This window comes from Pseudophryne corroboree, chromosome 4 (genome assembly GCF_028390025.1).
Source record: "Pseudophryne corroboree isolate aPseCor3 chromosome 4, aPseCor3.hap2, whole genome shotgun sequence".
Classification (NCBI taxonomy): Eukaryota; Metazoa; Chordata; class Amphibia; order Anura; family Myobatrachidae; genus Pseudophryne; species Pseudophryne corroboree.
In genome coordinates, this window is record NC_086447.1 from 866,393,206 (window position 1) to 866,537,384 (window position 144,179).

The window sequence follows — 144,179 nt, forward strand, 5'->3', positions numbered from 1 at the left end:
TAGGCAGTATTAAACATATTTAAACAATATAAATAAGATATGTAGTCAGGAAAAGGTTAAACATACCATAATAAATAAATACACAAACACAACAAAACCAGTGGTAGACAGAAGTGCACATTCTTCGCACACATTCTCCCACCTCATGGAAAGGCTTCTGTCTCTTCTTCTTGGCAGCTACCTTCATATTATATAGCATTGCTATTGTTGTTATAATTTGAGTCACTTGCCAATAGGAGGGGGTTTCCAGGCAACCAGAAACCCCCCCTGCGTTTGCCTATGACTTTAAAAGTCCTTGAGTGTTGTCCCTTTTCTTTGTATATGTATAATGATGCAGTTCTCCCCAGCCCACCTAGTGGCCACCTGCATCTCCCCTCCGGGAGGTGGGGGTGTGGTGTGGTGTGGTGGTGGGAGGTTTTCAGGTTAGGGGGCGCTAGGATGAAGCTTTGCCTAGGGTTCAGACAGACCTTGCACCGGCCCATAACACAGCACTGCTGCACCCTGGGTAGCCCCTGCCACACCCCACACATGTAGATTCATGCTGTCATGGAAGAGGAAGCTGAGTGCTGTGCTCACCCTTAGGACATGCCAGGTGGCTATCCTGGCTATAGTGTGCTTATCTAATCAATCTTTAAGCCAAACTTAACTGTTCTACAGCATTCAGCATACCTGCATGCTTTAACCAGTGCTATCCTGAACTCTTGCTCAAGTATTGTGACACACATACAGAGTGCCGGGATGCAGATGGCCCGCCTTGCTCTATAGCTGACTTGACAGGCTCAGCACCATCCCCAGCTCTAACACACAGTGGGGTATATTTACTAAGGTCCCGATTTTGACCAAGATGCCGTTTTTTCATCAAAGTGTCATCTCGGTAATTTACTAAGCAATAATCACGGCAGTGATGAGGGCATTCGTAATTTTTTGGAAGTCCAACAAAAAAAATACGAATGAATACACCATCGGTCAAAACGCGGCTGTTTAAGTATGAATCTCGGTAATTTACTAAGAAGTGCAAAGCAAAAGTGGGTTTCTTCAGCCAATCAGGGAGCGCCACGTTGTAGCACCCTCCTGATCGGCTGTGTGCTCCTGTACTGTCTGACAGGCGGCACACGGCAGTGTTACAATGTAGCGCCTATGCGCTCCATTGTAACCAATGGTGGGAACTTTGTGGTCAGCGGTGAGGTCACTTTCGGTCAACCGCTGACTACAAAGTTCCCACCATTGGTTACAATGGAGCGCATAGGCGCTACATTGTAACACTGCCGTGTGCCGCCTGTCAGACAGTACAGGAGCACACAGCCGATCAGGAGGGTGCTACAACGTGGCGCTCCCTGATTGGCTGAAGAAACCCACTTAGACATCAGTCAGAGTGGGTTTCTGGCATTCGGGGAAAGGGGGCCCATGTGCAAACATGGGTCCCCTTTCAGTGCGTGGCTCGGCTTTCCGTTTTTTTATTTTATTCAAGTACGTGGATTACAAATGGATGCTACAAGGAGCCTGGGACCCTGGATCTGGTGAGTAGAATTTATTCAACAGGTACCCCATGGATTCTACTGGAGAAGAGGACCGACCCTCGTGTGAACATAAGGTAAGTATGTATGTATGTTTGTGTGGATGTATGTAATAAATCTTTACTTTCAAGGTGTGTGTGTCTTGTCTTTTTTTGGGTATTTTTTTAGTAGTAGTACTACACGTACCAGCGGGCCCGTTTTTCCGTCGCATGCTGGTACTTGTGGTTCTCCAAGTACCAGCATGCGGGGGAGGCTTGCTGGGCCTTGTAGTACTGCTACTAAAAACAATATATTTTCATTTTCACAAAAGGCTATCAGCCCCCCATCCGCAGCCAATTGGATGGGGGGGACAGCCTCGGGCTTCACCCCTGGCCCTTGGGTGGCTGGGGGGGGGGGGACCCCTTGATTGAAGGGGTCCCCACTCCCCCAGGGTACCCCGGCCAGGGGTGACTAGTTGGTTTTTGATGCCACGGCCGCAGGGCACTATATAAAAGTGACCCCCGGCTGTGGCATTATCTGTCCAGCTAGTGGAGCCCGGTGCTGGTTTTAGAAATACGGGGGACCCCTACTCTTTTTGTCCCCCGTATTTTTGGAACCAGGACCAGGCGCAGAGCCCGATGCTGGTTGCTTAAATATGGGGGAACCCCTGTCAATTTTTTCCCCATATTTCTGCAACCAGGGTCGGCTCAAAGAGCCCGAGGCTGGTTATGCTTAGGAGGGGGAACCCCACGCATTTTTTTTTTCCGTTTTACAGTGTTTATTTAAAAAAAAAAAAAAAAATGAACCCCAGCACGGATCACACAGATCCGGCCGAGATTCATTGTGATAAAGTCGGCAGTGTTTTGCTAATCACTGCCGTAAAAAACGGGAAAAAAACACGAATGACATCGACATCGGAACAAATGAAAAATCCGAATACGGCAGCTTAGTAAATTAGGCGTAATAAATTCAAAAAGTTGCAGTTTTACACTTTCGATGTCATTCGTGATTGAACTTTGACCTTTTTCCGAAAATTACGAATGTTAGTAAATATACCCCAGTGTCGGGATGCCGAACTAGACTCCTCCTCCACCCCCACACCCCAGATTACCGGCATTGAATTACAGGGGGCGGGGCTATGATGACACAGTTCAGCGCAAATCGCGTCATCGGCCACTATGAAGGATGGCTGCGGTGGATGAGGCCTGATCTGGGAGACTTGTCTACCTTTCTGGGGGGCCGGGAGCGCCACCGGATTTCTGGGAGCTTCCCGGACGATCCGGGAGGGTAGGCAAGTATGTGGCAACCATCGATGGGTGAGGTGCCAATGGCCATCCCTACTTCACGTATGATTGCAGTCACCTTTGTTAAATACATCCTTCTCATCAATCACAGGTGAATCATAAATAAACTGGGAATTCCAGATGTTCCGGAGCAGTGTATTTTGCACCTGGTAGGAGTCAAGTTGGCAGGTCTGGTTATCTGGCTATCTTGCATACTTCTACGGGCTGGATGGTGGACAAGACAGTGATTTTTTTGTTTTGTTTTTAAAGAAAACCAGTCAGTAGGAGCTATGAGTGTGGCATTGGCAGTGTGCTGGTAGAACAGCAGAGGGCGCTCACAAGACACCAGCGGATACCCCAGTAACTAATTGCTTGGAATCTGATTTTATTTAGGATACCCCACCTGAAACTGAAACTTATCCCTTGTATGGTATTGTCTGTACAGATGATGTTATTGCTAGTTTAAGCAAATAATAATAAAGTGCTTAGTCACAGCAAATGTCAGCAGAATTATCAGCAGGATACTTGCAGCTAACAAGCTACAGTATGTTGTATATAGGAGCCAAGCAACATGGAGGTCACAGGTGAAAGGTCATGTGTCATTTACACTTAGGTCTCATTTGTATTAAATAACAAAAACTTTTATTCAAATGCTACATTGAAAATTCTACAGACTAATTAGGCGTTTGCGATGCTTAACAGGGAAATTGCAATTAGTACAAAGCTCTTTTTTATTGGTATTGACAATTCTGTCAGGCAAAGTAATACGTTTCAGGAGGTAATTTGTTTTCCCTGACATCACGCTCCTTCACTACTAAGCGCAATATGCTCAGTCACTCAATTCACTTACAATGCGAATTAAGTGAACAATGATGGAAAAATCAATGTGCCCTGTTAATTGACTGACTAATCTGTTTAACATAAAATCAAACCTCAATCAGTGGATTACATTGATCTCTTATTTTAACCAGGTTGTTGAGAGATTGACACTTCTGATTTGGGAATATTGTGTATAGACTATTTTTCCAGCTTTCAAATTAACCATAAATAATATATACATAGGCTTGCCATACTATTTCTTTAAACCGGGACATGCATGAATTACACAGGTTCTGTGGCTGGCTGACTTTAAGCCTGCATTTCATCTGGTTTTAATCAGCCACAGAACCTGTGTAATTCATCAGTGTCCCAATTTAAAGGGATGGTATGGTAAGCCTGCCATTTGTGTTTCTCTAGGTCTAGGCTTACCACACCATCCCCTTTAAAGCGGGATGTTCATGGATTATACAGGTTCTGTGGCTGATTAAAACCAGGTAAAATGCAGGCGTGAAGTCACAGCCACAGAACCTGTGTAATTTATGAGCGTCCCAGTGTAAAGGAATGGTATGGTAAGCCTAGGTTTTTCGCAATTCCATTGTCCGCTCTCCGCTTCCTGTGTTCCTAAATTTACTTTCATGTTACTCAGAGTGTATCATCACTTTAGTACATTGGTCAGGCAATCATGCTGTTCTAAAACATCTCACTCTGAACACACATGGGGGAGGTGTATCAAACCAGCTAAAGAGAACGGGTGGAACAATTGCCCATAGCAGAGGTTCTCAAACTCTGTCCTCAAGACCCCAATGGTCCAGGTTTTAGGTCTATCCATGTCTCAGCACAGATGGTTAAATCAAATTGACTGAGGTGCTTATTAAGAAACTGTGGGCAAACATGGATTTACGAAAAACTTGGACCGTTGGGGTGCCTTGAGGATTGCGTTTGAGAACCTCTGGCCTATAGCAACCAAACCGCTTATCATTTTATAGGATGTACCTTATAAATGACAGCTTGGTTGCTATGTGCAACGTCTCAACGTGTCCTAGGTATGGCCATCAGAAGCCCTATATCGAATGGGTGCCAGACTACTGATGCCAAATCTAGCGATGCGACAGCTAATGGTCATACTATTGGAGGATTTTGATGTGATGGCTTTCAATGGTTTTACTGTGCACATGTGCAGAATTATTCAGAGCTCTGCGCACTGCTGTGTGTCTGCAGTTGCATAGAAACTGTCACTCATCGGATGGGCATCGAGAAGCAGCATGTGATGGCTGACAACCATCGAATACACTCAGTTTGATGGAAAAAGTAAATCTATCGACACAAGAATATTGATGCTAACCATCGGCTTCTGAAGTCCATCCTTGGCTCATGCTGTTGTCCTGTGGTCAGAAAACTGCAGCTTTTTTTAAACACACATCTGAAAGTGCCCTTAGGATGTGTACATTGGGGGTAATTCAGAATTGATCGTAGATGTGGTAAATTTAGCACATCTACGATCATTTACTCAGACATGCAGGGGTATGACCAGCACAGTGCTATTCCGCCCCACATGTCAGGCCCACCCCACCCCCCGCCCAGGTACAAAAGCATTGCACGGCGGCAATGCTTTTGTACCTGATGAGTAGCTCCCTTCCAGCGTAGCTCCTGCACTAAGGCAGGGAGTTACCCACCGCATCTTGGTTCGCCGCGGCCCGCACCCCCCAACGGTCCAGACATACCTCCACTGTCCGGACCGTACCCCGCCAACGGCATAATAACGCCGGTGGCATGCCCCCTCCCGCCCCACGACCGCCAATGCCTGTCAATCAGGCAGAGGCGATCGCAACCAGTGAGATGCTCCCGGGGTGTAATTCAGACTGCCCCAGTCTGAATTACCCCCATTGAATGTTGGGTGTAAAGTGACCCCAAGAATATGCTCCACAGTGGCCGGCAAGCAGCTCAGTGTAGCTCAGCCACACCAAACCATTATATTGTGGGAAAGTTGCCTCTTCAGGGGTGTCAATCTTCTTCATTACGCTGACATCCACAGCCCAGGGTCTATTTGCAGGGTAGGATCAGACACACATGGTGAGGAACACCCCTGAAGATGCACTCTCTCTACACGCTTTTATCTCTATATGGCAACAGCTAATCTCATTTCTGTGCTCTTCTGCTACGCGTCAGTGTTCCTATTTTGAACTTCATTGGTAACACATTAAGTCCCACCTGATTGGTCTAAAGTGCCCGTACCAGCTTCTACTCCCCAACAATGCTCTACTAGAACCAAGGGCGTCTTAAGCGAGGTGGGGGCCCGTGTGCACATTCCAGGTGGGCCCCCTCCTCTCCATGATGCTGTAGGCTCTGGCAACATCCCGGAGTCTGCTGTGCATGCGCAGGTCTCCCGAAACATGGTGCCCGCCATGTTTCAGAGACAAAATTCTTACTGCACATGCGCGGCGGCCATATTTGCAGTGTTTTTTTGCCGCGATGGCTGCCGCTACAGCGCCCGGTAATGGACTTCGGAGATGTGAGTATGAGAATATGGGTGCAATGTGTGCAGTGTGGGCTCCCGCTGGACCCAGGGGCCTGTGTCCACTGAACACATTGCACCCATGATAGAAACGCCAATGACTAGAACTTGTTATTATATTCCCGGCAGCAGCGTCCTTGAAAATTATTTTATCAATGTCCTAAGCTTCCACAGGTAACTTATTTGCTGTCTAGATTCAGCAGACAGAGAAAGTTTACGTAGATTAATTTTTTATTTTGTTTTCAGAAGTCATTGGAGGGAATTTAATTGTTTTGCGTGACTGATCTCCCATCTAAAGTGATGGGAGATAGTGGGTGCAATTCACCTTTTTTTGCGCATAAAGCGGCTAAACCCAACTAAACCAATGGGCACTACACAAAAGGTCCTGTTTGAGTGCTCAAACATATCACTTTTACACATTGAAGCTCACTAACCCCAGGGGCTGCGAGATGAAATGCTGGCGCCAGCAGCAGATTAAACCCCAACGGAGCTACAATTGAATAGCTCAGTTGGGCGCAATCTGCTGGCTGCCAGCAGAAATAACAGTTGAATTCATCCCATTGTCTCCAAATGTATACTGCAACAGGACAACGACCCCAATACATACAGCCAATGTCATTAAGAACTATCTTCAGCATAAAGAAGAACAAGGAGTCCTGGAAGTGATGATTTGGCCCCCACAGAGTCCTGATCTCATCATCGTCTAGTCTGTCTGGGATTACATGAAGAGACAGAAGGATTAGAGCAAGCCTACATCCACAGAAGATCTGTGGTTCGTTCTCCAAGATGTTTGGAACAACCTCCCTGCCGAGTTCCTTCAAAAACTGTGTGCAAGTGTACATAGAATAATTGATGCTGTTTTAAAGGCAAATGGTGGTCACACCATATTAATTTGATTTATATTTCTCTTCTGTGCATTCACTTTGCATTGTGTTAATTGATAACAATAAACGGGTTTAGTATGAAATACCTACAATCAAAATCCTGACAGTCAAAATACCGTCAACAATTGACCGACGGTCAAAATCCTGACAAGGTCAAAATCCCGACATTTAAAATACCAACAAGGTCAAAATACTGACAGTTAAAATGTCGACAGGTCAAAAAGTCGATGGAAGTGTTTCATTGTTTGTTTTTTGGTGTGTATGTTCATACACACGCAGGGGGGGGTTCCGAGTACCTGGAAACCATCCCTGCCCGCCGATCCATCTGCGCAGCTGTGCAATGTCTTTTTTTTTTTTTTATATACGCTCCTCGAGCTATCTATAACACTGCAGCAGCCTCCGTCCTTTTACTTGAACTGAGAGGTGTTTTGTTCATACGTTTGTAAATCCAGTAATCAGGACACAGAGACATGTGAGTTCACTGCTGTGCTGTTTATTCCCTCACCAACTCCAGGCACACTGCACACTGGACCACCCACTTCCCAGCATCCCCCTGCTCCCAGGGACCATCACTGAAGATTCAGGTTTACACAGATTAGTAAGGGAGTGTCTACAAATATTAAGCATTCTAATACACTAACATCCTCTTTTCTTTAAAGATAAGCCCTGTACGCTTCAATGCAACAATTAACAACGTCATATTAAGAACATCGTCTAACACGTTTCAATGAGTCTCTCAGGTCTGCGTATTTCCCTTTTGGGTCTTTCATACACAGTCTGTGTTTCATCGACCATGTTGGACCTTTCTAGAATTGTGGTTTGTTCACCATTATCAGGATCATCATACATGTCAGATGAAGGGTATTCTTCAGTCATGTTGTCTTCATTATGGTTAGGTTGAGATCTTAAATCCACCCGATTTCTTCTTACTTCCGTTCCACGCTCTGTACGTACAGTATAAGATCTTGGTGCTACTTGTGCTTGCACAATACCTTTCCGCACCCAAATACCTTTCTCGTGATCTCTGAGACGGACTTGGTCACCCGATTTTAGATCAGATAAGCTTTTTGCTCGCCTGTCATGGAACAGTTTCTGTTTCGCCTGTTGACGTTCCTTACTCAGTCTGACCAACGCTGAGTTATGTGTATTAAGCAGTTCATCATGTATCGGGAGATTTGCTCTAATCCTCCTTCCCATCAGCATTTGTGCAGGAGAAAGTCCATTCTGTAAAGGTGTACTGCGGTAGATTAAAAGGCTTTTGTAGAAATCTTCTTTACCTTCTTGAGCTTTTTTCATGAGACTCTTTACAGTTTTTACTGAACTTTCCACCAACCCATTTGAGCGTGGATAGTGGGGACTTGACGTAGTATGGACAAATTCCCACTCATCAGCAAATTGTCTAAATTCAGCACTGGAAAACTGAGGACCATTGTCAGTGAACACTTCCATAGGAACACCATGCCTTGCAAAGATTGATTTCATGTAATTGATTACGGCTTTACTAGTAATTGTATGTAGTGTCTTCACCTCAGGGTAGTTAGAGTAATAATCAGTCACGACAATGGGATCAGTACTAAATGCCGCCGGCCGGAATCCCGGTGGTCGAAATACCGACGCCGGAATCCCGACCACACAATCCCGACAGGGGTGGTGAGCGGAACGCAGGCCCTTGCGGGCTCGCTTCGCTCGCCACGCTGCGGGCACGGTGCCTCGCTACGCTCGGCACACTATTATATTCTCCCTCTATGGGTGTCGTGGACACCCACGGAGGGAGAATATGTTGGGATTGTGGCGGTCGGGATTCCGGCATCGGTATTTCGACCGCCGGGATTCCGGCCGGCGGCATCTTGACCGCATCCCACGACAATGTACGTTTTCCCATTACAATCAAACAAATCTGCGCCAACTTTCTGGTACGGTCTCTCTGGCACTGCGTGAGGACTCAGTGGCTCGACTTGTTGTTTTGGTCTATACGTAAGACATAATTCACATGTAGCTGTAGTCTGTGATATGTCTTGGTTCATTCTTGGCCAATACATAACTTCACGCGCTCTCCGCTTACATTTTTCTTCTCCTAAGTGGCCTTCATGTATCTTGCACAGCATAGTTTTCTTAGTTGTGCAGGTATGACAAACCTATTGTCCTTGTAAATAATACCATCGACAACTGTAAGGTCACTGCGGTACATCCAATAATCATGGATAGACAGCGGGCACGCATGTTTTTCTGCTGGCCAACCTTTCAGAATGATATCTTTCAACACTTTCATTGTGTCATCTGTCTCAGTTTCTTTCCTAATCTGTTCTTGTCTTGCAAGAGACACTGGTAGAGAAGCTACGATCAAATTAACATAGGCTTCTATCTCTTCATACATCAGACTTTTGGAGCCTTCACTTTTGTCCACAGCACGAGAAAGTGTATCAGCAATGTACATGTATTTGCCAGGACAGTACAGCAAGTGTACATCATATTTCTGTAGTCTGATAAGCATTCGTTGAATTCTCATGGGACAGTCATGTAATGATTTAGTCATGATAGCTATCAATGGCTTGTGGTCAGTTTCCACTGTAAATGTTTGACCATACACAAACTGATGAAATCGCTCACATGCATATGTGATCGCTAGAAGTTCTTTTTCTATCTGAGCATACCTTGTTTCAGCACTTGTCAGTGCTCTTGATGCATAGATTACTGGTTGCCATGTATCCTCATGTTCTTGTAACAGCACTGAGCCTAGGCCAAATTGCGAAGCATCTGCTGAAATTCTTATTCTTTTCGCAGGATCAAAGAATTTTAGCACTGGTTGCTCTTTAATGATCTGTTTCAAGTTTTGCCAACTTTCTTCTTGTTCATGTGACCACATCCACTCGTTATCTTTGTCCAACAACCATCAAAAGAGAGGCTGTTCGTTCAGAGAGTTGAGAAATAAACTTTCCTAAGTAAGTAATCATTCCTAGGAATCTTCTGACGTCTTTGTTGTTAGGACGTTCCATGTTCACTATGGCTGATATTTTCCTTGGGTCTGGTTTTACACCTTGATCCGAGACCACGTTGCCCATAAAGGTAAGTGTATTCACGCCAAATTCACATTTGTCCTTGTTTAGCTTTAGATTAACTTTCTTGACAAGTTCCATTACTTGTCTCAATCTAGAATCATGTTCTTCCTTTGTAGATCCCCAGACAATAATGTCATCCATATCATCCATCATTGTTTCAACACCTGGAATATATTCAAAAATCATGTGTATCTTTTTGTGATATACTTCTGGAGCAGACAATATTCCATATGGTAGTCGAAGAAATCTGTATCGACCTTCTGGTGTATTAAATATACAAAGCTTTGACCTGGCCTCATCTAGCTTCATTTGACAGAATCCTGAAGATGCGTCCAATTTACTGAACCATTTTGCTCCCGCAAATTGCAACATGATTTCATCTCTGGTTGGTAGTTTGAAATGTTCTCGTTTAATAGCTTTGTTTAAATCTCTGGGGTCTAGACATATTCTGAGTTGTCCATTTTTCTTTTCAACAATTACTAAGGAGCTTACCCATTCAGTAGGCTCATCAACTTTCTGTGTTTGCTGCTCTGTGGGGCTGGTCCTGCTCTGTGGGGCTGGTCTCTTCCAAGTGCTGCTGGGATTTCTAAGTGAGAGTTGGAAACAGTAAAAAGGTGAACTCTGATTAATATCTGTCTATCCATATAGGATTAGCAATTTTTTGAGAGAAAGTAATCTGATTCTGATTGATTGTTTTTAACTATACTGTTTCTTTTTGTTTTAATATATCTGTACTGGGGTTTTTTTTTTTTTGGAGGGAAAAAAATAAAAAAACAAATAAAGTGTGAGGTGATAGCCAGAGGGGTTAACTCAGGTGTGAGTAATCAGGAGGGTGAGGGGCTGATTGAAGCAGCTGGGTGAGCCTATATAAGCAGTGACTCGACTCTTGGAGCCTGCTCTGTGGGGCTGGTCTCTTCCAAGTGCTGCTGGGATTTCTAAGTGAGAGTTGGAAACAGTAAAAAGGTGAACTCTGATTAATATCTGTCTATCCATATAGGATTAGCAATTTTTTGAGAGAAAGTAATCTGATTCTGATTGATTGTTTTTAACTATACTGTTTCTTTTTGTTTTAATATATCTGTACTGGGTTTTTTTTGTTTTGTTTTTTTTTTGGAGGGAAAAAAATAAAATAAAAAATAAAGTGTGAGGTGATAGCCAGAGGGGTTAACTCAGGTGTGAGTAATCAGAAGTAATCAGGAGGGTGAGGGGCTGATTGAAGCAGCTGGGTGAGCCTATATAAGCAGTGACTCGACTCTTGGAGCCTGCTCTGTGGGGCTGGTCTCTTCCAAGTGCTGCTGGGATTTCTAAGTGAGAGTTGGAAACAGTAAAAAGGTGAGTTAGAATACAGAAAAAGTTGAGTTTTATAATACAGAATCAGGAACACACATTTACAGTACCATTAAACTTCTGGTGAGGCTGCAAGGGGCTGACCTTGTGATTGAGTGAGAGGGTCTCTTACTTGGAGTAGCAGAGGGGCTGTGATTGTGCGGGTGTGAGGGGCGTTTTTTTTTTTGTTTTTTTTTTCCTTAGCAGGAGCTGGAAGCCGAGTGAAAAGGAGGAGCAGTGAGCTGGAACAACTGCAACTGCTAAGTGGAGTATAGGTGCCGCAGGAGAGAGTACTACGGCTGCATAAAAGTGAAGGACCAATAACCGCACAAAGATAGATAAGTATAAGCCAGCTTAATTATTGTATAAGTGATATTGCTTGTCTTCTATTTTTTATTTTTGCTGCTTTTTCTTTGAGTGTAACAGGGAGTTAGACCTTGCAAACAATATGGGAGGGGCTGTGATTGAGGACCTCACTCAGTGCATGTCGTGCAAGATGTATGCACACCTGGAGCTACCGGCCCAGTGTGAATACATCTGCACGAGGTGTGTGCGAACGGTTGCCCTGGAAGCCCAGGTAACTGATCTAGAGCAAACCGTTACGCGACTGAGGGAGATTCACAATCTCGAGCGTAGTTTAGACAGAACGGTGGAGGAGTTGCGGGAGGGGTCACTGGTAGAAGAGGATGATGATCAGGTAGCCAGTTGGGTCACAGTTAGAAGGAAGAAAAAGAGGGGGAGGCACGACATCTCCGAACTATCAAACCCGAACAAATTTGCCCGATTGGACGAGGAATCGGAGGATGATAGTGAAGAAATGACGGTGCCGGAGGAGACTGCTCCCTCTAGCATCCAGAGGTGCGGTCCCTCTGGCGCGGTTGGGATAAAAGATAGAGAGGTACCTAGTCAAATGGTGGTGGTAGGGGATTCTATCATCAGGAAGGCAGATAGGGCAATCTGCTACCGGGACCGTGATCGCCGTACAGTCTGTTGTCTCCCGGGTGCTCGGGTACGGCACATCGCGGACCGGGTAGATAGATTGTTGGGAGGGGCTGGCAAAGACCCGGCGGTCTTGGTGCACGTTGGCACCAATGACAAAGTTAGCGGAAGGTGGGATGTCCTTAAGAAAGACTATAGGGACTTAGGAAAGAAACTGAAGGCAAGGACATCTAAGGTAATATTCTCTGAATTATTACCCGTGCCACGCGCTAGTCCAGGGAGGCAGAGGGAGATTAGGGAGGTAAATGTGTGGCTTAGGGATTGGTGCAGGAAAGAGGGGTTTGTGTTCCTGGAACACTGGGCGGACTTCTCAGTCAGGCGCCATCTCTTTTGTCGTGACGGATTGCACCTGACTGAGGAGGGGGCAGCGGTGCTGGGGGGAAGGATGGTTAGAAGGTTGGAGGAGATTTTAAACTAGGAGCCTGGGGGGAGGGTTTAGCTAGAAATAACGGGTCATGCAGTGAGAATAGTGGGGATGGCGGTAGTAAACGAAATGGGGGAGTAAGAGCAGGCAGAAAGGTTACTAACATGGGTACTAAAAGGGATTTTACCAAAGCACTAACCAATGACGATTACAGGTCATCCTTGCCACATAAGGTGAAAGATGTCCCTAACGCAAGGGAAAATACTTATCTTAGTTGTATGTATTTTAACTATCCAGAGATAAACTGGAAAAACGATTCATGTGATACTGCTAGGGGCAGTATGTTTTTAAACACAATAAATGATAACTACCTAGTCCAACTAATTGAGGAACCAACTAGGTACAATGCAATCTTAGACCTGGTATTAACAAACAATCAGGATTTGGTATCGGGTATTATAGTAGGGGAACCCATAGGAAACAGCAACCACAATATGGTCACATTCAATATCAGTTTCTACAAACAGCCCTATACTGGCTCAACTAGGACTTTAAACTTTAGCAAAGCAAATTTTGAAAAGATGAGGGTATTTTTCAGGGATATTGAATGGGAAGGTTTGTTTTTAGGAAAAAATACTACGGAGAAATGGGAGGTACTAAAATTCCTGCTAGCTAAAAAATACACTCAAATATATTCCTATGAGTAGCAAAAAAGGGATTAAAAATCATAAACCGATGTGGCTTAACAAAAAGATTAAGGAATTTATGGGCAAGAAAAGGCGCGCATTTAAAAAATACAAATCTGACGGGGAAGCAGAGTCATTTCAGCACTATAAGGAATGTAACAAAAATTGCAAAAAGGAAATAAGAGCGGCTAAAGTAGAAACTGAAAAACTAGTAGCAAAGGAAAGCAAAGCGAATCCCAAAAAATTCTTTAAATACATTAATAGCAAGAGATTAAAAAAGGAGAGTATAGGCCCTTTGAAAGACAAGTTGGGAGTCTTAAGCAAAAATGATAATGACATAGCGGACACACTAAATGAGTTTTTTTCAACAGTATTCACTAGAGAGGACCCAATTCAAGGACTGACACACAATCTCAATAATGACAATATCACACTGATAGGTACTTATTTAAGCAAGGAAGTAGTCTGTGACCGATTAAAACATTTAAAGATTAATAAATCACCAGGGCCCGATGGCATTCATCCAAGGGTTCTAATGGAGCTTCACTCTGAATTGGCAAAACCGCTATCTTTGATCTTTGAGGATTCAGTTATATCAGGTATGGTTCCCAAAGACTGGCGTATAGCGGAAGTAGTACCTATATTCAAAAAGGGAAGTAAAGCTGAACCAGGTAATTATAGACCAGTTAGTCTTACATCTATAGTGGGGAAAGTATTGGAAGGTATTCTAAGAGATAGTATTCAGAAGTTCCTTGAAACCAATAAGGTCATTAAAAGGAATCAACATGGGTTTATGAAGGACAGATCCTGTCAAACCAACTTACTTGGCTTTTATGAAACAGTAAGCGCAAACCTAGATCAGGGTAAAGAGGTGGATGTAATCTTTTTAGACTTTGCCAAAGCGTTCGATACTGTACCACACATGAGACTTATATACAAGCTACAAGAATCAGGGCTAGGAAGCACAATATGCACTTGGGTCAAAAACTGGTTAGATAATAGGAAGCAGCGCGTTCTGGTTAATGGATCTTTTTCAACTTGGACTGAAGTGCTAAGTGGTGTGCCGCAAGGCTCAGTATTAGGACCGCTATTGTTCAATATTTTCATTAACGACCTAACAGAAGGTCTAGAGAGCATGGTGTCAATTTTTGCAGGTGATACCAAATTGTGTAAGGCTATAAATACAGAGGAGGATGCCGAGTCTCTTCAGAACGACTTAGTTAAATTAGAAGCATGGGCAGCCAAATGGAGAATGCGCTTCAACACAGACAAGTGTAAGGTAATGCACTGTGGTAACAAGAACAAAAATTACACCTACCTACTAAATGGGGTAAAATTAGGGGATTCTGTACTGGAAAAGGACTTAGGTGTCCTCATAGATAGCAAGCTAAGCAGTAGTACCCAAAGTAGGACTGCAGCAAAGAAGGCTAATAAGATATTAGCATGCATAAAACGGGGTATTGATGCTAGGGACGAGAGTATTATACTCCCGTTATATAAATCACTAGTGAGGCCACACCTCGAATACTGTGTACAGTTCTGGGCACCGTACTACAAAAAGGATATCCTGGAGCTTGAAAAGGTACAGAGGAGGGCGACCAAACTAATTAAGGGCATGGAGACGATGGAATACAAGGAAAGGCTTGAAAGACTAGGCATGTTTACATTGGAAAAGCGGAGACTAAGAGGGGATATGATCAACATCTACAAATATATAAGGGGACAATACACAGAGCTTGCGCGGGACCTGTTTTTGGTTAGATCAACACAGAGGACACGTGGACACTCGCTCAGGTTAGAGGAGAGGAGATTCCGCACAATACGGCGTAAAGGCTTTTTCACGGTAAGGACAATACGTGTTTGGAATTCCCTGCCCGAGGGAGTTGTAATGGCGGAATCTGTCAACACCTTTAAAAATGGGTTAGATAAATTCCTATTGGATAAGGATATCCAGGGGTATGGTGCATAGTCATGCATTATAGTTACTATTAATAGGGATAAAATGCAATGGCTGACAGCAGCATCAGTCAGAAATTTTAGTCAAATCATCATGCATAGGACACCACAAATAGGTTGAACTCGATGGACAATTGTCTTTTTTCAACCTCAGATACTATGTTACTATGTTACCCAAGGCTTCCATGCGATTTAACTCTTGTTTCAGTTTTTCTCTCAGCGTAAACGGCACTTTTCTACAGGGGTGTATCACTGAAGAAACTTGCGTGTCTATATTTATTGTATGCTCTCCAGGCAAACAACCTAGACCTTCAAACAAGTCTCTGTATTCTAGAATAAAATGGAAAAAATAGGAAAGTGTATCAAGTGGCGCAATGCAGCTATAGTACTTGATGGTTTAAAATAAATGTCACCACATTTAAGAACCAAAATAAATACAACAAATGTAAACCTTCCTAGTACACACAGCGCAACAAAAAAGAGACAAAATTACGTTCCTGATTGAATTAAAACAGCAACACCACCAGTGACAAACACATCAAGGTATCTTTTAAAGGGTGCAGATTATCTTCATATATTGCGTACCAGGACTCACACGTGCAAATCAAGCGCCGTTCCTATCAAGGTATCTTTATGCGGTTGATCAGGTAATCTCACTCCAAATCGTAGTTTTCCATAAAAACAAAAATTTATTGGACTTCACAAGCTCCACAGAGGAGTGTGCAAAAATACAAACACATATAAAAAAAGAGGAAGAATCCAATAAAAATTACACAATATCCACAAAAGCTTGAAGCATAAAAAACAAAATCCACATGGATTCAATTAAAAATGGCTACTCACACTCCTTGTAGTATAATCTGATTTAAAAGATACCTTGATGTGTTTGTCACTGGTGGTGTTGCTGATATATGGGATAATTTGGAAGAAAAAAATATTAACCGAGACAACAAAGTAAAGATACCTTGATAGGAATTGCTTCACATCATCAAGAGTGAGTCTTGGTACGCTGTGTGCAATAAAATTACACACCTTAAAGAAACCTTTATGTGTTTCATATCCCTTCTTTTCCTGTGAGTTTTTGGGTACGCTCTATGTATTGACGAATTTCCCCCCTTCCTATCGGTCTTTACTACGCACTCCAAGGGTGTATGGATACGGCAATTGACTACATAAAGATACCTTGATATGCATGTATCCACCTATCACTGAGTGAGTGGGGTACGCTGGATCTGGATATCTGCTTTTGTTTTTTCAAAGACGTTTCTGATTCATCATTGTTGTGAAATACTACACATTGGTTGTTCTCTTGCTATTTTTTCTGTTTCATATCGGGACTATACGAGCTGGATTTCATTCACCTGGAAGGCTGGACAGAGACATCGGATTCCACATATTCAATCAGGAAAGTAATTTTGTCTCTTTTTTGTTGCGCTATGTGTACTAGGAAGGTTTACATTTGTTAAGTCTCTGTATTCTGTAAACATCTATTTGCAGTCATCTTCTACTTGTGATGTCGTCATAAAAACTTTCTTTAGCAAGCTTAGTTTCTCACAGGAACTTAATCCTAGAATCGGTTGCACATTTTTATCCACAATCAGTAGAGATGTTTTAAACTGTTGTCCCTTATATTTCAGTGTCACTAAGCATGTACCTTTCACAGGAATTTCCTCCCCAGTGTACCCTGTAACTTTCACTTTGGCTGGGTGAATTTTAGGTTTTACTCTAAAAGTCTTATAGTCTTGAAATTATATTAAATTCACCTGCGCACCAGTATTAAGCTTAAAGGGAATGACAATCTCGTTCACAGTTAAAGGACAATCCATTCTTTCTTATCTGCACTGCAAAGATCAATGCAATCCACAAAGAATTCATCTGTTTGTTTAACAGCATGCACTTTGGTTGTTTTACTTTTAATTTTACAGCATTTGGCAAAGTGATTAAGTCTACCACATTTCATGCAGGTTTTACCATAAGCAGGGCACATTTTAGGATTGTGAGCATTTCCACATCTACTACACATTTCCTTATTAGAATAGATTGCTTAGATTTTAAGCATGATCGCTCCGTGTGTACCCCCCACAGCGACGCGCAGCCCCGCGCATCGCTATCGCTGGTGCTAGATTGCCCTGCATGCAGGCCAATTTGGGAGATCGCTCATTTCACCCGCTGGGTGAAATGAGCGGCCTCCCCGTCTCCCCCCGCGCGCTCAGGACACATCGCGCTGTGTTGAGCGGTGGGAGAGATGTGTGCTGAGCGGTTCGCTCAGGGCACATCTCTCCCACATCGGCCAGTGAGTACTGGCCTTTAGATTTGGGTGGGGTGTGTTTAAACTGAAATCTTAACTGCAGTGTAAAAATAAAACAGCCAGTATTTACCCTGCACAGAAACAATATAACACACCCAAATCTAACTCTCTCTGCACATGTTATATCTGCCCCCCCCCCCCCCCCCTGCAGTGCACATGGTTTTGCCCATCTGTTAACAAATTTGCTGCTGCAATCAGGTCTGAATTAGGCCCTATGTTTTTACCTTTATTTGTATGGTATATTAATTGATTGATTTGTATATCATTTTTTCTCCGTCTTTTTAGTATATTAAATGCCTATATGTTATTATGTTTATTGCAGCTATCTCACCTGCTTTTAAATATTTTGTCATATTAGAATTCTTTTGATATAAAATTTTACAACATAGGCTCTCATTCCGAGTTGATCGCTCGCTAGCTGCTTTTAGCAGCAGTGCAAACACTAGGCCGCCGCCCTCTGGGAGTGTATCTTAGCATAGCAGAAGTGCGAACGAAAGGTTAGCAGAACTGCTCGTAAAAATTTTCATGCAGTTTCTGAGCAGCTCCAAACCTACTCCTACCTTGCGATCACTTCAGTCAGTTTAGTTCCTGCTTTGACGTCACAAACACGCCCTGCGTTCGGCCAGCCACTCCCCCGTTTCCTTAGGCACGCCTTCATTTTTACCTGACACGCCTGCGTTTTTTTGCACACTCCCACAAAACGGCAAGTTACCACCCAGAAACACCCACTTCCTGTCAATCACACACCGATCAACAGAGCGACAGAAAAGCGTCGCTCGACCTTGTGTAAAACTGCTCAGTTTTGTGTGAAAATACTTCGCGCGTGCGTACTGCGGCCCGTACGCTTGCACAGAAATGCCGATTTTTAGCCTGATCGCTGTGCTGCGAACAACGGCAGCTAGCGAACAACTCGGAATGACCCCCCTTGTCGGAAAGGAAATTGTATTACTTTGTATGTCAGCTTATAGGAGTTATTATTTCTCCAGGACATAACATTGTTTCTCTTACTTCTTTATTATATGTATGACATGCTGTAATTACGCCTTTGTATATGAAATAAGAGTCTTTATTCCATAATAGGATTGTGTTGTGAAATAAAAAGAAATATGGTCTTGATCACAATACTGGCGCTGGAATCCTCACTGCTGGCACCCAGAATGTAAGTATGCCGGAGAGGGTTAGGCTGCATGGAGGGAGGGTTAGGTGCTAAGAAGGGGGGTTAGGCACTAAGTGGGGAGGGTTAGGCTGCGTGAGGAGGAAGGGTTTTGGTTAGGCCGCGGGGAGGGAAGGTTAAGCACCACCGCGGAGGGTTAGGCTGCGTGGAGGGAGGGTTAGGTGCAAAGAAGAGGGGTTAGGCACTAAGTGGTAAGGGTTAGGCTGCATGAGGAGAAGGGTTAGGGTTAGGCTGCAGGAATGGAGGGTTAGGCACCACTGCGGAGGGTTAGGCGCTAAGAAGAGGGGTTAGGCACTAAGTGGGGAGGGTTAGGCTGCATGAGGAGAAGGGTTAGGCTGCAGGAATGGAGGGTTGGGCACCACTGCGGAGGGTTAGGCGCTAAGAAGAGGGGTTAGGCACTAAGTGGGGAGGGATAGGCTGCGTGAGGAGAAGGGTTAGGTTAGGCTGCAGGGATGGAGGGTTAGGCTGCAGGGGAAGGGTGGGTTAGGGTCATGCTATGGGAAAGGAGGATTAGGGGGGTAGAGGGGAAGGGTTAGACTACTTACCAAATAGGTGTGACGATTCTGGGCATCGAGTATTCTGACCGACGGCATCCTAAGCGTCGGGATCCCGATACCATCCCCCCGGAAACACGTAAGAGTCGCAAATATTGTTTGATAAATTAGCCCCTAAATCTCTCCTGGGCGCCAGGATAAGACCAACCTTGGCAGTGTCAGCCAGCAATTATTTCTGTTACAATATTACTGCTCATAGTCTACACTCAGCTTCCATGTTTTTATTATAAGAAGCCACATATTGCAGTGGCCACCATCATGATGGAATGCAGTCAGGAAGTCGACGGCTCACTCGGCCTGATTCTGAGTCATGCAATTTGCAACTGCGCAAAAAAGTCAGAAAATCCCCAGCATGTACTCACAAAGGTGCTGTTGCGATCGCTTCAGACAGTAAAAGAAATGTGTCAGTAAAGTACATAATGGCCATTCCTGGGCGGTGGCTAGAACACGCAGAAATGGTCCATTCAGTGGGCATGTTATAGGAATTTAGTGGGTGTGTCAATGGAAGTGGCTGCTTGCATAGGAGGCCATAGTCAGTCAGAGAAACTGCGCCTGCCGTAGTTTCATCAGTGCGACCAATGGTGACGAATAATGACACACCAATCGGTATTAGAGCAGCTCAGTCCTTGCACATTCGGCCACACAGATGAACACAGGGGAAGGAGGTTGTAGGCCATTTGCAGAAAGTCGCTGACCACCAATAGCATGCGCTTTTGGATGCGACTCAGAAGCAGTCAACAGTGAGTACGTCGACTTTGCATTGCCAGCGCTGGGATCCCAACACGGTAAACTTCTTATAGCATTTTACCCATGCGGCTGTTATAAATATTTAAAGCTAAAATACTCACACGGCTAAAGTGCTCACTGGTGACATAATGGGGGGTATTCAATTATTTGAAAAGTCAGTTGGGTGTCTGTTTTTTCCTATCTAATAGACAGGAAAAAACAGACACCCAACCGACTTTTCAAACAATTGAATTCCCCCCAATGACCTCTCGCACCCAACCAGGGGTGTATCTAGGGATCCGAGTGCTCCTGGCAAAGTAAGGGCTGGTGCCCCCCAACATATTTTAAATAAGGAGGGTGTATCGAAAAAGGCCTTGTGGGGAAGGGGCATGGCCACACAATAGTACTTCCAATTCAAATTATGCCATACAGTATCAAATCACACTGCACAGTAGTGTCTCTTATTCACATTATGCCACACAGTAGTACACCTATAGCAGTGGTTCCCAAACTGTGTGCCGTGGCTCCCTGGGGTGCCTCGGGACACTTGCAGGGGTGTCCTGGGTTGGTGGTCCAGGACCAATTTAAATTATTTATGGTCAATATAATAGGCAAAACCGTGGCTGCCAGTCATAAAATATGTGGCCAAACAGAAGCAAATCTCGTCCCTCACCACACAACAGACCCTAAGGATAACATATAAACACAATCTACTTAATGTAATATTTCTTTCTATATTTCTGAATAAAATTTTTGGCCTTTGGGTGCCGGAAAAAAATTCTGATATTCTAGGGCGCCGTGAGTCAAAAAAGTTTGGAAACCACTGACCTATAGGAAACACTGTCTATAGAAGGCATATGGGGAATGCGAATAGAAAATGGAAATGTGGACCAGTGCTAATAAATATATTTCTATTTTTATAAAGGGAATGCGGTCAAACCGCATTCAGGGATGCGACCGCAATATGCTGGTTTTCAGCACCCGTCCTACGCATGTGTACTGCCGTATGCGTATGGTTCACATTCTGATCTGATTGACAGGCAGAGGCATCCTCGTGGTGGGCAGCGGGTGGTGACGGACTGTTGTAGGGGCGGCATGGGGAAAACGGGGTTGGTTCGTCTGCATTTTCAATGCAGCTGAGTGACATCAGTAGTGTAGTTTATGTTGAGTCTGATTACAAGTGAGGTGCGGTGCCCTGCTGCCTGACACTGGCACCGCCAATATCACACATTCACCAAGTCTGACAGTACTACTGGATTCTACCCCCTGACCATGGATGGAACCGCCAGACGGCGCCCCTACTTGCTTGGCACCCCTGGCAAGTCCCATCCTGACCAATGGGTAGATACGCCCCTGCACCCAACCCATCTTGACATTAGTCCATGTGATTGACTGTGCACAAGTGTACGAGAATAGTCACATGTCACAAGGAAACTACGCTATAAATGACAATGTGAATCTTGGCTTTATATAGAGAACAGTTTATGGTTATAAATGAGCTGTAACTTGTGCAGGAATCTTGTACATTCTCCCATGAAAAAGATCACCGAGACTGGAGACATCTAATCTGCAGCAATGTTTAGCACACCCAGGCGAGCTCACTTTAGGATGGAAGTCATAACGTCATGTCACCAATGCCTGTATTCCAACACAATGAACAGCAGCGGGAGATCACTGTAACCTGAAGACGGTGTTTAAAATGCAGAGCTTTGCTCTCTTTTGTCCTGGACCTAAAGGACACATACTTTCGCTGATCTGTGCAGATCAAGTCTAAGTAAAAGCGTTAAAGAAAATGAGTTATTTCTAATTTGTCATTTAAACTTCAGCCCAGGACTGAAATGCCATCGTCCCCCCTCAGCCTGGGGATTAGGAGGACTTTTACAGAGTTCTGGTTAGTGGTAAACTGATCACTCGCTGGTTTTATTTCCAATAATTTAATATCGTGAGAAAGGACTTGCTGCTCATGTTGACGGTTACTGACAATGGGACTAATTTATCTAGCAGGGAGTCTGGATTTACAAGCGTTTTGATTAGGAATAAGCTAAAAGCCAGTGACCTGGGAAGAACACTGCACTGACTGCAAATATGAGCCAAAACAAACAAGCACTGAACGAGCGGCTACTTGGTGAGACTGAACTGCTCAGGAGGGGAGACTGCGCAGGTAACGCCGTCATGCAGGGACAGACAGGGGCGCAGAGAGGGTACTCTTTATCCGCGCCTGGCTTTTTGGAGAGGCCTGGCGGGGGCTCAGGTCAGTTGCACATCGGGCAGGGACAGAGGGGAGACTGCTGAGGCCTTAGGGGGTAATTCTGAGTTGATCGCAGCAGAAAATTTGTTAGCAGTTGGGCAAAACCATGTGCACTGCCGGTGGGGCAGATGTAACATGTGCAGAGAGAGTTAGATTTGGGTGGGTTATTTTGTTTCTGTGTAGGGTAAATACTGGCTGCGTTATTTTTACACTGCAATTTAGATTGCAGATTGAACACACCCCACCCAAATGTAAATCTCTCTGCACATGTTACATTTGCCCCCTCTGCACTGCACATGGGGGGTCATTCCGAGTTGATCGCTCGCTAGCAGTTTGTAGCAGCTGTGCAAACGCTAAGCCACCGCTCTCTGGGAGTGTATCTTAGCTTAGCAGAAGTGCGAACGAAAGGATCGCAGAGCGGCTACAAAATAATTTTGTGCAGTTTCAGAGTAGCTTCAGACCTACTCAGCGCTTGCGATCACTTCAGACTATTCAGTTCCTGTTTTGACGTCACAAACACACCCTGCGTTCGCCCAGCCACGCCTGCGTTTTTTCTGGCACACCTGCGTTTTTCCGTTCACTCCCTGAATACGGTCAATTGACACCCAGAAACGCCCACTTCATGTCAATCACTCTGCAGCTGCCTGTGCGACTGAAAAGCTTCGCTAGACCTTGTGTTAAAATACATCGGCCGTTGTGAAAGTACTTTGTGCGTGCGCACTGCGCCGCATACGCATGCGCAGAAGTGCCGTATTTTTCCTTAATCGCAGCGCAGTCAACAATTTCAGCTAGCGATCAACTCGGAATGACCCCCATGGTTTTGCCCAACTGCTAACAAATTTGCTGCTGAGATCAACTCTGAATTAGGCCCTAAGTGTATAGGTCTGCAAACTCGGTCCTCATTACCCCACACAGTGCATGTTTTGCAGGTCTCCTCACAGAATCGCAAGTGAAATAATTAACTCCACCTGCGGACCTTTGAAAATGTGTCAGTGAGTAATTAATACACCTGTGCACCTGCTGGGTTACCTGCAAAACATGCACTGTGTGGGGGTAATGATGACCGAGTTTGCAGACCTATGCCTTAGTGGCAGCAACCTCTGCTTCAGCTTAAGCATGGAGCCTGACTGGTTAATGTGCCTTAAGGAACGAGTTTGGGAAACACTGTTTTAACCCTTACACAAGGTGATCAATTCATTCCACCCGACTTCCTGTAGCGCTGGCCAATTTGTCTCGAAATTTATGAGGCCAACTAGTAAGATCAGGTGATTTGGTTGAAATTGGCATAACTAACCACAATAAAATTGGGTACCTTTTGTATAGTTTTGAGCAACTGGCATCACCAGACGAGATCGAACTGCTGCATGAGGCTCTTATAGCGGCGCAGAGGCCTGCCACACACAAAAGAGGTCATTTTTGTTCTGTGAGAGAAATTGAAATGGTAAAAAATTTTTTAATATATTGCGCACAACTGAACTTATTTAATAAGAAAATAATACATACGGGGGGTAATTCTGAGTTGATTGCAGCAGGATTTTTGTTAGCAGTTGGGCAAAACCATGTGCACTGCAGGGGAGGCAGATATAACATGTGCAGAGAGAGTTAGATTTGGGTGGGTTATTTTGTTTCTGTGCAGCGTAAATACTGGCTGCTTTATTTTGACACTGCAATTTAGATTGCAGATTGAACACACCCCACCCAAATCTAACTCTCTCTGCACATGTTATATCTGCCTCCCCTGCAGTGCACATGGTTTTGCCCAACTGCTAAAAAATTTCCTGCTGCGATCAACTTGGAATTACCCCCAGTATCAGGGCCATAACGTGTGGTGTGCAACCAACAGTGTCGGGCTGAGGCATAAAGAGCCCACTGGGGGAATGCAGTGGTAGGGGCTCAGGTTTAGGGGTATGGCCAACCTCTAGAGGGGGTGTGGCTAGCTACCACAGAGGCTTGTTTAACCATTAGAGAGTGTACAGTCTGGGCTCTCTTTATAAATATATATAGTTAATACTGCTAGTGCATAATAATAATAATAATGTACCTGAGCAATGCACTGTAGAGAATACACCATAGTCCTGTGCAGTGTAAGGTAACATATGTATGATGTATCATTCAAGTGCAGTCTGGAAACTGATCCCTAGAGGAGGTGTTGGCCCTCAGGCAGCGGGGCCCACCTGGGGTTTCCCCTGTACCCCGGTGGGCCAGTCAGACCCTGGCGACGATGCTGCCTTCCACGGTCAGCAGCAAGGGGGTGGCGGTGGTCACTACCCTTTTCCAGCTTGCAGAGTGCCTTGGAGGAACACGCTACCTAGAAAGGTGCAAACCTTTTTCTAGGCCAAGTCTTATTTCCACCAAAGCTTTGTAGATGAAGATCCCTTTCATGCATAAACCTGGTAAGGATGCTAGTCTGTATACAAGTTGTTTTCCTATTAATAAACAGTGGTAAGGAGATTTATGGTAAGAACTTACCTTTGTTAAAGCTCTTTCTACGAGGTACACTGGGTTCCACAGGGATAACATCGGGGTGTAGAGTTGGATCTTGATCCGAGACACCAACAGGCTAAAAGCTTTGACTGTTCGCTATATACCCACCTCCAGGCACAGGATCTCAGTTTTGTTAACCAGTCCAATGCAGTAGCAGGTAAGAGAGACGACAACATGAGGCAGGCCGTCCCACTCGGAGAACATCAACTTCTGCAGAGGGCGGGAATGAGGTTGAGCATACTCCACCATGTCGAAAGCCGACACCATGAGGCCTAGTACTTGCATCGCCAAGTGTATCGACACACGTGGGCAAGAGAGGAAGCATCTTATCTTGTCCTGAAGTTTCAGGACCTTCTCCGGAGACAAAAACAACCGCTGATTGTGGGTGTCCAATAGTGCTCCCAGGTGCACCATACTCTGAGCAGGGACCAGGAAAGATTTCTTCCAGTTGATGAGCAACCCGTGAGCTTGCAGGAATTGGACCGTCAGTTCCAGATGACAGAGGAGAACCTCTGGAGAGTTCGCCAGGATCAACAAGTCGTCCAGATACGGCAGGATCCTGATACCCTGACGGCGTAGTGCCGTCATGACCGCCATGACCTTGGTGAAAATTCTTGGAGCCGTGGTCAGACCAAAAGGTAAGGCCTGAAATTGAAAATGGAGGTTGCCAATAGCAAACCGCAGGTATTGCTGATGCGACACTGTAATAGGTATATGCAGGTAAGCATCCTGTATGTCCAGGGATACCATATAGTCCTTGGGCTCCAAAGCCAGAACAATAGAGCGAAGAGTTTCCATACGGAATTTATAAACTTTCACAAACTTGTTCAAAGACTTGAGGTTGAGAATGAGCCAGGAAGAACAATTTGGCTTCGGAACTAGGAACAGCGTTGAATAGTACCACCTGCCTCTCTGAGCCGGAGGCACCGGCACTATCACTCCCGTGTCCAGGAGGGATTGCACCACCAGATGGAGAGTTTTTGCTTTCACCGGATCCGTAGGGACGTTTGTCAAGCAAAACTGGTAAGGGGGACATTTCTTGAAAGAGATGGCGTATCTGTGAGCGACGACTTCCCTTACCCAGGCATCCGAAGTGGTCTGTGACCATACCTTTGCAAACCGTAGAAGTCGGCCTCCCACCCTGGGATCCCCCAGAGGGAGGCCCGGCTCTTCATGCGGCAGGCTTGTCTGTTTTGGAAGCAGGCCGACGGGTAGCCCAGGCACGTTTAGGTTTGGGCTTAGTGGGTTTGGAAGTGCGAGCCTGTTTCGAGTACGCCTGACCCTTTGCTTTACCTGGAGGTCGATAGGGAGGAAAGGAAGTACTCTTAGCCTTCGGGGCCGAAGGTGTAGTACTAGGTAGACATGCAGTCTTAGCCGATGCTAAGTCAGCAACAATCTTATTGAAGTCTTCCCCAAAAAGTATGTTTCCCTTAAAAAGGATCACCTCCAAGGTCTTTTCAGAGTTCAGATCTATAGACCAGGACCGCAACCAGAGGATCCGGCGAGCCAGAATAGACGTAGTAGACGCTTTGGCCGCCAGGATACCTCCATCAGATGCCGCCTCCTGAATATAATGAGGCGCTGTAAATGTATGAAAGACACTGTCTAGCATTATCAGTAAAATTAGACGGTACTTCTGCTTCTACTTCCTGAACCCAGGCCTCAATAGCTTTAGCAGCCCAAGAGGCCGCAATAGTAGGCCTGCACAGCTCCAGCAAGAGTGTAAATAGACTTCAAGCAACCCTCCACACGCTTATCCGTTGGTTCCTTCAGAGAGGTGACGTTAGTGACAGGCAGAGCAGAGGACACCACCAGACGCGCGACTTGTGAGTGCACCGGCGGCGGTGTTTCCCAATTTTTACATAACTCTGTAGTGAGGGGATAACGAGCTAGCATTTTTTAGACAGGGAGAATTTCTTTCCTGGAGACTCCTAGGATTCCTGACGTATGTCAACTAAGTGGTCAGAGTGGGGCAAAACTAATTTATTAACCTTCTGATGCTTGAACTTATCTTGTTTCCTAGAGGTAGCTGGAGGTTCTTCGTCATCATCAATTTGAAGAGTCAGCCTGATAGCCTCCAACGGGTCAGGAACATCCACTTGTGTCATGGATTCCCCATCAGAAGCCTCTGCATCAGTGTCTGAGGGGTCAGCATATTCGCCATCTTCATCAGATGAAGTATCTGAAACCTGTGTGGATTGTGAGGAAGTAATAGCCCGCTTAGATGACCCCATGGTCTTAGGCGGGCGAGGGTTAGGATTTTGCTTAGCCTAAGAATTATTTAATTGCTGTAACTGAGAGGACAGAGTATCTGCCCATGGCGGATTAACTGCAGGGACAATATGTGGCTGTAATGGCACAGGAGGTCCCATAGGGGTGGGGGGCAAGTCTAGTTACCAGCATAGTCAGTAAATAAGAAAATGTAGCCCACGGCGGGTCATGAGTCGCCACCGTTGCTGTAGACTGACTGAGGGGTATAAAACCCCCAGTACCTGAACTGCCCGCTGCAATATTCTCCTCAGAGGCATACATGGCAGTAGCACTGCATGGTGCAGGATCAGCCATAGAATTATCACCCTGTTTAGCTGACATTATATGAAAGCGTAACTGTATGGCAAAATAGTACAATATAAGCAAAGTACCTGGCAGAAATCCCCCTGTATAGTGTGACTGCAAGCAGAGCACACACGGAGGATTTAAGAGGTATATGGGCCCTCATTCCGAATTGTTCGCTCGGTAAAAATCTTCGCATCGCAGCGATTTTCCGCTTAATGCGCATGCGCAATGTCCGCACTGCGACTGCGCCAAGTAAATTTGCTATGCACATAGTAATTTTACTCACGGCTTTTTCATCGTTCTTGCGATCGTAATGTGATTGACAGGAACTGGGTGTTACTGGGCGGAAACAGGCCGTTTTATGGGCGTGTGGGAAAAAACGCTACCGTTTCCGGAAAAAACGCAGGAGTGGCCGGAGAAACGGAGGAGTGTCTGGGCGAATGCTGGGAGTGTTTGTGACGTCAAACCAGGAACGACAAGCACTGAACTGATCGCAGATGCCGAGTAAGTCTGAAGCTACTCAGAAACTGCTACGAGGTGTGTAATCGCAATATTGCGAATACTTCGTTCGCAATTTTAAGATGCTAAGATTCACTCCCAGTAGGCGGCGGCTTAGCGTGAGCAACTCTGCTAAAATCGCCTTGCGAGCGAACAACTCGGAATGACCTCCATGGTGACTGTGATACACAGAGAAAAATACCACAAGAGTATATCCTGTGAAACACTATGGGCCTAATTCAGATCTGTTCACTCGCTAGCTATTTTTTGCAGCGCTGCGAACAGATAGACGCCGCCTGGTATCCAGACTCCAGTTCAACACCAAAAATGTCGACATGGACAAAATGTTGACATGGATAAGGTCAACATGGAAAAAGATCGACATGGGTTTTCACATTTATTTTTATTTTTTTCATTTTTTGAACTTTTTCCTACTTCACGATCCACGTGGACTACGATTGGAACGATAACCTGTGCCGAGCGCAGCGGTCACAGAGCGAGGCACTGTACCCGAAGCATGGCGAGCGAAACGTGCCATGCGAGGGGACGCGGTGCACTAATTCGGGAATCGGTCACTCTACGTAGAAAACGACACCAAAAAAACATAATAAACTCATGTCAACCTTTTTCCATGTCGACCTTTTGTCCATGTCGACCTAAGGTGTCGACCTGGAGTCCCAGACCTACGCCGCCTATAGGGGAGTGTATTTTAGCTTTGCAAGTGTGCAAACGCGTGTGCAGCCACCCTGTACTAAAATAAGAATTTACTCACCGGTAATTCTATTTCTCATAGTCCGTAGTGGATGCTGGGGACTCCGTAAGGACCATGGGGATTAGCGGCTCCGCAGGAGACTGGGCACAACTATAAAGAAAGCTTTTAGACTACTGGTGTGCACTGGCTCCTCCCACTAAGACCCTCCTCCAGACCTCAGTTAGGATACTGTGCCCGGAAGAGCTGACACAATTAGGAAGGATTTTGAATCCCGGGTAAGACTCATACCAGCCACACCAATCACACCGTATAACTCGTGATACAATACCCAGTTATCAGCATGATAACAACTGAGCCTCTCAACAGATAACTCAACAATAACCCTTTAGTTAAGCAATAACTATATACAAGTATTGCAGACAATCCGCACTTGGGATGGGCGCCCAGCATCCACTACGGACTATGAGAAATAGAATTACCGGTGAGTAAATTCTTATTTTCTCTAACGTCCTAAGTGGATGCTGGGGACTCCGTAAGGACCATGGGGATTATACCAAAGCTCCCAAACGGGCGGGAGAGTGCGGATGACTCTGCAGCACCGAAGAGAACTCAAGGTCCTCCTCAGCCAGGGTATCAAATTTGTAGAATTTTGCAAACGTGTTTGCCCCTGACCAAGTAGCAGCTCGGCAAAGTTGAAGAGCCGAGACCCCTCGGGCAGCCGCCCAAGAAGAGCCCACTTTCCTCGTGGAATGGGCTTTCACTGATTTAGGATGCGGCAGTCCAGCCGCAGAATGTGCAAGCTGAATCGTACTACAGATCCAGCGAGCGATAGTCTGCTTAGAAGCAGGTGCACCCAACTTGTTGGGCGCATACAGGATAAAGAGCGAGTCAGTCTTCCTGACTCCAGCTGTCCTGGAAACATAAATTTTTAGGGCCCTGACTACATCCAACAACTTGGAAGCCTCCAAGTCATTTGTAGCCGCAGGCACCACGATAGGTTGGTTCAGATGAAAAGCTGATACCACTTTGGGGAGAAACTGGGGACGAGTCCTCAATTCTGCCCTATCCATATGGAAAATCAGATAAGGGCTTTTACATGACAAAGCCGCCAATTCTGAAACACGCCTGGCCGAAGCCAAGGCCAACAACATGACCACTTTCCACGTGAGATATTTCAAATCCACGGTTTTCAGTGGCTCAAACCAATGTGACTTTAGGAAATCCAACACCACGTTGAGATCCCAAGGTGCCACTGGAGGCACAAAAGGGGGCTGAATATGCAGCACTCCCTTAACAAAAGTCTGAACTTCAGGTAGTGAAGCCAATTCTCTCTGGAAGAAAATCGATAGAGCCGAAATCTGGACCTTAATGGAACCCAATTTAAGGCCCATAGTCACCCCTGACTGTAGGAAGTGCAGGATCCGGCCCAGCTGAAATTCTTCCGTTGGGGCCTTCCTGGCCTCACACCACGCAACATATTTTCGCCATATGCGGTGATAATGGTTTGCGGTTACTTCTTTCCTAGCTTTTATCAGCGTAGGAATGACTTCCTCCGGAATGCCCTTTTCCTTCAGGTTCCGGCGTTCAACCGCCATGCCGTCAAACGCAGCCGCGGTAAGTCTTGGAACAGACAGGGCCCCTGCTGCAGCAGGTCCTGTCTGAGCGGTAGAGGCCATGGGTCCTCTGACATCATTTCTTGAAGTTCCGGATACCACGCTTTTCTTGGCCAATCCGGAACAATGAGTATAGTTCTTACTCCTCTTCTCCTTATTATCCTCAGTACCTTTGGTATGAGAGGAAGAGGAGGGAACACATAAACCGATCGGTACACCCACGGTGTTACCAGGGCGTCCACAGCTATCGCCTGCGGGTCTCTCGACCTGGCGCAATATTTTTATAGCTTTTTGTTTAGGCGGGACGCCATCATGTCCACCTGTGGTTTTTCCCACTGGTTTACAATCATTTGAAAGACTTCTGGATGAAGTCCCCACTCTCCCGGGTGGAGGTCGTGCCTGCTGAGGAAGTCTGCTTCCCAGTTGTCCACTCCCGGAATGAACACTGCTGACAGTGCTAACACGTGATTTTCCGCCCATCGGAGAATCCTTGTGGCTTCTGCCATCGCCGTCCTGCTTCTCGTGCCGCCCTGTCGATTTACATGGGCGACCGCCGTGATGTTGTCTGACTGGATCAGTACCGGCTGGTTTTGAAGCAGGTGTTTTGCCTGACTTAGGGCATTGTAAATGGCCCTTAGTTCCAGAATATTTATGTGCAGGGAAGTCTCCTGACTTGACCATAGTCCTTGGAAGTTTCTTCTCTGTGTGACTGCTCCCCAGCCTCGAAGGCTGGCATCCGTGGTCACCAGGACCCAGTCCTGTATGCCGAATCTGCGGCCCTCTTGAAGATGAGCACTCTGCAGCCACCACAGCAGAGACACCCTTGTCCTCGGAGACAGGGTTATCAGACGATGCATCTGAAGATGCGATCCGGACCACTTGTCCAACAGGTCCCACTGAAAGGTTCTTGCATGAAACCTGCCGAATGGAATCGCTTCGTAGGAAGCTACCATTTTTCCCAGGATCCGCGTGCAATGATGCACCGACACCTGTTTTGGTTTTAAGAGGCCTCTGACTAGAGATGACAGCTCCTTGGCCTTTTCCTCCGGGAGAAACACTTTTCTCTGTTCTGTATCCAGAACCATCCCTAGGAACAGCAGGCGTGTCGTAGGGACCAGCTGTGACTTTGGAATGTTTAGAATCCAGCCGTGCTGTTGTAGCACTTCCCGAGATAGTGCTACCCCTACCAACAACTGCTCTCTGGACCTCGCCTTTATCAGGAGATCGTCCAAGTACGGGATAATTAAAACTCCCTTCCTTCGAAGGAGTGTCATCATTTCCGCCATTACCTTGGTAAAGACCCTCGGAGCCGTGGAGAGACCGAACGGCAACGTCTGAAATTGGTAATGACAATCTTGTACCACAAACCTGAGGTACTCCTGGTGAGGATGGTAAATGGGGACATGTAGGTAAGCATCCTTGATGTCCAGCGAAACCATGTAATCTCCCTCGTCCAGGCTTGCAATAACCGCCCTGAGCGATTCCATCTTGAACTTGAATTTTTTTATATATGTGTTCAAGGATTTCAAATTTAAAATGGGTCTCACCGAACCGTCCGGTTTCGGTACCACAAACATTGTGGAATAGTAACCCCTTCCATGTTGAAGTAGGGGCACCTTTACTATCACTTGTTGTGAATACAGCTTTTGAATTGCCTGTAACACTGCCTCCCTGCCTGAGGGAGTGGTTGGCAAGGCAGATTTGAGGAAACGGCGGGGGGGGGGAGATGTCTCGAATTCCAGTTTGTACCCCTGAGATACTACTTGAAGGATCCAGGGATCCACCCGTGAGCGAGCCCACTGATTGCTGAAATTTTTGAGACGGGCCCCCACCGTACCTGGCTCCGCCTGTGGAGCCCCAGCGTCATGCTGTGGACTTAGAGGAAGCGGGGGAGGACTTTTGCTCCTGGGAACTGGCTGTATGCTGCAGCTTTTTCCCTCTACCTCTGCCTCTGGGCAGAAAGGACGCGCCTTTAACCCGCTTGCCCCTATTGGGCCGAAAGGACTGTACCTGATAATACGGTGCTTTCTTTGGTTGTGAGGGAACATGGGGTAAAAATGTAGACTTCCCAGCTGTTGCTGTGGAAACGAGGTCGGAGAGACCATCTCCGAACAATTCCTCACCCTTATAAGGCAGAACTTCCATGTGTCGTTTGGAATCTGCATCACCTGTCCACTGCCGAGTCCATAACCCTCTCCTGGCAGAAATGGACATTGCACTAATTTTGGATGCCAGCCGGCAAATATCCCTCTGTGCATCCCTCATGTATAAAAGTGCGTCTTTTATATGCTCTACGTTTAGCAAAATAGTGTCCCTGTCTAGGATATCTATATTTTCTGACAGGGAATCTGACCACGCAGCAGCAGCGCTGCACATCCAGGCTGAAGCTATAGCCGGTCTCAGTATCACACCTGTGTGTGTATATATAGATTTCAGGATAGCCTCCTGCTTTCTATCAGCAGATTCCTTCAGGGCGGCCGTATCCGGAGACGGTAGTGCCACCTTCTTTGACAAGCGTGTGAGCGCTTTATCCACCCTAGGGGATGTTTCCCAGCGTGACCTATCCTCTGGCGGGAAAGGGTACGCCATTAGTAACCTCTTAGAAATTACCATCTTTTTATCAGGGGAAGCCCACGCTTCTTCACACACTTCATTTAACTCTTCAGACGGAGGAAAAGCTACTAGTAGTTTTTTCTCTCCAAACATAATACCCTTTTTTGTGGTACCGGGGGTAACATCAGAAATGTGCAACACATTTTTCATTGCCTCAATCATGTAACGTGTGGCCCTACTGGAAGTTACATTAGTCTCTTCGTCGTCGACACTGGAGTCAGTATCTGTGTCGACATCTGTGTCAACCATCTGAGGTAGCGGGCGTTTTAGAGCCCCTGATGGTTTTTGAGACGCCTGGGCAGGCACAGGCTGAGAAGCCGGCTGTCCCACATTAGGTATGTTGTCAAACCTTTTATGTAAGGAGTCGACACTATCACGTAATTCCTTCCACAGCACCATCCACTCAGGTGTCGACCCCGCAGGGGGTGACATCACATTTACAGGCATCTGCTCCGCCTCCACATAAGCCTCCTCATCAAACATGTCGACACAGCCGTACCGACACACCGCAAACGCACAGGGAATGCTCTGACAGAGGACAGGACCCCACAAAGCCTTTTGGGGAGACAGAGAGAGAGTATGCCAACACACACCAGAGCGCTATATAACACTGGGATCCCACTATCAATGAGTGTTTTCCCTATAGCTGCTTTTTTATATATATTACATATATATAATATCTATACTGCGCCTAAATTTAGTGCCCCCCCCTCTCTTTTTTACCCTTCTGTAGTATTCTTAGACTGCAGGGGAGAGCCAGGGAGCTTCCTTCCAGCGGAACTGTGAGGGGAAAATGGCGCCAGTGTGCTGAGGGAGAAGCCCCGCCCCCTTTTCAGCGGACTTTCTCCCGCTTTTTCTGTAATACTGGCAGGGTAATTTTACATCTATATAGCCTCTGGGACTATATATGATGTATATTTTGCCAGCCAACGTGTTATTTATTGCCCTCAGGGCGCCCCCCCCCCCAGCGCCCTGCACCCATCAGTGACCGAAGTGTGAGGTGTACATGAGGAGCAATGGCGCACAGCTGCAGTGCTGTGCGCTACCTTGGTGAAGACCGAAGTCTTCTGCCGCCGATTTTCCGGACCTTCTTCGTGCTTCTGGCTCTGTAAGGGGGACGGCGGCGCGGCTCCGGGAACGAACACCAAGGTCGGGTCCTGCGGTCGATCCCTCTGGAGCTAATGGTGTCCAGTAGCCTAAGAAGCCCAAACTACCACCTGTTAGGTAGGTTCGCTTCTTCTCCCCTTAGTCCCTCGCTGCAGTGAGTCTGTTGCCAGCAGATCTCACTGAAAATAAAAAACCTAAATATACTTTCTTTATAGGTGCTCAGGAGAGCCCCTAGTGTGCATCCAGCTCAGCCGGGCACAAGAATCTAACTGAGGTCTGGAGGAGGGTCTTAGTGGGAGGAGCCAGTGCACACCAGTAGTCTAAAAGCTTTCTTTATAGTTGTGCCCAGTCTCCTGCGGAGCCGCTAATCCCCATGGTCCTTACGGAGTCCCCAGCATCCACTTAGGACGTCAGAGAAAACAGCTTGTGCAGTTTCTGAGTAGCTCTAACCTTACTCAGCCGCTGCAATCACTTCAGCCTATTCGAGCCCGGAATTGACGTCAGACACATGCCTGCGTTTTTCCAACCACTCCTAGAAAACGGTCACCCACAAACGCCCTGTCAATCTCCTTGTGAACGGCTGTGCAAATGGTTTCTTCGCTAGAACCAGTACACAACAATGATCCGCTTTGTAACCGTACGGCGCGCCTGCGTATTGCGATGCATATGCATGCGCAGTAGTTACCTGATCAAACGCTAGCGAGCGAACAGATCTGAATTAGGCCCTATATTATATGAGAACCCTGATTCACTTAGCCCCCTCCAGGGTACAGAGTATAGGGATAGCAGTAGATGTGAGATACACGGAATAGGAAATCACACAGCAGCTATTGGCACACACACACAGTCACATGTACAATGCAGAAATTATCACAAACAACAATAAACTGGACTAGCAATACTAAGTAACTGCACTACAAAGAAATGCTATATATGTATAGCAGGCATGTCAAACTCATGGCCCTCCAGCTGTTGTGAAACTACTAGTCCCAGCAAGCTTTGCCAGCATACCTTCTACTGATCAGCTGGTAAAGTCAACTGGGACTTGTAGTTTCACAACAGCTGGGTGACCATGAGTTTGACATGCCTGATGTATATAGATATAACAATGCACAGTAAAGACTGGATGTATATCCTTAACTAAAGGTGGGTACACACTGGCCGATATATCGGCCGTTCTCTTTAACGGCCGATATATCGCAGGTCCGTTGGCCAGTGTGTATGGGCGATATGTCTGTGAACTCCGTCGTTCACAGACATATTGCGTCGGCCCCGCAGCACAGCCGACGGCCAATATATCTACCGATATATTGGCGCGTCGCTGTGTGTGTACGGGCAGTCGGCCGACCACCCGTACACATGCTGCGGCAGCTGGAGGTGATTGACAGCTGAACTGGGCAGGCGTGTGTACATGCCCGCCCAGTTCATGACGTCAGTCCCCGACGGATCGGGCAGTGTGTATGCTCAACACACTGCCCGATCCGTCCATAGATATATCTGCCGATCAATTGATCTGCAGATATATCTATCAGTGTACCCACCTTAACACTATCTAAAAGACATGTAGAATACTTAAGTGATGCAGGCGGCTTTATAGAGGAGACATTGCCCAGCAGTCCCAAAGTCAGCTCAGCATGTGTGTAATGGCGCCCAAACGCTGACAGGGAGTGAGGGAGAGAGAGATAAAGCTCAAGGGCGGGAACATTAGCAGTAAATGGCGTCTGGGGCTACAGGTCAGATGTTAGGATCTCCTGCTCTGTGCTGCCACGTCGCCATGGCAACCGGGAGGCAAGTGTTAGCGAAGTAACCTGAGCGCAGCTGATACTCCGGTCCGGGTTTTTACTGTGTAGTGGTTACAGGCTCTGTGCACGGCAGGGAATCCGGCGCTGGTTTTGTGCTCACAGTCTGTGAGGTCTGAGTGGGGCGTGGACAGCACCTGCTATATAAACCATCCTCTCAGGTTAGGCAAATGCTGCTGAATCTTTGTTTGTTAGTCAGTTCCAGAGAGTTAGTGTCACGATCCGGGTATCTGGACGCCATTACTTACCCTTCAGATGCCTCCTAAGGCTGGCTCAGCATTCCAGGACCGGATCCCGCTGTTTCTGAGTTTCCACATGCAGAATGTCAGAGTGGTGATTTCATCAGCCGCGGCCTCCGCTGTGCCCGCGTGGTTAAATGTGCGCTTGTCAGTCTGGCGTCTCCTGTGGCCGGCGTCGCCATTACTGTTTCAATTCTCACATGGATTACAAACCAAACTTCCCTCCAAGTGTCTGCATGGGCGCAGCCATCTTGGTTTTTGTCATCTGATCATTTCCACCAATCTGCTGTCTGTATTGTTGATTTGCATAATTGCCTAGCCAACCCCTTCCTTGCTGCAGGTATAAGTAAGCTGTGCCTGAACAAGGAAGGCGTCAGTGCTTTGGTTGTCTAACCTAGTTCCAGTTTGTCTCTCTCCTGTGGTTGTCTTCCAGGTTCCAGCTCCTGTCTCCAGACTTCTGCTATAGAGACCCGCACCAGCATTCCATCTGCGGTGTAGCCTGACTCTCCGATCCATTCTGGACTCACCTGTTTCCAGCTACAGCAATCACCTGCTTCCAGCCCAGCTTCCAGCAGTGTACAGCTTCCCTTAAAGGGCCGGTGTCCTTTCTGCAGTTTACCACTCTCCACCGGTATTATTATTTCATCGCTCTCAAGTCAATCACCTGCTTCCAGCCCAGCTTCCAGCAGTGTACAGCTTCCCTTAAAGGGCCGGTGTCCTTTCTGCAGTTTACCACTCTCCACCGGTATTATTATTTCATCGCTCTCAAGTTCGTTTATTATTTAACTGGTTCCAGCCAGTATCCACTCCGTACCAACAACAGTCTGGTTCCAGCCAGTATCCACAGCAGCCGTTTTATCTTCAGCAGCCCAGCCTTTCCTGGAACACCAGCTGGTACGATCCTGGGTTCTCTCCATTGCTACAGTCAGGCCTGGTAAGGACTTTCCAACTAGAAGATTATTAGAACTGTCTCACACTACCAGTGCCTGTGGCCCTTGCCACCCTGTAGAACCCAGGAACTGTATTATTGCCCTGCTGACTTTTATGTTTTCTTATTTTCTGCTGTGTTACGGAGTTTGTCATAATAAACATCATTGACTTTTATCCTGGTTGTCGTGGTCACGCCTTCGGGCAGTTATTCTACATGTTACTTACATGTCTAGGGGTCTGATACAACCTCCCAGGTTCCGTTACATCTCAGCCCCTACAACTGAGGTTGCCTCCCGTCAACTCAGGCCCTCAGTTGTGACAGTAAGCACTGACCTAATGAATCCAGCCGGAGACCAGGATCAAGCGGCCAGGCCGATGCAAGAACTGGCAGCCCGACTTGAACATCAGGAGGCTGCACAGGGCCACATCATCCGCTGTCTCCAGGATCTCTCCACACGGCTGGATGGGATTCAAACGACCCTCCGTGGACCTGGCACGTCCGGTGCGTCCACTACAGTGACACCAGCTGTAACCCCACCCACCTTACCCATTTCCAGTCCACATCTTCATCTTCCAACGCCAGCAAAATTTGATGGATCTCCAAGGTTCTGCAGGGGATTTCTCAATCAATGTGAAATCCACTTTGAGCTTCTACCTGGCAATTTCTTCAGTGACCGTACCAAAATTGCCTATATCATCTCCCTTCTCAGTGGCTCAGCCCTTGACTGGGCATCACCTTTATGGGAGAAGTCTGATCCCCTGCTATCCTCCTATACTGACTTTGTAGCTACATTCAGGCGCATCTTCGACGAGCCAGGCCGGATAACATCTGCTTCATCTGAGATTCTTCGTTTACGCCAGGGAACACGTACTGTGGGACAGTATCTTATACAGTTTAAAATCCTGGCATCCGAACTGGCATGGAACGACGAGGCCCTGTATGCTGCATTCTGGCATGGCTTATCAGAACGCATCAAGGATGAGTTAGCTACCAGAGACTTGCCCTCTAAGTTGGATGAGCTAATTTCTCTTTGCACGAAGGTTGATCTACGTTTTAGAGAGAGAGCAACCGAGCGAGGAAGATCATCTACTCCTAAATCTTCTGCTCCTCCTTCTCGTCAACCATCTCCATCCAAGGATGAGCCTATGCAAATTAGTCGTTCCCGTCTATCTCCTGCTGAGCGCCGAAAACGTCTCTCTGAGTCTCTCTGTCTCTACTGTGCAGCTCCGTCGCACACTATCAATGCCTGTCCCAAACGTCCGGGACTCCAGATCCTAGCTCGCCAAGGAGAGGGCCGGCTAGGAGTGATGATCTCCTCTCCATCTCCTCATGACTGTAACCTCCCAGTGTCGCTCCAAATTGCTCAACGTTACAGGAACGTCATTGCCCTCCTTGATTCCGGAGCAGCTGGGAATTTCATAACCGAAGCTTATGTTAAACGGTGGTCCCTACCCACTGAGAGACTGTCCTCGTCCATCTCTTTGACTGCCGTGGATGGCAGCAAGATTTTTGACGCAGTCATTTCCTTAAGGACTCTTCCAGTTCGTCTGAGAGTGGGAGTTCTTCATTCTGAGTATATTTCTTTTTTAGTGATTCCAAGAGCCACACATCCAGTGGTTTTAGGCCTTCCATGGCTCCGTCTCCACAACCCATCAATTGACTGGACGACTACGCAAATACTGGCATGGGGTCCCTCCTGTGCTGAGACTTGTTTAGCCAAAGTTCTTCCTGTTTGTTCTTCCTTCCCCAGGTCAACTGATGTTCCGCCTCCTCCATATCAAGACTTCACGGATGTGTTCAGTAAAGCCTCTGCTGATATCCTTCCTCCTCATAGAGAATGGGACTGCCCAATCGACCTCATTCCAGGGAAGGTTCCACCGCGAGGCCGAACTTATCCGTTGTCTCTGCCCGAGACACACTCCATGGAAGAGTACATCAAAGAGAACCTGGCGAAGGGTTTCATCCGACCATCTTCTTCTCCAGCCGGCGCAGGCTTCTTCTTCGTTAAGAAGAAAGACGGTGGTCTGCGTCCGTGCATCGACTACAGGGGTCTGAACGACATTACCGTCAAGAACCGATACCCTTTACCCCTGATTACTGAGCTCTTTGATAGAGTTAGTGGTGCAACCATTTTCACAAAGCTGGACTTGAGGGGTGCCTACAATCTCATCCGAATCCGTGAGGGTGACGAGTGGAAGACCGCCTTTAACACCCGTGACGGACATTATGAGTACCTCGTCATGCCCTTCGGATTGAGCAACGCTCCAGCAGTCTTCCAGCACTTCGTGAATGAGATCTTCAGGGACATCTTGTACCGCCATGTCGTGGTTTATCTAGACGACATCCTCATCTTTGCTAATAATCTCGAAGATCATCGTTTCTGGGTAAAAGAGGTTCTTTCCCGTCTCCGTGTCAATCACCTCTATTGTAAATTGGAGAAGTGTGTGTTTGAAGTTAAAACCATTCCGTTTCTAGGTTACATTGTGTCCGGTTCCGGACTAGAGATGGATCCTGAGAAACTCCAAGCAATCCAGAATTGGCCTATACCCTTAAGCCTCAAAGGGGTCCAGAGGTTCTTAGGGTTCGCCAATTATTATAGAAAATTTATACGAGACTTTTCCACCATTGTGGCGCCTATCACTGCATTAACCAAGAAAGGTGCTAATCCGTCCAAGTGGTCCGAGGAAGCTACACAGGCCTTTCACCTTCTGAAGCAACGGTTCATCTCTGCACCAGTTCTGAAACAGCCTGACACCGACTCTCCTTTTATCTTAGAGGTAGATGCCTCCTCCGTTGGAGTAGGAGCAGTGTTATCCCAGAGGGCCAAAGATGGACATCTACATCCTTGCAGTTTCTTCTCCCGGAAGTTCTCCCCAGCTGAGCGCAACTATGCCATTGGCGATCAGGAGTTGCTAGCCATCAAGCTCGCTCTGGAGGAGTGGAGATACCTGTTGGAGGGAGCTTCCCACTCAATCACCATACTTACCGACCACAAAAATCTTTTATATCTCAAAGGCGCACAATGTCTCAACCCTCGTCAGGCCAGATGGGCACTTTTCTTTTCCAGATTTGACTTTAAACTCCAGTTCTGTCCGGGTTCTCAGAATCGTAAGGCCGATGCCCTTTCCCGCTCATGGGAGCAAGAAAATGAGTCCGAGTCTGCAGACAAGCATCCTATTATTAATCCGTTGGCATTCTCCACGGTAGGGATGGACTCTACGCCTCCACCAGGGAAAAGTTTTGTTAAGCCAGTTCTAAGGAAGAAGCTCATGCATTGGGCCCATGCTTCCCGTTTTGCTGGACATACAGGCATTCAGAAAACCCTTGAATTTATTTCTAGGTCCTACTGGTGGCCAACTCTGAAGAAGGACGTTATGGAATTTATTGCCTCCTGCCCAAAGTGTGCCCAACACAAAGTCTCCCGCCAGTCGCCTGCGGGGCAACTGGTTCCATTATCTGTTCCCCGTCGACCATGGACCCATTTGTCGATGGACTTTGTTTCCGATCTACCTATCTGCAACAAGTTTAATACCATCTGGGTGGTAGTTGACCGGTTCACCAAGATGGCACATTTCATCCCTCTCACCGGTCTTCCGTCAGCTTCCAAGTTGGCTCAAGTGTTTATACAAGAGATCTTCCGACTTCACGGTCTTCCTGAAGAGATCATCTCGGATCGTGGAGTACAATTTGTAGCCAAATTTTGGCGAAGTTTGTGTCAAGCCCTCCAAGTCAAGTTAAAGTTTTCCACGGCTTACCATCCTCAGACCAATGGTCAAACCGAGAGGGTGAATCAGGACTTGGAGGCCTTCCTCCGTATATATGTGTCTTCCTCTCAAGATGACTGGGTTCAACTCCTTCCTTGGGCCGAGTTCAGCCACAACAATCAATACCATTCCTCATCTTCTTCTACACCATTCTTCATTAATTATGGATTCCACCCTAAAGTCCCAGAATTCCAACCGCTTCCCGCAACTTCTGTTCCAGCAGTGGATGTCACCTTGCGTCAGTTTTCAAATAACTGGAAGAACGTCCGCGCAGCCCTGCTTAAAGCCTCATTCAGGTATAAAAAGTTTGCCGATAGGAAGCGTAGAGCGGTTCCTGCTCTCAAGGTGGGTGATCGTGTGTGGTTGTCCACGAAGAATTTGAGGTTGAGAGTTCCCAGCATGAAATTTGCACCTCGCTACATCGGACCCTTCAAGATTGAACAAGTCATCAATCCTGTTGCCTACAGGTTACAGTTACCATCCTTCTTGAAAATACCCAGGACATTTCATGTTTCTTTGTTGAAACCGCTGATCCTGAATCGGTTTCATTCCGCACTTCCTCCAGCTCCCAAAGTTCAGACTCAACGGGGAGTCGAGTACGAGGTGGCCAAGATTTTGGACTCACGTTTCCGTTACGGTCAGTTACAATACCTCATTGACTGGAAGGGCTATGGTCCTGAAGAACGCTCTTGGACCAATGCCTCAGACGTCCATGCTCCTGCCTTGGTCCGAAATTTCCACGCAAAGTTTCCTTTAAAGCCTAAGAAGTGTCCTGGGGCCACTCCTAAAGGGGGGGGTGCTGTCACGATCCGGGTATCTGGACGCCATTACTTACCCTTCAGATGCCTCCTAAGGCTGGCTCAGCATTCCAGGACCGGATCCCGCTGTTTCTGAGTTTCCACATGCAGAATGTCAGAGTGGTGATTTCATCAGCCGCGGCCTCCGCTGTGCCCGCGTGGTTAAATGTGCGCTTGTCAGTCTGGCGTCTCCTGTGGCCGGCGTCGCCATTACTGTTTCAATTCTCACATGGATTACAAACCAAACTTCCCTCCAAGTGTCTGCATGGGCGCAGCCATCTTGGTTTTTGTCATCTGATCATTTCCACCAATCTGCTGTCTGTATTGTTGATTTGCATAATTGCCTAGCCAACCCCTTCCTTGCTGCAGGTATAAGTAAGCTGTGCCTGAACAAGGAAGGCGTCAGTGCTTTGGTTGTCTAACCTAGTTCCAGTTTGTCTCTCTCCTGTGGTTGTCTTCCAGGTTCCAGCTCCTGTCTCCAGACTTCTGCTATAGAGACCCGCACCAGCATTCCATCTGCGGTGTAGCCTGACTCTCCGATCCATTCTGGACTCACCTGTTTCCAGCTACAGCAATCACCTGCTTCCAGCCCAGCTTCCAGCAGTGTACAGCTTCCCTTAAAGGGCCGGTGTCCTTTCTGCAGTTTACCACTCTCCACCGGTATTATTATTTCATCGCTCTCAAGTCAATCACCTGCTTCCAGCCCAGCTTCCAGCAGTGTACAGCTTCCCTTAAAGGGCCGGTGTCCTTTCTGCAGTTTACCACTCTCCACCGGTATTATTATTTCATCGCTCTCAAGTTCGTTTATTATTTAACTGGTTCCAGCCAGTATCCACTCCGTACCAACAACAGTCTGGTTCCAGCCAGTATCCACAGCAGCCGTTTTATCTTCAGCAGCCCAGCCTTTCCTGGAACACCAGCTGGTACGATCCTGGGTTCTCTCCATTGCTACAGTCAGGCCTGGTAAGGACTTTCCAACTAGAAGATTATTAGAACTGTCTCACACTACCAGTGCCTGTGGCCCTTGCCACCCTGTAGAACCCAGGAACTGTATTATTGCCCTGCTGACTTTTATGTTTTCTTATTTTCTGCTGTGTTACGGAGTTTGTCATAATAAACATCATTGACTTTTATCCTGGTTGTCGTGGTCACGCCTTCGGGCAGTTATTCTACATGTTACTTACATGTCTAGGGGTCTGATACAACCTCCCAGGTTCCGTTACATCTCAGCCCCTACAACTGAGGTTGCCTCCCGTCAACTCAGGCCCTCAGTTGTGACAGTTAGCTAGTACTGTGTGACTTTGTATTTACTTGTTGCTTACTGCGATGAGGCCTTGGGATTCGGTACTTCATTCTGCCAATCCGGACCTAGCAGTAAGACTGGAGTCAGTTGTTTGACCTGCTGGGGTTCTTTTGCTATTCTGTGAACCCAGCAGGTTTGCGGCTGTACTCTCAGACCTGCTTGCTTAAATCCTCCCTCACTGTGCAGGGCGTCCAGGTGTCAGTTTAGTGGCAGTAAGCTGAACCCGTGCCCTGCAAGTGGGGGTTAGGATTGTGGATACTCTTCTTGTGTCTATATTTCTATCTCTGACCAAGGAGTTTATTCCCACACCCGTTGGTAACCCTTTGGGATTTTTTCTGTTGCTCTTAGCAACATCATTTCAGGTGCTCCACATGTTAAATCACTACACATCGCTTCATTGTCCGTTCTATTCCATCTGAGCATTCCTGACACTAGGGAGACGCCCAATTCCTGAGCCTTTGGGCTTCTCCGTTCACTTTGTGTTTATTAGTTATTCCATCACCTCCTGTGTATGTTATGTTATACTGTCTGTGAGTTCGTTTGCTTCGCTTCCCTCTCTGTTCACACACCGGTATACTCCTGTTGGCACTGGTGTGCGTAACATCAGAGCCTTATCCCCTTGCTGGACTTCCCCACTGAGTACTGCGGGCCTTACCAAAACGGATTATGAGGTAATCCGACCTGTGCCCTTGCCCTGGTGGTCTAGGGGGTCCCTCTACGGCCACAGTGTCCACGCCAGCGCATGGGCAGTCTTCAAGCATGAGGGAATGTGGCCACCCATCACACACACATTTTTCGTAGCGAAGGGGGCAAACCAAGCACACCGATTTGCCCGGAGGCAGGGGTTCCACTGTTGCTAGAGTGAAAACTCTGTGTGTCAGGCAGCTCTGCTCCTCTAGGCTCCGGCACCGCAGTTGTAATTGCTTAGTAATACGCTGTAGTGGCCCATACTGCCTTGCTTTCACTACTGCCGTTGGCGGAGACGGAAGTCGATAATATGCATAAGCTAATTTCAGCCTTTTCCTTTGCAGTAAAGTACACCAGAAATTGCAAGTCCAAACACATCCATTTTCGACGCCCCATCGCGTTCATAATTGATCATCAGGGTTACACACAACTCTGAATCAGGCCCTCGTGACACTGGGTGTAGTAATACCAAAAAGCAAAGGTTGTATTTGACTTGTATTTTAAAGCTACACTCAATTAATAATTAGCTACAGCAAGACAGCCTATATAATCTGCTTTTCAGGTCATATGCACAAATGATGACCAAGTGAAAGCATTTATGCAAATACAAAGATAATGTAGGCAGTCATGAATTGTGATCTTGGTCACTCATTGTATTGTTGTATGACATTTCGCTTTTTTCATCCATTCGCCATGCACTTCAGACATTGGGGATGATTCAGAACTGATCGCTGGGCTGGTAATGTTGCTGTCCTGCGATCAGATAGTCGCCGCCTCCATGGGGAGTGTATGTTCGCTGTGCAAGTGTGCGATCCTATGTGTACGCCGAGCTGCAAAAGTCCACCGTGTGCAGTCTCTGCGCAGCCCAGGACTTACTCCTACAGTGCGATGACAAGGGGCTGATCGGGGCCGGAGCTGACGTCAGACACCCTGCCTGAAAACGCTAGGGCACGCCTGTGTTTTTCCGGACACTACCAATAAACGGTCAGTTACCACCCACAAACGGCTTCCTCCTGTCAATCACCTTGCGAAAGCCTGTGCGATCGAATTTTTCGCACCATCCCGTCGCTGACCAGCAATGCCCTTTGTTGTTATCTGACGCGCCTGCGCTTTGCGGTCCACATCCATGCGCGGTTAGTACTTGATCGCCCACTGTGCAAAAACACACAGCAGCGATCAGGTCTGAATCCCCCCCATTGAGCACACCAAAACAAAAACAAAAAATACTGTAATATACATGTGCATAAGGTTGATGTGTCTAGGAGGGTAATTCCGAGTTGATCGCAGCATCAAATTTGTTAGCAGTTGGGTAAAACCATGTGCACTGCAGGGGAGCAGATATAACATTTGCAGAGAGAGTTAGAGTTGGGTGGGTTATTTTGTTTCTGTGCAGGGTAAATACTGGCTGCTTTATTTTTACACTGCAATTTAGATTTCAGTTTGAACACACCCCACCAGAGGCGTATCTAGTGTAGGGCGAGTGGGGCACGTGCCCTGGGCGCCTTGGCAGGCCCAGGAGAGGGGGGCGCCGCCGGCGACCAGGGCATCATGCCCCACTCGCCCCCGTCACACCGAAAGCCGAAATGTGAGGAGAGGAGAGCGCACCGTCTCTCCCTCCCCTCACTGCCGCTGAAAGCCCTAGCAGCGCTGCCAGCAGCGCTGCTGTGTCTGGCCTCCGGCGGCGTTAGCCAATCAGAGCTTGCGGACCGGCTCCTGATTGGCTGCCGGTCCGCGAGCTCTGATTGGCTAGCGAACCGGCGCCACACAGCCGCCGGAGACCTATCCTGGAGCGGTGAGGGGAAGGAGAGGCGCTCTCCTCCCCTCACATAGAACAAGCGGCGCCGCCGCGCCGGTGACTCGGTAAGTGACCGGGGGGGAGGAGGAAGGGGGGGAGAGAGCACAGTGGGGCATGTAACTGGCACAGTGGGGCATGTAACTGGCACAGTGAGGCATGTAACTGGCACAGTGGGGCATGTAACTGGCACAGTAGGGCATGTATCAGGCACAGTGTGGGGCATGTATCTGGCACAGTGAGGTATGTAACTGGCACAGTGGGGCATTGTATCTGGCACTGTGGGGCAATGTAACTGGCACTGTGGGGCATTGTATCTGGCACTGTGGGGCATTGTATCTGGCACTGTGGGGCAATGTAACTGGCACTGTGGGGCATGTATCCGGCACTGTGGGGCATTGTATCTGGCACTGGGGGGCAATGTAACTGGCACTGTGGGGCATTGTATCTGGCACTGTGGGGCAATGTAACTGGCACTGTGGGGCATTGTATCTGGCACTGTGGGGCATTGTATCTGGCACTGTGGGGCAATGTAACTGGCACTGTGGGCCATTTTCAGTGGCCACACCCCTTCTGGAGCGTGGCCACACCCCTTCTGGTGTGTGGTCACGCCCATTTTTTCGCCACGCGCGCCCTCGGCGCGCGCACATGCTTCTTTTGCTATGTTTTTTTTTTCTTGGGGGGGGTGGGGGTGGGGGGCATTTTACATCTTGCCCTGGGCTCCAAAAAATAAGATTTCACTTACCGGTAAATCTATTTCTCGTAGTCCGTAGAGGATGCTGGGACTCCGTAAGGACCATGGGAAATAGACGGGCTCCGCAGTAGATAGGGCACTTTAAGAAAGCTTTGGATTCTGGGTGTGCACTGGCTCCTCCCTCTATGCCCCTCCTCCAGACCTCAGTTAGGGAAACTGCCCAGAGGAGATGGACAGTACGAGGAAGGATTTTTGTAAATCTAAGGGCGAGATTCATACCAGCCACACCAATCACACCGTATAACTTAAGATAAACTTACCCAGTTAACAGTATGAACAACAACATAGCCACGGTATCACCGAAAACTATAACATAACCCTTATGTAAGCAATAACTATATACAAGTCATGCAGAAGAAGTCCGCACTTGGGACGGGCGCCCAGCATCCTCTACGGACTACGAGAAATAGATTTACCAGTAAGTAAAATCTTATTTTCTCTAACGTCCTTGAGGATGGTGGGACTCCGTAAGGACCATGGGGATTATACCAAAGCTCCCAAACGGGCGGGAGAGTGCGGATGACTCTGCAGCACCGATTGAGCAAACAGGAGGTCCTCCTCAGCCAGGGTATCAAACTTATAGAACTTTGCAAATGTGTTTGTCCCCGACCAAGTAGCTGCTCGGCACAACTGTAATGCCGAGACCCCTCGGGCAGCCGCCCAAGAAGAGCCCACTTTCCTAGTGGAGTGGGCCTTAACCGATTTCGGTAACGGCAATCCTGCCGTAGAATGCGCCTGCTGAATCGTGTTACAGATCCAGCAAGCAATAGTCTGCTTTGAAGCAGGGGCGCCAACCTTGTTGGCCGCATACAGAACAAACAAAGCTTCAGTCTTCCTGATCCGAGCCGTTCTGGTCACATAACTCTTCAAAGCCCTGACCACATCCAGGGACTCGGAATCCTCCAAGTCCCTTGTAGCCACAGGCACGACAATAGGTTGGTTCACATGAAAAGATGAGACCACTTTTTGCAGAAAGTGAGGACGAGTCCTCAACTCTGCCCTATCCACGTGAAAAACCAAGTATGGGCTTTTATGCGATAAAGCCGCCAATTCTGAAACACGTCTCGCCGAAGCTAACGCCAACAACATGACCACTTTCCACGTGAGGTATTTCAACTCCACAGTTTTAAGTGGTTCAAACCAAGGTGACTTGAGGAAACGTAACACCACGTTAAGATCCCAAGGCGCCACCGGAGGCACAAAGGGAGGCTGAATATGCAGCACCCCCTTCACAAAAGTCTGTACCTCAGGAAGAGAGGCTAATTCTCTTTGAAAGAAAATGGATAAGGTCGAAATCTGGACCTTTATGGACCCTAATTTTAGGCCCAAGGTCACTCCTGTGTGAAGGAAGTGAAGTAGACGGCCCAAATGGAACTCCTCCGTAGGAGCAGCTCTGGCCTCACACCAAGAAACATATTTCCGCCATATACGGTGATAATGTTTTAACGTCACGTCTTTTCTAGCCTTGATCAGGGTAGGAATGACTTCCTCCGGAATTCCTTTTTCCGCTAGGATCCGGCGTTCAACCGCCATGCCGTCAAACGCAGCCGCCGTAAGTCTTGGAACAGACAGGGCCCCTGCTGCAGCAGGTCCTGCCTTAGAGGAAGAGGACACGGATCTTCTGTGAGCAACTCTTGCAGTTCCGGATACCAAGTCCTCCATGGCCAATCTGGAACAATGAGGATTGTTCTGACCCTGCTTATTCTTACAATTCTCAACACCTTGGGTATGAGAGGAAGAGGAGGAAACACATAGACCGATCTGAACACCCAAGGTGTCACCAGAGCGTCTACCGCTACCGCCTGAGGAACCCTTGACCTAGCGCAATACCGCTTTAGCTTTTCTCTATCGTCCTAGTGGATGCTGGGGTTCCTGAAAGGACCATGGGGAATAGCGGCTCCGCAGGAGACAGGGCACAAAAAGTAAAGCTTTTTCAGATCAGGTGGTGTGCACTGGCTCCTCCCCCTATGACCCTCCTCCAGACTCCAGTTAGATTTTTGTGCCCGGCCGAGAAGGGTGCAATCTAGGTGGCTCTCCTAAAGAGCTGCTTAGAAAAAGTTTAGCTAGGTTTTTTATTTTACAGTGATTCCTGCTGGCAACAGGATCACTGCAGCGAGGGACTGAGGGGAGAAGGAGTCAACTCACCTGCGTGCAGGATGGATTGGCTTCTTGGCTACTGGACATCAAGCTCCAGAGGGACGATCACAGGTACAGCCTGGATGGTCACCGGAGCCGCGCCGCCGGCCCCCTTGCAGATGCTGAAGTCAGAAGAGGTCCAGAATCGGCGGCTGAAGACTCCTGCAGTCTTCTAAAGGTAGCGCACAGCACTGCAGCTGTGCGCCATTTTCCTCTCAGCACACTTCACACGGCAGTCACTGAGGGTGCAGGGCGCTGGGAGGGGGGCGCCCTGGGAGGCAAATGAATACCTATAAAGGCTAAAAATACCTCACATATAGCCCCTAGAGGCTATATGGAGATATTTAACCCCTGCCTGATTTTTCTAAATAGCGGGAGACGAGCCCGCCAGAAAAGGGGCGGGGCCTATCTCCTCAGCACACGGCGCCATTTCCTCTCACAGCTCCGCTGGTCAGGACGGCTCCCAAGTCTCTCCCCTGCACTGCACTACAGAAACAGGGTAAAACAGAGAGGGGGGGGGCAAATTTATGGCGATATTTTGATATAACAAAGCAGCTATAAGGGAGCACTTATTATAAGGCTATCCCTGATATATATATAGCGCTTTTGGTGTGTGCTGGCAAACTCTCCCTCTGTCTCCCCAAAGGGCTAGTGGGTCCTGTCTTCGTTAGGAGCATTCCCTGTGTGTCTGCTGTGTGTCGGTACGTGTGTGTCGACATGTATGAGGACGATATTGGTGTGGAGGCGGAGCAATTGCCAAATATGAGGATGTCACCCCCTAGGGAGTCGACACCAGAATGGATGCCTTTATTTATGGAACTACGGGATAGTGTCAACACGCTAAAGCAGTCGTTTGACGACATGAGGCGGCCGGACAATCAATTAGTGCCTGTCCAGGCGACTCAAACACCGTCAGGGGCTGTGAAACGCCCTTTGCCTCAGTCGGTCGATACAGACCCAGACGCAGGCACTGACTCCAGTGGTGACGGTGACGATTCAACCGTATTTTCCAGTAGGGCCACACGTTATATGATTTTGGCAATGAAGGAGGCGTTACATTTAGCTGATACTACAGGTACCACTAAACAGGGTATTATGTGGGGTATGAAAAAACTACCTATAGTTTTTCCTGAATCAGAAGAATTAAATGACGTGTGTAATGAAGCGTGGGTTGCCCCTGATAAAAAGCTGATAATTTCAAAGAAATTATTGGCATTATACCCTTTCCCGCCAGAGGTTAGGGAGCGCTGGGAAACACCTCCTAGGGTGGACAAGGCGCTAACACGCTTATCTAAACAAGTGGCGTTACCCTCTCCTGAGACGGCCGCACTTAAAGATCCATCAGATAGGAGGATGGAAAATATCCAAAAAAGTATATACACACATGCAGGTGTTATACTACGACCAGCTGTAGCGACTGCCTGGATGGGCAGTGCTGGGGTAGTTTGGTCAGAGTCCCTGATTGAAAATATTGATACCCTGGACAGGGACAATATTTTACTGTCGTTAGAACAAATAAAGGATGCATTTCTTTATATGCGTGATGCACAGAGGGATATCTGCACACTGGCATCACGGGTAAGTGCTATGTCCATTTCGGCCAGAAGAGCTTTATGGACGCGACAGTGGACAGGCGATGCGGATTCAAAACGGCATATGGAAGTTTTGCCGTATAAAGGGGAGGAGTTATTTGGAGTCGGTCTATCAGATTTGGTGGCCACGGCTACAGCCGGGAAATCCACCTTTCTACCTCAAGTCACTCCCCAACAGAAAAAGGCACAGACTTTTCAACCGCAGCCCTTTCGTTCCTTTAAAAATAAGAGAGCAAAGGGCTATTCATATCTGCCACGAGGCAGAGGTCGAGGGAAGAGACAGCAACACGCAGCTCCTTCCCAGGAACAGAAGCCCTCCCCGGCTTCTACAAAAGCCTCAGCATGACGCTGGGGCTTCTCAAGCGGACTCGGGGACGGTGGGCGGTCGTCTCAAAAATTACAGCGCGCAGTGGGCTCACTCGCAGGTAGATCCCTGGATCCTGCAGATAATATCTCAAGGGTACAGGTTGGAATTAGAGACAGATCCACCTCGCCGTTTCCTGAAGTCTGCTTTACCAACGTCCCCCTCCGAAAGGGAGACGGTTTTGGAAGCCATTCACAAGCTGTACTCTCAGCAGGTGATAGTCAAGGTACCTCTTCTACAACAAGGGAAGGGGTATTATTCCACTCTTTTTGTGGTACCGAAGCCGGATGGCTCGGTAAGGCCTATTCTAAATCTGAAGTCCTTGAACCTGTACATAAAGAAGTTCAAGTTCAAGATGGAGTCACTCAGAGCAGTGATAGCGAACCTGGAAGAGGGGGACTTTATGGTATCCTTGGACATCAAGGATGCGTATCTCCACGTTCCAATTTACCCCTCACACCAGGGGTACCTCAGGTTCGTTGTACAAAACTGTCACTATCAGTTTCAGACGCTGCCGTTCGGATTGTCCACGGCACCTCGGATCTTTACAAAGGTAATGGCCGAGATGATGATTCTTCTTCGAAGAAAAGGCATATTAATTATCCCATACTTGGACGATCTCCTAATAAGGGCGAGGTCCAGAGAACAGCTAGAGATGGGATTAGCACTGTCTCAAGAAGTGCTAAAACAGCACGGGTGGATTCTGAATATTCCAAAATCCCAGTTAATGCCGACAACTCGTCTGCTGTTTCTAGGGATGATTCTGGACACGGTTCAGAAAAAGGTTTTTCTCCCGGAGGAAAAAGCCAAGGAGCTATCCGAGCTTGTCAGGAACCTCCTAAAACCAGGAAAGGTGTCTGTACATCAATGCACAAGAGTCCTGGGAAAAATGGTGGCTTCTTACGAAGCAATTCCATTCGGCAGATTCCACGCAAGAATTTTCCAAAGGGATCTGTTGGACAAATGGTCAGGGTCGCATCTTCAGATGCACCTACGGATAACCCTGTCTCCAAGGACAAGGGTGTCTCTTCTGTGGTGGTTGCAGAGTCCTCATCTATTGGAGGGCCGCAGATTCGGCATACAGGATTGGATCCTGGTGACCACGGACGCCAGCCTGAGAGGCTGGGGAGCAGTCACACAAGGAAGAAACTTCCAGGGAGTATGGACGAGCCTGGAAACGTCTCTTCACATAAACATTCTGGAACTAAGAGCAATATACAATGCTCTAAGCCAGGCAGAACCTCTGCTTCAGGGAAAACCGGTGTTGATCCAGTCGGACAACATCACGGCAGTCGCCCATGTGAACAGACAGGGCGGCACAAGAAGCAGGAGTGCAATGGCAGAAGCTGCAAGGATTCTTCGCTGGGCAGAGAATCATGTGATAGCACTGTCAGCAGTGTTCATCCCGGGAGTGGACAACTGGGAAGCAGACTTCCTCAGCAGACACGATCTTCACCCGGGAGAGTGGGGACTTCATCCAGAAGTCTTCCACATGCTGGTAACCCATTGGGAAAGACCAATGGTGGACATGATGGCGTCTCGCCTCAACAAAAAACTGGACAGGTATTGCGCCAGGTCAAGAGATCCGCAGGCAATAGCTGTGGACGCGCTGGTAACGCCTTGGGTGTACCAGTCGGTGTATGTGTTTCCTCCTCTGCCTCTCATACCAAAAGTATTGAGAATTATACGGCAAAGAGGCGTAAGAACGATACTAGTGGTTCCGGATTGGCCAAGAAGGACTTGGTACCCGGAACTTCAAGAGATGATCACGGAAGATCCGTGGCCTCTACCTCTAAGGAGGGACTTGCTTCAGCAGGGTCCCTGTCTGTTTCAAGACTTACCGCGGCTGCGTTTGACGGCATGGCGGTTGAACGCCGGATCCTAAAGGAAAAAGGCATGCCGGAAGAAGTCATTCCTACTTTGATTAAAGCAAGGAAGGATGTAACCGTGCAACATTATCACCGAATTTGGCGAAAATATGTTGCGTGGTGCGAAGATCGGAGTGCTCCGACGGAGGAATTTCAACTGGGTCGATTCCTACATTTCCTGCAATCAGGATTGTCTATGGGTCTCAAATTGGGATCTATTAAGGTTCAAATTTCGGCCCTGTCGATTTTCTTTCAAAAAGAATTGGCTTCAGTCCCTGAAGTCCAGACCTTTGTTAAGGGAGTGCTGCATATACAGCCTCCTGTGGTGCCTCCAGTGGCACCGTGGGATCTCAATGTGGTTTTGGACTTTCTAAAATCTCATTGGTTTGAACCACTAAATAAGGTGGATTTGAAATATCTCACTTGGAAAGTGACCATGCTTCTAGCCCTGGCTTCTGCCAGGAGAGTATCAGAATTGGCAGCTTTATCTTACAAAAGCCCATATCTGATTTTCCATTCGGACAGGGCAGAACTGCGGACTCGTCCGCATTTTCTCCCTAAGGTGGTGTCAGCATTTCATCTGAACCAGCCTATTGTAGTGCCTGCGGCTACAAGTGACTTGGAGGACTCCAAGTTACTGGACGTTGTCAGAGCATTAAAAATATATATTGCAAGGACAGCTGGAGTCAGAAAATCTGACTCGTTGTTTATATTGTATGCACCCAACAAGATGGGTGCTCCTGCGTCTAAGCAGACGATTGCTCGTTGGATCTGTAGCACAATCCAACTTGCACATTCTGTGGCAGGCCTGCCACAGCCTAAATCTGTAAAGGCCCACTCCACAAGGAAGGTGGGCTCATCTTGGGCGGCTGCCCGAGGGGTCTCGGCATTACAACTTTGCCGAGCAGCTACGTGGTCAGGGGAGAACACGTTTGTAAAATTTTACAAATTTGATACTCTGGCTAAGGAGGACCTGGAGTTCTCTCATTCGGTGCTGCAGAGTCATCCGCACTCTCCCGCCCGTTTGGGAGCTTTGGTATAATCCCCATGGTCCTTTCAGGAACCCCAGCATCCACTAGGACGATAGAGAAAATAAGATTTTACTTACCGATAAATCTATTTCTCGGAGTCCGTAGTGGATGCTGGGCGCCCATCCCAAGTGCGGATTATCTGCATAAATTGTACATAGTTATTGTTAACTGATTCGGGTTATTGTTGAAGGAAGCCATCTTTCAGAGGCTCCGCTGTTATCATACTGTTAACTGGGTTTAGATCACAGGTTGTACGGTGTGATTGGTGTGGCTGGTATGAGTCTTACCCGGGATTCAAAATCCTCCCTTATTGTGTACGCTCGTCCGGGCACAGTACCTAACTGGAGTCTGGAGGAGGGTCATAGGGGGAGGAGCCAGTGCACACCACCTGATCTGAAAAAGCTTTACTTTTTGTGCCCTGTCTCCTGCGGAGCCGCTATTCCCCATGGTCCTTTCAGGAACCCCAGCATCCACTACGGACTCCGAGAAATAGATTTATCGGTAAGTAAAATCTTATTTTTGTTGAAACGGGACGCCATCATGTCTATTTGAGGCAGGCCCCACCGATCCGCGATCTGTGCAAAGACTTCTTGATGAAGTCCCCACTCCCCGGGATGCAGGTCGTGCTTGCTGAGGAAGTCCGCCTCCCAGTTGTCCACCCACGGGATGAACACCGCTGACAGCGCGCATACATGGCCTTCCACCCAGCGTAGAATCCTGGTCGCTTCTGCCATGGCCACTCTGCTCCTTGTTCCGCCTTGGCGGTTTATATGAGCCACTGCCGTGACATTGTCTGACTGAATCAGAACCGGTCTTCTCCGAAGTAAGTTCTCCGCTTGACGCAGGGCGTTGTATATGGCCCTCAACTCCAGGACGTTGATGTGGAGACGAGTCTCCAGGCTTGACCAGAGACCTTGGAAATTTCTTCCTAGTGCCACTGCTCCCCAGCCTCGGAGGCTTGCGTCCGTGGTCACGAGGACCCAGTCCTGAATGCCGAACCTGCGACCCTCTAGAAGGTGAGCACTGTTCAGCCACCACAGGAGAGATACCCTGGTCCTGGGAGACAGGGTGATCCTTTGATGCATTTGTAAATGGGACCCTGACCACTTGTCCAAGAGGTCCCATTGAAAAGTCCTCGCATGGAATCTGCCGAAAGGGATGGCCTCGTATGAAGCCACCATCTTCCCCAGGACCCGCGTGCACTGATGCACTGAAACCTTCTTTGGTTTCAATAGGTTCCTGACCATGGTCATGAGTTCCTGAACCTTTTCGATCGGAAGAAAAACCTTTTTCTGGTCTGTGTCTAGGATCAGGCCCAGAAAGGTCAGACGCGTTGTAGGAACTAGCTGGGACTTCGGTATATTGAGAATCCAGCCGTGTAGCTGCAACGTCTTCATGGACAGAGACACGCTGTCCAGCAACTTCTCCCGAAATCTCGCCTTTATTAGGAGATCGTCCAAGTATGGGATAATTGTGACCCCCTGCCTGCGCAGGAGCACCATCATTTCCGCCATTACCTTGGTGAAAACCCTCGGGGCCGTGGAAAGCCCAAACGGCAATGTCTGAAATTGGTAGTGACAGTCCTGCACTGCAAATCTCAGGAACGCCTGATGGGGGGGAATATTGGAACATGAAGGTATGCATCCTATACGTCCAGGGACACCATCCAACCCCCCCCCCCCCCCTCCTCCAGGCTGGCGATGACCGCCCGGAGTGATTCCATTTTGAACTTGAACCTTTTCAAGTACAAGTTCAGAGATTTCAGGTTTAAAATGGGCCTGACCGAACCGTCCGATTTCGGGACCACAGACAGGGTTGAATAATATCCCTCTCCCTGCTGGAGATGAGGAACTGTGACAATCACCTGTTGAAAATACAATTTTTGGATTGCTGTCAACACTGACTCCCTCTCTGATGGGGAAGTCGGCAGAGCCGATTTGAAAAACCGGCGAGGAGGCAAGTCTTCGAATTCTAGCCTGTAGCAACAATCTCTACTGCCCAGGGATCCACCTGCGATTGAACCCAGACATGGCTGAAAAACCGAAGACGAGCCCCCACCAGATCCGCCTCCCCCCGGGAAGCCCCAGCGTCATGCGGTGGACTTTGCAGACGCAGGGGAGGACTTCTGCTCTTGGGAACAAGCTGTGTGCAGCTTCTTTCCCCTGCCTTTTCCTCTGGTAACAAAGGACGATCCCCGCACCTTCTTGTTTTTATTGGAACGAAAGGACTGCATTTGATAATGAGGTGCCTTCTTAGTATGCTGCGGGGGGACATAAGGTAAGAAATTCGACTTACCCGCCGTAGCCGTAGAGACAAGGTCCGAGAGGCCGTCTCCAAACAACTCCTCCCCCTTGTACGGCAAGGACTCCATGTGCCGCTTAGAATCGGCATCTCCCGTCCACTGCCGGGTCCACAGGAGTCGCCTAGCAGAAATAGACATAGCATTTATTCTGGAGCTTAATAAACAAATGTCTCTCTGAGCATCTCTCATATACAAGGCAGCATCTCTGATATGCTCTATGGTCATTTGAATGGCATCCCTATCTAAGGTGTCAATCTCCGCAGATAAGGAATCTGCCCATGCCACAACCGCACTACAAACCCAGGCCGACGCCATAGCCGGTCTAGCAATAGTACCGGAGTGAGTGTAAATGTGCTTTAAGGTAATTTCCTGCCTGCGATCAGCTGGTTCCTTGAGGTAAGCCGTATCCTGAGAAGGCAGTGCCACCTTTTTGGACAAGCGTGTCAGCGCCTTGTCCACTTTTGGTGAAGATTCCCAGCGTATCCTATCAGTTTGTGGAAAAGGATACGCCATGGCCCTCATTCCGAGTTGTTCGCTCGCAAGCGGATTTTAGCAGATTTGCTCATGCTAAGCCGCCGCCTACTGAGAGTGAATCTTAGCATCTTAAAATTGCGAACGATGTATTCGCAATATTGCGATTACACACCTCGTAGCAGTTTCTGAGTAGCTTCAGACTTACTCGGCATCTGCGATCAGTTCAGTGCTTGTCGTTCCTGGTTTGACGTCACAAACACACCCAGCGTTCGCCCAGACACTCCTCCGTTTCTCCGGCCACTCCTGCGTTTTTTCCGGAAACTGTAGCGTTTTTTCCCACACGCCCATAAAACGGCCTGTTTCCGCCCAGTAACACCCATTTCCTGTCAATCACATTACGATCGCCAGAACGATGAAAAAGCCGTGAGTAAAATTCCTAACTGCATAGCAAATTTACTTGGCGCAGTCGCAGTGCGAACATTGCGCATGCGCATTAAGCGGAAAATCGCTGCGATGCGAAGATTTTTACCGAGCGAACAACTCGGAATGAGGGCCCATAAGAATCCTTTTGGGAACTTGTGGTCTCCTATCTGGAGAGTCCCAAGCCTTTTCGCACAATTCACTTAATTCAAATGATGATGGAAAAGTGACTTCAGGCTTTTTCCCTTTATACATGTGTACCCTCGTGTCAGGGACAGGGGGTTCCTCAGTAATATGCAAAACCTCTTTAATGGCCATAATCATGTACCGAATACCTTTTGCCACCTTCGGCTGTAATTTTGCATCTTCATAGTCGACACTAGAGTCAGAATCTGTGTCGGTATCTGGGTCATCGATCTGGGATATGGTGCGATTCTGAGACCCCGACGGGCCTGGCGCCACAGGGACAAGCATGGACTGGGTACCTGACTGATCCCTAGCTTCTGCCTTGTCTAACCTTTTATGCAATAGATTGACATTTGCATCCAAGACATTCAGCATATCCACCCATTCCGGTGTCGGCGTTGCCGATGGCGACCTGACATTCAAACACTCCCCCTCCACAGTAAGCTAGCCTTCCTCGTCAAACATGTCAACACACGCGTACCGACACACTTCACACACACACAGGGAACACCTTTTCTGAAGACAGTATCCCTGTCAAGGCCCTTTGGAGAGACAGAGAGAGTATGCCAGCACACACCCCAGCGCAATAACCCTGGAGACCAACACAAAATGTTTTTCCCCAGCAGCGCTGTGTAATATGTAAACCGCCAATTATGTGCGCCCCCCCTCTCTTTTAAGCACCCTTTCACCGTGTGTAAGCAGGAGAGGGTCCGGGGAGCTTCCTCTCAGCAGTGCTGTGGAGAGAAAATGGCGCTGGTGAGTGCTGAGGGAGAAGCCCCGCCCCCTCGGCGGCGGGCTTCTGTCCCGCTCAAACTTGGTAAAATATGGCGGGGGCTCTTTTATATACATGTACAGAGCCCACCTGTACATGTATATAGTCTTTTTGACATGCAGAGGTTTATATTGCTGCCAAGGGCGCCCCCCCTGCGCCCTGCACCCTTACAGTGACCGGAGTGTGTGAGGTGTATGGGAGCAATGACGCACAGCTGCAGTGCTGTGCGCTACCTCAGTGAAGCTGAAGACTTCTGCCGCCTGAGACGTCTTCTGACTTCTGTACTTCTGGCTCTGTGAGGAGAACGGCGGCGCGGCTCCGGGGGTGGACGCCCAGTAAGAACCTGCGTTCACCCCCTCTGGAGCTAATGGTGTCCAGTAGCCGAGGAAGCAGAGCCTATCTTTGACAAGAAGGTCTGCTCCTCTCTCCTCAGTCCCTCGATGCAGGGAGCCTGTTGCCAGCAGTGCTCCCTGTGAAAAAGTAGTAAAAAGTAGAAAGTAAAATCAAAACAAAAATGCTTTCAGGCAGAGAACTTTGGAGAGCTCTCTGCAGTGCACCATTCTTGCTCTGGGCACAGTGTAAAACTGAGGTCTGGAGGAGGGGCATAGAGGGAGGAGCCAGTGCAAACCCAGAATCCAAAGCTTTCTTAAAGTGCCCTATCTCCTGCAGAGCCTGTCTATTCCCCATGGTCCTTACGGAGTTCCAGCATCCTCAAGGACGTTAGAGAAACCCTAGTTACGCCTCTGCACCCCACCCAAATCTAACTCTCTCTGCAAATGTTATATCTGCCACACCTGCAGTGCACATGGTTTTGCCCAACTGCTAACAAATTTGATGCTGCGATCAACTCAGAATTACCCCCTATGTTAGGGAAGCAAAGAACACAGGTTTATTTTTTTGTTTCCGTAAATAGTAGAGATGAGCGGGTTCGGTTTTACTCAGTTTTACTCGGATTTACTCGGTTCTCAAAACGGCATCTTATTGGCTCACGGATGTCTCTTGTTTTGGATAGCCAATAAGATGCCGTTTTGAGAACCGAGTAAAACCCGAACCCACTCATCTCTATTAAACAGCAAGTTAAGTACGTTTCTGCATTCTTTTGATATTTATTTTCTAGGCTGACCTACCTAAAATTTGCTGCTTTTCAAAATTTCTCTCTCTCTGGAGGTTACAAAATATGGCTGTCAGTTACTGATCAGGCTGATAAACGCATAGTTTATGGCTGTGACGGTTAACAATGTTTGGCTGGTCGGACATGAGAAATCTTCCAGCATGCCCGACTGATCCGATCATCTGTCGGACGCACCTGGCAGTGTATGCGCTGCGGCAACCAACCACCCAACATTTCCCCTCATGCCTTCACAGCGTAGGAAAGGGGCAATGTCTCCTCCTAGGGGAGGAACACATATCACGTGGCCACGCACTGTGACATATCATACCGTGTATGGCGACGATATCTGATGGTTTCAGGCTGTCAGATAAAATGTCAGTCTGACAGGCATTTTATCTGACCATGTATGCCCAGCGGGATGTAGTTAAGTTCCCGACAGTCGGGATCCCGGTGGTCAAAATACCGTCGCCGGATCCCGGCAGCAGTCAAACTGCCGGCAGTTGAAATCCCGACCGCTGACCGGTATTCCCACTAGGGTGGTGGTCCACGCCACCACCCGTGGGGGAATTGCTCGCCACCAAGCCCGAATCGTGGCGAATGCAGACGCTGCGCTCGATGTCAGGAACTTGACTGTCGGGATTCCGACTGTCAGGGAATCATACTGATTCCTGCCCAGCATTAGCTGAGAAGTGCTGTGTTGCAATCTAATGCTTTACAACCTGTAATGAGATGAAAACACGCAGACATAAACTTAATAGTTTGATAGAAATTCGGGGTACAAGCGTGATTCGTGGCTGTCCGGCTAATATAAAAACAGTTGCGAGGTGTAACATTTTTTATTTATAATTTAAATATTTATTATTATTTAAGTAGCCTCCTGCTTTTCACCAACCCTGCCTCCATTGGGGTCTATACATGAAGCAGTGAAAAGAGTGGAGAAGTGAGCCAGTGGAGAAGTTGCCCATGGCAACCAATCAGTGTTGAGGTAACATTTATAAGTGGCATTTTTATAAAATGATACGTAGCAGCTGATTGGTTGCCATGGGCAACTTATCCACTGGCTCAGTTCTCCATACTTTTCACTGCTTCATACTGTGTGCTATGGGAAGCAACCCTTTATCTATGCGTATAACTCCACATTAATGTATCTATATAGCTATATTCATATCTATATAACTACATCTGCATAAATACACACATAATGAATGATATGACATGATATGATAGGATAAGATATCATATGATATTCTCTGTGGCGAATCTTCTCCGGGCATCCTGCGTCATCACCCGAATGAAATAGTTACACGACTCTCTTCTCTTTCCCGGGAGTAAGATGGAGCCGTGATGGACGCCGGCGGCCACTGCGCATGCGCACAACATCTATGCCAGGCCAGAGGAGGTGAGCACCGATGAATCGTCGTCTCCTCCAGTGCAGGTCTCTGTGCCGCGCTGAGCGAGGGTAACACTGAGCGGAGAGCGTACCAGGCGGGTGAGCGCTATAAGCTGCACTGATAGGAGCGCTGCTGCTGGGACGGGGAGGAGGTAGGTCGCTATTAGCGGGGCAGGCTCACTCTCATCCCTGGGGAGGGTAAGATGGGGGGCCTGACATAGATACTGTATATAACGGTTAATATTATATACATGGCATACTATACAGCATACATGTTGGGGTCTCCTCATATCAGGGCATGAGCAGCATATGGTGATCACTAGCCCCTGCCTCTATGCATTATGGTCCCCTAGCGGTCAGTGTAACTATATACACCCATTATATAGGCTTATGCCCATAGCATACAGCAGTGTCCCAGTTATCTATATACATATACTATGGGTACATCCCGGCTCTAGGACCATGGGCTCAGCAAGACTGATCTGTAAGGTTAATATAATATATACAAAGGAAACAATAGTGTCAGCTTGTTTATAAACTTGCTAGCGATGATTCTCACTCTATACAACTTCATCATGTGGCTGCAGGTACATTATGTATGTACACAGTGTTACCATCTACTGCTGGCATGCCTGCACCCTTTCCTGTATGCTATGGTTGGCACTGCCAGTGGTTAGTCTGCCATAGATAAGTCAGGTGCTCAGTGCCACCAAGGCTAATCTACAATGAAGTAAGTTGTGGTTCCTGGTCCTCCCATGTGCCTTCAGTTGATGCTAGATTCAAGTGGCCTAAGGGACCTTTTACGTCAGGGGGAGGAGCCATATCACAAGGGGGAGGAGCTCGGCCACCGGGATAGTTCCTCTACTGTCCACGCCACCAACTATTACCTTTAGTAGTCAGGTGGCGAGCGAAGCGGAGCGAGCCACCGAGCCAGAAGCGTGGCGAGTGAAGTGAGCCCGCGAGGGTACTTTTCGTGTACCCTGTTTAGCCGTAGCTTCTCCCCCTGGTGACGTGTCTCCTCCCCTAGTGACGTCAGAAGGTCCCTTCTCCCACTCCGATTTAGAACCAACCATGTACCTCCATAGAGTTGGTGGTATTATTAACCTTTATTTCTCTGACGTCCTAGTGGATGCTGGGACTCCGTAAGGACCATGGGGAATAGCGGCTCCGCAGGAGACAGGGCACAAAATAAAAGCTTAAGGATCAGGTGGTGTGCACTGGCTCCTCCCCCTATGACCCTCCTCCAAGCCCCAGTTAGATTTTTGTGCCCGGCCGAGAAGGGTGCAATCTAGGTGGCTCTCCTGAGCTGCTTAGAATAAAAGTTTAGTTAGGTTTTTTTATTTTCAGTGAGTCCTGCTGGCAACAGGCTCACTGCATCGTGGGACTAAGGGGAGAAGAAACGGACTCACCTGAGTGCAGAGTGGATCGGGTTTCTTAGGCTACTGGACACTAGCTCCAGAGGGACGATCACAGGTTCAGCCTGGATGGGTCACCGGAGCCGCGCCGCCGTCCCCCTTACAGAGCCAGAAGAGACGAAGAGGTCCGGTGAAATCGGCGGCAGAAGACATCCTGTCTTCAGACTAAGGTAGCGCACCGCACCGCAGCTGTGCGCCATTGCTCTCAGCACACTTCACACTCCGGTCACTGAGGGTGCAGGGCGCTGGGGGGGGAGCGCCCTGAGACGCAATATAACAGAATACCTTAGGTGGCAAAACAGAATACATCACATATAGCTCCTGGGCTATATGGATGTATTTTAATCCCCTGCCATTTTACACAAAAAAGCGGGAGATAAGGACGTCGTGAAGGGGCGGAGCCTATCTCCTCAGCACACAAGCGCCATTTTCCCTCACAGCTCCGCTGGAAGGACGGCTCCCTGACTCTCCCCTGCAGTCCTGCTTCAGAATCAGGGTAAAAAAGAGAAGGGGGGGCACGTTTGGCAGCAAATAAATATATTAACAGCAGCTATAAGGGAGTAACACTTATATAAGGTTATCCCTGTATATATATATAGCGCTGGGTGTGTGCTGGCAGACTCTCCCTCTGTCTCTCCAAAGGGCTAAGTGGGGTCCTGTCCTCTATCAGAGCATTCCCGGTGTGTGTGCTGTGTGTCGGTACGCGTGTGTCGACATGTATGAGGAGGAAAATGATGTGGAGGCGGAGCAGTTGCCTGTGTTGGTGATGTCACCCCCTAGGGAGTCGACACCTGACTGGATGATTGTATTTAAACAATTAAGTGATAATGTCAGCAATTTGCAAAAAACTGTTGACGACATGAGACAGCCGGCAAATCAATTAGTGTCTGTCCAGGCGTCTCAAACACCGTCAGGGGCGCTAAAACGCCCGTTACCTCAGTGGGTCGACACAGACCCTGACACAGATACTGAGTCTAGTGTCGACGGTGACGAGACAAACGTAATGTCCAGTAGGGCCACACGTTACATGATCACGGCAATGAAAGAGGCATTGAACCTTTCTGACACTACAAGTACCACAAAGAAGGGTATTATGTGGGGTGAGAAAAAACTACCAATATTTTTTCCTGAGTCAGAGGAAATAAATGAGGTGTGTGAAAAAGCGTGGGTTTCCCCCGATAAAAAACAGCTAATTTCTAAAAAATTATTAGCATTATATCCTTTCCCGCCAGAGGTTAGGGCGCGTTGGGAAACACCCCCTAGGGTAGATAAGGCGCTCACACGTTTATCAAAACAAGTAGCGTTACCGTCTCCTGATACGGCTACCCTCAAAGAACCAGCTGATAGAAGGCTGGAAAATATCCTAAAAAGTATATACACACATACTGGTGTTATACTGCGACCAGCAATCGCCTCAGCCTGGATGTGCAGTGCTGGAGTCGCATGGTCGGATTCCCTGACCGAGAATATTGATACCCTGGATAGGGACAATATTTTGTTAACTATAGAACATTTAAAGGATGCATTACTATATATGCGTGATGCACAGAGGGATATTTGCACCCTGGCATCAAGAGTAAGTGCTATGTCCATCTCTGCCAGAAGAGCGTTATGGACGCGACAGTGGTCAGGGGATGCGGATTCCAAACGGCACATGGAAGTATTGCCGTATAAAGGGGAGGAGTTATTTGGGGCTGGTCTATCGGACCTGGTGGCCACGGCAACGGCTGGAAAATCCACCTTTTTACCCCAGGTCACTCCACATCAGCAGAAAAAGACACCGTCTTTTCAAACTCAGTCCTTTCGTTCCCATAAGTACAAGCGAGCAAAAGGCCACTCCTTTCTGCCCCGCGGCAGAGGAAGTGGAAAAAGACTGCACCATGCAGCCGCTTCCCAGGAGCAGAAGCCCTCCCCTGCTTCTGCCAAGTCTTCAGCATGACGCTGGGGCTTTACAAGCAGACTCAGATATGGTGGGGGCCCGTCTCAAGAATTTCAACGCGCAGTGGGCTCACTCGCAAGTGGATCCCTGGATTCTACAGGTAGTATCGCAGGGGTACAAACTGGAATTCGAGGCGTTTCCCCCTCATCGGTTCCTGAAGTCTGCTTTACCAAAGTCTCCCTCCGACAGGGAGGCAGTTTTGGAAGCCATTCACAAGCTGTATTCCCAGCAGGTGATAATCAAGGTACCCCTCCTGCAACAGGGAAAGGGGTATTATTCCACGCTGTTTGTGGTACCGAAGCCGGACGGCTCGGTGAGACCAATTTTAAATCTGAAATCCTTGAACACTTACATAAAAAGGTTCAAATTCAAGATGGAGTCACTCAGAGCAGTGATAGCGAACCTGGAAGAAGGGGACTATATGGTGTCTCTGGACATCAAAGATGCTTATCTCCACGTCCCAATATACCCTTCTCACCAAGGGTACCTCAGGTTTGTAGTACAAAACTGTCATTATCAGTTTCAGACGCTGCCGTTTGGATTGTCCACGGCACCTCGGGTCTTTACCAAGGTAATGGCCGAAATGATGATTCTTCTACGAAGAAAAGGCATTTTAATTATCCCTTACTTGGACGATCTCCTGATAAGGGCAAGATCCAGGGAACAGTTAGAAGTCGGAGTAGCACTATCTCAGGTAGTGTTACGTCAGCACGGGTGGATTCTAAATATTCCAAAATCGCAGCTGATTCCAACGACACGTCTACTGTTCCTAGGAATGATTCTGGACACAGTCCAGAAGAAGGTGTTTCTCCCGGAGGAGAAGGCCAGGGAGTTATCCGAGCTAGTCAGGAACCTCCTAAAACCAGGACAGGTCTCAGTGCATCAGTGCACGAGGGTCCTGGGAAAAATGGTGGCTTCTTACGAAGCGATTCCATTCGGAAGATTCCATGCAAGAACGTTTCAGTGGGATCTACTGGACAAATGGTCCGGATCGCATCTGCAGATGCATCAGCGGATAACCCTGTCGCCAAGGACAAGGGTGTCTCTCCTGTGGTGGCTGCAGAGTGCTCATCTACTAGAGGGCCGCAGATTTGGCATTCAGGATTGGATCCTGGTAACCACGGATGCCAGCCTGAGAGGCTGCGGAGCAGTCACACAGGGAAGGAATTTCCAGGGCTTGTGGTCAAGCATGGAAACATCTCTTCATATAAACATTCTGGAACTAAGGGCCATTTACAATGCCCTAAGTCAAGCAAAACCTCTGCTTCAGGGTCAGGCGGTGTTGATCCAATCGGACAACATCACGTCAGTCGCCCACGTAAACAGACAGGGCGGCACGAGAAGCAGGAGGGCAATGGCAGAAGCTGCAAGGATTCTTCGCTGGGCGGAAAATCATGTGATAGCACTGTCAGCAGTGTTCATTCCGGGAGTGGACAACTGGGAAGCAGACTTCCTCAGCAGACACGACCTTCACCCGGGAGAGTGGGGACTTCACCCAGAAGTCTTCCACCTGATTGTAAACCGTTGGGAAAAACCAAAGGTGGACATGATGGCGTCACGTCTAAACAAAAAACTGGACAGATATTGCGCCAGGTCAAGGGACCCTCAGGCAATAGCAGTGGACGCTCTGGTAACGCCGTGGGTGTACCAGTCAGTGTATGTGTTCCCTCCTCTGCCTCTCATACCAAAAGTACTGAGAATCATAAGAAGGAGAGGAGTAAGAACTATACTCGTGGTTCCGGATTGGCCAAGAAGGACTTGGTACCCGGAACTTCAAGAGATGCTCACGGACGAACCGTGGCCTCTACCTCTAAGAAAGGACCTGCTACTGCAGGGGCCTTGTCTGTTCCAAGACTTACCGCGGCTGCGTTTGACGGCATGGCGGTTGAACGCCGGATCCTGAGGGAAAAAGGCATTCCAGAAGAAGTCATCCCTACTCTGGTCAAAGCCAGGAAGGACGTAACCGCAAAACATTATCACCGCATTTGGCGTAAATATGTTGCGTGGTGTGAGGCCAAGAAGGCCCCTACAGAGGAATTTCAACTGGGTCGTTTCCTTCATTTCCTGCAAACAGGACTGTCTATGGGCCTAAAATTGGGGTCCATTAAGGTTCAAATTTCGGCCCTGTCGATTTTCTTCCAGAAAGAACTGGCTTCAGTACCTGAAGTTCAGACTTTTGTAAAAGGGGTGCTGCACATACAGCCTCCTTTTGTGCCTCCAGTGGCACCTTGGGATCTCAATGTTGTGTTGAGTTTTCTAAAGTCACATTGGTTTGAACCACTTTCCACTGTGGACTTAAAATATCTCACATGGAAGGTGTCGATGCTGTTAGCCTTGGCTTCAGCCAGGCGTGTGTCAGAATTGGCGGCTTTATCATATAAAAGCCCTTACTTAATTTTTCATTCTGACAGGGCGGAATTGAGGACTCGTCCTCAATTTCTACCTAAGGTGGTTTCTGCATTTCACATGAACCAACCTATTGTGGTACCTGCGGCTACCAGGGACTTAGAGGACTCTAAGTTGCTTGACGTTGTCAGGGCCTTGAAAATATATGTTTCCAGGACGGCTGGAGTCAGAAAATCTGACTCGCTGTTTATCCTGTATGCACCCAACAAGCTGGGTGCTCCTGCTTCAAAGCAGACGATTGCTCGTTGGATTTGTAGTACAATTCAGCTTGCACATTCTGTGGCAGGATTGCCACAACCAAAATCAGTAAAAGCCCATTCCACAAGGAAAGTGGGCTCATCTTGGGCGGCTGCCCGAGGGGTCTCGGCTTTACAACTTTGCCGAGCAGCTACTTGGTCAGGGGCAAACACGTTTGCTAAATTCTACAAATTTGATACCCTGGCTGAGGAGGACCTGGAGTTCTCTCATTCGGTGCTGCAGAGTCATCCGCACTCTCCCGCCCGTTTGGGAGCTTTGGTATAATCCCCATGGTCCTTACGGAGTCCCAGCATCCACTAGGACGTCAGAGAAAATAAGATTTTACTTACCGATAAATCTATTTCTCGTAGTCCGTAGTGGATGCTGGGCGCCCATCCCTAGTGCGGATTGTCTGCAATACTTGTATATAGTTATTGTTACAAAAATTCGGGTTATTATTGTTGTGAGCCATCTTTTCAGAGGCTCCTTTGCGTTTATCATACTGTTAACTGGGTTCAGATCACGAGTTGTACGGTGTGATTGGTGTGGCTGGTATGAGTCTTACCCGGGATTCAATATCCTTCCTTATTATGTACGCTCGTCCGGGCACAGTATCCTAACTGAGGCTTGGAGGAGGGTCATAGGGGGAGGAGCCAGTGCACACCACCTGATCCTTAAGCTTTTATTTTGTGCCCTGTCTTCTGCGGAGCCGCTATTCCCCATGGTCCTTACGGAGTCCCAGCATCCACTACGGACTACGAGAAATAGATTTATCGGTAAGTAAAATCTTATTTTATACCAATATGCAGCACCCATCCCAAAGAAGTAGAGCTGGGATTCAGTCCATTACAACCATGTGGGACTTATCCTGGCACTGCCACTTTTGTTGCCACATAGGCCAAGTTTTGTGCCCAGTTCAGTAATATATGTTTTACAGCAAAATTCTATTGTTGTAAGTCAGCGGATCCCATACTTTTTTGAGTCCCTGCGCCCTAGAGTATCACACCTAGGCCAAAAGTTTCTTAGACCGCTATCACGCCGCTATGCCGGGTCGCCCTTGGGTCCTTTCTGGGTGCGACACGACACTGGAACCCTTCAGACTGGTTTCACGAACCTGGTAATATGCAGGGTCTGGTTGCCATCGCGGGCGCAGCCGGCTCTGACGACATCGGGAGCAAGGCGGCGCTGGGAGTTGAGATCATCTCGGTGCCGCCTATACTGTGAACGGGTCCTGGGTCGCATCGACCCGGCACCGCGTTCATACTGCGCCTGACGGTGTAATAACCCGGGAATAACACTTCTTTATCCATGCCCGCAAGGGGCTCTTTTGCGCTCGCCCCACTGACGACATTCTGACGGTCGGGATTCCAACAGCCGGGATATTGTAGTAGATTCTTCACCTCTTCTTCTTCATTCTTCACCTCTTCTTCTTCATTCTTCACCTCTTGCTTGTAGGATTTTAACCTTACCTTTCGAAGTAGATGCAAAATTCTGTAGCCAATCAGATTAGCATCATGCCCACAGGAGCACAGAGTATATCAGGAGTAGGTTGTTCTTATTATGTCAGTGAGATCAGGGGTCTGTGAGATGAGGTGTAGGGTCTCTCAGCGGCATAGTAGCGATGTAATGTCTGTGTGAGGCGAGGCCGCACACCTACAGTACATCTGTGTGACTTGGATTGCAATCCTTTGTTATGACTTGTATAGTTTGCCTTTGTGTTATTAGAATCACACACTTGTGTGTATTGTATTATTTGATGCTTTTCACTTTTGTTGTACATTATTTTGTGATTTGGGCTAGTTACTTGTAATACAAGTTGAGTATCCCTTATCCAAAATGCTTGGGACCAAAAGTATTTTGGATATTGGATTTTTCCGTATTTTGGAATAATTGCATACCATAACGAGATATCATGGTGATGGGACCCAAGTCTAAGCACAGAATGCATTTATGTTTCATATACACCTTACATACAGCCTGAAGGTCATTTTAGCCAATATTTTTAATAACTTTGTGTATTAAACAAAGTGTGTGTACATTGAGCCATCATAAAACAAAGGTTTCACTATCTCACGCTCACTCAGAAAATCCCGTATTTTGGAATATTCCGTATTTCGGAATATTTGGATATGGAATACTCATCCTGTACATGTTGTTGCTTTATACCACACAAAGCAAGGGACCAAAGAGAGATCTCACAAGATTAATTTGGGAAATAATTTGAGGGATTTGTAAAAATTTACTGCCAAATTAAACTTTCACTTACGAATCGGTTACGCTCCGCACTCTGGCAAGTAATTAAATAAAGCACACGGTAAACTTTACTCTGGAGCGTGAGACCTTCTGCCAAAGTAAATTTACCAAAGTGTTTTGCCCCAGGATTTGGCAGCTGGCCAAAATGAAAGTGTGACCTTGAACCGAATTCTTCCATCGTTCACGTAACGGATCTGGTGACTATCTTATTAAACAGAGAGCTGTGTTTTTGTGTGGCAGGATTACACATGGAGCTGATAAATCAACATTTCTGAAATGTTTGGAGTTTAATAAGAGAACTCTCGAGTTACTCTAAAAAAGGCAATGGGTGATTTTATACTTGGGGATTAGTGATTTGTATATTGGATAACTGGGTCTTTGTGATGTTGTTTCATTTGTACTAATTATGGAAACCTATTTGCAATTTTAGGATTCAGCCAGATCCATTTAAAGTTTGAGTCCTGTTAAAAGGTCACTTATCTCTTTTTGGGGCAGATGTATTAACCTGGAGAAGGCATAAGGAAGTGATAAACCAGTGATATGTGCAAGGTGATAAAGGCACCAGCCAATCAGCTCCAATATGTAAATTAACAGTTAGGATCTGATTGGCTGGTGCCTTTATCACCTTGCACATATCACTGGTTTATCACTTCCTTATGCCTTCTCCAGGTTAATACATCTGCCCCAGTGTGCATTATGCATGTTTGTAAGTAAAACAAATGACCAAACAACTGGGCAAAACCGTGCTGCACTGCATGTGGGGCAGATGTAACAGGTGCAGAGAGAGTTAGATATGGGTGGGGTGTAGTATGAGTGGCCGGGATCCCGGGGGCCAGCATACCGGCGCCGGCATGCGCTCGCCATGCTATTTATTCTCCCTCCAGGGGTGTCGTGGACCCCCAAGATGGAGAATATGTGTCGGGATCCCGGCGCTGGTATGCTGGATCCCGGCCGGCGGCATACTGAAGACCACCCATATGGGTGGGGTGTGTACAAACTGACATCTAAATCGCAGTGTAAATATAAAGCAGACAATATCTACCCTGCACAGAAACAGTATAACCCACCCAAATCTAAAGCTCTCTGCACATGTTACATCTGCCACACCTGCAGCACAGCATGGTCTGCCCAGTTGCTTGATAATTTTACTTTACTTACAAACATGAATTGGTCCCATTATACCTAACAAAGACCCACACTTCCCTTACCCAGTAATATATCATCACCAGCGGGGGTACATAATTGTAACAAATATTGCATAATACACTATTATTGCAGATCACAAAAACATTACACCACCCAATCCACCCCAAAAACTTTCCAATAACAGTGGGTTCAAACACCCGTCTACATACTTTATATACAGGTTGAGTATCCCTTATCCAAAATGCTTGGGACCATAGGTATTTTGGATATCGGATTTTTCCGTATTTTGGAATAATTGCATACCATAATGAGATATCATGGTGATGGGACCTAAATCTAAGCACAGAATGCATTTATGTTTCATATACACCTTATACACACAGCCTGAAGGCCATTTTATACAATATTTTTAATAACTTTGTGTATTGAACAAAGTTTGTGTACACTGAGCCATCAAAAAACAAAGGTTTCACTATTTCACTCTCACTCAAAAAAGTCCGTATTTCGGAATATTCCGTATTTCGGAATATTTGGATATGGGATACTCAACCTGTATTAGTATGTCAGTGTATTGCATTATTATTACTGTGTAATAATATTTATCTATTTTTTTTTTAATACAATTACCACTCTTGTGCATAAGGACCTATACATCTGGTATTAGGTTTAGTATTTATCCCAATTCTACAGGTTTTTTACTAAGATTTGGGTTCATTCAAATCTTTACATCTTAACCCTCCGTCGGGGACACCTCTGGAACTCCCGGGATCGGGCGCAGTGCGCCTGACAGGTGCCTGCTAGAAAACCGTCATTAGCACCTAATTAACTCAATTCTAAAGCGCTTAAGTGATCAGTGACCTTCATTAGGACGTACAAAGAGAGAAATCGTACGCTTTACAGGACATTGCAGCAGAAAATCTGAAGCAAACAAGAGAAAACAGGAACATGAGTATAAGTTTGGGCGCAGTGTGCGGGAGAGGCCGCCCTGGACATACCTATGTATTTCCTCAAAATATCCACAGCCTTTGCCATTTTTATTCATAAAATTAGCAAAATAAACAATAGATGAGAATAAAAGGAAATACGAACCTTCAAAAGTCGGAGTAGTTCGGGCGCAGTGTACCTGAGAGGCCAGGAGGGTCACTACTGCACTCCACGCAGGCGGCGGGAAAACTGACTTGGGGGGTTTCGAACAGCATCTAGAAATAGGAAGGTGCTAGGAGGGACAGGCCCCTGCGCCCACTTGGGGCGGAGAGGGGTGTGAGAACAGCTTTGTGGCGCCTGTCAGGCCAGCTGCGCCCGACTGAGGGTTAATGGGCTGTACCCCAATTCTGATGACTTTGTACAGTGTTCCCACTTCATAATCTCCGCTTAAAACCATGGTGAAAACTGTTGGTATAGCGGGGGTGGCATATACTGCAATACATACAGTTTAAAGGCGTTCTTGTACAGAAAGTGCAGCGTGGTGACCTAACCGGACGCTCTGTAATTATTGTCTGCAGGATACAAACCGCCAAGTTCTAGCTTGTACCAGATACAGTACGGTCTTTTATGTCCCGATTGCTTAATTGTAATTGTCAAAGGTTTGGCTTCGCTCCAGCTTTAGAACGATATAGCCATTGCCTGATTTCTGCGAATGGTCATTAAAGGAATTCAGAGGCCATTCATTGGGCTGATTGGCTGCTGATAATTAAGTATACAACTCTACTTGCAAGTTGCTGCAGTGGATACTGAGCTGCCGGAGTGACTCTGCTGCTTTGGTAGTTCACCGCACTGTTGCGGGGAAGTAGTTGGGCTTTGGGAACCAACATCATCTGAGAATAGTGCAGGATCCCGCAGGCAAACTCCGGCTTAGTGTACCCCAGTGGCCTCCACAGTCACCAGGTCTCAGTCCAGTAGACCACCGTTTGGATGTGATAGAATAGGGGATTTCCAGACGAAGCAACTGTCATTTCAGTAAGGATCAGAATTGCTGTCTCTGTCTATGCCACAAAGAATTCAGGCTGTTCTGGGGACAAGGTGGGGTACTAGTCAGGTGACCTACTAAAGCGGTGACTGATCTACGTATATAATAAAAATGGCCGCTGATAGAAATTGGGTAATCGCGTGTGTGGCTTGGCTGCCATGGTACCTAGCACCTGCATCCTGGCCTTCCTCATTCACCACTATGAAAGTAACTGCTGCTCTGTCCTTTACATTCAACATCGCCAGGCACCCAGACGTCATCCCAGTGGGACAGCAGCTGAAGAGCTAGGTCAGGCAGTTTTCTAAGTGCTTTGGGGGTGATGCTAAGTGAGCCATATTCGCCAAAAATAAAAATAAAACACAACATGTGAGACACATTTTGGCTGCGATTGACATGCGATCCTCCCTTTGTGGGTATCAAACACTCCAGCTTTTCCTCAGTGGCAGACCCTCAGGACTGAAATGCTCCTGCGTTATGCACCGGATACCTTATGTGTAATAAATGTGCACGGCACGCTAACGTGTTTGTGTGAAGGCGCTCTTACAGTACCTTTTGCCTACGACTGAACACGCCAGTCACACTCCCATCCACCCATTCCATTGTAAGATGGTGGTAAGTTGGCCAGAAGGCAGCACCACCGTCTCATTTAGCCTTTATAAATCCTGTCCATGTCCTGCAGTGTTCTGTACTGTAAGTCACTTTTTATGTTTTGTACATACTGTTTATGAACATAAAGGATGATAATAACAAGGCAAATTACTTCTCATATGGGGGGGTTGTTCAGATGTGGTTGGCGTTGCTTTGTATGTTGCAAAGTACTGATAATATCCGTACTTGCGCAGGACCCGTTCTGCGCAAACGCTTCTTGCAATGTAGGAAGCAGGACGGCAGCATACTGTCGGTGAGTGACAGTCTGCTGCCGTTTGGGGGGCACGGAGAGGGTGACGATTTCCTCTGTTTCCCAAAACGAAGACATGCCCCCGTCGTTTAGTGGGAGGGGAGGGGCCAGGGATGTCCGTGGTTGCACTTTTGCTGCATCACCATACAGAGCTATCACTTCTGCTTCCAAGGAACCAACAGTGATGGCGACTCCAACCACATCTGAATTAGCCCCATAGAGCGAATGTGTGCAATGTGCACACTGACAATGGGCATAGGGGGTCATTCCGAGTTGATCATAGCTGTGCTAAAGCTACGATCTTCTTCCCTGACATGCGGGGGGACGCCCAGCACAGGGCTAGTCCGCCCCGCATGTCAGTCCGGCCCCTCCTCGCAGAAGTGCAAAGGCATCGCACAGCGGCGATGCCTTTGCCCTTCAAGAGTAGCTCCCGACCAGCGCAGCTTTAGCGTACTGGCCGGGAGCTACTCGTCGCTCCCTGGCCCGCAGCGGCTGCGTGTGACGTCCCCCGTTCGGTCCGGACCAAACCCACGAAATGGTGGCCAAACACCGCCATTCCGCCCCCCTCCCGCCCATCGATCGCCTCTGCCTGTCAACCAGGCAGAGGTGATCGCATCCCTGCTACGGCCTTCGGCCATCTGGCATGCACAGGCGCACTACGGCGCATGCGCAGCAGGGACCCGTTTGCTCTGCTGCGTTAAAACGCAGCGAGCGAACGGGTCAGAATAACCCCCATAGCACTGTATTGTTGGGAGTATCTTTAATATATCTGTAAGTTTTGCTTTAAATGAGACCATCCAAGAACAGAGATGGGTGCTGTTGCCAGACACTGCTGTGAATGCCATCATTTTGTGTACACGCCCTGTGCTGTAATAATCTGCGTGCTGCTGTTGTAGTAAAACTCTTACTTGTCTTGTTCTGCGCTGTGCCAGGGTATGAATGTATTTTGTCTGTCTGCAGGCACATTGGAAGGTACTGGGCTACAACGTCTCTGCCAGTGCTGGTAACAGCTGGTTATGTAATCAGAGTTAGGCAGACTGTGATTTGCATTAATGAACGAGTTTCAAAACCCCTCCGCAGCATGTATATAATATCATTTATCTATTGCTTTGTTAGTTGTTCACATAGAGCTCCATTGTATTTTACAAAGTGTTAATGTTTCTGAACACTTAGGGGGTTATTCAACTTTTGCGGCTCCCTCCACTGGGCGTCTAAACTAATGGGTGCCCAATGGAGCATTTCAATTGTTGCTTGGTTCAGGCACCCATTAGTAGTGACATGCCAAAAAGCACCAGTTAGAGCTGCTAAACCGTCTCAAGCAGTGGTTAGGGCGCCAAAGCCACGAAATTTGCACACATTTCTTCTTGTACCTCAGAAGGCTGTGAGAAGAAACATGTCTCCCGCAGCTAATGGGTTCCTGAACACAGCATCCATTGAATTGCTCCGTCTGGCGTCCATTAGTTGAAACGCCCAGCGGGGGGCGCCGCCAACAGTTTAATCGTCCCTTAAATGGGATTTTGTTTTGTTGCCTCCATACAGAATTTTATTCTGAGAGGGAATTCTTTTCGCCATGGGTCTTATTCAGGTCGCATCGCAAACACAATGCAACCGCAGTTTTTGAGAAAGGTGCGCCCTGCGCAGGTCCCATCCTGCACGTGTTAATGCGAGTGGATTGTATTAACTGCGAACGCCTCTGCCTGATTGAAAGGCAGAGGCATTCTTGGGGCAGGTGGGGGGGCGGCGACTGAGCATTTTGGGGGCATTGTTGGGGAAACGAGGGGGTGTTGTCACACGCAGTCTCGCAATTGAGAAAATGGCGGCGGGAAGCATCTACAATTTATGCGACCATGCTGTAATTGCGGTGCAATCACAACTAGAGCGTGATCGCAGTAGGTGGGCGACGGGTCACATGCTGAGCGGCCTTGCCCTGCGATTTGTGGCCCCAGCATGCGATTGCAAGGATTGGGAAAAAAAAGCAGAATCTGCAATCCTTACTGAATAAGGTCCTTACTGCAGGGTTTTAGCTTCTAGGTTAAGTGCCCGGAGCTATGCAGTTAGCGCCCACGACTAGCCCTGGAAGCGCTAGTCAACATGGATTTCTGGTCGCAGCTCAGCAGGGTGCGAGTAGAACTCCACCTTAAGTGCACCCTCGGGGCTTACCGCAGATAGTAATTGGGAAGTTCTGGGCATTTAACCCAGGAGCTAAAACCCTGCGGTAAGTCCCACGGCCGATTGAATTCCCCACTATGTGACTTCATCTCCTATAAACATCCTAGGGTCAGCCACTCCTTCCTGCAACAGTAAAGAAGATATTTCTTTGCAGGAAAAGTGCCATTTTGGACTGTAGCTGCTATACATAGGGTGTATTACTGCTTTTACACTGCTTTTTGTATTGTGGTGTGAGGCCAGTTTAGCACTTAATTCTCCTTTTCCCCCCTTGCAGGAGCACAATGATTTGCCACACAACCTACGTATCCTATGTTTTCTGTTGTCTGGTTTCCGCAACGTTAATACTGTCCGCTGTCGCTGAAGAACAAGTGCACCCAAATGTGGAAGAGCAGGCGCACACTGGCACTCGCTTCGATAAGAACGCGGTACACGATAAAGAGTAAGTGCAGCAGCATAAAAGAAAGCATCAAGGGTTCTGAAGTGAATGGCGTATAACGCCAAGCCGGTGTCTGCCGTAGAATATCATGTACTGGACCAGCCCCATATTTCCTCTATACCTGTAAACATTACTGTACTTTCCCTTTACACTGCACATGAAAGGAACCATTGACCATTGGAATATGCTCCTGGCCATATTTAGAGCACAATAAATAAATATATATATATATATATATATATATATATATGTGTGTGTATATGTCTGCCACTCGCCAATTACAATAGTCAACAGCCTATATGCCTTACAATAAAGTAGTAGTGTTACTCCCACCTCACAAATAAAGAAGGAGGCCCGCCAGGACTTTATATAAAAAGTCTCACCCCGGTGTCTTGAGCCAATGTTTCAGTTTATTACTAAACTTTTGTCAGGGACCTATCTCTATCTATCTATAAGCGCTCTGCATTTGTCACAACCTGTGCATTTCCGCTTTCGTGCCTGGGGTCTCGTGACAGGGTAGTCTGTCCCATAATGTGCACTCCCAGCAAGGTCTGCTGCACCTAGGTTGGCGAAGCTAAGAGAAGGGGTATGTGACAAACAGGGTAGTTTGCCCCAGTCTTTTATGAAAGACTAAGGGCTATTTCACACTGGGCGGTTTTCCCCGGACGGCATAAAGCCGCCTGGATTTTTGCCGTCTACTTTTTTCAATTAAGTTTTGTAGCAACTAGCAGCTTTCAGACGGCACGGTCACAGCACGGTTGTTGTGTTGCAGCCGTCAATATCCACTGAATAGGACGGCTGCTGCTGCTGTGCATGTCCACAACCTTCAACACGGCACAAAGCCGTTGTGTGTGAAAGCCACTGACCATAGCCAAAAAAACGTGCGGCTTTTTGTCATCCGGGGAAAACCGGCCCGTGTGAAATAGCCCTGATGCTTTCTGTGGGAGTTAGAAGACTCATGTTAAACACAGGGTTAATTCCTCACATATCCCTACACACAGCACAGCTACACAGGTGGATCACATGGGTGTGACTGATTGGCTGGTGGGTGCTTTGGAGGAGGTATAAGTAGATCGTCTTGTGTTGGGGGTGGGGCGACCGACGCCAGTTAGTTTGATTCGTGACTAATGAGGAAACCACTGAGTCTAGTGACAGGATTGCGGTAATACCTTATGGATGTGATTGCTGGAACCACACCTAATGCTGTCTGTGTCATCCTGACATTATCCTGAATAAATTACAGAAAGCTGGTTCAGCAAGACCTGTGTTGACATTCAATTACTACTGGGTTTGCCACAAGGTAGGGGGGGAGGGGGGGGGGGTGTGTGTGTGTGTGTGGCATTACAGATGTCTTCCATATCTGAAATTCTTGGGACCGGAATTATTTAGTATTTTTCCAGATTTTGTTTAATATTATCAAACACGAAATGCATTTGTTTCATATGCACCTTATACACACAGCCTGAAGGTAATTGTATACTGTATTTCTCTAACGTCCTAGTGGATGCTGGGGACTCCGAAAGGACCATGGGGAATAGCGGCTCCGCAGGAGACTGGGCACAAAAGTAAAAAGCTTTAGGACTACCTGGTGTGCACTGGCTCCTCCCCCTATGACCCTCCTCCAAGCCTCAGTTAGATTTTTGTGCCCGAACGAGACGGGTGCAGGCTAAGGGGCTCTCCTGAGCTGCTTAGTGTAAAAGTTTTAAGTAGGTTTTTTATTTTCAGTGAGACCTGCTGGCAACAGGCTCACTGCACCGAGGGACTAAGGAGAGAAGAAGCGAACTCACCTGCGTGCAGAGTGGATTGGGCTTCTTAGGCTACTGGACATTAGCTCCAGAGGGACGATCACAGGCCCAGCCATGGATGGGTCCCGGAGCCGCGCCGCCGTCCCCCTTACAGAGCCAGAAGAGTGAAGAGGTCCGGAAAATCGGCGGCAGAAGACGTCCTGTCTTCAATAAGGTAGCGCACAGCACCGCAGCTGTGCGCCATTGCTCTCAGCACACTTCACACTCCGGTCACTGAGGGTGCAGGGCGCTGGGGGGAGCGCCCTGAGACGCAATAAAAAACCTTTGTTTGGCAAAAAAATACATCACATATAGCTCCTGGGCTATATGGATGCATTTAACCCCTGCCATTTTTCCATTAAAAAGCGGGAGAAAGGCCGCCGATAAGGGGGCGGAGCCTATCTCCTCAGCACACTGGCGCCATTTTTTCCTCACAGCTCCGTTGGAGGAAGGCTCCCTGACTCTCCCCTGCAGTCCTGCACTACAGAAACAGGGTAAAACAAGAGAGGGGGGGCACTAAATTGGCATAGTAATATATACAGCAGCTATATTAGGGAAAAACACTTATATAAGGTTATCCCTATATATATATATATATATATAGCGCTCTGGTGTGTGCTGGCAAACTCTCCCTCTGTCTCCCCAAAGGGCTTGTGGGGTCCTGTCCTCTATCAGAGCATTCCCTGTGTGTGTGCTGTGTGTCGGTACGCTGTGTCGACATGTATGAGGAGGAAAATGATGTGGAGGCGGAGCAATTGCCTGTGTTAGTGATGTCACCCCCTAGGGAGTCGACACCTGACTGGATGGTCTTATGGAAAGAATTACGTGATAGTGTCGGCACTTTACAAAAGACTGTTGACGACATGAGACAGCCGGCAAATCGGTTAATACCTGTACAGGCGTCTCAAACACCGTCAGGGGCTATAAAACGCCCGTTACCTCAGGTCGATACAGACACTGACACGGACACTGACTCCAGTGTCGACGGTGAGGAAACAAACGTATTTTCCAGTAGGGCCACACGTTACATGATCACGGCAATGAAGGAGGTTTTGAACATTTCTGATACTACAAATACCACAAAGAAGGGTATTATGTGGGGTGTGAAAAAACTACCCGTAGTTTTTCCTGAATCAGATAAATTAAATGAGGTGTGTGATGAAGCGTGGGTTTCCCCCGATAAAAAACTGCTAATTTCTAAAAAATTATTGGCATTATACCCTTTCCCGCCAGAGGTTAGGGCGCGTTGGGAAACACCCCCTAGAGTGGATAAGGCGCTCACACGCTTATCAAAACAAGTGGCGTTACCGTCTCCAGATACGGCCGCCCTCAAGGAACCAGCTGATAGGAAGCTGGAAAATATCCTAAAAAGTATATACACACATATTGGTATTATACTGCGACCAGCAATCGCCTCAGCCTGGATGTGCAGTGCTGGGGTGGCTTGGTCGGATTTCCTGACTGAAAATATTGATACCCTGGACAGGGACAATATATTATTGACTATAGAGCATTTAAAGGATGCATTTCTATATATGCGTGATGCACAGAGGGATATTTGCACTCTGGCATCAAGAGTAAGTGCGATGTCCATTTCTGCCAGAAGAGGGTTATGGACGCGACAGTGGTCAGGTGATGCGGATTCCAAACGGCATATGGAAGTATTGCCGTATAAAGGGGAGGAGTTATTTGGGGTCGGTCTATCGGACCTGGTGGCCACGGCAACAGCTGGGAAATCCACCTTTTTACCCCAAGTCACCTCGCAGCAGAAAAAGATACCGTCTTTTCAGGCTCGGTCCTTTCGTCCCCATAAGGGCAAGCGGGCAAAAGGCCACTCATATCTGCCCCGGGGCAGAGGAAGGGGAAAAAGACTGCAGCAGACAGCCTCTTCCCACGAACAGAAGCCCTCCCCCGCTTCTGCCAAGTCCTCAGCATGACGCTGGGGCCTTACAAGCGGACTCAGGCACGGTGGGGGCCCGTCTCAAGAATTTCAGCGCGCAGTGGGCTCACTCGCAAGTGGACCCCTGGATCCTGCAGGTAGTATCTCAGGGGTACAAATTGGAATTCGAGACGTCTCCCCCTTGCCGGTTCCTGAAGTCTGCTTTACCAACGTCTCTCCCCGACAGGGAGGCGGTATTGGAAGCCATTCACAAGCTGTATTCCCAGCAAGTGATAATCAAGGTACCCCTCCTTCACCAGGGAAAGGGGTATTATTCCACGCTGTTTGTGGTACCGAAGCCGGACGGCTCGGTGAGACCCATTTTAAATCTGAAATCCTTGAACACTTACATAAAAAGGTTCAAGTTCAAGATGGAGTCACTCAGAGCAGTGATAGCGAACCTGGAAGAAGGGGACTATATGGTGTCTCTGGACATCAAGGATGCTTACCTCCATGTCCCAATTTGCCCTTCTCACCAAGGGTACCTCAGGTTTGTGGTACAGAACTGTCACTATCAGTTTCAGACGCTGCCGTTTGGATTGTCCACGGCACCCCGGGTCTTTACCAAGGTAATGGCCGAAATGATGATTCTTCTTCGAAGAAAAGGCGTCTTAATTATCCCTTACTTGGACGATCTCCTGATAAGGGCAAGGTCCAGGGAACAGTTAGAGGTCGGAGTAGCACTATCTCAAGTAGTACTACGACAGCACGGATGGATTCTAAACATTCCAAAATCGCAGCTGATTCCGACGACACGTCTGCTGTTCCTAGGAATGATTCTGGACACAGTACAGAAAAAGGTGTTTCTCCCGGAAGAGAAAGCCAGGGAGTTATCCGACCTAGTCAGGAACCTCCGAAGACCAGGCCAAGTGTCAGTACATCAATGCACAAGGGTCCTGGGAAAGATGGTGGCTTCTTACGAAGCGATTCCATTCGGCAGATTCCACGCAAGAACAGTGGGATCTGCTGGAACAAATGGTCCGGATCGCATCTTCAAATGCATCAGCGGATAACCCTGTCTCCAAGAACAAGGGTGTCTCTCCTGTGGTGGTTACAGAGTGCTCATCTCCTAGAGGGCCGCAGATTCGGCATTCAGGATTGGGTCCTGGTGACCACGGATGCCAGCCTGAGAGGCTGGGGAGCAGTCACACAGGGAAGAAATTTCCAGGGCTTGTGGTCAAGCATGGAAACGTCACTTCACATAAATATCCTGGAACTAAGGGCCATTTACAATGCCCTAAGTCAGGCGAGACCTCTGCTTCAGGGTCAGCCGGTGTTGATCCAGTCGGACAACATCACGGCAGTCGCCCATGTAAACAGACAGGGCGGCACAAGAAGCAGGAGGGCAATGACGGAAGTGGCAAGGATTCTTCGCTGGGCGGAAAATCATGTGATAGCACTGTCAGCAGTGTTCATTCCGGGAGTGGACAACTGGGAAGCAGACTTCCTCAGCAGGCACGATCTTCACCCGGGGGAGTGGGGACTTCACCCAGAAGTCTTCCACATGATTGTGAACCGTTGGGAAAAACCAAAGGTGGACATGATGGCGTCCCGCCTCAACAAAAAACTGGACAGGTATTGCGCCAGGTCAAGGGACCCTCAGGCAATAGCTGTGGACGCTCTGGTAACACCGTGGGTGTACCAGTCAGTGTATGTGTTCCCTCCTCTTCCTCTCATACCAAAAGTACTGAGAATCATAAGAAGGAGAGGAGTAAAGACTATACTCGTGGCTCCGGATTGGCCAAGAAGGACTTGGTACCCAGAAATTCAAGAGATGCTCACGGAAGACCCGTGGCCTCTACCTCTAAGAAAGGACCTGCTCCAGCAGGGACCATGTCTGTTCCAAGACTTACCGCGGCTGCGTTTGACGGCATGGCGGTTGAACGCCGGATCCTGAAGGAAAAAGGCATTCCGGATGCAGTCATCCCTACCCTGATCAAAGCCAGGAAGGATGTGACCGTACAACATTATCACCGTATTTGGCGAAAATATGTTGCGTGGTGCGAGGCCAGGAAGGCCCCTACAGAGGAATTTCAACTGGGTCGATTCCTGCATTTCCTGCAAACAGGACTGTCTATGGGCCTCAAATTAGGGTCCATTAAGGTTCAAATTTCGGCCCTGTCAATATTCTTCCAAAAAGAACTAGCTTCTGTTCCTGAAGTTCAGACGTTTGTCAAGGGAGTACTGCATATACAGCCTCCTTTTGTGCCTCCAGTGGCACCTTGGGATCTCAATGTAGTGTTGGGATTCCTAAAATCACATTGGTTTGAACCACTCACCACTGTGGACTTAAAATATCTCACATGGAAAGTGGTAATGCTGTTAGCCCTGGCTTCAGCCAGGCGTGTTTCAGAATTGGCGGCTTTATCCTATAAAAGCCCTTACCTAATTTTTCATACGGACAGGGCAGAATTGAGGACTCGTCCTCAATTTCTCCCTAAGGTGGTTTCAGCTTTTCACTTAAACCAGCCTATTGTGGTGCCTGCGGCTACTAGGGACTTGGAGGTTTCCAAGTTGCTGGACGTAGTCAGGGCCCTGAAAATATATGTTTCCAGGACGGCTGGAGTCAGAAAATCTGACTCGCTGTTTATCCTGTATGCACCCAACAAGCTGGGTGCTCCTGCTTCTAAGCAGACGATTGCTCGTTGGATTTGTAGTACAATTCAGCTTGCACATTCTGTGGCAGGCCTGCCACAGCCAAAATCTGTAAAAGCCCATTCCACACGGAAAGTGGGCTCATCTTGGGCGGCTGCCCGAGGGGTCTCGGCTTTACAACTTTGCCGAGCAGCTACTTGGTCAGGGGCAAACACGTTTGCTAAATTCTACAAATTTGATACCCTGGCTGAGGAGGACCTGGAGTTCTCTCATTCGGTGCTGCAGAGTCATCCGCACTCTCCCGCCCGTTTGGGAGCTTTGGTATAATCCCCATGGTCCTTTCGGAGTCCCCAGCATCCACTAGGACGTTAGAGAAAATAAGAATTTACTTACCGATAATTCTATTTCTCATAGTCCGTAGTGGATGCTGGGCGCCCATCCCAAGTGCGGATTGTCTGCATTACTTGTACATAGTTATTGTTACAAAAATCGGGTTATTGTTGTTGTGAGCCATCTTTTCAGAGGCTCCTTCTGTTATCATGCTGTTAACTGGGTTCAGATCACAAGTTGTACGGTGTGATTGGTGTGGCTGGTATGAGTCTTACCCGGGATTCAAAATCCTTCCTTATTGTGTACGCTCGTCCGGGCACAGTATCCTAACTGAGGCTTGGAGGAGGTTCATAGGGGGAGGAGCCAGTGCACACCAGGTAGTCCTAAAGCTTTTTACTTTTGTGCCCAGTCTCCTGCGGAGCCGCTATTCCCCATGGTCCTTTCGGAGTCCCCAGCATCCACTACGGACTATGAGAAATAGAATTATCGGTAAGTAAATTCTTATTTTTTAATAATTTTGTGCATGAAACAGTTTGTGTACATTGAACCGCCAGAAAGCGGATTTTCGGATATGGGAGACTCGGCCTGTACACCCTCAGTGGGTGAATTGGTTTCACCATTCCTGCTGCACTCCTGCCTGTTTCTATGGTTACCTGACTGTCCCTCTATTCCCTCAGCCATATAATGGAACACTTAGAAGGCGTTGTTGAGAAGCCGGAGGTAGAGATGTCCCCTCAGGAACTTCAGCTTCATTATTTCAAGATGCACGACTACGATGGCAACAACTTATTAGACGGCCTGGAGCTTGCAACTGCAATTTCCCATGTACATAAGGAGGTCTGTATACATAAGTACTGTAGAGGGTGTCTGCAAAATCTGAATAACGTTTCCAGAAGAGGCTCTATGTATGAAACGCATAACGTTTCCAGTGAGGCTACAGTCTTATAACATGCCTACCGCTGTACCTATAGGATGCGTTCAGCATCCCGGCGGTTGTGATGCTGGCGGTCATGTGACCAAAGCCGGAATCCCAGCACCACTCAGGAGATTGGCACCGTAACACAATTAGCCGACATCCAGAAAGGTAAGTATCGGGGTTAGGGATAGGACCTGCCTAGGGAGGTAGGGTTAGGGTAAAGCACTAGGGGCGGTGGTTAGCTGCAGCTGCCACCACCGAGGGGGGAAAGCCATAGCTGCCACCCCCTGAGGGGTAGGCTAGGGTAGGGGAGTGGGGAGGGTAAAAATACTTGCCCCCTCCACTGTCAGGATCTTCAATGTAGGGATGCTGCTGTCGGTTATGTGACCGTCGGCATCCCACCCGCTGATATTACATACTGAACCCGTACCTATAATGTTGGGAAGGTTAGTCTGCAAACAGGAACACAGAAAGCCCAAATGTGTGCACACGTATGCACTGTCCCTATTAATGAGAGCCTGGTGGACCAGGGCTGCATTTTGTTTGGTTCTTCCTTTGGCACCTATAGAGTTTGCACAGTGTTGTATTGTAAAGGGCAGACCCTACAAATCATCCTATCCTGTTCAAATTAGTCTGTATTAAATCCAAACTTTATTGTTCAGTGTAATAAGAAACGACCGTCCAGACCTTAGTGCCGTGTTTGCACGCTTATACGTGTTTTTATGTTTCTTTTTTAGGGCGGTAATGAACATGCCCAGACGATAAGTGAAGAAGAGCTTGTTACCTTAATAGACGACGTTCTAAGAGATGACGATAAAAACCGTGATGGATATATTGACTATGCAGAGTTTGCAAAATCAATGGAATAAAGGCGCTCTAAGTGTGACTGTGGTTCTCCTAAGTGTGACCTAAACTGCTGCAATTAAATCTGTCTATAGTACTTGGATACATGCGTGACACCGTTGTCTGTATTAGATTGCAGCCACAGACTTGTGGCATCTCGTGGCTATTGCTTATTGGCTTAATTTATACAAAGTCATGATAATCTATAGCTAAAAATACAAGTTTTTATGGTTCCATAAATTGTGTGTAACATTATTTTCTAGATGGCAGAGATTAATGCTAGTTTCTCGTACATTCGTATTCAGGACACATATCACGGGTTTGTTATGTCTAGGTAAAGCTGACAAATGATTTGGAACTGCTTTGTGTACCCCGGGAAATTTCACATTGATTATTTTTATTTTTTTGTAATTGGGGAGGGGGTGGGGGGGAGGCTGTTAGCGCTTTTGTTTTGTAGCATAGTGAAATAAATAGATTTATATTTTTTGAGAATTTTATAGGGTTACAACAGTCAAGTTAGTACATAAAGAAAAAAAAAAGTTTTCAGATTTAGGGGGTTATTCAGAGTTGTTAGCAAACCAAAAAAAGGTAGCAATTGGGCAAAACCATGTGCAGTGCGGGAGGGGCAGATGTAACATGTGCAGAGAGTTAGATTTGGGTGTGGTGTGTTCAAACTGAAATCTAAACTGCAGTGTAGAAATAAAGCAGCCAGTATTTAACCTGCACAGAAACAATATAAGCCACAAAAATCAAACTCTCTCTGCACATGTTACAGCTGCCCCACATTAAGTGCACATGGTTTTGCCAAATTGCTAACTTTTTTGGTATGATGATAACTCTGAATAACCCCCTTAGTCCCATGGTTACTTTTAACCCACTTTGTGCAAATCCACAAAAATTAATTCTAAAATTAATAGAGACAACAAGTACGGAAATCTTCTGTGCTATGTGATGGCGTCACTTCTGTGCTGTGTGATGGCGTCACTTCTGTGCTGTGTGATGGCGTCACTTCTGTGCTGTGTGATGGCGTCACTTCTGTGCTGTGTGATGGCGACATAAGGCCTAGAAATAAAGGTCTTTTTAAGTTTGAATTTTTCTATTATCTACCTTTCTCTTACGTCCTAGAGGATGCTGGGGACTCCGTAAGGACCATGGGGATAGACGGGCTCCGCAGGAGACATGGGCACTTTAAGAAAGACTTTAGGTATGAGTGTGACTGGCTCCTCCCTCTATGCCCCTCCTCCAGACCTCCGTTTACTACTGTGCCCAGAGGAGACTGGGTGCATTACAGGGAGCTCTCCTGAGTTTCCTGAAAGAAAGTATATTTGTTAGGTTTTTTATTTTCAGGGAGCCTGCTGGCAACAGACTCCCTGCATCGCGGGACTGAGGGGAGAGAAACAGACCTGCTTTAATGTTAGGCTCTGTTTCTTAGGCTACTGGACACCATTAGCTCCAGAGGGATAGGTACGCAGGTCTCACCCTCGCCGTCCGTCCCAGAGCCGCGCCGCCGTCCTCCTCGCAGAGCCGGAAGATAGAAGCCGGGTGAGTATGAGAAGAAAGAAGACTTCAGAGGCGGTAGAAGACTTCAGATCTTCACTGAGGTAACGCACAGCAGTAAAGCTGTGCGCCATTGCTCCTACACAGCACACACAAACGGCAGTCACTGTAAGGGTGCAGGGGGGGCGCCCTGGGCAGCAATAAACCTCGTTTTTCTGGCAAAAGTCTATATATACAGCTGGGCACTGTATATATAAAGAGCCCCAGCCAGGTTTTTAGATATTTGAGCGGGACAGAAGCCTGCCACCGAGGGGGCGGGGCTTCTTCCTCAGCACTCACCAGCGCCATTTTCTCCACAGCACAGCGCTGAGAGGAAGCTCCCCGGACTCTCCCCTGCTTATCCACGGTGAAAGAGGGTGTTAAAGAAGGGGAAGGGGGGGGCACATATTTGGCGCAAAATACATACAGCGCTATCTAGGTAAACATATTATGTGTGTTTTTTCCTGGGTCATATAGCGCTGGGTGTGTGCTGGCATACTCTCTCTCTCTGTCTCCAAAGGGCCTTGTGGGGGAACTGTCTTCAGATAAGAGGATTCCCTGAGTGTGTGGTGTGTCGGTACGCGTGTGTCGACATGTCTGAAGGCTTTCCTAGGGAGGAGGAGGAGCAAATGAATGTGGAGTCTCCGTCGACAACGCCGACACCTGACTGGATGGATATGTGGAATGTTTTATGTGCTAATGTAAATTTATTGCACAAAAGATTAGACAAAGTGGAAGCTAGGGAACAGTCAGGGAGTCAACCCATGCCTGTCCCTATGTCGCAGGGACCTTCAGGGTCTCAAAAGCGCCCACTATCCCAAATAGTAGACACAGATACCGACACGGATTCTGTCTCCAGTGTCGACTACGATGATGCAAAGTTACAGCCAAAATTGGCTAAATGTATTCGATATATGATTATTGCAAAAAAAGATGTTTTGCATATCACAGAGGAACCCCCTGTCCCTGACACGAGGGTGCACATGTATAAGGGAAAGAAACCTGAGGTAACCTTTCCTCCCTCACATGAGCTGAACGAGTTATGTGAAAAAGCTTGGGAATCTCCAGACAAAAAACTGCAGATTCCCAAAAGGATTCTTATGGCGTATCCTTTCCCGCCAACGGACAGGATACGGTGGGAATCCTCCCCTAGAGTGGACAAAGCGTTGACACGCTTATCCAAAAAGGTAGCGCTGCCATCCCAAGATACGGCTACCCTCAGGGATCCTGCTGATCGCAAGCAGGAGGTTACCTTGAAGTCCATTTACACACATTCGGGTACCTTACTCAGACCGGCTATTGCGTCGGCTTGGGTGTGTAGCGCTGTAGCAGCATGGACAGATACCTTATCAGCGGAAATTGAAACCCTGGATAAGGATACCATCTTATTGACCCTAGGACATATAAAAGATGCTGTCTTATATATGAGAGATGCTCAAAGAGACATTGGTCTACTGGGTTCTAGAATCAACGCTATGTCGATTTCTGCTAGACGAGTCCTATGGACCCGGCAATGAACAGGTGATGCCGACTCAAAGAGGCATATGGAGGTTTTACCTTACAGGGGTGAGGAATTGTTTGGGGAAGGTCTCTCGGACCTGGTCTCCACAGCTACAGCTGGTAAATCAATTTTTTTGCCTTATATTCCCTCACAGCCTAAGAAAGCACCACATTATCAAATGCAGTCCTTTCGGTCACAAAGAAACGAGAGTACAAGGTGCGTCCTTTCTTGCCAGAGGTAAGGGCAGAGGGAAAAAGCTGCTCAACACAGCTAGTTCCCAGGAACAGAAGTCCTCCCTGGCCTCTACAAAATCAACCGCATGACGCTGGGGCTCCGCTAAGGGAGTCCGCCCCAGTGGGGGCACGTCTTCGAATTTTCAGCCACATCTGGGTTCACTCACAGGTGGATCCCTGGGCAATAGAAATTGTTTCTCAGGGTTACAAGCTGGAATTCGAAGAGGTGCCTCCTCGCCGGTTTTTCAAATCGGCCCTGTCGACTTCTCCCCCAGAAAGGGAGATAGTGTTAAATGCAATTCACAAATTGTATCTTCAACAGGTGGTGGTCAAGGTTCCCCTGCTTCAACAAGGGAGGGGATATTACTCAACCCTGTTTGTAGTCCCCGAAACCGGACGGTTCGGTCAGACCCATTTTAAATTTAAAATCCCTGAACCTATACTTGAAAAGGTTCAAGTTCAAGATGGAATCGCTCAGGGCGGTCATCGCCAGCCTGGAAGGGGGGGATTTTATGGTATCTCTGGACATAAAGGATGCATACCTTCATGTTCCCATATATCCACCTCATCAGGCGTACCTGAGATTTGCGGTACAGGATTGTCATTACCAATTTCAGACGTTGAAGTTTGGGCTTTCCACGGCCCCGAGAATTTTCACCAAGGTAATGGCGGAAATGATGGTGCTCCTGCGCAAGCAGGGTGTCACAATTATCCCCTACTTGGACGATCTCCTCATAAAAGCGAGATCACGACAGCAGTTACTGAACAGCGTGTCACTTTCACTGAAGGTGTTACAGCAACACGGCTGGATTCTCAATATCCCGAAGTCGCAGCTGGTTCCTACGACTCGTCTGACCTTCTTGGGCATGATTCTGGATACGGACCAGAAAAGGGTTTATCTTCCAATGGAAAAGGCTCAAGAACTCATGACTCTGGTCAGGAACCTATTGAAACCAAAACAGGTGTCAGTGCATCACTGCACTCAAGTCCTGGGAAAGATGGTGGCATCTTACGAGGCCATTCCATTCGGCAGGTTCCATGTGAGGACCTTCCAATGGGACCTACTGGACAAGTGATCCGGGTCACATCTACAGAATTATCAGTTGATCACCCTGTCCCCCAGGGCCAGGGTATCTCTCCTGTGGTGGCTGCAGAGTGCTCACCTTCTACAGGGCCGCAGGTTCGGCATTCAGGACTGGGTTCTGGTGATCATGGACGCGAGCCTCCGAGGTTGGGGAGCAGTCACACAAGGAAGAAACTTCCAGGGTCTTTGGTCAAGTCAAGAGACTTGTCTTCACATCAACATCCTGGAGCTGAAGGCCATATACAACGCCCTTCGTCAAGCGGAGACCTTGCTTCGCGACTTACCAGTTCTGATCCAGTCAGACAACATCACCGCAGTGGCTCATGTAAACCGCCAGGGCGGCACAAGGAGCAGAGTGGCAATGGCGGAAGCCACCAGGATTCTTCGCTGGGCGGAAAATCATGTAGGCGCACTGTCAGCAGTGTTCATTCCGGGGGTGGACAACTGGGAAGCAGACTTCCTCAGCAGACACGACCTGCATCCAGGAGAGTGGGGACTTCATCCATTTTCTTTCAAAAAGAATTGGCTTCTCTCCCAGAAGTACAGACTTTTGTGAAGGGAGTGCTGCATATTCAGCCTCCTTTTGTACCTCCGGTGGCGCCTTGGGACCTTAACGTGGTGTTGAGTTTCCTTAAATCGCACTGGTTTGAACCACTTAAAACGGTGGAGTTAAAATATCTCACTTGGAAGATGGTCATGTTGTTAGCCTTGGCTTCGGCTAGGCGAGTGTCGGAATTGGCGGCTTTGTCTCATAAAAGCCCCTATCTAGGTTTCCATATGGATAGAGCGGAATTGCGGACCCGTCCTCAGTTTTTGCCTAAGGTGGTGTCATCTTTTCATATGAACCAACCTATTGTGGTGCCTGTGGCTACACGAGACTTGGAGGATTCCGAGTTCCTTGATGTTGTCAGGGCTTTGAAAATGTACGTGGCCAGAACGGCTAGAGTCAGGAAAACAGAAGCTCTGTTTGTCCTGTATGCAGCCAACAAGGTTGGCGCTCCTGCTTCAAAGCAGACTATTGCTCGCTGGATCTGTAACATGATTCAGCAAGCGCATGCGACGGCTGGATTGCCGTTACCAAAATCGGTCAAGGCCCATTCCACTAGGAAGGTGAGCTCTTCTTGGGCGGCGGCCCGAGGGTTCTCGGCACTATAGCTGTGCCGAGCTGCTACTTGGTCGGGTTCAAAAACCTTTGCAAAGTTCTATAAGTTTGATACCCTGGCTGAGGAGGACCTCCTGTTTGCTCAATCGGTGCTGCAGAGTCATCCGCACTCTCCCGCCCGTTTGGGAGCTTTGGTATAATCCCCATGGTCCTTACGGAGTCCCCAGCATCCTCTAGGACGTAAGAGAAAATAAGATTTTAAACCTACCGGTAAATCTTTTTCTTGTAGTCCGTAGAGGATGCTGGGCGCCCGTCCCAAGTGCGGACTACTTCTGCAAGACTTGTATATAGTTTTGCTTACATAAGGGTTATGTTATAGTTTTCATCGGTCTCCGACTGATGCTATGTTGTTTTTTCATACTGTTAACTGGTTAGTTTATCACAAGTTATACGGTGTGAATGGTGTGGGCTGGTATGAATCTTGCCCTTGGTTTAACAAAAATCCTTTCCTCGTACTGTCCGTCTCCTCTGGGCACAGTTTCTCTAACTGAGGTCTGGAGGAGGGGCATAGAGGGAGGAGCCAGTGCACACCCATACCTAAAGTCTTTCTTTTTTTTTTTTTTTTTGAAATAAAGTTTTATTGATTTTATAAGCATAAATGTAAACAGTTACATCTTTGTAATCAACAGAGGGTAAGTCAGATAACATTGAGACGTTATAATCAAACAAAGGAGGCGGTCAAAGGGCATTTCAATCAGTAGTTATCACATACGTCTCCGCATAGACTTGTTCCCTAAATTGTCACAATTATTCATTTAAGTAAGAGGATAAAAGGAAGGAAGAAGAAGAGGAAAGATGGAGAGATAGGGAGAGAAAAGAGAAATGAAGAGGGGGGGGAGATGGAGGCAGGGTGTTGTGAAGAAAAAATTACTAGGAAGAAAAGAGGTAACAGTGGGAGAAGGGGATTGTAGGCTACAAGGATAGGGGGGAGAAAGAAAAAGGGGGGGGGGGAGGTCGGTCAGTCAGAGCCATCTATAAAGTTAGTTTGTGGTGTAAGTAGGATCAAGATTAAATGATAAGTATTCAAAGTCTAGTATTAAACACCAGACACCAAACAATACAATAAGTATTAAATGTTAAATGGTTGTCAATGGCGGTTCAGCATTAAAGTGTGAAGTCCAAGGAGTCCATGTCTCTGTGAAGGTTGCTGGGGAGTCTCGAATGGAGGCAGTGATTCGCTCCAGCCTATACGTGAACCAAATTGCGCTAACAGTAGCGGTTAGACTGGGAGGGGTCGCAGATTTCCAGTTAGAGGCTATTTGACACTTAGCCGTGTTCAGTATATGTTTAATTAGGGCTCGCTGACAGCGTGAGGTGTTAGGAATGGGACGGGAGAGTAGTGAGTAGAGGGGCGAGTTAGGGACAGCTAAGTGCGTGACCTCCATAATCAATCTGTGAATTTGTCCCCAATAATGGCGGATCAGTGGGCAAGACCACCAAGCATGCAGCAAGGTCCCCCGGCACCCACATAATCTCCAGCACTCATCCGAGCACGTGGGATAAATAGAGTGTAGTCTAGTGGGGACCAGATACCAGCGGTAATATATTTTATAAGAGTTTTCAGCTATGCGGACTGAGATAGAGCTTTTGGTGATTTCCTGTCTAATCTGCTCCCATTCCTCTACAGTCAGTGTCTCTCCTACCTCTCTTTCCCAGGCCAGTTCGTGACTCTCCTTGGGTGGGATATTGTGTGTCAGTAACATTCGGTAGATACGCGAAAGGAGTCCCTTCGTTGAGTGTGCGCCGCGACAGTATATCTCTAAAGGGGTGGCTATAATAGGATGGGTAGGTTTGGGGATCGTTCCGTAGAAATGTCTAATTTGTAGAAACTGATAAAACACTGAGTGGGGAAACGAGAAGCGGGATTGAAGGTTTGCAAAAGATGGGAATGAGGAGAGGGGAGCAACGTCTTGCAGAAAGAGAATATTATGTGCGGTCCAGTGGTGAAATGTAGAGTGGTTATTGCCTGGTGGGAATAGTGTATTATTCCATAGGGGAGTTAGATAGGGGTTGTGGGAACAGAGTTGGTAGAAGCGAGTACAAAAATCCCATATCGACAAGGAAAAGCGTATTGTCGGCAGGAGAAGACTAGAGGTGGGACGGGAGCGGGGAGGGCTCCATAGAAGAGTTGAGGGTGAGAACATATGGAGTGAATGCGCCTCGAGTGAGGTCCACATTCTCTGCGTTGGGGGTGAATGCCAGAGGACGCAGGAGGCCAGATGTGTGGCCCGATAGTAGCGGATGAGGTCTGGAACTCCAAGCCCGCCCTCCGAGCGGTGTTGTTGGAGCAGTCGGATCTTAACTCTGGGTTTTTTCCCAGCCCAGATGAAGTTAGAAATATCTCGTTGGAGATTCTTCAGTATTTTAACTGGGATGTGAATAGGTAGGGTTTGCCAAAGATATAATATTCGTGGTAGTAGATTCATCTTGACTGCCGCAATGCGGCCAAACCAGGAGATGAATAATTTATTCCAGGCAGTGAGGTCGGCTTTGAGTGAGGATATCAATCGTGGGAAGTTAGCGGTGTACAACGATGAGTATGTTTTGGTTAGATATACGCCTAAGTATTTAAGTTTAGTGTTTTGCCATTTGAAAGGATAGGAGGTGCGTAACAGACTGAGCTCCCGTGGAGTGATATGTAGATCTAAAACCTCTGTTTTGTCTGAATTTAGTTTGTAATTTGAGATGGAGCTATAGGTATGTATCTCCTTAAAAAGATGTTGTAGGGAATTGTATGGGTCGGTCAGAGTCAAAATGACATCGTCTGCATATAGTGCAATTTTGTATTCATGGTTGTCCACTGGTATGCCCGATATGTTGGGGTTCAGTCGGACCCTTGCCGCCAGTGGCTCCATTACTAGGGCAAAAAGTAGGGGGGAGAGTGGACATCCCTGAAGGGTGCCATTTCTAATAGACAATGGCGGGGAGGAAAGACCATTAACTAGAACTGACGCTGATGGATTAAAATAAAGCGAGGTGATGGCATTATAAAATGGGCCTTGGATTCCCATAGCCTGTAGTGCTTGCTGCATAAAAGGCCAGGCCACTCTATCGAAAGCCTTCTCGGCATCTAGAGCCATCACTAAGGTCGGGATGGAGTCTCTATGGGAGAGGTGAATAAGATCTATAAGACGGCGTGTATTATCAGCAGCCTGTCGATTGGGAATAAAGCCCACTTGGTCTGGGTGAATTAGTGTGGGGAGATAAGGGGCGAGTCGATTTGCAAGAATTTTGGCGAATAGTTTCAGATCTGTGTTTAATAATGAGATGGGCCTATAGTTTTTCATTTCCAGGGGATCTCGATCGGGCTTAGGAATGACTATAATATTGGCTCTAGTGGTAGCTGCATCTAGGGAATTCCCCTCCATCAGTGAATTGAATAGTGTGTGTAGCATAGGGAGGAGGGCTTGGGAGAATTTTTTATAGTAGATGGCGGTATATCCATCTGGCCCCGGTGCGGCAGAGCGACGGAGCTGGCCAATTGTGGTCAATATTTCCTCGTGGGTAATGGGTTCATTGAGAGTCTTCAGGTCCGCTATAGTTAATTTCGGTAAGTGACAAGAGGAGAGATATTGTTGAATAGCTGATAGATGGTGTGGATTGGTAGCGGCCTCGGTGGGGAGGTTATAGAGGGAGGCATAATAATCCTGGAAAAGGGAAGCCATCACCTTAGGGTCACATGTTGTGGATCCGTCAGGGCATCTCAGAGCCAGTATTCGATTGATTGTGCGTTTCTCGCGCAATCGACGAGCTAATAAGGTATCTGCCTTGTTCGATTTTTCGTAAAACTTTTGGCGGATCCACAAGAGTGACTGGATTGTTTTCTTTGTGAGAATTTGGGACATTTGTCCCTTCAGGGCAAGTATCTTTAAGTATAATTTGCGTCTAGGGAACCGCTGGTGGCGTAGAGTCAGAGAGGCTAATTCAGTCTCTAAGTCTGCAATCCGCTTAGACTCGATTTTCCTCTGGGTAGACGAAAGGCTAATGAGAAGACCCCTCAATGTAACCTTATGTGCTTCCCATAGTATTGCTGACGATATGTCGGGGGAGGTGTTGTCAGTTAGAAAGTGGTGTATTGCAGCCTCCACTTGAGATACATTAGTAGTTTTGAGGAATAGGGACTCATTAAGCCGCCATTTACGGGGAGTCAAAGGTTTGTGAGAGCATGTAAAATCTAACGTTATCGCATAGTGGTCAGACCAGGTGATTGGGACCACTTGGGCGCCCAATAGATTTTGGGTGGAGTCCCTATCTACAAAAACGTAGTCGATACGAGTGTATATATCATGTTGAGGGGAATAATGTGTATAACCCTTGGCAGATGGGTAAAGCGTTTTCCAGGCATCATATAAGTTGTGTGCAGTGATGCAGGACTGGAGGAGTCTAGACAGTTTTGTGTGGGGAGAAGGCCCCCCGCCTGGGCGGGATCTGTCTACATGAGGATCCATTGTAGCATTACAATCACCGGCTACAATAACCCAGGGGTTTGAAAGTTTAGAGAGGTGGTCGGAGAATGTTTTAAAAAAGGAGCCCTGCTGCATGTTTGGAGCGTAGATCGACGCTAGGGTAATGGGAATTTGATTGATGGAACCGGAGAGGATTACAAATCTGCCATGGTCATCGAGAACTGTGTCCCGGACGACCAGGGGAAGGTCACGATGGATTAGGATGGCTGTGCCTCTGCGTTTGGCTGACATTGTGGAGTAAAAGGCGTGAGGGTAGCGTTTGGAGCTTAGCGAAGGGTGAGGGGCTTTAAAATGGGTCTCCTGTAAAAATATGATATCCGCTTTTTGTCTGGCAAAGAACTGAAATGCCATGGAGCGCTTGGTCGGGGAGTTAAGGCCATTGACATTAATGGATATGACTTTTAGAGTCATGGGGGTTGAAAGATAGCATAGCTTAATTGAGAAGGTGGTCTCTGACTCGACCGACCATGGGGCGTGAAGAAGGGACAGAGAAGATAGTAGAAACAGGTAGGGAAAGTCATAGGAACGAATTTAAGGGATAGACCCTTTCCTAAAAACGGGTTGGGTCTAGAAGTTAAGGGGCGGGCGCCAAGCGGGTCGCCCCTTCGGAGTGTGGGGTCGCGCCAGTAGTGGCACATCACAATGAGAGTGGGGAACTTGTCAAAGAGTAGAGGAAAAAGGGAGAGGTACATTCTGCGAACCAGGTGAAGGGGAGAGGGAGAATTAAACCAGGAAGTAAGAAGTTGTCGGAAGACAGGGAAAGACATTTCTATCAGTAGTAATGGTAACAGTAGTAGCAGTTTTGTACATAGTTCAGATATGGCATCATAAATACAACCTAGATATAATTTGTAACATTGCGCTGGTGAATCTATGGCGGTACATATCAGCAGAGATAGGCTCAGTCGGCACGCCTATAGCCGGTGTCCGAGCGGCCCTTGATGATCAAGTGGTAGTTTAGCCTTACCAATTCAAGGCACTAAATCCGTCTAGAAAAAGGGGACCGCCCATAGCAAACATGCAGGGAGGGTCAGTCGAGTACTAACCGCTCAGCCTTCACGTCTATGGATGGGAAACAGTTTAAATGAGGTAAAAGGAAGGTAACACAACTTAGTATGAGTATTAAGAAAACATTTCGGTATGTAGTAGTCATCTCCTCTATAGTGAGGGTAGTTGTGGGTGAACATATTTAGAGAGCTATAGAAACCAATGAGAATATGTTAAGAATCTAAATTTTGGAGTAGTTGAGCCGGTTGTAAGAGGCCGCGCCACCCCTCCATGTGGAGCGGCCCAACAGTCGGCCCACCTCAGCGCTAACATTTATCATTAGAATGAGGTCATCATGTAGCGATATATGTAGGGATCAGGCTTAGGTATCTAACTTTGCTGAATTCGCAGAGTCTGAAAGATAAATCATGTAAGATATTATACCGTTAAGCCACCATGCTAGTAAAGTGTGGAAGGACTAGTATGCAATGTCCTTCATATCCAATAATCCGACAAGGAGTTTCCATTCGCTCATTTGGTAGTCCAATCGGGGGTAGGAGCCCCTGGCCTTTTGGAGGGAGTGATAGGAGGCTGATTCCGAATTTCATCCGGAAGAGACTCGGACATACCTAGGGATCTGAGGAGGTCGTAGCCCTGGGCGGGAGTTTTTATCGAGTGATGAGAGCCATCTTTTGTGACATGTAGTTGAAACGGGAAGCCCCATTTATACTTAATTGAATTGTCTCGGAGGACTTTGGTGATAGCGGTAAGGTCTTTGCGCTTTCGGAGTGTAGAAGGGGCTAGATCCTGATAAATCTGTAGTTGGGCTCCGGAATAGAGAACCGTTTGGTGTTCTCTGGCCGCCATTATGAATTTTTCTTTCGTTCTATAATAGTGAAACCGGAGGATGACATCTCTTGGAGGTTGGGTAGGCGGTGGACGTGGGCGCAGGGCCCGATGTGCTCTATCAAGAAGGAGGAGATCTTTAGAAACCTCGGGGATCATGGTCTGTATTAGGCCTTCTAGGAAGGCTGGGAGGGCCTCCATAGATACGCTCTCTGGGATGTTGCGGATCCGAACATTATTCCGTCGATTCCGGTTGTCCATATCTTCCAAGTGATCCTCTTGTTGGGCCAAATCTGCGCGGATCTCCGATAACTCCTGCTCGACCACCACCTGGTATTGGCAGACCTCGTCTACCTTACGTTCCAGGGAATCTGTGCGTGCGCCTAGGTCAGCGAGTTCAGTTCTGAATTCAGCTAGGACTGATCTCATTTCCATTTGAATGGTTTTAGTGACGATTGCCACTACGTCTTGAGTTGTGAGACTCGTCGTCGGAGAGGGCGCATCGTCGACATCGGATATGGGGTCCACCGTGGGGGAGCCACGTGGGATAGCGCCCGCCTTTTCCCATGCTCGGAGGATGCTAGGTTTAGCTTGAACAGGGGTTTTCCGGCTCCTCTGCGACATGGTGGGATGAGGAAATAGACAGGTATCTACTGAGATTATCGGTTTAGCAAAGCTGACGTCACAGTTGCAAGATGGATTGATGTCGGTTTCCAGCTGCTTTATAAGTATTATTGATAGTGGACTCCTAGTCGCATCCTGGTCGCAGAATGAATTAGCATAAGACAGGTATCACATGATCCTCATAGCGAAATCGGTAGGGTGGATAGCAATGTGATGTGGGACACAATCTGTGTTACATAGTGAGATAGGTGAGTAGCTCCCACCAGTGATAGTCACTGCAGCTATACACTGGGGAGGTGGGGGACACACGTTGGCGCGGTCACGGACCAGCCAGTGATCGGCCGCAGCGTATTAGGATTGGATTTAGTGATACGTGGCGTAGCTGGTTCTTTGTATTGAGGAGTGCAGGGGGGAGGGGGGAGTCAAGTCCCTGCTCCTCACGGTTGAAGCTGGCCCTGTTGTTTAATTAGGCGCAGGCACCTATAGTGGCCCCGTTGTTTAATTTGGTGCAGGCACCTATTGTTCCCAATAGTGGGGAGCGGAGGCCGCGGAGTGGTCCCCGGTCCGGAAGCCCCTCTGAACAGCGTCAAGCAGGAGGCGGGAGGAGTATGCGGCTAAAGTGCTCAGCAATAATAGGGGGCCGCGGTATGGAGCCTGGTCTTGAAGCCCTCTTGATCACCGCTGCGTATATGACGGGAGGGAGCCTGTGGACCTGCGCCGCGTTCAGAGACCAGCGGCGTCGGGGCGTCCAGCGGGGACAAAGAACCGCTCGTCTCAGCGGTAAGGGGAAGTAGCGGTCGAGGGGAGGAGGGGCAGTAGCTTACCCAGCCGGAGTCCCGTCTCTCCCCGAGCTCCGCACTTGGAAGCAATATGGCCGCCCGCTCCGTCTTCGTCTCGGCAGGTCCCGCCAGCCACCACGCATCCAGCGCCCCAGGGATCAGGTGCGACAAGTGGGGGGATATAGGAGCAGTCTGTCCGGTCGCTCGGCGCCTTCCAGGGGTCCAGAGAGGTCCCACGGAGTCGGCTGTATGGCTCCGGAACTCCCGTTCGGCCGCAGCTCCAAATTTAGGCCCCGGCTCCACACTAAGGGGAAGGCCGCAACCCGCAGGAGGGCTAAAAAGCGCTCCCCGATTCCGCGGGTCCCCCTCAGTGGCTGCAGGAGGGTGTGCTAGTGTGTCAGTGGCTCTCCTGGGCTCTCAGGGAGGGAGTAGGTATAAATAGGGATATTTAGTTGTTCAGATCCCTCAGGAGCAGCACAAGATTGCTTCCTCTCACTCTGCAAGCCAGGCCACGCCCCCACCTAAAGTCTTTCTTAAAGTGCCCATGTCTCCTGCGGAGCCTGTCTATCCCCATGGTCCTTACGGAGTCCCCAGCATCCTCTACGGACTACGAGAAAAAGATTTACGGGTAGGTTTAAAATCTTATTCTTTTTTTTTGTAGTTTATAACTTCAGTGTCCACAAGATTTAATAGCAATGGCACGTCCTCCACTTTCAGATGCAGGGAAGTTGGATCTGTACCCCCTGGGCCTCCCTACACATTAGGGAATCTGATTCCCATGGAATTCATATGTCACGTTGTCATGAATATGTGTTCAGTTCTCCAAATATTTGGCTCAGCAGGTGCTTTTCATCCAAGTCTGCCCAGCATGTAGTCCCCTTAATGAAACAGATGGTTTGATGCTGAGAATGAGGAAGAGCCTATTTTATCTTTCATTACCTTAGAATGAAACTGGAAATACCGACGGCGTGATCCTGGCATATAGATGCCCGTCGGAGGGGGGCGAGCGCAACCAAGCCCCTTGCGGGCTCGCTGTCGTGGACACCCACGAGTGGGAATAGTCCCTGTTGTTGGGTATGCAGGATAGTGAGGGTTAGGGATGTAGGTGCCGGTATTGTGACCGGCTGTCTCCTGACCGCCGGTCACATAACTACATCCCCTTTATAGATCTAAATGATTAATTTATAGTCTCTTAGGTATCTAGTTATTATCTGTCATTGGGTGGAAACACAGAATTATGGCTAGTTATGCTAAACCAGTTTTTGGAGAATTCCTGACGTGCTTTGGGATTTGAGCCTTTTGATCCACATCTGTGGGCTCTTAGTCATAACCTGCGAGGTCTTTACTATTCGTGGCATAACAAGAATGACATTCAAAGCATTTATCATCTTAACAGTATAGTTTTGGGTTATAGTTGGTTATTATTTTTTTGATTTTCTTTCATACAATAACCATTTATTTTTTTAAATTTAGTAAGTGTGTAATATTCAGAGATGCACATATACATCTGTTCTTGTTATAGAGCATCACCCATTCAGTACAGATGTTCTTTATTCTTCTAAAATCCCTGTATCTCCTTAAAGGGGTGTAGTATGTTATGCCGGCGCTTGGCATACTGGCGCCGGGATCCCGACTGCCGGTATGCAGGCAGCGGGGTGAGCGCAAAAGAGCCTCTCGCGGGCACGGTGGCACGCTGCGCGCCACGCTATTTATTTTCCCTCCAGGGGTGTCGTGGACACCCCAAGAGGGAGAATAGTTGTCGGTATGCCGGCTGTCGGGATTCCAGCGTCGGCATGGTGAGCGCCGGGATCCCGACAGGCGGCATATTAAATGCCTTCCCCTTAAAGAGGCAACTTTTTTATTTTATTAAGACTCCGCATCAAGGAGCATGTAGTGTGCCCTGAAGTGCTGTTAAATAACACCCATACATACGAGCATGTGCTATATAGTAAAAAATGCTAGGCCATAGGTGGTCATTCCGAGTTGTTCGCTCGCAAGCTGCTTTTAGCAGCTTTGCACACGCTAAGCCGCCGCCTACTGGGAGTGAATCTTAGCTTCTCAAAATTGCGAACGAAAGATTAGCAGAATTGCGAATAGACACTTCTTAGCAGTTTCTGAGTAGCTCGAAACTTACTCTGCCAGTGCGATCAGTTCAGTGCTTGTCGTTCCTGATTTGACGTCACAAACACACCCAGCGTTCGCCCAGACACTCCTCCTTTTCTCCAGCCACTCCCGCGTTTTTCCCAGAAACGGTAGCGTTTTTTCACACACTCCCATAAAACGGCCAGTTTCCGCCCAGAAACACCCACTTCCTGTCAATCACATTACGATCACCAGAACGAAGAAAAAACCTCGTAATGCCGTGAGTAAAAAAAACCAAACTGCATAGTAAATTTACTTGGCGCAGTCGCACTGCGGACATTGCGCATGCGCATTAGCGACTAATCGCTCCGTTGCGAGAAAAAAATAACGAGCGAACAACTCGGAATGACCCCCATAATGCACTGTTCTTAACTTTTAAAACTTGTGTCTACTTGAATTCTGCTTTTGATAGATGTCTACAGTCCTTTCCTCAAAGGTTTATACAGGGGAAAAAAGGAAAGAGATCCCCAATGTGAATCTTATATTATCTAGGTTACAGATACACTCTTTCATATATTCTACCCACCTTTAAGAAGAAAAAACCTTCAGTGGCGACTTTATTTTTACGATGTCGCACCTCCCATGGTGGGTTTTCAAATGAATTACCTGCTCGTTGCAAGGGTTTTCACGCGATGGGTGTCATGCTCGTTGCCAGGGGTTTCATGCTCTGGGATCCATGTTCGTTGCCGAGGGGAATGCTCGTTGCCGAGGGGGTGTTTATTTCCTGGCGGGCACTAAGCACTGATATCCTCTCCCCTACCACCCTCAAACTCCGCTCAGGGGGGGGGGGGGGGGGTCGTAGTTTCACAGAACTCCATCCCACCCGAGCGGTGGAGGAGGGGGAGCAGCACTGGGCATGCCCCGGAAATCTTCCAGGACAGCCAGTCTCTCCAGTGCAGTAGCCCCGGAGATTTTAAGAGCATGCCACTTAAGGGATTAAAGGCTGAGAAGTATGCCCATAACATAATCTTTAACCACTGAACTAAATTTCCCCCACAAATCCGATCAGAAATTGACGTTGTTCTTTATTACTTAATAAAGTTTCAAAAGTAATTTTAATAAAATATTCAAATTCCCTCCACTTACTGTTCTTCCCCACAGCATGCGCTGTAGAATGCCGGCTGCACGGCACAAGCGGGGGGGGGCAGCGCGTCAGATGTGATGCGACCTGGCCAGGTAACATACACCTGGCTGCGGTTGCATCACATGCGACCAAACCAGTTAAGTGATTAAACGATAATGGGACCTGATTTACATGTCCATTCTCCTCAAAGGTGCATGTAAGAAGAACACAAAGATCATTGTGTAGTGTATTATGAATAACACTTTAACACTTTAAATGGCCTCACAGGATCCCAAAGCAGTGTGGATCTCAAATAGACGATATGTAACATAAATTGCGCAGTAGTGCATTGCAACATATAAATTAGTTTATTACGCTGATGGAAAAATGTTCCTGACATCTTTGTCCAAAGTCCTATTATTCTTGGAGGCAAGTGTATGAGATTATCTGATGGAGGCCAGGTAGGTATAGTATGGATCACCAAACAACACCAACGCGTTTCACACAAGGTCCTATGGTATGATTATTTATGTAACCTTTACCATGAAACCTCAGTGAAGGACAGAGTTTATGATCAGTATATAGGGTCAGACCACAGTGCTCATTGAGAATAATGGGCACTCCAGTCTGCAGCGATAATTAGCCTTTTGCAGGAGATGTCTGTGATGTCACATACATACTAGGCTGTTGTTACATAGCCCCAATACTTATAATCATGTGGAAACAGAAGATTAGCCAAATCAATGCAGCGGTTTCCTGGTAGCTGGGCCATTTGCAAAATGCTGGATGTCTTTGTCGGTTTCAGAATGACTGTCCAAATGGCTGAATGGGAAATCCAGTGGTTTGGAGGCCAGAACCGGCAGCGATTTCACCCCCCCCCCCCCCCCCAAAAAAAAACAAACAAACAACAAAAAACGCTTTTTGGTAAATTTTACCCCCCTGATCTGATGCAGGGGGTAAACTACTCTAAGATAAAAGCACATCCGAAAATAGAGTATTTTCACCTATGTGCGTCTCAAGATTCATCTGTCTCATTGTCATCATCAGCTCAGCTGTATATACTGGTATTTACAGAGTCAGTGGTGGAGATACGGGGATTTAACCATTTAAAAAAAAATAATACTGAAGTACGTCCCTCATCCACCCCTAGTTTGTCACCCCTAAAAAGGAGCCTGGACACAACACCAATACAGGTCCTCGGTAGTAGGGTTTCACAAGCAAAATTGTTCTTTATTTTTGTATTGACCATTAACATGACCATATAAATTTAATTTGACTATTAAAAAACGTTACATATTTATTAACATATAAACACATGAGTTAATTTCCCCCATGGAATGCAACATTACATGTTTACCTTTGTGTGCTACTTATGATACAGTAGAAATTGTAAGATGAATAGTAGTATGTATGTGTGTGTGTGTATATATATATATATATATATATGTGTTTGTATGTATATATATATATATATATATATATATATATTTATTTATTTTGGTAAAGCGGACATATCAAGTGTAGTATTACAGTACTGTGTGCTGAGTACAAATGCAAATCTTTAAACATCTCAGGGAAATTGATTAGGTATACTGAATACTTATTTACAGACACAGTGCAAACACCCTTTCCTATAATCATCCTACGTCCACTGGGTTTATGGAGACCAAGATGGCTGGGGTCCAGAAGTTTGTTCTGTCCACTGGGTGGAAGTGGGAAGAGTCTGGGCTTTCCTTGTGGAATGGTTAGGAAGAGTATATCAGTGTGGCTACTATTGCACCAACATGCAAAAATTAGGTTTCTGAAATCATACAGTTCAGATTTGACTCTCTGCACATTGCAGAGAGTCAAAGGCTCATACTTAAACCTGAGCTTCCCAAACTGGGTCCTCAAGGAAACCTAACCGTCCAGGTTTTAAAGATATCCATGGCTCGGCAGAGGTGGTGAAATCAAATTGACTGCGATACTAATTAAGTCACCTGTGGCCAATACTTAAATCCTGGACCTTTAGTGAGCATTGAGGACACTGGGGCAGATATATTAGCCTGGAGAAGGCATAAGGAAGGGATAAAGCAGTGATAAGTGCAAGGTGATAATACACCACCCAGTCAGCTCCTAGCTGTCAATTTACATATTGGAGCTGATTGGCTGGTGCGTTATCACCTTGCTCTTATCACCGCTTTCTCACTTTTTTAATGCCTTCTCCAGGCTTTATAAATCTGCCCCCGTGTTTGGTAACCGCTGCCTTAAATGCATAAAGCTGTATGTGGCTTCTGGGAGCAGATTCCAGGGGGTCTATTCATGAAGCAGTGAAAACTGTGGAGAAGTGAGCCAGTGGAGAAGAACCAATCAGCATTGAAGTAACATCTATAATTTGCATACTACAAAACCATACAGAGCAGCTGGCAACTTCTCCACTGGCTCACTTCTCTTTTTTCACTGCTTCATGAATAGACCCCTATGTGGATAGCTTCTGCCATGAAATGCGTTAGCTAAACATGTTGGTGCACTTACTGAAGAATTGTAGTTCTGCACTCTTGCGTTTCATAACTGACTCTTATGCTGTACCGTAGGGGGCACATACAGGGCATCTTGGGGCAGATTTATTAAGCCTGGAAAAGTGAAAAAGAAGAGATAAATGGAAGGTGATAACACACCAGCCAATCATTAAGGGGTCTATTCATGAAGCAGTGAAAAGTGTAGAGAAGTGAACCTGTGGTGAAGTTGCCCATGGCAACCAATCAACTGCTCCATACAGTTGTACAGTATGCAAATTATAAATGTTACTTTAATGCTGATTGGTTGCCATGGGTAACTTTTCCACTGGCTCCCTTCTCCACACTTTCCACTGATTCATGAATAGACCCCGAAGTGTTTGAAAAATGACAGGAGCTGGTGCGTCATCACCTTCCACTTATCACTGCTTTATCACTTTTCCAGCCTTACATCTGCCCCTTGTTTCTTATGCCATACAGAACATAATTTATTTCTTAAATAATAATAATGTACCTGGACTGTCTCATCATTTTAGAATCCAACCATCTCCATGATAAACAGGCCCGCTGAACTGAGTGCACAGTGCACCTGCCTTTAGGGGTCTATTCATGAATCAGTGAAAAGTGTGGAGAAGTGAGCCTGTGGAGAAGTTGCCCATGACAACCAATCAGCATTGAAGTAACATTTAGAATTTGCATACCATACAATTGTACGGAGCAGCTGATTGGTTGTCATGGGCAACTTCTCCACAGGCTCACTTCTTTTCACTGCTTAATGAATAGACCCCTTAATGCACTGACAGCCAGTGTGCGTCATTCTAGTTGCTGCTGCCATTTATTCCAAGCAGGCGACAGCAGGAACCTTCCATCTATCTGTGAAGTGGGCTGGGTGCGGGATTTATGCAGAATGCAATGAATCAAAGGTATCTTACATATTGTATGTTACTGTACAATGTACATGATCGTATAGAAACTAGTGATGAGCGGATTCGGTTTTACTCGGTTCTCAAAACCGAATCTTATTGGTTATCCAAAACACGTGACATCAGTGAGTCAATAAGATTCGGTTTTGAGAACCGAGTAAAACCGAATCCGCTCATCACTAAACTAGCATTGCTGTGAGCAGGCCATTTATTGCAAATATTACGTCAAGCTAAGGGTAATAATGGTATCCTATATTTCATGCTAATTAAGGCCAGCTCACTAATTAGTCAGTTTCTTCATAAAGTTTGATTTTCACAGCTCGTACTGCTGACTTTATACCCTTGCTAACAGGTATAATATAGTCTTCCCGCACTCAGTATCAGAGCCTTCGTTGTGTCAGCTGTAGCGTTTGTTTTGCGTCTCATTGAGTCCCCACTGAGCTGGCCACAAGCTGACTTTACATTGCAATGAATGGCAAGTCTAACTCCAGTGACTGGGTGGATCTAACGCAGCCATGGGTGTTAGGGTTATCATGGAAGAAGATAACCCAGCGCCAGAGGAGTTGATGGATCGAAGCGGATTGTACCAGTCTTCATGCTGGCGAGACGGAGGAGTGGCAGATGGCAGGTGTGAGTGCGTGCTGGAACACATGAATTGGCCCACGGTGGATGGGGGCTGGTAACTTACAGGGGCCATGGATGTGAACCGAGGAATGTGGTTTAGCGTGTGTGGGTACTGGTACTGGCGTGATGCGGGCGACATGGAACACACGCCTGGGATGAGGTTGCTGCAGGCGATCATGCCACCTGCTGCCACGGACTTCTGGTTTGTTCTTTCATGTTTGCGATGCTTCGCCCTCCGGTTTTGAAACCACACCTACCATGGAGAGACAGTGATTACTGGTTACTACAGTGTTTCATGGAAGCTAAAAGAAATCCGCTAATATTCAGGGGGTGTGGATTATTAGGTCCACCATGATTAGATCCATAGTCAATAGGTAGATCCCGCATGGTAGATATGGCATTGGCAGACAGGGTCATTAGGTGGTATGAAAAAGGTAAGACAATTGAAAAAGTCGACACGTTCCAAAGGGCGACATGGAAATGGTCAGCAAAAAACGGTTGACATGCGTTTTGGGCGTCATTATGTATGTTTAACCACATGTGACCCCCAATTAGAACACTGCAACGTTTCGGGCAGGGTTACTATTCTCAATCGTAGCCCACGTGGATGGTAAAGGATGAAAACGTTTTTTAGATTTTTTTAATTGAAAATTAAAAATGTGTCGACTATTTTGAACCTGTCAACTTTTTCCATGTTGACCTTTTGACCATTTCAATCTAAAACATGTCGACCATGTAGGGTTGACCTATCATCAAGAACCCATATTCAGGTCGATGTGACCTGAATGCGTGTTGTATTACAATAACATATTTTGTTATAAAGTTTGTCACATAAAAAAAAAAAAATTTGCATACACACTTTCTACTGGATGAAAACAATGGTGATGATGCAGATGCGCAGCAAGTCCCAGATTCTGGGGGAGGTACATCAAAGAATACAAACAGGTGTTGCCCATAGCAACCAGTCAGGTTTAAGTTATACTTTTATAGAATATGCTCAATAAATGGTAGCTGTAATCTGATTAGTTGCTATGGGCAACACATCCACTTGTCCTCTTTGAAAGGTTTGATAGATCATCCCCTACATGTGTATTTTTATCCATATGGTATCATAGACGGCATGACCATCAGTGCGCATTTACATCTGGTACATTATATCAGTCTGAGAAAAAAGTGTTAAGGGCCCTACACACTGGCAGATACAATGCATGATATGAACGTTAATGAACGAGAACTCGTTCATATCGTGCAGTGTGTATACACCAATGATTAATGATGCGCGGCCCTGCGCTCGTTAATCATTGGTGCCCCGTCACTTATGCATGCAGGCCAATATGGACGAGCTATGGTGACGGGGGGAGTGAAGAAACCTCACTCCCCCCGCCGCTGGGCCGTCGGGCAGCTCGGCAGTGGATCGGTAAGTGTGTAGGGCCCATTACACTTATGTGTGCAACTCTGTGTTGTATGCAGTTCCGTCGGAGCACTCTCTGTGGAGAGTGCCCACGTGAGGAGGCCCCGGTACAGCTCAGTTATACGCCCTCAGTCACCGGTGGAGATGACTGACTGCATTGCCTGTAGTTGTGTATGCGTGATTCCGGATATGCTCTGCAAACAGCTGTGTTCAGTGCTGCAGCCGCCCCAATCTGTTTTTCCCATAGTAGTGACTATTTTAATGGAAACAGCTGTATAATTCCAGAGACGACCATATGGCCAATCATGTGAGTATAGAGGCATCTTGTACATGGGAGAAATTATGTGTGCCCTGTATGTGTAACTTATTTACTATATGGAGTTGTACATGGGGATAACATGACTGGGGGCTAGATGCATCATCGCTTGGAAAGTGATAAAATGGAGAGAGAAAAAGCATGAGCCAATCACCTCCTAACTGTCATTTTTTAAACACAGCCTGTGACATGTCAGTTAGGAGCTGATTGGCTGGTACTTTTTCTCTCCATTTTATCACTCTTCAAGCGATGACGCATCTAGCCCTGGGACTGAATACACTGAAGAGTCAATGGGTGAGATTCAAATTACATATCACGCCCAATTTCCTTTCTACAATGATCTCCGTTATCGCGCATATTGCGCCCATAGTAATCAGTTTTACTGTGTAAAGGGTTGGGTGCCTCGCTACTCCAGGGGTAGCGAGTTGAAATAATGATACAACGTCCCTGAGGGCAGAAACAGAATGAGTGTGGAAAGGGGTGAAAAGAATTGAATCTCCCCCTAACAGTCTAATTTATAAGAACCAAGTCGATGACTTGAGTAAGTTGAATATTCTGCATTCTATGAACAGATAGATTAGACCAGTGGTTCTCAAACTCTGTCCTCGGGACCCCAAGCACTTCACGTTTTCCAGGTGTCATCACTAGTGAAATAATGAACTCCACCTGTGGATGTTTTAAAATGTGTCCGTGAGTACTAAGTACACCTGGGCACCTCCTAGGTCACCTGCAAAGTGTGAGCTGTTTGGGGTCCTGAGGACCGAGTTTGAGAACCACTAGGGCATACTCTCCAACATTTTACATACAAAAATCGGTACAAACTCGAAAAGGGGGCGTGGCCACGGATAAAGTGGGAATGGTCACGCCCCTTTTCCTATACTTTTAAAAAAAGTTTGGAGAGCCAAAAAATCGGTACCGACCATAAAAAAAGGTACTGTACCTGCCAAAAAGGTGCAGCTGGAGGGTATGCTAGGATAGACTATTAAGGGATTTCATGGTATACAAAGCTGGATTGGCAGATAAGGCAAAGTTTCCTAAGTCCAGCCCTCAGCGCGTGTTTTCCAGATCTCACATCACAAGTGAAAATTTTGGTGCCGCCTTTGCATCTATTAAAATGTGTCAGCCAGTAGTGAATTAATCGGTGCAACACTAGGAGATCTGGAAAACATGCAATGTTAGAGGTCTGTGAGGACTGGAGCTGGGAAACGCTCATCTAATGTAGTGAAAGGGGTCCGGTATGTTTTGTTGGACACCATAATGCTGACTGGTGCAAAATGTCGACAATCACAATATCAGCGTGAGAAATGTTGACACTGACTAAATGTCATCAGGTCCATAATACCGACACTCAGTTTTCAGTATAACCTCTATTCCTGACCCTTAAACCCTAACCCTATAATCTCTACTGTAGACATTTTGATTTTGCCGACATTTCACATGTCAATCTTTTAACCATGTCGATATGGTGTCAACATTTTGACTGTTGACATTGTGATTGTCGACTTTTAATGACTAAATACTGTCTTTTAGTCGAATAATACATTAAATGTCGTTTAAGGCCGTGTCTGTATGTGGGCAGCACAGTGGCTTAGTATTGCTGCTTCACAGCACGGTCATGGGTTCTATCCTGACACAAGGCCATGTATGTGTAGAGTTTTTATGTGCTCCCCATGTTTGTGTGAGTTACCTCCAGGTACTCCAGTTTTCTCCCAAACCCCCCAGAAAAGGTTAAATAGGTTAATTGATTTCTGACAAAAATTAACCCTAGTGTGTATGTGTATCCATATAATAGGGAATATAGATTGTAAGCTCCACTGGGGCAGGGACTGATGTGAGTAAATACTCTCTGCAAAGCGCTGTGTAATAGTAATATGTGTGAGCTATATAAATAATGGGTGTGGGTCAACAGTGACTAGGGTGACATCTGAAATATCTCGACACGTCATTAGGTCGACATGAGTTTTTTTGGGGGGTTTTGGTGTCGTTTTCTTCATAAAGTGACCGGGAACCCCAGTTAGTGCACTGTGTCCCCTCACATGACTCGTTTCGCTCGCCATGCTTCGGTCAAGGTTACCGTTCCCAATCGTAGTCCATAAGGATTGTAAAGTATGAAAAAGTTCAAAAAATGGAAATAAAAAAAGGGAAAAACTCAAGTCGTCCTTTTCACGTGTCGAACTTTGCCATGTCGACCTAATAACTAGAGATGAGCGGATTCGGATTTACTCGGTTCTCAAAACCGCATCTTATTGGCTCACGGATGTCACGTGTTTTGGATAGCCAATCATATGCCGTTTTGAGAACCGAGTAAATCTGAGTAAAACCGAATCTGCTCATCTCTACTAATAACCATGTCAACTTATTGCATGTCGACCAATAGTGGCTGACCTAATGAGTGTTGACCTAAATACCGGATACCATAAATAATTATTAATACATAAATATTTAATAGAAACAATAATTATTAAACAGACTGTAATCTAAATTCAGATCAGAAAATATGTGAGTAAAATAACTTAAGTGGAAAAATGATTATATTATTATTACTGGTAATCTGCTTCCTCCACGCAGCACGTTACCTGTATCCTCGCCTCGTTCAGCTTGGTGATCTTTGCCAGTTCCTCTCTACAGTAAATATCTGGATAGTGGTTCTTGTTGAAAGCTGTTTCCAAATGCTCCAGCTGTTCTTGAGTAAAGGTTGTACGATGTCGCCGCCTGGTCGGGGTTGGATAATGAGGAGGGACATGTCTGCTGGATGATAATAACGTGTTGCCGTCTACGGCGGAGACATCGGAAAATGCCTTATATGAACTATCAATGTCTGTAAGGAAAAAAGAAAATGTGACGTTATTTAAAAACAAATGGACTATTCTGTACTATATGTTCAGAAAAAAGTGACAATCACTCAAAACCATCAGTGAAAATATAAAAGGTCACCGTATCCTTTTTGAAATCTGTTTTACTTCAATTTCTCATGCGTAGTAGTCCCATAGGGAAAGACAAGAGAAATAAATATAGTGAAGTACAGTTTTTGATGTTCAATCTGATTCAAGTCTGAGCTCTGGCTGGGCCACTCAAGGACATTCACAGAGTTGTCCTGAAGCCACTCCTTTGATATCTTGGCTGTGTGCTTAGGGTCGTTGTCCTGCTGAAAGATGAACCGTCACCCCAGTCTGAGGTCAAGGGCGCTCTGGAGCAGGTTTTCATCCAGGATGTCTCTGTACATTGCTGCATTCATCTTTCCCTCTATCCTGACTAGTCTCCCAGTTCCTGCTGCTGAAAAACATCCCCACAAATGATGCTGCCACCACCATGCTTCACTGTAGGGATGGTATTGGCCTGGTGATGAGCGGTGCCTGGTTTCCTCCAAACAGGACGCCTGCCATTCACACCAAAGAGCTCAATGTTTGTCTCATCAGACCAGAGAATTTTGTTTCTCATGGTCTGAGAGTCCTTCAGGTGCATTTTGGCAAACTCCAGGCGGACTGGCATGTGCTTTTTAATAAGGAGTGGCTTCCGTCTGGCCACTCTACCGTGCAGGCCTGATTGGTGGATTGCTGCAGAGATGGCTGTCCTTATGGAAGGTTCTCCTATCTCCACAGAGGAATATTGTAGCTCTGATACAGTGACCATCGGGTTCTTGATCACCTCCCTGACTAGGGCCCTTCTCTCTCGATCGCTCAGTTTAGACGGCCAGCCAGCTCTAGGAAGAGTCCTGGTGGTTCTGAACTTCTTCAGTTTACGGATGATGAAGGCTACTGTGCTCATTGGGACCTTCAAAGCAGCAGATATTTTTCTGTACCCTTCCCCAGATTTGTTCCTCGAGTCAATCCTGTCTCGGCAGTCTACAGACAATTCCTTTGACTTCATGCTTGGGTGCTCAGACATGCACTGTCAAGTGTGGGACGTTATATAGACATGTGTGTGCCTTTCCAGATCATGACCAGTCAACTGAATTTACCACAGGTGGACTCCAATTAAGCTGTAGGAACATCTCAAGGATGATCAGTGGAAACAGGATGCACCTGAGCTCAATTTTGAGCTTCATGGCAAAGGCTGTAAATACTTATGTACATGGGATTTCTTAGTTTTTTATTTTTAATAAATTTACAATAATCTCAAAAACACATTTTCACGTCATTATGGGGTATTGTGTGTAGAATTTTGAGGGAAAAAATGAATTTATTCCATTTTGGAATAAGGCTGTAACATAACAAAATGTGGAAAAAGTGAAGCGCTGCGAATACTTTCCGGATGCACTGTATATTTCGTGTTACCATTGGTGTTCTGCAGAGGCGTATCTAGGGTAGGGCGAGTGGGGCACGTGCCCTGGGCGCCTTGGCAGGCCCAGGAGAGGGGGGCGCCGCCGGCGACCAGGGCATCATGCCCCACTCGCCCCCGTCAACCCTAAATGTGAGGGGAGGAGAGCGCATCGTCTCTCCCTCCCCTCACCGCCGCTGCCAGCACTAGCAGCGCTGCTGTGTCCGGTCTCCGGCGCTAGCCAATCAGAGCTTGCGTACCGGCTCCTGATTGGCTGCCGGTCCGCGAGCTCTGATTGGCTAGCGAACCGGCGCCAGACAGCCGCCGGAGACCTGGAGCGGTGAGGGGAAGGAGAGGCGCTGCGCTGCGCTGCGCTCTCCTCCCCTCACATAGAGCAAGCGGTGAGTGACGGGGGGCGGGGGTGGCGGCGGGCTTGGCGGCACAGTGGGGCATGTATCTGGCACCAAATGGGGCATATGTAACTGGCACTGAGTGGGGCCTGGCACAGTGAGGCCTGTAACTGGCACAGTGGGGCAATGTAACTGGCATTGTGGGGCATGTAACTGGCACTGTGGGGCAATGTAACTGGCACTGTGGGGCATGTATCCGGCACTGTGAGGCATTGTATCTGGCACTGGGGGGCAATGCAATTGGCACTGTGGGGCATGTATCCGGCACTGTGGGGCAATGTAACTGGCACTGTGGGGCAATGTAACTGGCACTGTGGGGCATGTATCTGGCACTGTGTGGCATTGTATCCGGCACTGTGGGGCATTGTATCTGGCACTGGGGGGCAATGCAATTGGCACTGTGGGGCATGTATCCGGCACTGTGGGGCAATGTAACTGGCACTGTGGGGCAATGTAACTGGCACTGTGGGGCATGTATCTGGCACTGTGGGGCATTGTATCCGGCACTGTGGGGCAATGTAACTGGCACTGTGGGGCAATGTAACTGGCACTGTGGGGCATGTATCCGGCACTGTGGGGCATTGTATCTGGCACTGGGGGGCAATGCAATTGGCACTGTGGGGCATGTATCCGGCACTGTGGGGCAATGTAACTGGCACTGTGGGGCAATGTAACTGGCACTGTGGGGCATGTATCTGGCACTGTGGGGCATTGTATCCGGCACTGTGGGGCAATGTAACTGGCACTGTGGGGCAATGTAACTGGCACTGTGGGGCATGTAACTGGCACTGTGGGGCATGGTATCTGGCACTGGGGGGCAATGTAACTGGCACTGTGGGGCATGTATCCGGCACTGTGGGGCATTGTATCTGGCACTGGGGGGCAATGTAACTGGCACTGTGGGGCATTGTATCTGGCACTGTGGGGCAATGTAACTGGCACTGTGGGGCATTGTATCTGGCACTGTGGGGCAATGTAACTGGCACTGTGGGGCATTGTATCTGGCACTGTGGGGCAATGTAACTGGCACTGTGGGCCATTTTCAGTGGCCACACCCCTTCTGGAGCGTGGCCACACCCCTTCTGGTGTGTGGTCACGCCCATTTTTCGCACCAAATGGGGCATATGTAACTGGCACTGAGTGGGGCTTGGCACTGTGGGGCAATGTAACTGGCATTGTGGGGCATGTAACTGGCACTGCGGGGCATGTAACTGGCACTGTGGGGCAATGTAACTGGCATTGTGGGGCATGTAACTGGCACTGTGGGGCAATGTAACTGGCACTGTGGGGCATGTATCCGGCACTGTGGGGCATTGTATCTGGCACTGGGGGGCAATGCAATTGGCACTGTGGGGCATGTATCCGGCACTGTGGGGCAATGTAACTGGTACTGTGGGGCAATGTAACTGGCACTGTGGGGCATGAATCTGGCACTGTGGGGCATTGTATCCGGCACTGTGGGGCAATGTAACTGGCACTGTGGGGCAATGTAACTGGCACTGTGGGGCATGGTATCTGGCACTGTGGGGCAATGTAACTGGCACTGTGGGGCATGTATCTGGCACTGTGGGGCATTGTATCTGGCACTGGGGGGCAATGTAACTGGCACTGTGGGGCATTGTATCTGGCACTGGGGGGCAATGTAACTGGCACTGTGGGGCATTGTATCTGGCACTGTGGGGCAATGTAACTGGCACTGTGGGGCATTGTATCTGGCACTGTGGGGCAATGTAACTGGCACTGTGGGCCATTTTCAGTGGCCACACCCCTTCAGGAGCGTGACCACACCCCTTCTGGTGTGTGGCCACGCACCAAATGGGGCATATGTAACTGGCACTGAGTGGGGCTTGGCACTGTGGGGCAATGTAACTGGCATTGTGGGGCATGTAACTGGCACTGTGGGGCAATGTAACTGGCATTGTGGGGCATGTAACTGGCACTGTGGGGCATGTAACTGGCACTGTGGGGTAATGTAACTGGCACTGTGGGGCATGTATCTGGCACTGTGGGGCATTGTATCTGGCACTGTGGGGCAATGTAACTGGCACTGTGGGCCATTTTCAGTGGCCACACCCCTTCTGGAGCGTGGCCACACCCCTTCTGGTGTGTGGCCACGCACCAAATGGGGCATATGTAACTGGCACTGAGTGGGGCTTGGCACTGTGGGGCAATGTAACTGGCATTGTGGGGCATGTAACTGGCACTGTGGGGCAATGTAACTGGCATTGTGGGGCATGTAACTGGCACTGTGGGGCATGTAACTGGCACTGTGGGGTAATGTAACTGGCACTGTGGGGCATGTATCTGGCACTGTGGGGCATGTAACTGGCACTGTGGGGCATGTAACTGGCACTGTGGGGTAATGTAACTGGCACTGTGGGGCAATGTAACTGGCACTGTGGGGCATGTATCTGGCACTGTGGGGCATTGTATCTGGCACTGTGGGGCAATGTAACTGGCACTGTGGGGCATGTATCCGGCACTGTGGGGCATTATATCTGGCACTGGGGGGCAATGTAACTGGCACTGTGGGGCATTGTATCTGGCACTGTGGGGCAATGTAACTGGCACTGTGGGGCATTGTATCTGGCACTGTGGGCTATTGTATCTGGCACTGTGGGGCATGTATCTGGCACTGTGGGGCATTGTATCTGGCACTGTGGGGCATTGTATCTGGCACGGTGGGGCATGTATCCGGCACTGTGGGGCATTGTATCTGGCACTGGGGGGCAATGTAACTGGCACTGTGGGGCATTGTATCTGGCACTGTGGGGCAATGTAACTGGCACTGTGGGGCAATGTAACTGGCACTGTGGGCATTGTATCTGGCACTGTGGGGCATTGTATCTGGCACTGTGGGGCAATGTACCTGGCATTGTGGGCCATTTTCAGTGGCCACACCCCTTCTGGAGCGTGGCCACACACCCTCTGGTGTGTGGTCATGCCCATTTTTTTTTTGCACCGCACGCACATACTTCTGTTGCTATGTTTTGTTTTGTTTTTTGGGGGGGAGGGGGCGCCATTTTACATCTTGCCCCTGGGCTCCAAAAACCCTAGTTACGCCTCTGGTGTTCTGTTCTATAGTTTTCTACATACTGGGAAAAATTAGTGTGATGTGGGCACTTAACTCTATTGTCTAAACAGATTTGTTTTTTTAATTGGCTCAATGCTGTACTTGGGATATGGCATGTATGAGCAATGATAATAAACAGCCCTGCCCTGACCATAGAGTTCTCTGAAGGTAGAGTTCCCACTTAACTGGCTAATTTTTTACTACAAAACTGCTTGGAAATTGTTTTTATCAATAGTAATTTTAGTTACCACAGTGTTTGCTCTTATCATACAGCCTATCACAGGGACTTGTGTGTCATTAATGCCATTAAGGAAGGACCTCATTATTATTTACATATTTTTTAAGGCGCCACATAGTTTCCTCAGCGCTGTACAGGGAATATACAGAGGGACTGTGAAACCTGACATAAGAGCCTGTACTCAGTGAAGGGTAAGTACCATGTCAGTAGCGGAGAGGGAATAGGAGACAAGGAGCACTGGAATCAGGATAGTGCAAGGGATGAACATGAGAAAGGTGGGTCCTGCCAATGAGAGTGTATCTGCTAAGAGAAGGGTTGTACAACTGCAGGAGCGAGAGATGGGATGGGAAAATAGTGGATATGTAGGGGAAAGAGACAATAAGCCTTGATGAAAAGGTGTATTTTTAGTTCGTGACTTGGCAATAGAGTGAGTTCCAGAAGAGTTGGCAGAGCGGGAGAAATCCTGGGGACAGGAGGAAAAGACGGTAACCACGGTGGAAAAGATGTGGCAATCAGAGGCAGGACAGATGGAGCGGGAGGGAGTGTGGACAGAAAAGAGGTTGGAGACGTAGAAGTGAGCAGAGTTAAAAAGTGGTCCATAAGAGAGGGTCAAGAGTTTAAACTGGATTCTGAGGGGGGTAACAAGCCAATAAAGCAGTTTGCAGAGACAGGAGGCCAACACAAAGGAAATTGAGACAGGCAGCAGCGTTTTAGACAGATTAAAGTGTGTAAAGGTGAGTGAGGGGATGCGATGACATAGAGGAGAAGGTTACAGTGGTCAAGCTAGGAAATGATGAGTGTGAACAATAGTTTTGGTGTCATCAGGAATGAGGAAGGGCTGATCTTAGAGGTGCAAACAGCAAGAGTGAGACCTATTTTGATTGTGTGCAGTGAAGGACAGGGAGGAGTCCAGGATGACCCCCAAGTAGCAGACTTGGGCGATGGTCAGGACATAGATGGTATCAATGGAACTATAGAGCGAGCAATTGGATTGGGCCTTGGAAGGGGAAAAGATGACGAGTTCAGTTCTGGACATATGTAATATGAGAAAAATTGAGCCATCTAGGATGAGTTGACAGGTAGGAAGAGACCCGAGCGAGGACTGAAAGAGATGTGAGGAGAGGACAGGTATATTTGTGTCATCAGCGTACAGGTGGTTTTAGAGCCTGAAGTTCCTGATGAGATTTCCAAGGGAGGAGGTGTAAAGTGAGAAGAGGCGAAATCCAAAGATGGTTCTTTGGAGGACACCAGCAGGTAGAGGAAGGTATGAGAGGTACTGTAACAGGCAGGGACAGAAAAGGAACGGTCCGTGAGGTAAGAGATGAACCATGAGAGGATAGACTTATACTCCTTTCACATTTCATAAATATCCTGGGTTATTTTACGTGCAGCAAGCCAGGATAATGTGGGCTTGCTCATACATATTGAGCAAGCCCACAAGACAGCAACCTCCACTGTTTGAGAGAGAGTGAGATATATGGTCCTGTTCACAGAATAACCAATACTTATTTGTTTGCTGATCATTTTTATTAAAATAAAATTAAGTAAACCCTTAATTCTCCGGCAGGGTCCACAGGTTATCCACAGGATAACATTGGGCTATGCTGGAGCGACAGCGGATTGGCACCAAACGATCATGAGCTTTCTGGCCTCCCAGGATGCACCGGGCTTGTATATATAATCCCGCCCACCGACTCAGTCAAATCAGTTTTTTGTTTGGTGCGGTAGGAGCCAGACCATGGTCACAGGGCTGCTGTGTTTGGCAGCCCTGAGCTTTATTTCATTTATTTTTATAGTCTTACTATGTTTTGAGTGATCTTTCCTAACAACAACTCTCCGCCGGGTCGCAACAACGCTTACCCACGGTACAAGTGCTGTCTCGACGAGCGTCTGTGTTGGATGTTGCTAGCAGGTCCGGCAGACGTTACCAGGCTGTGGCCGGAGCATGGGGAGAGGGTAAGGCATCCGTTCCGCTTAGTAGAGGAATACGGACACAGCTGCACTGTATTGGTTGGAGACTACCAAACAGTAGCTGGCGCGCCACCACCACGGGTGCTCTAGCGCTAGGCTTTAGGGATCATAAGGCGCCAGGATTAGTTTGAGGCTGCGATCCCTAGGGTTGATGTCAGCAGTGGGGAGTCAGACGCTCTCCTGGTCGCCCCTCCCCCCAGTTCATGACCAGTTTCCGTGCGTCTCCCGCCATGAACTGATTGCCTCACTTCCGTCTCAGACGCTACCACGAGGGGACTCGGTCGCAGCATGGCGCTGCGTCTGTATACACTAAGGTTTGACCGCTAAGAGACTGGGTCGCAGATATGAGCGTCTGCATGCACTAACGTTCACGGAGCGTCTGTGTTCACTAAAAATTACCGGAGCGGCAGTGTACACTAGTAGCGTCTGGATCCACTCAGCGGTTGCTAAACATATTGATCGATCCTGGAAGTGGGGTGAGTCTCCCTGTATCCCACTCTACAGAGTAAGGGTTATACAGCACTAAATTTCTATCTACTGTTGTAGTATGAGTAGTTAAGTTTAGTGCCTATTGCATATGAGTTTTGTACGATACTGTGATTTTCCCCGCAATTGCGTCTGAATACATTAAAATAACTGTATAATACAGAAAACAGTAAATGTACGCCTACATACTTGAAATGTGTTTGTAGATGATAACATGCTCATATGACTAATATATAACATGTGGCTGACTGCTAGTGTGATTGCTGACTTTATGTTTGTCAGTGTTTTTTCTGAAACTCAATGCTGATGCTTGGGTTAGGGTCAGATTGATATCACTTTTATGCATATAAAGTGTTTTCAGCAGTGGCGTGTGGTGAGGTCAGTGACTGGTGAGGCACTGCAGCCATAATGTCCACCGAGTCCCGCCGATGACACCTACCACCGCCAAGCCAAAGCCTGCTACTGCCCCCAAGCCGATGCCCAATACCACCACCACAAATGGCCTCTGCCCAAGCCATTGGCCGCCACCTTCCTGCCCTGTCTCCCTCCATTGCCACCATCCTGCTCTGTCTCCCTCCAGTGCCACCATCCTGCCCTGTCTCCTTCCACACCACCATCCTGCCCTGTCTCTCTCCACGCCAGCATCCTGCCCTGTCTCCCTTCATATCAGCATCCTGCCCTGTCTCCTTCCAGCGCCACCATCCTTCCCTGTCTCCCTCCAGTGCCACCATCCTTCCCCGTCTCCCTCCACGCCAGCGTCCTGCCCTGTCTCCTTCTACGCCACCATGCTGCCGTATCTCCCTCCAGTGCCACCATCCTTCCCCGTCTCCCTCCACGCCACCATCCTGCCCTGTCTCCCTCCACACCACCATCCAGTCCGGTCTCCTTCTACGCCACCATCCTTCCCCGTCTCCCTCCACGCCAGTGTCCTGCCCTGTCTCCTTCTACGCCACTATCCTGCCCTGTCTCCCTCCAGTGCCACCATCCTTCCCCGTCTCCCTTCACGCCAGCGTCCTGCCCTGTCTCCTTCTACGCCATCATGCTGCCGTATCTCCCTCCAGTGCCACCATCCTGCCCTGTCTCCTTCCACACCACCATGCTGCCCTGTCTCCCTCCATGCCACCATCCTGCCCTGTCTCCTTCTACGCCACCATGCTGCGCTATCTCCCTCCATGCCAGCGTACTGCCCTGTCTCCTTCTACGCCACCATGCTGCCGTGTCTCCCTCCAGTGCCACCATCCTGCCCTGTCTCCTTCCACACCACCATCCTGCCCAGTCTTCCTCCATGCCACCATCCTGCCCTGTCTCCTTCTACGCCACCATGCTGCGCTGTCTCCCTCCATGCCAGCGTACTGCCCTGTCTCCTTCTACGCCATCACGCTGCCGTGTCTCCCTCCACGCCAGCATCCTGCCCTGTCTCCCTTCATATCAGCATCCTGCCCTGTCTCCTTCCAGCGCCACCATCCTTCCCTGTCTCCCTCCAGTGCCACCATCCTTCCCCGTCTCCCTCCACGCCAGCGTCCTGCCCTGTCTCCTTCTACGCCATCATGCTGCCGTGTCTCCCTCCAGTGCCACCATCCTGCCCTGTCTCCTTCCACACCACCATGCTGCCCTGTCTCCCTCCATGCCACCATCCTGCCCTGTCTCCTTCTACGCCACCATGCTGCGCTGTCTCCCTCCATGCCAGCGTACTGCCCTGTCTCCTTCTATGCCATCATGCTGCCGTGTCTCCCTCCAGTGCCACCATCCTGCCCTGTCTCCTTCCACACCACCATCCTGCCCAGTCTCCCTCCATGCCACCATCCTGCCCTGTCTCCTTCTACGCCACCATGCTGCGCTGTCTCCCTCCATGCCAGCGTACTGCCCTGTCTCCTTCTATGCCACCATCCTTCCCTGTCTCCCTCCACACCACCATCCTTCCCTGTCTCCCTCTACGCCAGCATCCTGCCCTGTCTTCCTCCATGCCACCATCCTGCCCTGTCTCCTTCTACGCCACCATGCTGCGCTGTCTCCCTCCATGCCAGCATCCTGCCCTGTCTCCTTCTATGCTACCATCCTGCCCTGTCTCCCTCCATGCCAGTGTACTGCCCTGTCTCCTTCTATGCCACCATCCTTCCTGTCTCCCTCCACGCCAGCGTACTGCCATGTCTCCTTCTACGCCACCATGCTGCCGTATCTCCCTCCAGTGCCACCATCCTTCCCCGTCTCCCTCCACGCCACCATCCAGCCCTGTCTCCTTTCACACCACCATCCTGCCCTGTCTCCCTCCACGCCACCATCCTGCCCTGTCTCCTTCTACGTCACCATCCTTCCCTGTCTCCCTCCATGCCACCATCCTGCCCTGTCTCCCTTTACGCCACCATGCTGCGCTGTCTCCCTCCATGCCAGTGTACTGCCCTCTCTCCTTCTACGCCACCATCCTGCTCTGTCTCCTTTTACGTCACCATCCTTCCCTGTCTCCCTCCATGCCACCATCCTGCCCTGTCTCCCTCCACGCCACCATCCTGCCCTGTCTCCTTCTACGTCACCATCCTTCCCTGTCTCCCTCCATGCCACCATCCTGCCCTGTCTCCTTCTACGCCACCATGCTGCGCTGTCTCCCTCCATGCCAGTGTACTGCCCTGTCTCCTTCTATGCCACCATCCTTCCCTGTCTCCCTCCATGCCACCATCCTGCCCTGTCTCCTTCTACGTCACCATCCTTCCCTGTCTCCCTCCACGCCACCATCCTGCCCTGTCTCCTTCTACGTCACCATCCTTCCCTGTCTCCCTCCATGCCACCATCCTGTCCTGTCTCCTTCTACACCACCATGCTGCGCTGTCTCCCTCCATGCCAGTGTACTGCCCTGTCTCCTTGTATGCCACCATCCTTCCCTGTCTCCCTCCATGCCACCATCCTGCCCTGTCTCCTTCTACGTCACCATCCTTCCCTGTCTCCCTCCATGCCACCATCCTGCCCTGTCTCCTTCTACGCCACCATGCTGCGCTGTCTCCCTCCATGCCAGCGTACTGCCCTGTCTCCTTCTATGCCACCATCCTTCCCTGTCTCCCTCCACGCCAGCGTACTGCCCTGTCTCCTTCTATGCCACCATCCTTCCTGTCTCCCTCCACGCCACCATCCTTCCCTGTCTCCCTCTACGCCACCATCCTTCCCTGTCTCCCTCTACGCCACCATCCTTCCCTGTCTCCCTCTATGCCACCATCCTTCCCTGTCTCCGTCCACGCCAGTGTACTGCCCTGTCTCCTTCTATGCCACCATCCTTCCCTGTCTCCCTCCATGCCACCATCCTGCCCTGTCTCCTTCTACGTCACCATCCTTCCCTGTCTCCCTCCATGCCACCATCCTGCCCTGTCTCCTTCTACGCCACCATGCTGCGCTGTCTCCCTCCATGCCAGCGTACTGCCCTGTCTCTTTCTATGCCACCATCCTTCCCTGTCTCCGTCCACGCCAGCGTACTGCCCTGTCTCCCTCCACGCCACTAAATCTAAATCAAAGTATTTGACTCCTGGTGGGTATTTGTACAGACAACACTATTAAGCAGCATAGATTAATTATTATGGATCGTTATAACCACATTTGTATCTTGGTATTGTGAGAAATAAACAGAAACACTATTTAAATAAACAAAAAAAGTTTTTTTTTAAGGGTTTGACTAACGTTAGGGCAGCCTTAGTATGCTTTATCATGTTCTGCATGACAGCAGTGGCACACAGGGGAGATGCAAGCAACCATGTCTAAAACGCTCCCCCCTTGTGGCCCCCCCCCCCTCCCTTAGAAAACACAGTGGGGTAAGTACAGCTTTGCATCTAGACTCTCGCTGGGAGGCACACTGCTGTAACAGCACCACAAAAAACCTAAGCCTAGCAGGATCCTACCGCATCTCACTGTCTGCACCTCCCCGTTCCGCAACGTAGCTGGTAAATGTCACAGCAAGTAAATGTCACGGCCACCCCTTCCCCACCGCAACCCTCCCAGACAGTAACTCACCAACTTGTATTCTCTTGTAACCTCTCCGGACAGCAGCGCACCTCACTTCTGGCTTTACGGCTCCTCTCACTGACCGCGTGACGTAACGTGTCACACAGGGCTGGTGCTAGGGTGTTCGGCGCCCCCCTGCAAACTATAAATTTTCCCCTCCCATACTTTACAAAGGGACAGCGCATGTCGAAAAAGGGATGTGGTCTCACAGGGAAGGAGCATGGCCACTCAATTGTACCCCCATTTTAAACACCCCAGTAGTGGCGCTGCTTACACATAACACCCCAGTAGTAGCGCCGCTTACACATAATGACCCCAGTAGTAGCACAGCTTACACGTAACGCCACAGTAGTAGCACAGCTTACACGTAACGAACCCAGTAGTAGCGCAGCTTACACATAATGCCACAGTAGTAGCGCAGCTTATACGTAACGCCCCAGTAGTAGCGCAGCTTATACGTAACGCCCCAGTAGTAGCGCAGCTTATACGTAACGCCCCAGTAGTAGCGCAGCTTATACGTAACGCCCGAGTAGTAGCGCAGCTTATACGTAACGCCCCAGTAGTAGCGCAGCTTACACGTAACGCCCCAGTAGTAGCGCAGCTTATACGTAACGCCCCAGTAGTAGCGCAGCTTACACGTAACGCCCCAGTAGTAGCGCAGCTTACACGTAACGCCCCAGTAGTAGCGCAGCTTACACATAATGCCCCAGTAGTAGCGCAGCTTACACGTAACGCCCCAGTAGTAGCGCAGCTTATACGTAACGCCCCGGTAGTAGAGCAGCTTATACGTAACGCCCCAGTAGTAGCGCAGCTTACACTTATGCCCCAGTAGTAACTCAGCTTAAACGTAACACCCCAGTAGTTGCGCAGCTTCCACGTAATGCCCCAGTAGTAGCGCAGCTTCCACATAACGCCCCAGTAGTAACGCAGCTTACACGTAATGCCCCAGTAGTAGCGCTGCTTACACGTAATGCCCCAGCAGTAGCGCAGCTTACCCATAACGCCCCAGTAGTAACGCAGCTTACACGTAACGCCCACAGTAGTAGAGCTGCTTACACGTAACGCCCCAGTAATAGCGCTGTTTACACGTAATGTCCCAACAGTAGCGCAGCTTTCCTGTAACACCCCAGTATTAGCGCCGCTTACACGTAATGAACCCAGTAGTAGCGCAGCTTACACATAACACCCCAGTAGTAGCGTAGCTTACATGTAACACCCCAGTAGTAGCGTAGCTTACATGTAACGCCCCGGTAGTAGCGCAGCTTACACATAACACCCCAGTAGTAGCGTAGCTTACATGTAACGCCCCGGTAGTAGCGCAGCTTACACATAACGCCCCAGTAGTAGCGCAGCTTACACATAACACCCCAGTAGTAGCGTAGCTTACATGTAACGCCCCGGTAGTAGCGCAGCTTACACATAACGCCCCAGTAGTAGCGCAGCTTACATGTAACGCCCACAGAGGTGCAGTTTATTCACATTCCCCCCCTCCCCCGCACACATACATAAATACACACACACACACACACACACACACACACACTTTCTCACAGTACTCTCCCTGGCTGGCAGGATCTGGAGCAGCATGTCCTCTGTGGCTGCAGTCTGATGGTCCCATGTAACTCCACCCCCTCCACCCGAGTAGCTCCGCCCCTCCATCCATGTAGCCCCGCCCCCCCTATACGATCAGTCACTGCATTGTCACAGTATGGGAGGGGGAGAGGAGAGGAGCTTTCAGCGGGGAGCGCCGGCCTGGTGTCACACGCGGGTGTGGTATTGAAAGTCGACAGTAACTAGGTCGACAATGTCTAGGTCGACCACTATTGGTCGACAGTAACTAGGTCGACAGGGTGTCTAGGTCGACAGGGCCTTTAGGTCGACATGTTCTAGGTCGACAGGTCAAAAGGTCGACATGAGTTTTTAATGTTATTTTGGTGTCGTTTTCTTCGTAGAGTGACCGGGAACCCCAATTAGTGCACCGCGTCCCCTCGCATGGCTCGCTTCGCTCGCCATGCTTCGGGCATAGTGCCTTCGCTCGGCACAGATTACCGTTCCAATCGTAGTCCACGTGGATCGTTAAGTATGAAAAGGTTAAAAAAAAAAAGAAAAAATTGTGAAAAACTCATGTCGACCTAAAGACCCTGTCGACCTAGACACCCTGTCGACCTAGTTACTGTCAACCAATAGTGGTCGACCTAGACATTGTCGACCTAGTTACTGTCGACTTTCAGTCCGGATCCCGTCACACGCAGCATGAGTCATAACACAGTGCAGACTGCAGAGGAGAGGGAATTGCTGCCTCGCCTCCCTCTCGGGTCGGACTAAACTTGACAGCAGCTACTGGGGGACGGGCAGGTATGTAAATGTTCTCTAGTCTAAACATAATAGTTGCTGCACGCCCCCGGAATCGCCCACAGGCCAATCACATGGGACAGGGGCTTGCCTGCATGTGCTTGCTGTCAGCACGCCCCTGTGAAAGCGGCACTGCTAAAGGTGCCGCTTCTAGTGTTTTTTTTTAATGGGATATGACTGCCCTGTGGCCGGCCCCGCCTCCCGCTTCCGGACCTGTATCACTGACAGCGGGAGGCACCGAGAAAACATGTTTAGAAATGTTTTTTAGTAGGTAAAAAATTATTAAAATAATGCAAAGGCTAAAGTTCATACTTATAACACAAAATATGTGTCATAAGTATGTTTTTTGTATTATTTTAATAATTAATGACAGGGGAGGCACTGCCTCCCCTGACTGCACGTCCCTGGTTTTCAGTCACAGATTGTGTAGTACTGTGGAAAAGCTGATTGTTTATCATGTCTAAGAGCGGCAAAGGTGACGAGGTTACATTAACAGTAACACCAACACTCAGAACATGTTTATCCTGCAAGGTGGGGTTAGTAACTCAATCTTTGGCAAATGAGGGGTTATGTGCAAATTGTTTTTCGTTCCAGCAGATTACATGGCAAGGAATTGACAGATATTCCGGAGTCAGAAGCTGAATCCAAGAAAGTCAGGTTTCCTGCCAGCTATAATCCTAAACCAAAGGGCTCGGGATTTAGGCCATTTCAGTGGCAGGGTAAAACAAAAGGTAAAAATGAATCAAAACAAACCCAGTACAATAAGTCTGGTAAAGCAAGGAAGCAGTGGGCCACTAGAGTGCCAGCTTCCAAACCAGAACAGATGGTAGGGGGCCGTCTTCTTCAGTTTGCACACATATGGCAGCAGTCGACAATAGACGCTTGGGTGCAAGAAGTGGTAGCTCTGGGTTATGTTTTCCCTTTCAAGAAGCAGACTCCTCGAAGGTTTTTTGTACCAGCCCATCTCACATAGAGGCGAAGCCCAGGGCCCTGCAAGAAGCAGTTCAGAAATTGCTTCAGTCCGGGGTAATTATTACAGTACCCCCGGCACAACGGGGCAAGGTTTTTACTCCAAGCTATTTTTGGTCCAGAAGCCGAATGGGTCGTTTCGGCCCATTCTCAATCTCAAAATGTTAAACAAATACATTTGAGTCCCACGGTTCCACATGGAGACATTACGCTCCATAGTTTTGGCCATGGAACCAGGGGATTACATGGTATCTCTAGATATACAAGATGCTTACCTGCATGTGCCAACAGCATTGTCCCATCAGTGTTACCTCAGGTTCGTTATCCTCCAGCAACATTTTCAGTTCCAGGCATTACCCTATGGGTTAGCCACAGGCCCCAGAGTATTTACAAAGATCGTGGTGGTTATGGCAGCTTATCTCCGCAAGCAGGGGATAAGAATCTTTCCATACCTCGACGATCTTTTAATCCTGGCACAATCCCAGGAATTGCTCTTGAGCCATCTCCAACAGACAATAACTTGTCTACAGAAACACGGATGGCTCATAAATTGGGCAATGTCGTCTCTGATTCCGTCACAACGGATGATTCACTTAGGGGCTGTATTGGATACAAGTCTGCAGAAAATATTTTTACCTGTGGAAAAGATATCCAAGGTGCAGTTAATGATTCAGGAATTGTTGCACAGTCAAACAATATCAGTTCACACGGCAATGCGAGTGATGGGATTGATGGTGTCAACATTCGTCATGGTGGAATATGCACAATTCCACTCAAGACCTTTACAACATTTGATACTGACCAAATGGAATGGAGTACATCAGACAATAAAGAAACAAATTATGGTACTTCCAGTAAAGGTAAAAAGGTCATTAGCCTGGTGGCTACAGACATCCCATCTGGACAAGGGGAGACCCTTTTGGATATCAGATTGGGAGATCCTGACAATGGATGCCAGTCTTCAGGGCTGGGGAGCAGTGTCCGGGAAATCATGGTTCCAGGGTCAATGGACCACAGAAGAAAGTTGCCTGCCAATAAACCTGTTGTAACTCCGGCCCATATACAGGGCACTGATTCAAGCAAAAGACACTCTTCAAGGAAAATCAGCCCAGATCCGCTCGGACAATGCAACGGCAATAGCATACCTCAACCATCAGGGAGGAACTCGCAGCCAAAGAGCAATGAAGGAGGTAAGTCACATACTAAAGTGGGCAGAACTCCATCTTCCAGCATTGTCCGCAGTATTCGTCCCAGGAGTCCTAAACTGGGAAGCGGACTTTCTCAGTCGACACACCATTCGAGCAACCGAATGGGCTCTACACCCGGAAGTATTTCAGATTCTAATAGAGATAGATCTCATGGCATCCCATCTGAACAACAAAGTTCCGGTATACGGGTCAAGAACTAAAGACCTTGGAGCGATCTTTGTGGACGGTCTGTCAGTGAAATGGGAATTTCATCTGGCTTATCTGTTTCCTCCAATCATCCTGATACCCAGGGTGGTGAGGAAAATAAAACAAGCAAAGGGGGCCATGATTCTAATAGCTCCGGCTTGGCTCAGAAGGCATTGGTACATAGATCTGCAGAGGATGTCGATGGATGCTCCAATTCTGCTCCCTCAACGTCCAGATCTACCGATGCAGGGTCCTTGTTATCACAGGCATCTGGATCGGCTGTCTTTGACGGCGTGGCTGTTGAAACCTCTATCCTGAAGTCAAGAGGTTTTTCACAACAGGTAATTCAAACAATGCTTAGAGCAAGGAAACCCTCCTCTGCTCGCATAAATCACCGAATATGGCAAGCCTACATTCATTGGTGCAGTGAAAGAAATTTGGATCCAAGATCTTTCAGAGTATCCAGAATCTTAGATTTCCTTCAGGCAGGAATGGATAAGGGTTTGAAGGTGGCTTCCTTGAGAGTTCAAGTTTCAGCATTGACTGTATGGTTTTAAAAGAAAATTGCTACTTTACAAGATGTGCGTACTTTTTTCCAGGGAATGCTGCACATTTAACCACCTTTTGTTCCTCCTGCAGTACCTTGGGATTTAAGTCTGGTCCTCAAAGCCCTTCAAAGGGCTCCATTTGAGCTATTTAAGAAAGTGGATCTTAAATGGTTAACAGCTAAAGTACTCTTTCTACTGACTATGGCGTCAGCCAGAAGAGTATCAGATTTAGGAGCACTGTCATGTAAGTCTCCTTTTCTGATTTTCTATCCAGATAAAGCAGTTCTCAGAACTAAGTCTGGTTATCTTCCAAAGGTGGTCTCAAAGTTTCACCTTAACAAAGAAATTGTAGTCCCGGCTTTTCAGGTATCGGGACTGTCTGCGGGAGAAGTGTCGCTGGATGTAGTCCGTGCATTAAGAATCTACGTAGATCGTACCAGTGCCATCAGAAAGACAGATTCTCTCTTCATTCTCTACGGATTTCACAAGAGGGGATGGCCTTCTACTAAACAGACGCTAGCAAGATGGCTTCGAATGATAATTTCAGAAGCATACTCTCAAGCTGATCTCCCTGATCCGGCTAATGTCTCTGCTCACTCTACACGTAAGGTAGGTCCTTCATGGGCAGCACAACATGGTGCTTCAGCAGAACAGATATAAAAGGCAGCCACATGGTCTTCCATTAACACATTCATTAGACATTATGCCTTGGATACTTTTGCCTCTCATGATGCTGAATTCGGGCGAAAGGTTCTCCTGTCTAATCAGGAGCGTCCCCACCACTAAAAATTTGCTTTGGGAAGTCCCAATGTTATCCTGTGGATAACCTGTGGACCCTGCCGGAGAAATATACGTTATGGTAAGAATTTACCGTTGATAACGGTATTTCTCCTATGTCCACAGAAATCCCACCCTGACGCACCTGATTTGAGAATCTTTATACACACTAACCTCTTCCCTCTTGCGTGGAAGGGTGTGCATGTGTGTTCTTATCGCCTGAATAGGGTTCTTCATAATGCTCCTGCCTAAATGCTTTGGAAACAACTGATTTGACTGAGTCGGTGGGCGGGATTATATGGACAAGCCCGGTGCATCCTGGGAGGCCAGAAAGCTTGTGATCATTTGGTGCCAATCCGCTGTCGCTCCAGCATATCCCAATGTTATCCTGTGAAAACCTGTGGACATAGGAGAAATATCGTTATCAGCGGTAAGTTCTTACCATAACGTATATTTCATTTCAGTCTATGGCACATTTCCAGCATCGTAAACACATTGAGTCCCACTTAGATAATTATCAAAGTATTATTTGATTATACTAATATAAAGTATAAACAGTAGTGGCAGTAATACCCATAAGTACAGAAGAAAAATCTAACAATTTAACAATCTGCTTATATTGCTGAGTTACTAACAGCAAGCTCCTCATGCATGGATTGGGGTCTGAGTAGGATTCTGTACCCCATCTCTCCAGCCCTTTACCTCCTATGTCTAGATGCTTACCAAATGGGCTTTATGATTCTACAAATAAACTCTCAGTAAGACTTATTGTTTTTCCAGTAATTTTTTTTGTCAAATATTGTATTAAATACAGTGGATCATAATTCAGTTATCTGCTCCTTGAGCTCCACGTTAAAGTTTAAATACCATCCCTAAGCTAAATACATATCAGGTGGAGAGATTGCACGCAAATCTGTTTGAATACACATGGTGCATGTTCCATAAACATCAAGATAAAGTATTAATCCCAGCAAACAGCCGATGGTACTTTCCTCCACATTTGGTGGAGCTGCCCAACCCTTGTCCCCCTCTGGAGGGAAATAAGAGCGCTGGCCACTTCTATATTATTAATTCAAATCCCCTTTAGCCCCAAATATTTTCTACTCTCAGTGGATATCCCTGACTCGTCCCACCATCAAAACAAACTATTCACTCACATGGTTCTTGCAACTAGATGTATCATAGCAACACAATGGAGGTCTTCTACACCAGTGATTCTCAACCTCGGTCCTCAAGTACCCCCAACAGTTCATGTTTTCCAGGTCACCTAACAGTTGAACAGGTGTAGTCATTACTCACTGACACATTTTAAAAGACCCACAGGTGGAGCAAATTATTTCACTTGCAATCCTGTGAGTAGACCTGGAAAACAGGAACTGTTGGGGGTACTTGAGGACCACTGTTCTACGCCACCTAGAATAGATGAAATTATTGCCAAGATATGGCATATACACTCGATGGAATACATCACAAGCATACTCAAAGGCTCCTCTAAGAAATGTATTAAAGTCTGGGAACCCTGGACCTCCTTTTTTGAGGTCCCCCCTTAAAAAATGCTTCCAGCTTATTGTTTTTCTCGATGCCTGTAGATCATAGGTCTGCAAACTCGGTCCTCATTACCCCATACAGTGCATGTTGTGCAGGTCTCCTCACAGAATCAGAAGTGAAATAATTAACTCCACCTGCGGACCTTTTAAAATGTCTGTGAGTAATTAATACACCTGTGCACCTGCAAAACATGCACTGTGTGGGGTAATGAGGACCGAGTTTGCAGACCTATGCTGTAGATGTATTCCTTTATGTGGACCTAATCACTTACTGAGATATTGAGGAGACAAGTCGAGTTACCCTCTCTCCCTTTCCCCTCTTCCCTCCCCTTCAAACCATTTGCTTCCCTCTTTTGCCTTTTACTCTTTTTTCCTGGATCTTGGTTGCTTTCCTTTTTCTTTTTCTTACTTCCAGTAACTCTACTTTCTTTTTTCATGTCATTTTTGCCTCTCTAATCTTTTTTCTTGCTATTTCTGATAAAATTGAAAAAGAGATTATATATGGTTGTTACTTACTACTTGGATTTTTTTGTGTTTAATCCAGTAGCAAACCTATGTTGTAATAATCTGTCGTATATGATTAAATTTTTGGATATTTATTTGCGGCCTCTCTGTAGGTCGAATTTATAATTCATGTCCTGTTGTTGCCCTCTCATCTCGTCAATAAAGTCTTTTTTTTTTTTAAAGACTAGATATAATAATAACAATCAAATTATAACAAAATTCAACAAAACCTTCAAATAACACTCCCACATTCAGGGGGCTTCTGTAAAGACCTCAAGTATGGACTATATTTAAAAAGTCTGCAAGGTATAGTTAAAAGTGGTAAGACTCAGTGCTTTCAGTGTGGCTTTATCCAATATAGTGAATAAATAAATGCATACTAGACCGATGATGAATGCAAATGTGTAGTCATGTCTTTATTTCCCGCTTTGGAAGATCATGTTTTTGGTTTTAAGGTGACACATCATCTATCCAGTATGAGGTGAAGACCCAACAAGACCATATTACATGAGAAGAACCAACATCCTTATGGTATTATTATAATACTAGTCACTTGCACTTGCCCACTTATTTTGGACACGGGTACATTACTTATACAATATAGATTTTCCCACACTGGGTGTTTTTTAACCTATGCTATAAAAATACCCACCATCACAATTACTGTCTTTAGAGCACTTTTAAAGCACTTTAGAAGAATAAATATCTGTCTACGTGGTTTAAGCTTACTATCAAATTGAATACTAATTTATACCCCTGATGAAGTCCGTTAAAAGGACGAAACGCATTGGGTCATCTACATAACAGCCTGCGAACTCTGTGGGGCAATCCACCTTATTAACTCACACCCGCTAGGGTGAGGTAGAAACAAAATAACATAATATCCTCAAGAACCAGCAGGTTTTATGTTATAATCGCATATGAAATTCATTGTATCAAATGTATTGTATCATATTTCATGCGAAAGTAATATATTCCTCTGTTCACTAAATATGAATAAATTGTTTTAATTTTTTATTTATTTTTTTAAAGTAGAAGTGAATCTATTATAAGGGTACTAAGGATATATCTCCTTATTATATATTCAGTAGCGCACCTAAGGTATTTTGTCTTTTATCTGTGCTCAGTCCCTACTAGCAGGGGACTACCTAAAGGGTGCTGCTGTATAGTTCCTATATTACCGGGGCATATAAAGAAGTGTGGACGCTCTACTTGTGAATCCCTAATGTAAACTATAACCAAAGAGTATTATTTTACACAATAATCTTAATGATTTTCTATCTTTGGAATGTTCTTATTTGCACATTAATAGTAAATATCGAAAAAATAAACTGCTGTATATACTGAAATAATGTACAGGATAATGCTATCTATCTATCCATCTATCTATCTATCTATCTATCTATCTATCTATCTATCTATCTATCTATCTTATTAATCACATTTTAAGAGTTTTTCATAATTTTATTGTTACCCACAAGGATAATGCTGACTAGTATATTAAAATGTATAATGCACAAATGAGCGAGTTCTAATGCATCTTACATAAAGTATTCCATAACATTCACAATGGGTGTGCATCATCTGTCTGTCTGTCTGTCTGTCTGTCTGTCTGTCTGTCTGTCTGTCTCTCTCTACCTACAGTAACTCTATCTATCTATCTATCTATCTATCTATCTTATTAATTACATTTTAAGAGTATTTCATTATTTTATTGTTACCTACAATTTCATATCACTGACCTCTGATTTCTGCCCTACTGTAGGGAACTAGGCTTTGCAGGATTTGGTGTCACATCATTACATGTATATATACTAACTGCACTTACTTGGCCACTCATAGAAGTCAGTAAATATCTGCTTATTTTAGCACTAAACCAATTATTGCACTTTTCTCAAATGATTACACATGATGGTCCATAATTAGGGCAGGAATATAAACTCTGTTTTGTATCTGTATTATAACTCTGTAATAATCGTATTAATAAGTTATCCACTGTAAACTTCTTACTGTTTTTGGTACTTCCAGCAAACACAGTCTGCACTTGTATCTACTGAGTTATAGGGATAGATAGATAGATAGATAGATAGATAGATAGATAGATAGATAGATAGATAGATAGATAGATAGATAGATAGATAGATTATATTTCATTGATGGATAAAAAGATAGATTAATGGAAAGATACAATTGATAGAAATATTATAGTTAATAGATACATAGATATTTTTATTAACACTTATGTTATTAAGTTGTTTGCTGCTTGCAGAAAACACAGTCTGCTCACATAATCTGTGATCAATAGATACAGTAGATAGATATTTCACTGATCAAAAGATAGTTTGATCACAAGATACATTAGATATTTTCTAGCTCTTAAGGTGGGTACACACGGCACAATGTCACATCGTGCCCATCGTGGGGGGGACATTGGCAAGTGCAGACACACTTGCCGATGCCGTCAGCGACAAACGGCAGGGGAGCGGAGGCCATGCTGCATTCGGGAGCATGGCATCGCTAAGGACAGCCCCAGATCTTCTTGCATGTTCAATAGATCAGGGGCTGTCGCTAGCGACCCGCGGGTGCGCACATCGGCATCGGTCATACACACGGACCGATATGCACAATGTGTCGTTCCGTTTATCGAGAGCGCTCACACCGTGGTTGTAATTGACCCGTGTGTATGCAGCTTAAGAGTGATAGATGGATATTAGACTTTTCATTGATAGATCAATACAGTAGATATATATTTTTATTAACACTATGTTGTTATTAGTAAGTTTACTGCTACTTGCAGAAAACAATATAGATAGACAGACAGAGAGAGAGAGAGAGACATTTTCTTGATAGATTAGAAGATAGTTTGATTGCAAGATACAATAGATATATATTTTATAGTTAATAGATCAATAGAGATATTAGATAGATATTTTTATTAACCTATTTATGTTATAAAAGATTTTTGATACTTGCAGTAGTTATTTAGTTGATAGATTGATCAAAAGATACAATGGATAGATATTTTATAACTAATAGAGAGATAGATATTAGATATATAAATAGATATTAGATAGATAGATAGATAGATAGATAGATAGATAGATGTCTTTATTAACACTATATTTATGATATAACATTTTTTTGCTACTTGCAGCAAACAGTCCGCTCACATATCTATTAAAGATAGATAGATAGATACGTACGTACGTACGTACGTACGTACAGACATTAATAGATATAAGATAGATAATATATATATATATATATATATATTATATATAAGCTATATATGTATGTGTGTGTGTATATATAAATTATATATATATATATTAGATTTATAATAGATATTTTTCTTAACATATGTATGTTCTTAAAAAATGTTTCTACTTGCATGCAGTTTGCTCACATGTCTAAGATAGCTTTATAGATATTTCATTGATAGAGCAAAATATTGATTGATCATAACATACAATAGATATTTAATTGATAGATTGATCAAAAGATACAATAGATAAATCTTTTATTTCTAAAATATACTTTATTACTAAAGGAGAAATAGATTGATAGATATTAGATATATAGATAGATTGATAAATAGATATTAGATAGATGATACATAAATAAGTAAATAAATAAATGATAGATCTTTTTATTAATACTATAGTTATGTTATTATATTTTTTGCCACTTGTAGCAAACAGTCTGCTCACATATCTGTGAAAGATAGCTTACTCCAAAAATACAATAGATCTTTTATCGCTAATAGATAGATACATAGATATTTGATAATTCAGAATTTAGATTGATTGATAGATTTAAAGATAGTGTATAGATAGATGTCTGTCTGTCTGTCTATATTATTATTATTGTTGTTATTATTATTATTAGCAGTTTTTATATATCGCAGCATATTCCGTTGCGCTTTACAATTAGAAATATATGTCGATCTATATATTTAATAGATATATATTGGATATTGGATAAATATAGCTATATGATAGATATATAGATATTTGATTAATAGCTATTATATAAATGGATAATTATTAGATATATGTTAACTAGATATGAAATATTACTATATGTAATTGGGTTGCTGAATATGACTTCTACCTACCGGCAGTTGATGTCACAGCGGCTATTTCGGAGTAGACCTCATGGTACTCTGTGCATTTCTTTTTGGACCCCTTCATTCTTGCGTCCTCCATCCTGCGGCCGGTGTCACCTTGTCTGATCACTTGAGGTTTAATTCTTCTACTGCCAGAGCTCATTATTTTTTTCTCACAGTTTTAAGTTAGCTGTGGTGTGATGTCATCCCAACCCTGGCCAGATGTCTCCACCAATCACACCCATGCCCTGCTAATTAGGTAGGGCTCCAAACTAATCAGGGAGGGAGAGGGCAGACGCTTCATCAACCTCTGACCTGACAACGACATTGACTGCTGCAGGCTGCAGAGCACTGCCTATTGTAAGGTGCATACAGTTTGGATAAACTCTGACTCTGTGGGTGGCATATGGATAGATGGACAAAGGTGGAAGTTTACAGCAGAATAGTTACCACAAAGGCTTTAATTGGAAATAAAAGTGTCCTTGCTGTTTGTGTTCTGAAGAAGAATGAGATGTACTAAGAAATTATTTGTACTTTTTTTATTTTATTATTATTGTGTTTTTCTATAGTGCCACTAATTTTTGCAGCACTGTACAGAGAATATATGTCATTAATTTCAGTCCCTACCCCATTGAAGCATACAGTCTGACGTCCCAAACATACAAGTGTACACACCCACACACACTCACACTCTCTCTCACTCGTGTTCATTAGTGTGGGAGTGTATGTTGTCTCTGTGTTTGTTTGCTGAGTATGGGGCTAATTCAGACCTGAACGCTGCTGTGCGTTTTCGCACAGCGGGTGAACAGGTCTGAACTGCACATGCACCGCAAAGCACAGACGCGATGGTCTGCAGCGCCGGGGAGCACCGGGCAGCGACGGGATGGTGTGAGAAATCTGATCGCACCGGCGATCGCAAGAAGATTGACAGGAAGAGGGCGTTTGTGGGTGGCAACTGACCGTTTCTAGGGAGTGTCCGGAAAAATGCAGGAGGGACCAGGCATTTTGTGGGAGGATTCGTGACGTCAGCTCCGGCCCCCCGATCATCGCAGCGGCTGAGTAAGTTCTGGGCTGTGCACATGCGCAGTCCTGCACATGCGCAGTCCTGCACATGCGATCGCACACCTGCACAGCGAAATCCCCCTCCCCCTGTAGGCGGCAACTACCTGATCGCAGGGATGCAAAAACGCACCCTAGCGATCAGGTCTGAATTACCCCCTATGTTCTCCAGATGCAAACACGGGAGAACATACAAGCTCTACACAGATTAGCCATTACTGGGAATTGGACTCATGACTGGGAACTGAAATCAGATGGGTCTAAAGCACAATATTCTTTCACCACTTTATATGATCAGAGCCAGATTAACAACAGGACGCTCGTGGGCCCCCCGCACACAGGGAGCCCCCCCACACACACACATACAGAGCTACATCACCAGCTTGAGGGGCACTGTGGCATGTGATCTGGGTTCTCCTCTGCGTGGAATAATGTGAATTGTAGGCAGGGCTGGTTTAAGCCTTTGGAGCGCTCAGGAAACTTAAGACAGGGGGTCTGCCCCCACTCCACAGGGGGCCATCCCTATAATGCAGCCATCCCCTGCTTCTCAGCACAGCCATCCTTACTGAGCAGCAGCACCCTCTACCCTCCCTTGCTAGTGGTAAACATGGAGAGGTAGAAACATGTGCCAACCAGGTATTCAGTATGATATGCCGGCTGTCGGGATCCCGGCAGTCAGGAGACAGACGCTGGGATCCCGACAGCCGGAATACCGGCAGTGATCACAGCATGTCCCCGGGTGGGCTTGCCACGCTTTGGTCCCCATAGGGTTATATTCCCCCTCAGGTGGTGGCGTGGACCACCACCCGAGTGGGTATTCTGACTGACCACCGATATTTCACCGGGTGTTGGGATTCCAGCGTCGGTATACTGATAGCCTCCCCCAACCAGACATCACTGCTATGGTGATTGCTAAGGTCACATCAGAGCGGAGTTAATGAGTCTGAGAGCGGGCAATGGGCCTCAGAGTTGATCGCAGCAGCGAATTTGTTAGCAGTTGGGCAAAACCATGTGCACTGCAGGTGGGGCAGATGTAACATGTGCAGAGAGAGTTAGATTTGGTTGGGGTGTGTTCAAACTAAAATCTAAATTGCAGTGTAAAAAGAAAGCAGCCAGTATTTACCCTGCACAGAAACAAAATAACCCACCCAAATCTAACTCTCTCTCTGCACATGTTACATATGCCCCACCTGCAGTGCACATGGTTTTGCCCAACTGCTAACAAACTTGCTGCTGCGATCAACTCTGAATTACCCCCAGTGTCAGCTGCTAAACAAGGTTCCTGCTGCTGCTGCTATTACTCACTCACTCACTCACTCACTCACTCACTCACTCACATACATGTCTGCTGAGAGAACTCCAACCCAGGTGAGTGGGCGGCCTGTCCCCACTATGGGTCTCACTACATTGTGAGTGCAGCAGTGAGCTCTGGCCGAGAAGTGGGGGGATGGCTGAGATATGGGGTCCGGGCACTTGCCCCCTTAGCCCCCAACAAATCTGGTGCTGACTTTGGGCATTAAAGTGTGTTCAACACATTTGTGGTGCTTGGGTTTTGTACTTTTGATGGCATTTTATCAGTGAGCCCCCTCCCCAACATACACTGTTTAGTTGCCCTAGAGCCCCCACAAACCTTGGTGCCTATAATCCTTTGGCATATAGGTATACTATCTATCTAACCATTGGGGAACTACATGGGGTGTATTTGCCAAAGAGCGGGTGCATAGAAGTGGAGCTGTTGCCCGTAGCAACCAGATTCTACTTATCTTTTATCTAGCACCTTCTAGAAGATAGTAGAATCTGATAAGTCCCAGCAAGTGTAAACTTATAGGGGTATATTTACCAAGGTGTGAGTTCGGTAGAAGTGGAGATGTTGCTCATAGCAACCAATCAGATTCCACTTAACATTTATCAAGCTGCTTCTAGAATATAATAGCTAAAATCTGCTGGTTCGTAACAAGCTGTAATCAGACAACGTATACCAGCTGTTGCGCTGACAGCAAAGCACTACAGTCATTGCAAATAGTTATACATGTATATGCGGATACCGTACTGCTTAATCATTTCATTAACTTGATGAGGATACTCCAATGTTGATGACTAGTCGTCCCTTCTGCGTCACCTATAGGCTCTGCAAAGAAAAATCATTTATTAGAGTTTAAACCTTTCTTTTTTTTATTTCAACCCACACATTTATACAAAGCAGGTAGAATAATAGTGGGAATTAGCGAGACTTTGTGCCCTTGTTTTGTTAGGTTATTATAAAGACGTACCCATTGTGCTCCTTTATTAGGGGTGTGAGGTTGGGGGGGGGGGGGGTGTAATGTTTAGGAATGCTAACGCTACGCACCTGTTATAAAGCTAGGGCTATTGTCTCCTGTGCATCTTAACATAAATATTTGTATATCTTGTAACTGTGTTAAATTAGCTTCATTCATCTGTAGTCAGAACATTTCGGTACGCAGTAGTTACCCGTCGCAGTATGACAATGCACATACCTCGCCGCTGGGAATAGGCATTGATTTTCTCTCTGGAATGCATTCAATACCTTAAAACTGATTAATCCTTAATTTTCACACCAGGTTTACAAATCTACAACAGCTTCGTCTGTTAATCATTTGGGCACTCACATCGTTAATTAGAGATAATTGGATAAAAGGTCATAAAATATTAATTATTCTTATAAATGAGTTCATTACAAGCAGATGAGTCTAAAATAATTTCTTCTTAAAGGGGTTTCCCATTTTATATCCTTCACGCTAATAGCGCATTGGAGGGGTCCACGGTCAATGACCCATCATTTGGTTTGGAATATTTTGTCAACATTTATAATGTTGACATGAGAAGGTCAACATGGTTGTAATGTTGACATGCTTGGCTTGCCGACACTGAATACATTGACATTCCTCATGCCGACACTGATGAAATGTTGGCATTCGAATGTTGACGGTGGCTTCAGGCTATCCCTTTGGGGGCTCCAGGGGTGAGTATTGCTACCCTATTCATCTTAATGTTGCAGAGTTTCCCAAGCTCTGCCATTACATTATAAGTTTTAAGGCTATCCATACTTGATCACAGGTGATGTAATTAGTACCTCAGTCAATCTAATTTAATCAGCTGGAGTATGGACTAACCCTAACATCCCGTCACACATCCTTACCCTCTGCTTGCGCAGCCTAACCCTAACCCTCCACTCCCGCAGCCTAACCCTAAACTCCCCTTCCATAGCCTAACCCTCCGCTTGTGTAGCCAAACCCTAACCTTCCCCTCCCATAGCCTATCCCTAACCCTCCCTTCCCATTGCCTAACCCTCCGCTGCCACAGCCTAACCTTCCGCTGATGCATCCAAACCCTAACCCTAAACCTAACATTCCGTTGCCACAGCTTAAGCCTAACCCTCTGGTCCGTGCAGAAGGTGGACTTTTCGCATTTCAAAATTGTGAACATGTCAACATTCTGCATATGTCGTCATAGTACATCGTAACTGTCAACACTGTGGTGTTGACATTATGATTGTTGGCCCTACAAAGAACATTATTTGAAAAACGTATTTTAACTATCAAATTAGAAGCAGGGTTTACCATATGGAGAAAAGCTTTGGGTTTCACGCCCGGTGCTATTCAGTTATTCTGCATTTTTGCCGCTATACCAGTAATGCTGATTTGAGTTGGAAGGGGCATCAGTTCACTTACCACCCCAGGCAGTAGACTCTAGACACACCCTGATTTATGTATGACATTTATTCTGTCCGTTTGTGCTACCTGGCATTCTGCTATCTTTTTCTGGCTGATACGTTGAGTGGTGGATCCTGCAGTTAGCAATAGAACATGTTACTCCAAAACCCCTTTGACTGATGGGAAAGAAAAATCTTTGCTTCCAGAAAATATAAGTATTTTGTGTGAGAGGTGAGCCAGGTCATGTAACCGGCTAGGATGGAGTATGGTAAGTGAGACATGGAAATTCATGGGACGTCTAGGTCCAGCCCTGTATTTTGTGAATCAGTATTCTCTAGATGGGTCTGGTCCACGTTACTGGCTGCCGGGATCCGGCGGTCAGCATACCAACCTCGGGATCCCAGCAGCAAAATGCCGGCAGAGGGGGTGAGCGCTACAAAGCCCCTTGCGGGCTCGCACCCACAAGTGGGTATAGACTAGAGATGTGCACCGGAAATTTTTTGGGTTTTGTGTTTTGGTTTTGGGTTCGGTTCCGCGGCCGTGTTTTGGGTTCGAACGCGTTTTGGCAAAACCTCACCGAATTTTTTTTGTCGGATTCGGGTGTTTTTTTCAAAAAACCCTAAAAAACAGCTTAAATCATAGAATTTGGGGGTCATTTTGATCCCAAAGTATTATTAACCTCAAAAACCATAATTTCCACTCATTTTCAGTCTATTCTGAACACCTCACACCTCACAATATTATTTTTAGTCCTAAAATTTGCACCGAGGTCGCTGGATGACTAAGCTAAGTGACCCAAGTGGCCGACACAAACACCTGTCCCATCTAGGAGTGGCACTGCAGTGTCACGCAGGATGGCCCTTCCAAAAAACACTCCCCAAACAGCACATGACGCAAAGAAAAAAAGAGGAGCAATGAGGTAGCTGTGTGACTAAGCTCAACGACCCAAGTGGCCGACACAAACACCTGGCCCATCTAGGAGTGGCACTGCAGTGTCACGCAGGATGGCCCTTCCAAAAAACACTCCCCAAACAGCACATGACGCAAAGAAAAAAAGAGGCGCAATGAGGTAGCTGTGTGACTAAGCTCAACGACCCAAGTGGCCGACACAAACACCTGGCCCATCTAGGAGTGGCACTGCAGTGTCACGCAGGATGGCCCTTCCAAAAAACACTCCCCAAACAGCACATGACGCAAAGAAAAAAAGAGGCGCAATGAGGTAGCTGTGTGACTAAGCTCAGCGACCCAAGTGGCCGACACAAACACCTGGCCCATCTAGGAGTGGCACTGCAGTGTCACGCAGGATGGCCCTTCCAAAAAACACTCCCCAAACAGCACATGATGCAAAGAAAAAAAGAGGCGCAATGAGGTAGCTGTGTGACTAAGCTCAGCGACCCAAGTGGCCGACACAAACACCTGGCCCATCTAGGAGTGGCACTGCAGTGTCACGCAGGATGGCCCTTCCAAAAAACACTCCCCAAACAGCACATGATGCAAAGAAAAAAAGAGGCGCAATGAGGTAGCTGCGTGACTAAGCTCAACGACCCAAGTGGCCGACACAAACACCTGGCCCATCTAGGAGTGGCACTGCAGTGTCACGCAGGCTGGCCCTTCAAAAAACTACTCCCCAAACAGCACATGACGCAAAGAAAAAAAGAGGCGCAATGAGGTAGCTGTGTGAGTAAGCTAAGCTAGTGGCCGACACAAACACCTGGCCCATCTAGGAGTGGCACTGCAGTGTCACGCAGGATGGCCCTTCAAAAAACACTCCCCAAACAGCACATGACGCAAAGAAGAAAAAAAAGAGGCGCAATGAGGTAGCTGTGTGAGTAAGCTAAGCGACCCTAGTGGCCGACACAAACACCTGGCCCATCTAGGAGTGGCACTGCAGTGTCACGCAGGATGGCCCTTCAAAAAAATACTCCCCAAACAGCACATGACGCAAAGAAAAATTAAAGAAAAAAGAGGTGCAAGATGGAATAGTCCTTGGGCCCTCCCACCCACCCTTATGTTGTATAAACAGGACATGCACACTTTAACCAACCCATCATTTCAGTGACAGGGTCTGCCACACGACTGTGACTGAAATGACGGGTTGGTTTGGACCCCCACCAAAAAAGAAGCAATTAATCTCTCCTTGCACAAACTGGCTCTACAGAGGCAAGATGTCCACCTCATCATCATCCTCCGATATATCACCATGTACATCCTCCTCCTCACAGATTATCAATTCGTCCCCTCTGGAATCCACCATCTCAGCTCCCTGTGTACTACTTTGTGGAGGCAATTGCTGCTGGTCAATGTCTCCACGGAGGAATTGATTATAATTCATTTTAATGAACATCATCTTCTCCACATTTTCTGGATGTAACCTCGTACGCCGATTGCTGACAAGGTGAGCGGCGGCACTAAACACTCTTTCGGAGTACACACTTGTGGGAGGGCAACTTAGGTAGAATAAAGCCAGTTTGTGCAAGGGCCTCCAAATTGCCTCTTTTTCCTGCCAGTATAAGTACGGACTGTCTGACGTGCCTACTTGGATGCGGTCACTCATATAATCCTCCACCATTCTTTCAATGAGGAGAGAATCATATGCAGTGACAGTAGACGACATGTCCGTAATCGTTGTCAGGTCCTTCAGTCCGGACCAGATGTCAGCATCAGCAGTCGCTCCAGACTGCCCTGCATCACCGCCAGCGGGTGGGCTCGGAATTCTGAGCCTTTTCCTCGCACCCCCAGTTGCGGGAGAATGTGAAGGAGGAGATGTTGACAGGTCGCGTTCCGCTTGACTTGACAATTTTGTCACCAGCAGTTCTTTGAACCCCAGCAGACTTGTGTCTGCCGGAAAGAGAGATCCAAGGTAGGTTTTAAATCTAGGATCGAGCACGGTGGCCAAAATGTAGTGCTCTGATTTCAACAGATTGACCACCCGTGAATCCTTGTTAAGCGAATTAAGGGCTCAATCCACAAGTCCCACATGCCTAGCGGAATCGCTCTGTGTTAGCTCCTCCTTCAATGTCTCCAGCTTCTTCTGCAAAAGCCTGATGAGGGGAATGACCTGACTCAGGCTAGCAGTGTCTGAACTGACTTCACGTGTGGCAAGTTCAAAAGGTTGCAGAACCTTGCACAACGTTGAAATCATTCTCCACTGCGCTTGAGACAGGTGCATTCCACCTCCTATATCGTGCTCAGTTGTATAGGCTTGAATGGCCTTTTGCTGCTCCTCCAACCTCTGAAGCATATAGAGGGTTGAATTCCACCTCGTTACCACTTCTTGCTTCAGATGATGGCAGGGCAGGTTCAGGCGTTTTTGGTGGTGCTCCAGTCTTCTGTACGTGGTGCCTGTACGCCGAAAGTGTCCCGCAATTCTTCTGGCCACCGACAGCATCTCTTGCACGCCCCTCTCGTTTTTTAAATAATTCTGCACCACCAAATTCAAGGTATGTGCAAAACATGGGACGTGCTGGAATTTGCCCATATTTAATGCACACACAATATTGCTGGCGTTGTCCGATGCCACAAATCCACAGGAGAGTCCAATTGGGGTAAGCCATTCTGCGATGATCTTCCTCAGTTGCCGTAAGAGGTTTTTAGCTGTGTGCGTATTCTGGAAAGCGGTGATACAAAGCGTAGCCTGCCTAGGAAAGAGTTGGCGTTTGCGAGATGCTGCTTCTGGTGCCGCCGCTGCTGTTCTTGCGGCGGGAGTCCATACATCTACCCAGTGGGCTGTCACAGTCATATAGTCCTGAGCCTTCCCTGCTCCACTTGTCCACATGTCCGTGGTTAAGTGGACATTGGGTACAACTGCATTTTTTAGGACACTGGTGAGTCTTTTTCTGAGGTCTGTGTACATTTTCGGTATCGCCTGCCTAGAGAAATGGAACCTAGATGGTATTTGGTACCGGGGACACAGTACCTCCAACAAGTCTCTAGTTGCCTCTGCAGTAATGATGGATACCGGAACCACGTTTCTCACCGCCCAGGATGCCAAGGCCTCAGTTATCCGCTTTGCAGCAGGATGACTGCTGTGATATTTCATCTTCCTCGCAAAGGACTGTTGGACAGTCAATTGCTTGGTGGAAGTAGTAAAAGTGGGCTTACGACTTCCCCTCTGGGATGACCATCGACTCCCAGCAGCAACAACAGCAGCGCCAGCAGCAGTAGGCGTTACATGCAAGGATGCATCGGAGGAATCCCAGGCAGGAGAGGACTCGTCATAATTGCCAGTGACATGGCCTGCAGGACTATTGGCATTCCTGGGGAAGGAGGAAATTGACACTGAGGGAGTTGGTGGGGTGGTTTGCGTGAGCTTGGTTACAAGAGGAAGGGATTTACTGGTCAGTGGACTGCTTCCGCTGTCGCCCAAAGTTTTTGAACTTGTCACTGACTTATGATGAATGCGCTGCAGGTGACGTATAAGGGAGGATGTTCCGAGGTGGTTAACGTCCTTACCCCTACTTATTACAGCTTGACAAAGGCAACACACGGCTTGACAAATGTTGTCCGCATTTCTGTTGAAATACTTCCACACCGAAGAGCTGATTTTTTTTGTATTTTCACCAGGCATGTCAATGGCCATATTCCTCCCACGGACAACAGGTGTCTCCCCGGGTGCCTGACTTAAACAAACCACCTCACCATCAGAATCCTCCTGGTCAATTTCCTCCCCAGCGCCAGCAACACCCATATCCTCCTCATCCTGGTGTACTTCAACACTGACATCTTCAATCTGACTATCAGGAACTGGACTGCGAGTGCTCCTTCCAGCACTTGCAGGGGGCGTGCAAATGGTGGAAGGCGCATGCTCTTCACGTCCAGTGTTGGGAAGGTCAGGCATCGCAACCGACACAATTGGACTCTCCTTGTGGATTTGGGATTTCGAAGAACGCACAGTTCTTTGCTGTGCTTTTGCCAGCTTGAGTCTTTTCATTTTTCTAGCGAGAGGCTGAGTGCTTCCATCCTCATGTGAAGCTGAACCACTAGCCATGAACATAGGCCAGGGCCTCAGCCGTTCCTTGCCACTCCGTGTGGTAAATGGCATATTGGCAAGTTTACGCTTCTCCTCCGACAATTTTATTTTAGATTTTTGAGTCCTTTTTTTACTGATATTTGGTGTTTTGGATTTTACATGCTCTGTACTATGACATTGGGCATCGGCCTTGGCAGACGACGTTGATGGAATTTCATCGTCTCGGCCATGACTAGTGGCAGCAGCTTCAGCACGAGGTGGAAGTGGATCTTGATCTTTCCCTATTTTTGGAACCTCAACATTTTTGTTCTCCATATTTTAATAGGCACAACTAAAAGGCACCTCAGGTAAACAATGGAGATGGATGGATACTAGTATACTTATGGATGACGAGCGACTGCCGACACAGAGGTAGCTACAGCCGTGGACTACCGTACTGTGTCTGCTGCTAATATAGACTGGATGATAATGAGATAAAATTAAAATATATATATATATCACACTAGTACTGCAGCCGGACAGGTATATATTATGTAATGACGGACCTGCTGGACACTGTCTGTCAGCACTGCAGACTCCTAAAGTAAGCTACTAGTATCAAGAAGATAGAAAAAAAAAAAAAAAAACCACGGGTAGGTGGTATACAATTATGGATGGACGAGCGACTGCCGACACAGAGGTAGCTACAGCCGTGGACTACCGTACTGTGTCTGCTGCTAATATAGACTGGATGATAATGAGATAAAATTAAAATATATATATATCACACTAGTACTGCAGCCGGACAGGTATATATTATGTAATGACGGACCTGCTGGACACTGTCTGTCAGCACTGCAGACTCCTAAAGTAAGCTACTAGTATCAAGAAGATAGAAAAAAAAAAACCACGGGTAGGTGGTATACAATTATGGATGGACGAGCGACTGCCGACACAGAGGTAGCTACAGCCGTGGACTACCGTACTGTGTCTGCTGCTAATATAGACTGGATGATAATGAGATAAAATTAAAATATATATATATATATATATCACACTAGTACTGCAGCCGGACAGGTATATATTATGTAATGACGGACCTGCTGGACACTGTCTGTCAGCACTGCAGACTCCTAAAGTAAGCTACTAGTATCAAGAAGATAGAAAAAAAAAAAACCACGGGTAGGTGGTATACAATTATGGATGGACGAGCGACTGCCGACACAGAGGTAGCTACAGCCGTGGACTACCGTACTGTGTCTGCTGCTAATATAGACTGGATGATAATGAGATAAAATTAAAATATATATATATATATATCACACTAGTACTGCAGCCGGACAGGTATATATTATGTAATGACGGACCTGCTGGACACTGTCTGTCAGCACTGCAGACTCCTAAAGTAAGCTACTAGTATCAAGAAGATAGAAAAGAAAAAAAAAACCACGGGTAGGTGGTATACAATTATGGATGGACGAGCGACTGCCGACACAGAGGTAGCTACAGCCGTGGACTACCGTACTGTGTCTGCTGCTAATATAGACTGGATGATAATGAGATAAAATTAATATATATATATATATCACACTAGTACTGCAGCCGGACAGGTATATATTATGTAATGACGGACCTGCTGGACACTGTCTGCAGAATGCGTTTATAAAAACACCACACGACGAGTGTTTAACTTTTTCAGGCAGACAATCACAATATACTGGTGGTCAGCAGACAATCACAATATACTGGTGGTCAGTGGTCACTGGTCAGTCACACTGGCAGTGGCACTCTGGCAGCAAAAGTGTGCACTGTACTTAAAATATGTACTCCTGCTATAACTGCTCCCCAGTCTCCCCCACAATTAAGCTGTGTGAGCAGTGAGCACTCAGCACAGTCAGATAATGATATACAGTATTACATATGATGCAGCACACTGGGCTGAGCACAGATATGGTATGTGACTGTGTCACACTGTGTATCGTTTTTTTTCAGGCAGAGAACGGATTAATTAAACTGGTGGTGGTCACTGGTCACTGGTCACACTATCAGCAAGTAGTACTCCGTCCTAAGCAGACAATCACAATATACTGGTGGTCAGTGTGGTCACTGGTCAGTCACACTGGCAGTGTGGCACTCTGGCAGCAAAAGTGTGCACTGTACTAAAATATATTATTTATGTACTCCTGCTCTAACTGCTCCCCAGTCTCCCCCACAATTAAGCTGTGTGAGCAGTGAGCACTCAGCACAGTCAGATATACAGTATTACATATGATGATGCAGCACACTGAGGCTTAGCACAGATATGGTATGTGACTGTGTCACACTGTGTATCGTTTTTTTTCAGGCAGAGAACGGATTAATTAAACTGGTGGTCAATGGTCACTGGTCACACTATCAGCAAGTAGTAGTACTCCAGTCCTAATATGCTCCCCAAAATTAGTAAATAGTGTCTCTAACTCTCTACTCTCTTCTCTATAAACGGAGAGGACGCCAGCCACGTCCTCTCCCTATCAATCTCAATGCACGTGTGAAAATGGCGGCGACGCGCGGCTCCTTATATAGAATCCGAGTCTCGCGATAGAATTCGAGCCTCGCGAGAATCCGACAGCGGGATGATGACGTTCGGGTTAACCGAGCAAGGCGGGAGGATCCGAGCCTGCTCGGCCCCGTGTAAAAAAAGCTGAAGTTCGGCGGGTTCGGATTCCGAGAAACCGAACCCGCTCATCACTAGTATAGACCCTG

The 144,179-nt window shown here is 47.2% G+C and overlaps 2 protein-coding genes across 5 annotated transcripts; one reads left to right on the top strand and one right to left on the bottom strand.

The window, feature by feature from the left end:
• The first annotated feature begins 22,313 nt into the window (after positions 1-22,313).
• MCFD2 (multiple coagulation factor deficiency 2, ER cargo receptor complex subunit) lies at positions 22,314-83,195 on the top strand. 4 transcript variants are annotated; one of them, XM_063918722.1, is made up of 4 exons: positions 22,314-22,391; positions 74,387-74,551; positions 81,874-82,033; positions 82,850-83,195. In XM_063918722.1, the coding sequence occupies exons 2-4, from the start codon at positions 74,394-74,396 to the stop codon at positions 82,979-82,981; spliced, it is 450 nt and encodes a 149-aa protein (XP_063774792.1). In that variant the 5' UTR covers positions 22,314-22,391; positions 74,387-74,393; the 3' UTR covers positions 82,982-83,195. The 4 variants fall into 4 exon arrangements, with proteins under 4 accessions (XP_063774792.1, XP_063774789.1, XP_063774790.1 ...); XM_063918719.1 differs by lacking the exon at positions 22,314-22,391 and adding an exon at positions 59,603-59,692; XM_063918720.1 differs by lacking the exon at positions 22,314-22,391 and adding an exon at positions 59,699-59,835.
• A 20,026-nt stretch (positions 83,196-103,221) lies between these two features.
• Positions 103,222-131,859, bottom strand: LOC134911847 (homeobox protein prophet of Pit-1-like). Its single transcript, XM_063919837.1, has 3 exons — positions 131,769-131,859; positions 107,724-107,965; positions 103,222-103,673 (listed from the first exon to the last, which is right to left on the bottom strand). Exons 1-3 carry the CDS (start codon positions 131,857-131,859, stop codon positions 103,278-103,280), a joined length of 729 nt encoding a protein of 242 aa, XP_063775907.1. The 3' UTR covers positions 103,222-103,277.
• Between the last annotated feature and the right edge of the window lie 12,320 nt (positions 131,860-144,179).

Bases quoted from the DNA above. Each gene is read 5' to 3' on its own strand.
- MCFD2 (XM_063918719.1), top strand. From the start codon at position 59,661: ATGCGCACAACATCTATGCCAGGCCAGAGGAG. The intron at 74,552-81,873 runs GTAAGTGCAGCA...CTATTCCCTCAG, and splicing joins AACGCGGTACACGATAAAGA to CCATATAATGGAACACTTAG. The intron at 82,034-82,849 runs GTCTGTATACAT...TTTCTTTTTTAG, and splicing joins TTTCCCATGTACATAAGGAG to GGCGGTAATGAACATGCCCA.
- LOC134911847 (XM_063919837.1), bottom strand. From the start codon at position 131,859: ATGGAGGACGCAAGAATGAAGGGGTCCAAAAAGAAATGCACAGAGTAC. The intron at 107,966-131,768 runs GTAGGTAGAAGT...TTTTCCTTACAG, and splicing joins CGCTGTGACATCAACTGCCG to ACATTGATAGTTCATATAAG. The intron at 103,674-107,723 runs GTAACGTGCTGC...TCTCCATGGTAG, and splicing joins TGAACGAGGCGAGGATACAG to GTGTGGTTTCAAAACCGGAG.